This window comes from Lycium barbarum, chromosome 4 (assembly GCF_019175385.1).
Source record: "Lycium barbarum isolate Lr01 chromosome 4, ASM1917538v2, whole genome shotgun sequence".
In the NCBI taxonomy this organism is placed as follows: domain Eukaryota; kingdom Viridiplantae; phylum Streptophyta; class Magnoliopsida; order Solanales; family Solanaceae; genus Lycium; species Lycium barbarum.
The window spans coordinates 35923316-36067494 of NC_083340.1; the positions used below are offsets into that span (position 1 = coordinate 35923316).

General features: G+C 37.4%; 2 long non-coding RNA genes and 1 pseudogene across 4 annotated transcripts; 2 read left to right on the forward strand and 1 right to left on the reverse strand.

Annotated features, from left to right (window-relative positions):
- Positions 1 to 10405: 10405 nt before the first annotated feature.
- Positions 10406 to 76797, forward strand: LOC132638376 (vacuolar-processing enzyme-like; annotated as a pseudogene).
- Positions 76798 to 78353: 1556 nt separating this feature from the next.
- LOC132635872 (uncharacterized) lies at positions 78354 to 86726 on the reverse strand. 3 transcript variants are annotated; one of them, XR_009580790.1, is made up of 4 exons: positions 81074 to 86726; positions 80792 to 80872; positions 80416 to 80551; positions 78354 to 79127 (listed from the first exon to the last, which is right to left on the reverse strand). It is a non-coding gene; the product is annotated as an uncharacterized LOC132635872 (long non-coding RNA). The 3 variants fall into 3 exon arrangements; XR_009580789.1 differs by having other exon boundaries at positions 80792 to 86726; XR_009580791.1 differs by having other exon boundaries at positions 80416 to 80555; positions 80792 to 86726.
- Positions 86727 to 86991: 265 nt separating this feature from the next.
- On the forward strand, positions 86992 to 96592 carry LOC132635873 (uncharacterized). Its single transcript, XR_009580792.1, has 2 exons — positions 86992 to 87175; positions 96009 to 96592. It is a non-coding gene; the product is annotated as an uncharacterized LOC132635873 (long non-coding RNA).
- Positions 96593 to 144179: the final 47587 nt, after the last annotated feature.

Below are 144179 nucleotides of genomic sequence, written 5' to 3' on the forward strand. Positions count from 1 at the left end.
GACTAGAAAAACCTATTTCAATATGGATTTGATAAATAAATACTAACTACATGAATTAAATAAACTAAATCCTAAACAACTTATGTTTCCTACTCTTGATTTATTTCCTACAAGGATTAATAATTAGAGTACGGTCATCAATTTGCGCATTTAAATGGTTTGAAAGTTTTCTAAAAGAATAGGAGACAAAATATCAATTGATAATATAGCAAGAACGATGGCTTTTCTTATTCTTATTTGGAGTACCATTTTTATGAGTACACAATTGCATAATCTCACATGATAATGTCGTTTGTTCAATAAGTAGGCAGCTTATCTGAAAAAAGAGTGAATGGTTCCAAACGAGTCTTTATTCTAACAATTCTCTTTGCTATATTTGATGAATGGTTAATTATTAAACTAATTATCCCAGAGGGTAGTACTACTCATTTATCAAGGAAAAACAAATATAGAAAAAATTAACAACTCGTTATAATTTCATGAGGTTTATGCATGTCCACTCGTAGAATGGGACAATTAGTATGTCATTAAAAAGCTCAATAAATTTGTCACACCCAATGGATCAACTCACTAATTGATAAGATTCTACCTATGAAACTTTAAAAACTTAAAGAACTAGAAAATGGAAAATAGGAATGAGGAAGATTAAGAATGGAAGAAAGATAGATGGATAAATACTAGACCCAATTGATAAGAAATTTATAGGCAAATTTAGGTATGTGAAACCTAAACCCTCCTAATGGAATTTCAATCAATGAACCTTAGCAATTTGGAAATTCAAAAATTACCCAATTTGGAAGACCACAAATGAGCAACTCAATATGATTCCAATGGAAATAAACAATTCACTTTGCAACTAAGAATCACACTCAGAATTATGCAACCAAATAAACCATATTATGATTAATAACCTAATAAACTATTACTCTTCAGTTCTTCAAAATTCAAGCTAAGGATGAAAATAAGACAAGTCTTCTATTATAATCTAGGGCTTTACACCAAAGGCCCAAAAGTGGCATTTTGCAAAATTAACCCCAAACATGGGCCTTCATTCATCCAATGGTCATAACTTGCAAACGTGGCCTCAAATTTGAACCCTTGGCCTAGAATTGCATCCTTGGCCAAGATTGCACCCAACGCCCACAATTTGCAAAAATGTCCCTCTTTAACATGTAGCCACTTTGAGAGGAGGTCATCTCTTGGTCTTCTAGGCCTTCCTAAGCTATTTCCCAAACATTGTAAGCTTTGGCCATCTTCTCTCCAAGCTCTTCCAAGGCTCCTTTCTTCATGAACATGGCTTGCATCTATTGAAGCTCCCTTGCTTGACTCCTAATGAATGGCCTAAAGCTAAATTGGGTCATATCATCCTCCCTTTCATGGAGAATGATATGGATTCCACCTAGTTCTAATGGATTCCACCTTTTCTTCATCAACCTCAACACCATGGACACTCACCACAAAACCCAAGAACATCACTTTGTCAACCCCAAAGGCACACTTCTTCATGTTAGCAAACAACTTCTCATGCAATAAGACATCAAACACTAGCCTTAAATGGATCACATGTTCTTCCACAGATTTTGCTATACACGAGAATATCATCAAAGTAGACAACCACAAAGTTATTGATAACGGGTTTCAACACATGGTTCATTAGGCACATGAAAGTGCTAGGTGCATTGGTTAGGACAAATGGCAAAACAAGCCATTCATAGAGACCAAACTTGGTCTTGAAGGCCGTTTTCCATTCATCACCCGGATTCATACGAATTGGTGATAGCTGCTCTTAAGATTAATCTTGGAAAACACACTTGAGCCACAAAGCTCATCCAACATGTCATCAAGTCTAGGGATAGGAAGTCGATACTTTACCGTGATTTTGTTGACGGCTCTACAATCAATGTACATCCTCTAAGTGCCATCTTTTTTTAGGACAAGAATTACCGGTATGGCACAAGGACTAAGACTCTCCTTGACTGGACCTTTCTTGAGTAGCTCCTCAACTTGCCTTTGCAATTCCTTTGTTTCCTACGGATTGCTCCTATATGCCGGCTTGTTCGGGATTTGAGAACCCGATACAAAATCAATTTGGTTCTCAATACCTCTCAAGGGAGGTAATCCATTGGGCATTTCTTCCGGGAAAAATGCTTCATATTCCTGCAAAAAAGAAGATATACTACTAGGCAAAGTGCTAGTAGCTTGGTTAGAATTTAAGAGAAGGTCCTTGTTGACAAGACACACCATGAAGTGTCTCTCATCAACCACCTTTAAGAAATTACTTGGTTTGGCCAACAAACATTTCTTGGAACCATCTTGAGATGTTCCCTCTCCACTTATGACCAACAAAGTCTGCCTCTCACTCTTCTCCTTCTTTTCCTTTTGATACTTCTCTTGAAGCTCCCTCATCACTCTATAATCCTCACTCACTTGGTAAGGGGTTAGTGGGTTAAGAATGTACTTCTTTCCCTTGACCACAAATGAGTACTTGTTAGTTCTCCCACTATGTTGGGCATCAACATCAAATTGCCAAGGTCTTCCAAGCAATAGGTGGCAAGCTTGAATTGGCACCACATCACACAAAATCTCATCTTGGTACTTGCTAATGCTAAATTTTATGACAGCTTGCTTGTTGACCCTCATTTCTCCACATTCATTAAACCATTGGAGTTTATAGGGACTAGTGTGCTTGCGGATGGGGAATTTCATACTTTCAACCAAAAATTGGCTAACGGTGTTCGTACAACTAACACCATCGATAATCAAGGAACACACCTTGATCACAATTTCGCACCTTTCATGGAACAAATTCTCCATTTTGTCACTCTCTTCCCTAGCTAAAGCCCCCATGGATCTTCTAGCCATAATAGCATGATTCAAGGCTTCTTCATACCTTATCTCAACCTCTTCATCGTAATCACCCTCACGCTCACTTCTTTCTCCCTCGTCATTATTACCATTCCTGCTCTTATCTTCATCATCAGTCCAGTGCCCATCTCTCACAATGGTTATAGTTCTCTGATTGGGACACTCACTTGCATAGTGCCCTCTTCCTTAGCACTTAAAGCATTGGATGGTAGAAGGACGAATATAGTTGGGTTTAGAGTTGTTACCTCCTGTAGCCTTATCATCATCCTTGGCTTTATAGTAGAACTTGGCTTGAGGTGTTGGTCTTGGGCTTTTCCCAAGTGGAAGTTTTCCGCTTTTCTTTGCCTTTGCTCTAAGTTGAAGATGACTTGCCCTTGTCTTTATAAGATTTCTCCTCCTTTAGATCCGCTTCAACCTTGGATGCATCATGGAATGCTTCTTCTAGGCTATTATATGTCTTAAGCCTCATTGGTTTAGCAATGTCATGGTTCAAGTAGGCTACGAACATTATAATAGTGCAATCCTTTTGTTCTTCTAGCTTGGATTTCATCCATGTCACGACCCAACCCCGTGATCCGTGACTGGTGCCCGAGCTGGACACCCTTACACACCTACTTACCTAACCGACATATCTATAACTTGTTCATATCTCACAAATATTTATTGTCACAGATATTAAGGCTGTCATATACTAGCAGTCATGCATATATATATCTGTATATACCAGCCGTTAAGGCTGTCATGGCAAATAGTACCGCTTAGGCGCAAATCACAGACATAACCGGACAATGACGACCCATGACCCACATATATATCTACAGGCCTCTAACAAACATAACAGAATTATATGGCGGGACAGGGCCCCGCCGTACCCCTGAATAGTCATATACACATAAATATATACAATGGAAAGATCTATACCAAAAGTGTGGGCTCCGGATCAAGGAGCACTCCAAAGTAGCAGAAAGGGCACCCTAGACTGGCGGATCACCACAATAAGCGTCTGTACCTGCGGGCATGAAACGCAGCCCCCGAAGAAAAGGGGTCAGTACGGAAAATGTACCGAGTATGTAAGGCATGAAATACAGAACGGGGAAATCATAGCCAAAAATGGAAACTCTACAGAACTAGTAAACCTGTGAAAAATTATCAATACGTTTTCTTTATGTAACAAAGTAGTATATCTCAAATCATGCATCATATACATATACATACATATATACACAACGTGTTCCGGCCCTTTAGTGAGGGACTCGGTGAATAAGGTCAGGCATATCAACATCACATACCATATGTACATATAACGTGTCCCGACCCTTTTATGAGGGACTCGGTGGATGGAATCATGTATGTTAGCATCATGTATAGAATATGCATATAACGTGTCCCGGGCCTTTACTAAGGGACTCGGTGAATAGAATCATGCATGGCAGAATCATATACCATATATACATAACGTGTCCCGGCCCTCTATTACGGGTCTCGGTGGATAAGTCATCACATGCCATCCTGGCCGCCATCCTCGTATCATCATATCATCACGTACATATACATATAACGTGTCCCGGCCCGCAAGTGAGAGGGACTCGGTGAATAATGCAGAGAAGTGCGCACGATAACATGTCCTGGCCCGGGCTCAGTGAAATCCAAACTGAGGCTTGCACGAACAGAATAATACGAAACCATATGCACATAAATCAAGACCCGATGGATACATACACTTACTGACATCAGAAGGCTCAGAAACAAGTTTCGGGTCGATCCGACTTTGTCTGAAAAAGTTACGAACGTTTGAAGTACAAAACGTTCTATAAGCGTTTTAGAAGCTATTTTTGGATAATCGAAGTAATAATCATATCAGGTATCTTTCGGATGTCGTATAGATCAAAGCAAATATAACTTTTGGAATCATAGGTACATATCATAGTATATCAAGACTCGATAGAATAGTCGGGCATGCTATCATTTGAAAATCAAGACATTAATTACATCACTTATCTTTTAATACCAATTAAGGAACATATCAAATAGGTCTTTGAACATCATGCCGACATCATATATCATATATATATATATACACATACATATAACAGATTCATGCACGCATACTCGTAGAACGTTATACATTATATTGCTGCGGAACGTGCAGCCCGATCCATGAACATATTATATTATTGCCGAGGAACGTTCGGCCCGATCCAAGATTGTATGCAAAAGTTAGAAATATTAATACGTACAAAATCATTTTAAGGACATGAATTCTTATACTTGGCTATTTATCCAATTATGCAATAATCCCAACCATACTACGTATAATCGTATCAAAAGGCCAATAGAAATCGTAGATGAACTTGGAAACTTATTAATAGAGCTTCGGAATCATAAGTACGTATCGAAACCATATGAAACGACTTATGGAAGTCAAAGATATTAGCCACCCTAATGGCTCTAAGAACAAGAATTTCTTTGAAATCATGCATATACGTCATTTGTTCAATTTATAGAGATCATGCCTTAAGAAGGAAAAGTGAGCCTTACATACCTTGCCCGCTTTCTACGCAAATCCGAATTTAAGTATTTGGCTCCACAAGATCTACAACAACATTAATGCGCATCAACATTAGGTATAAACACTTAGAAATTCAATTCCAATCAACACCTTTTTCTACAAAAATTTCGGCAGCATTTTCCCTGTAAATGCTACCATCCCCGAGATTCCAACTCGGCTATAACATCAACAACAAATCCGAGAATTTAACTCAGCCAAAATATTAACAACAATACCCACGATTATTCCAATAATACCAAAAATCAATTTAAGACATATTCTAACATTAGTAACCTTCTTCTCTACATAATTCATCAACACTCAATTCAACTACATACATTTTCAAGTCAATTCCAACGCTCACATATTCATTGCTAATCCAAGATCAACCAAATACAATTCAAAAACATTTCATACAATTCTACCAAATATTCTACAATCCCACTATCGCCATATTCCACTTGAAATCTCCACAAATGCGACAAGGTCACAACATCACGTTTTCTTCTTCCAATTTCATCAACAACAACAATTCATATTTTAGCAATTCCATTTCCATAATTACATAAAACTATAATAAAATCACATAATTTCCTACAACGACTTAACAACCAATTTTCATGCCAACTTGAATTGTTATTCTTCTATTTACATGACAAGGCCACAACAACACAATTAACATAATAAATAAAATCAACTCATCTCCCCCTTCACCATAAGGCACCTCACGGCCACAACACACACACACACACACACAAATTTCATACTTTTCACTCATTTCCACATACTACAACATATATATATATATATATATATATCTTCCATAACCTAAAGAGGACAGAATTTGACCTCTTCTTAAATTTTCCACTTGCCACAAAAGTAGTTTTCTCGCCTAAAAAATTATACCACGTTGAAGAGGGTCTTGAGCTTAGTAGGAATTCAAAAAGAGATGAATTTTTGGACCAAGGATTTAGGCTCAAGATTTTTTTTCCTTGGGGCCGAACCCCCTCCTTTTCTTGCTCTTAATCTCTCTCTTTTTGTTTTTCTTGAAACTTCTTGAACCATAATGAAGATAAGCCCTATTTTATAATCATTTATCACATGGATATAATTTTCATGGGCTTGGCCCATTTTTTTGCCTCTATGGCCGGCCACCCACTTAATTTGGGCCTCCTTTTCTATTTTTTTTTAGCCCAATTATTTGTGGCTAATTTTTGTAATCCCCGAAGCTAATTTCCAAAATTTCCAATTTTTCCCTTGGCCTTCCTCCATATTTCCGCATCAACATTTTTTTTTCATGAACAACATATATATTAAATAAAATCAAAATATGGCCTTATCTCTTACAAGTCACAATTATTTCAAATTTTCCGAATGTACAAAAATACGGGATATAACAATCCACAAGTCCTCAAACTCATTAAAGTACTCTTCCACGCTTTTCAACCCTTGTTTCAACAAATACACCCTTTTGATTGCATCTTGACGATATGTGGGTGGAAGCCTCCTTGTTTCCATGAGCTCAATCAAGTTATTCCAAGTTGGAAGATCATAGATGTGTTGTTGAGCCCTTTGTAGCTTCTTAGATTCCCACCATGTGGAAGCGTATCCCTCAAATTGAGTGAGGGCATACTTTGTCTTTAAGGCCTCAGACACATTGTTAGTGAGGAAGATGCGTTCGCTTTGTAGCTTCCACTCAAGGAACTCTTCCGTGTTGCTATCTCCTTGGAAAGTAGGGAGATTGACCTTAATTGTGTTCAAAGTCCGGTCATTGTCTTGCCATCTCGGTTTTCATACGCTTGAGCCCTTCCTTGGTCGACATGACTTGGAATCTAGGTTTATGGCCCGAAAATCTCTCAAAGCCTCATCTTCCTCCCTTTCCTCGGTTATTCATCTCTCCACGCCTTCCTCCTTGCCGGTTATCATCCCACCACCTATCTTGTGGATAATCATCATGCTCATCTTCATTTATGGGGTATTGGTATGGGCGTTGGTATTGGTTTTGGTTAAGAAAAGGGATCTTGTATTTGGGCTTGGGGTGGAGCTTTGGGTGATTGTTGTAAGATCACTTGAGGGATTGCCTCATTCGGGTTTTTTTTGGTAAACTTGGGGATAGGTTTGTTGATTGGTGTTTTGGAATGTGGAGTTTTGGCGTGGAAAGTTGATTGTTTGGGGTGGTGGAACTCTTTGGGCGATAGTGGTTGTGGGGTTGGGATTGCACAAAGTATGTGCTAGTCCCGGGGTAATGGTTGATATCGCATCTTGTATTCTATCCCCATTACCTTCATTACGAAAACGTGGAGTGCCCATTCTACTCGAACCATCCGCTCGAGTCTTCTCAATTCGCACTATCCACGCATCTATACCACTCAACGTCCCCTCCACACCGTCCAACCTCGATGTCATGCCCGATAGTTAATTCATGATCATAGCCAACGAACTTGCTATGGATGACATATCTCTTACCTCTTGCATTTCATTTCCTTAGTTAGACATGAAGACCTGCAAAACTAGCAAACAATATTAGTAATAAAAGCCTCATTTCACTCGTATTCAACTCTCAAACCTTACCACACTCCCGTGCGCCTTCGAAGTTGCTGATGAATCGCTTAACCAATCGAATTCACACGGTTGCTTGTACTTTGTGGTAGAATGGATTCTTGTTAAGATGAAGGAAGGACGACTCAAAAGCAAACAGACAAGAGCCAATAAAACTTCAACGAAATAAAACGAAGAAAAGCTTGAAAGAAATTAACACGAAAGAAATGCGGACACAAGAACTAGTAAACACAAGTAGGAACAACTACCAAATAGTTACTAGTTGAGAGACACAAGAAAATGAAAATGGAATGCTAAAACGAAAAATAAATAAAATTTCGGGCCCGGTAGGTGATAAATTGAAGACGCAGCCATGAAGCCCCAATTGATCTAAGGTATCAATTTGAAACAACTAATTTTTTTAAATTTCTATACTCTTTGTGTGTTTTTTTTTTGTTTTTTGCTCCCTACCAAAGGATTAGGGATACAATCAAACAAGCACTCCTAAGAAAATTTTGTAATTGAAATGAATTAGAAGTGAAAGAAATCAAAGTTGAATCAAGAAACGATCACCTTAGAATTGTTGTGGAAGATAGTGTTATACGACCACTTTCACGGCTAATATCACCTTTCATGACCAACTTTCAGGGGTCGTATAATATTATACGGTCCGTATAAAATGTCCGCATCAAAAGATCAAATTGAACAGAAACTCTCTAAAATAGCTCCTATTTCACGACCAAGTTTCACCGGCCGTATAAATTTATACGGTCCGTATAATACGTCCATATTCGAAGGACCAAATTGTAACAGCAACTCTCCAAATCTGCTCCTATTTTACGACCAAGTTTCACTGGCCGTATAAAATTATACGGTTCGTATAATACAGTCATATTTGAAGGACCAAATTGTAACATAAACTCTCCAAATCGGCTCCCTATTTCACGACCAAGTTTCACGGGCCGTATAAAATTATATGGTCCATACAACTTGATGACAGCAGCTTCAGTGAAATTCGACTGTACCTCATTTGGCTCAGGAATTGTGCTAGATTTTCTGAATTTGCTGACTTCTTGGGACCCACTGAACCTTGTATTTACCTTTTTTGTCTAGAAAAACAGCTTTTCAACTTTTGACTTGGATTCCTTGGATCTAACTTTCCTTCTTATCTTCTTCTTCACCGAGAACAAGGATGAACAATGAAGAACACCCAAAAATCCAGTGTGGTCCAAATCAACTCGTTTTTGTCCCAATTTTCAGATCTAAGCCCCTTTCCGCCTAGTTAACAAAGCCCAATATCAACCGAAGCTCAATTTTGCCAAAATCAACTAAACGCACTTTTGATTTTTCAAAGCTTCAAAGCTCAACAATGGTGATTCACTCCAAACCTAAACAAATGAACTCAAATCTTGGGTTTAGGGGTTTTGGATATCAACAAACTCAAATATAACTTCAAATTCGAGAAACAAGAACAAATTTTTTGGGGTTTTTAGAATGTGGATTTTTTTGGGATTTTATATATATATATATTTGAATTTTCTTTGAACCAAGGATTGAAGAATGTAAGAACACTCTTCTAAACTAGCTCTTGATACCAAATGATAAGATTCTACCTATGAAACTCTAAAAACTTAAAGAACAAGAAAATGGAAAATAGGAACGAGGAAGATTAGGAATGGAAGAAAGATAGATGGATAAATACTAGACCCAATTGATAAGAAATTTATAGGCAAATTTAGGTATGTGAAACCTAAACCCTCCTAATGGGATTTCAATCAATGAACCTTAGTAATTTGGAAATTCAAGAATTACCCAATTTGGAAGACCACAAATGAGCAACTCAATATGATTCCAATGGAAATAAACAATTCACTTTGCAACTAAGAATCACATTTAGAATTATGCAACCAAACAAACTATATTATGATTAATAACCTAACAAACTATTACTCTCAAGTTCTTCAAAATTCAAGCTAAGGATGAAAATAAGACAAGTCTTCTATTTACAGTCTAGGGCTTTACACCAAAGGCCCAAAAGTGACAATTTGCAAAATTAACCCCAAACATGGGTCTTCATTCATTCAATGGTCATAACTTGCAAATGTGGCCTCCAATTTAAACCCTTGGCCTAGAATTGCATCCTTGGCCAAGATTTGCCCACAGTTTGCAAAAATGTCTCTCTTTAACATCTAGCCACTTTGAGAGGAGGTCATCTCTTGGTCTTCTAGGCCTTCCCAAGCTATTTCCCAAACATTGTAAGCTTTGGCCATCTTCTCTCCAAGCTCTTCCAAAGCCCCTTTCTTCATGAACATGACTTGCATCTCTTGGAGCTCCCTTGCTTGACTCCTAGTAAATGACATTGAGCTAGGTGGGGGTCATATCACTAATTCAAAGCAGTAAACTAGCTCCAGCTACTAACTTTTCTAAAGTTCAAATCATTTTTAGTGTGTGAAAATGGTTCGAAAAATTGGCGGTGCATCATTCCTAGGTGTACTTTTTGTCCTACTATCTTGTACTGCCGATGGTCGTAACATGCTAGAGATTATTATTGAAGATGACAATTCAATTGGAACTAAATGGGCTGTGTTGGTAGCTGGATCAAATGAGTGGTATAATTAGAGACACCAGGTGATATTTGCAATTCTTCCTTACAATTTTAATATTTTACTACTCCTTTAATCTCAATGCGGCACTATACAAACATATTTGAGGTTGAATAAGTTGATCTCTTTTTTTATTTCTCGGTTTAAACAACAATTATCTTTGAAAATGGTTCCGCGAATGGAGGATAAAGGGAGAAAATTTGGATGCGTAGGATCGAAATTGCAATTAATAGACTGCAACTTCAACTCTCAAACAGTTAACTAAAATATACATAGTGCAATTGGATTGCATTTGAAGACCGTATGGTCAAACGTTCGCAGTAAGACCTTCAAACTTAACTATTACACATAAATTGGAAGGGCCAAAGAATTAATGTTCAAACTACTTATTTCCCTTAGTAAACCGCTAACTCATATATGATCTAGTTTCATCCTCAATAACAATTCTTTCATCTCAGGGCTTTTACCTTTTTTCATCATGTGGGAGTTAAAATTAATTTATGTTTAACTATTTCTAGCCACGTGGGAAGGAAAGAAACTACAAAATTTGTCTTGTACATGGCGGAGGATTCTGTTCTTCTCTTAATGGGAGTTTTGGGTGTCATAGATAGGAGTAGAATACAAGCAGCTAATTAACAAATAACTTCTAATTCCTTTCTAATTATTTTCTTCCTTTGGCCTTATTTCAGGCTGATGTATGCCATGCTTATCAAGTACTGAAGAAAGGAGGTCTAAAAGTTGCAAACATCATCGTATTCATGTACGATGACATTGCTTACAATCCTAGAAACCCTAGACCTGGAGTCATCATCAATAACCCCCATGGCCATGATGTGTATAAAGGAGTACCCATGGTACATACTCTTACTCTCTCTCTCTAATATTTGTCAAGATATCATTACTTAATTCTTTCTTTTTTTTTCCATATTTTATTTGTGTTTATGAGATAGGATTACACGGGAAAACATTGTAATGCTGAAAACTTTTATGCTGTTATCCTGGGAATCAAGAGCGCTCTAACTGGGGGCTGTGGAAAAGTTGTGAACAGTGGTCCAAATGATTATATATTTATCTACTATAGTGATCATGGACTCATGGTAGTCCTGGTGAAATTGGTTAGTACTCGAGATCATTTAATTTCTGAAATAGAACATAGTGTAATTCTTCTGTTTATTAGCCAACTCCCATATTAGACTTGTTATAGACAGTCACCTTTATTGTTGATCAAATTAATAATGTTAAAAATATACACTGCCCGTACACAAAGTTATTAATCTTTTGTCATTTTTAGAAATGCCTGTAGGTCCACCTATCTATGCCATTGACCTGAATGATGTATTGAAGAAAAAACATGCTTCCGGGACGTATCAGAAAATGGTAACAATTGCTATTTCTGCTAGTTTGAACCAATTATATTAATGTATGGTCTAACTTGGTGTTATTTTTTTGTTTGGACGATAATATTTACATTCAATGTTGTTAACTAGGTATTTTACTTGGAAGCTTGCGATTCTGGAAGTATGTTTGAATATATAAGTAACAACAGCATCAAAGACTGATGAGGACAGTTTTGCTACCTACTGTTCTTTAGGTGGTGAGTGTCCTCCGAAAGATTACAAGAATATCTGCTTGGGTGACTTGTACAGTGTTTCTTGGTTGGAAGATAGATATATTTGCTTCATTTTTTGACTTAATTATTTCAGTATGGTTCTACCACGTTTGCTAAAATTGGAAACACATAGGAGTATCATTTTCATTTATTCTTGAAAGTAAAAGAAATAAGCAAGGTGCTATCGTTGACATTTTTTTGGCTGAAGGATGAGAACTAATTATCTAGACTTCTGATTATCCGGACACACCCACTTCTTGAAATCTTTATAAGAATTAATAGACCGTATTAGAATATGAAATGTATAATTCTCATCATGGATTCAAATAGAAAGCCCAAAAACTCGAATAATCGACTCCTAGTTTTGAAATTCTTCAATCCTAATAAAGAGATATTACGAGATAGTTTTGAAATTCTTCAATCCTAATAAAGAGATATTACGAGGTTTATTATTGGGACCAAAGTCATAAATTTCGAATAAATCCTAAGATATATGCGTGTGAAATAGAAATGATGGCTTTTCAACCATTTGACGTTTTAATTATATGTCAAATTAACTGCACTTATTCTACTAATGGCCAGCGATTTGCACGATCGGCGAGTTGAAACTTTGAAGAAGCAGTATCGACGAGTAAGAGCAAAATGATTAAATTTTACTAAGTACATTATTGTAATGCTGTTCAAAAAAAAAAAAAAGATTCTCTCTCATCAGACCCTCTCTCTCATCATAACGGCTATAAACCCAATTTGAGCGGTTGCTGACCACGCTCCACTTCATGGGGCAGCCCTCCGGCGTCCCTCCGGCGCGTGTGGATGCCCAAAATGAAACCCTTCTCGGCACGAACAGAACCCCTCAAGAAATTTTAAGGAAACAAGTCTCCTATGCACAATCTATGACAGAATCGCCTTGTTCCTCTGTGAATCTTATTCACCAAGAACAACCGACCAAGGCAAGGAGAACCACTCACAATGGAATGCATGCTGTGATTTTTAAAACCAGAGATTATTATGGGATCTTGGCTAGTCAATGCAAGAGAACTTTAGTGGGTCGATTCATCAAAAGTCGACCTCAGATAGATGCTATTCGCTCCCGATTCTCAGAGAAATTCTCGTTGAAAGGATCTGTCAGAATAGGAGTTTATGACAATTTCAATGTGTTCTTGAACTTTACCAATGATGACGACCTCAATGTTATCCTATATAAGAGAATGATTGAACTTGAAGGTATTTCAAACCTGATGAGGATCTGCCTATTGTGCCAGTATGGGCACTTCTATCAGGTTTGCCATTTCATATGCATAACTGGAACTGTATTGAACAAATTGTTAGAGATGCTGGCATACCGCTAGAACTTGATATTGCTACTAGAAATCTGAACCGACCTAGTATGGCGAAAGTTAGAATTGAAATAGATTTGTCGAAACCGCTAATTCATAATGTATGGGTTGGTGATGAAGATGAAGATTCCCCTCTTAAAGGATTTGTCCAGAAGATTGAATATGAGAATATCCCGAAATTTTGTAAACACTGCAGGAGGCTAGGTCATAACTTAGCTAATTGCAGAGTGATAGAAAAAAAGAGGCAAGATGAAAAGAAGGAGGGGGATCAAAGAAATGAATCTGGGAGGAATAGTATGGTGACAGTTGACACAAAGGAGAATGCTAAGTGTTGACACCCAATTTTGTCCCACCTTTCCTCCGAAATACCTATTTTTCGCTTCTAATATTTTGGCAACTTTAAAAAATAATTATTTGCATTTTTTACTATAATTATTAGCTTTTATTAATACCGGCATTTCATTATCCTGTCATTATCTTTTACTACCGTCACTACTACCATTATTATTATTACTATTATTATTATTATTATTATTATTATTTGTTATTATTATTATTATTACCAGTATTATCATAATTTGCGTTTCAGCATTTTTACTACCTTATGCATACGCATCGCATTTATTTCGCACAATTAAATGATAGCGTTTATTTATTTTCAAAATATTATTGCACGGCTATTACAACGTCATTTTATTTTCATCTAAATACAAATAAATACACACTTTATATTAGGGGATATTTTAGCACACTCAGTATATGATTAATTTAAAATGGGTTTCTTATCTAAATTTAGAAGCCAAATAAATTTCTTCCATCCAACCCAATATTTTAAAACAACCAACCCAAATCAGTTAACCCATTATTTTCATCCGCCCAGCCCACATTTTCAGCCAATTCAGCCCAAAAGAAAATTGACCCAGTCCATTAACCCACGACCCGGCCCAATTCTCATTTTAACAAAATGAAACCCCTAAGGGTTTCATCTCTTGCTCCTCGGCCGCACTCACCCTCCCCCTTTTGCTCTCTCTCCCGCTCCTCCTTCGTCTCTTTCTCTCTCTCTCGCTCCTCTTTCCCCCCACTTCCCGCTGTCCCCCACGCCTGTCTCTCCCACTTCCCTCTGTCCCCCCGCTCCTTTCCTCTTCCCGCTCCTCTCTCTTTTCTTAAAAAAAAAACGAAAACCCTAGCTCAAACCAAAAGGAATCCTATAAATAATCGTTGCTGGGTTCGTCGAAGAACAAGTTTTCCAGTGGCAAAAATCCCCTAAGCAATATTAGTACATCAGCTCTATTTCTGCATATCGAGTCAAAAAATACTAAGACAATTTCCCTGCTTTTCGTTTGCTCTGTTGTTGCCGTGAACCCGTGCCTCGCAAGCTCTGATTTGGCAGTCTTTCGAGGTAGATCGGAGACTCAAAGCCTCATTTCGCTGCACCTGAAACAGGTAATTCTCCATTCCCTTTATTTATTTGTTTTTAATTCTTTGGTTGCCCTGTGGTATTTTTGGTTTACTATTCCGTGATTCGAGTATGTTAGTTTAGTTAAGTTATTTTAGTTCGATAGACGGGTCTGTTTCTGTGATAGTCTGTTTGGGTGTTTTAAGCATGTTTAAGTAGAATGATTTGGTTTGGTCTATTTAAGTATGTGAGCAACTCTTCTTTATTTAGCTGATTTCAGTTTTAGCAGTTAAGATGTGTTCTCATGTTTATATGCTAAGTTCGATTCATGTTTAGTTAGATACGTTTCAGTGTTAGCCTGTTTATGTGTTTAAGCATGTTTAGGTATGATAGTTTAGTTTAGTTTTAGTAAACACCTTCTTCCCCTTATCTGTCTAGTTCTATTTAATCTCTGCTTGTTTGCTTTGGATGCTATTTGCTTCATTTGTATCTAGTTAGTATATGGTCATTGTTAGTAGTTGGTCTGAATATGGTTAGTATGCTTCAGGCCTTTACTGTGGTTATTTCTTTGATGGAATTTAGTGTGATTTAATGGTCTGATGTGTAATTTCTCTTTTAGTTCTGTGCGTGCCAAGTATGTATTTCAGCATTCCTTTTCCCATGTTGACCCCTTTTATTCACTCGTTTCCTTTCCGTTTTAACGAAAATAATGTCTCTCATGTTTTTAGCTTCTTTTTGTTGTTTTCTATACTTGGGTTAAAGTAAAGAAGGAACTAATTAATCTGTTACGTTTTCTTAGAACAATAATAGCTTTTGTCACAGTTGGATGCTAATCTTTATCTCTTTTCCCCTTTCTTTTACATGTACACATAGGAGCAAACAGAGTCTTAATTCGGGACTTTATCAAAACAAAGTCTCAAGATGAGACTCGGCACACCCATCCATAGAGTCATCTCTTTCCGCAATTCTTAGATCACATCGGGCAGGCGAAATTCGTTAGAGGCCGCCTGTAACATTTTATTTTTTTTTTTTCCTTATCATTCATTTTCTTTCATTCATTTTTATGATTGCTAATTTGTCTGCGTTTTGGATTGTGCGTGGCTTAAAATTAGGTGGAGAACTTATGATTCATGTAGGATTAGAAAGGGGTAGATTCTATCATTTAGGATTACCGCTCTGAACATTAAGTACTTATTTTCACCATATAGAGTTTATCATTCATATAATAATATTTTAAACTTTGTTAGCTATAAGTTATCTTTTTTTTTTTTTCAAAAGCTATTTTCTTAAATTTTAAACCTCAATTAATTAACCTAAGATTGGCCGGATAACCGTAGTTAACGGATTCTAAAGGATGCCTAACCCCCTCCCTTTAGGATAATATAGAACCCTTACCTAGAATTACACTGATTAAGCAGACTATTAACAGAGGTTTAGTTAGCTTTACCTTAGTTAATAATTAGGTGCCCTAATTCACCTTAAAATCAATTAGGTGGCGACTCCTTAAAATAAAACAAATAGGAATCACCAATATGTTGTACTCCGCTTCAACCCGGTTAAAATGAGGTATAACAGCTTGGCGACTCCGCTGGGGAACTTTAGGTTCTTAACCATAACGACTTAGGTTAATAATTATTTAATTGGATGTTTTGGGTGTTTTGCCTTTATTTTTGCTTCATTGTTTTCTTATGTGCTTTTAAATGGTTGTTTTATTCTGACAAATTTTCTATGTTACTGCTTTCCTTAAATTGGCATTCCGTTCATATTTCCTCCATTTCTGGAAACTTCACACTATCACACGTACATGCGAGGTGTGTTTTGCGCACCCGCAAATTTCTTCATAGAATCCAAATTTTAGGAGAGTTGGCGTATGCGCGGGGTGCCCGAATAACGGGGACCGCGTAGCCTTCTCATTCGAGTAGTCCGCTCGGGAACCTTGTGTCTAGTAAGCCAAATCTTAGAAAACTTAAGATAGAGCTTTGCTACCAATTTTATTAAGTCATGCATGCATAAACCTTAGGTGGGTCGATCCTAGGTATCGGTTCCACAATTAGGAAACCTACCAAATTGTCGACGGGTTTGCATAACCCAACGACCGACAAGCATATTATGTGTAACGCGATAGTGATAGAAGGATCCAAGCCTAATCATGACACTTCGAGTTTGGGAAATTCATTTTTTTTTAGGATGAATTTCGTCCCGCAGATTCCCAAAATTAAGATGGTCAGTGGCGTCCCGAGCAAGTTGAGGGTATGGTGGGAAGATTTAGAGTTGGGTAGTAGACTGGCGGTCACAAGGATGTTGAAGTTCCTCCCTTCGTTGTTTCAGATCACTCCGGACAAGCATATAGTTAGAGCTTTACTCCAATTTTGGGACCCTGACTGAGTGGTTTTCAAATTTAAAGACTTTGAGCTAACACGCACGTTGAAAGAGATAAGCTACTTCACGAACTTAAAATACCAAGGGAAGGGTCAGATTATCCCGCACAATCAATCGGGAAAGAAATTTCTCCGCTATTTGGGGTTGAAAAACACAAAGGAACTTCAATGCTTCGAAGATAATTGGGTATCGTTGGACTATTTATATGAGAGGTATGGGCGTCAAGACGGGTACAAATTGTTCAAAAAGGAATTTTCGTGCACTCCCGCTCATTGGCAAGCTAGACGACCCATCGTATTCGTTGTAGCCTTACTTGGGATTTTGGTATTCCCACGTGAATACGACAAGATCAGCACCTACATTTGTTCTGTGGCTCGAGCACTCTTTGAAGGGGTTGGTGGTGCGCAACTCACTTTGGTTCCAATGATTTTGGCGGAAATACTCCGGGCTTTAGGAAAGTGTAAACGGGGAAAAGCAAGCTTTTTTGAGGGTTGCAATCTTCTCCTCCAGATGTGGGCAATGGAGCATTTCTATCAACGCCCGAATATGGCAGATATATGCTTTAGTGAGTCAAACAAAATTGGTAGTTTTTATAAAAGGACGAAACCGTTCGTATCTCCGGTTGGCACTCACGATTGGTATAGGTTCATGGCTTCCCGAACGGGCGATCAAATCCAATGAAAGTATCCTTTGTTACCCTGTACCACTGCCTACATAAGAGGAAGGAAACTTTATTACATTGAGCTTATTGGGCTGAAAGGCCTCCTGCCATACGCCCCGATACGCGTGCTTCGGCAGTTTGGTATAGATCAAGTAATCCCTCTCCAAGTTGACATGAGCGGTTCTGAAATACTTTTTGGGCCGGACTTCAGAATTCCTAGAGCTGGCCTAATTTTCGATGAATGGGTTAACATTGATCCAATAAGCATTGGGGTTGGACCGGCGGGAGGTATTCCAGAATATCACGCATGACTGCACGAAGATTATGGTAACATAGAGCCTAGCCCAGCAGGCGAATCAAGTTTCGAAGACAAAGTAAATACAATTTGGATAAAACATGCTCGCTTAGGGGCCAGGGTTGTCACTCCCGAGATGTGGGATCAAATGACGAACATAATGCAATATTTTGGAAGTATGGGAGCGGGGCCTAGCAATGATGGAGCATCATCTTCAGCTCAGCCGCCAGCATGATCAAATGCAAATTTAGGCCAAGTTTAGTATTGCCTCTGTATTATGCTATCTTTGATGTCTTCTGGTTTATTTGATGTACTCGCTTTATTTTATTCAATAGAATTTGGCCTCTTTTATTTCCAAACTCAAATGTTACAATTAAACGGCTTGGATCACTCTATCATAATTCCGAATATTTGGCATTAGGCTTACCTCTGGCACAATAGAGGTCCCTTGCATAATAGGTTGCGCTCTGTTTGCTATATCTCCTTTTTTACTATGTGATTGGTTTGCTGTGCAATATGTGTTTTGTTTGCTATCCAATATGTGTTTCTTTCAATATTATTTGCTCAATGTTCGCATTATTTTATTTAAATCAGCAGTCATTCGCACTATACTAACACAGTTTTCTTCATTTTTAAAGGTTTTATCTTATTTTAATTATTCCCCCCAAAGGTTGATTCGTGTTGACTGCGAGCTGGCAGACCACCCGTACTTCACAAGACCAAAGGCACACGCGTCCAATGATATGAATGATTCAGGGGCATCCGAACAGACTGGCTTGGGACTCGTCACCGTTCCAAAAGACAAACCCGAGGCTTCCAGAGGAGAGAATGACGAACTCATTGCCCAACTGATGCAGCAAATAGCCAATATGCAAAGTGAGATTGAGCGACTGCGAAATCTCACCAACCTATCCCTTACCCTCAACACTCCTCCGCACGAACAAAGAACGAGCGCAACAATCCCACTGTCTCTTTCGCCGGTTGATCCGCTCGCCCCCAGCCTTTTCCCTCAAACCCTCTGCTTTGCATTACCAATTCACCACCGATCCGCTCACAACAAACCATCCCGTAACAAACCACCCCGCAACAAACCAACATACAATAGACCATCCCGCAATAAAATGACCCTCAATCAAACAACCCCTAACAAGTTAACTTCCAACAAGCCAATCCGCTACCTTTCACCACGCCCTATATTCCTCAACCTCCGGTTAGCCAAACTACCCCACTTACCCAAAACCTAAACATTTTCCTACAGCCGCCACCCTCAGTATTTTTGCCGTCTCTTCATCTCAACTTAGTCGCCTCCTTTGCTATGATTTAGCCATTAAACCCGGCGTATCTCTCCTTGGTTCGTCCCTTGTTACTTCGTATATCCTGTATTATCGTACAACCTCGCAAACATTCTATATCATCAGAAATGTTGCAAATGACATGGACTGTGCACCGCCCCTTTGGAATTTCTGCAAAAGGCTGAGCACCGCCCTCTTGATTTTTTTGCATGAGGCTGAGCACTGCCTTCTATATGTTGCATGGGCTGAGCACCGCCCTCTCAAAGTTTCTGCATAAGGCTGAGCACCGCCTTCTATATGTTGCATGGGCTGAGCACCGCCCCTCTCGAAATTTCTGCATAAGGCTGAGCACCGCCTTCTATATGTTGCATGGGCTGAGCACCGCCTTCTAGCTGTTGCATGGGCTGAGCACCGCCTTCTAGCTGTTGCATGGGCTGAGCACCGCCCTCTTGATGTTTCTGCATAAGGCTGAGCACCGCCTTCTATCTATTGCATAAGGCTGAGCACTGCCTTCTATCTGTTGCATGGACTGAGCACCGCCCTCTTGATGTTCTGCATGGGCTGAGCACCGCCCTCTTGATGTTTCTGCATAAGGCTGAGCACCGCCTTCTATCTGTTGCATAAGGCTGAGCACTGCCTTCTATCTGTTGCATGGGCTGAGCACCGCCCTCTTGATATTTATGCGTAAGGCTGACCACCGCCTTTATATGTTGCATGGGCTGAGCACCGCCCTCTTGATGTTCTGCATAAGGCTGAGCACCGCCTTCTATCTGTTGCATGGGTTGAGCACCGCCCTCTTGACGTTTCTGCAAAGGATGAGCACCGCCTTCTATCTGTTGCATGGGCTGAGCACCGCCCTCTTGATGTTTCTGCATAAGGCTGAGCACCGCCTTATACTATATTTAGCACGGATTGAGCACCGTCCTCTCGATGTTTCTACATTAGGGCTGAGCACTGCCTTCTCAAAACAGATACACTCTCTTTACTCATAATTATCATTTTAACTATCCAAGGGCATCATAGTCTAAAGGCATCATTTTCATAGCCTAAAGGCAACATTTCATGGCCTAAAGAATTTACTTTGTGTATCATCATCCAAAGGCGTCATTGTCTAAGGGCATCATTTTCATGGCCTAAAGACACCATTTCATGGCCTAAGGATCTTATTTCTTGTATCATGACCCTAAGACATCATAGCCAAAGACACCATCTTCATTGTCTGAAGGCATCTTCTTATTGTCTAAAGAGAGTTTGCATTATGTTTAACAATTCATCGTACTTTATAGTTGAGCACTAACCATTTTATCCAGCCATAAACAGGAGTCACCTCTCATCAAACGTTTCTACCCGTACCTCACACCTGAACTCAATATCGTCAAACCCTTTCAGAGACTTCTTTTCATCTCTAAATATGAACTACGCCTGACCTGATTCCCATGGTGGGATACGTAAGTGGCCCACATAGGCCTCGGTCACATTATTAGAAAATCTCAATTTTATTTCTGCTTGTAATATGAACTATGCCTGACCTGATTCCCTTAGTGGGATACGTAGGCAGCCTATATAAGGCTCGGTCTCATTATTAGAAGACTTCAATTTTATTTTGCTTGTAACATGAACTACGCCTGACCTGATTCCCATGGTGGGATACGTAGGCGGCCCACATAGGCCTCGGTCACATTATTAGAAAATCTCAATTTTATTTCTGCTTGTAATTTGAACTACGCTTGACCTGATTCCCTTAGTGGGATACGTAGGCAGCCTATGTCAGGCTCGGTCTCGTCATTTTTAAAGTCCCACATCGTCCTATGCCAGAAACTGGGACAAATTTTTAAGGGCATCATCACAAGCGACATCGAGAGATGTGAAGAGTTTTGGTCAGCAGACAGAGGAAAACTTCGGAGAAAAGGCATTCGCTTTGTTTCACAATGTGTCACAGTTCCAAGTTCAGCAGAAATTATTTATCACTATACACATATTTTACTATGCATATTTTATTTTGAAATAATATGATTTTCAATCAGATCGTTTTATTAGTTGGTCAAGACTTAAGAATGAGCGGAGGTTACAAGTCCAGACAAAGTTGGAGGCATGAAGCGCCAAGAGCCAGATCTTCAAAGTCAACACGAATCAACCCCCTCCCAAAACTTACAAATTTTCTTTGGATGCAGATTTCCAAGTTGCGGAAGCTAAAATATGTACAGCCTTGCAAGGATGGCACGTTGAACGGTTTGAGCTTTCTTATAACAATTATGCTTCTCGAGTATCAACAATTTTCAAGATTTGCAATGAATTAATGCTTTAGTCTTGCGAAAATTCTTTCAAACGTATCGATGCACAAATTTTTCCTATTGCTTTGAAATACCCCGCACTGCACATGTATTACTACTTTCAAATGCACCACATATATATTGCTTTATTATTTTCAAATGCCTTGTGAATGCTCGCAAGTACACCGCACATGCATTGCTTTATTATTTTCAAATGCTCTGCGTATGCTCGCAGACGCATTGCACCGCACCTGCATTGCTTTATTATTTTCAAATGCTCTGCGTATGCTCGCAGATGCATTGCACCGCACCTGCATTGCTTTATTATTTTCAAATGCTCTGCATATGCTCGCAGATGCATTGTACCGCACCCGCATTGTTTTATTATTTTCAAATGCCCTGCGTATGCTCGCAGACGCATTGCACCGCACCTGCATTGCTTTATTATTTTCAAATGCACTACGTATGCTCGCAGACGCATTGCACCGCACCCGCCGTGCTTTATTATTTTCAAATGCCCTGCGTATGCTCGCAGACGCATTGCACCGCACCTGCATTGCTTTATTATTTTCAAATGCCCTGCGTATGCTCGCAGACGCATTTCACCGCACCCGCATTGCTTTATTATTTTCAAATGCCCTGCGTATGCTCGAAGACGCATTGCACCGCACCCGTATTGCTTTATTATTTTCAAATGCTCTGCGTATGCTCGCAGACGCATTGCACCGCACCTGCATTGCTTTGTTATTTTCAAATGCCCTGCGTATGCTCGCAGACGCATTGCACCGCACCTGCATTGCTTTATTATTTTCAAATGCCCTGCGTATGCTCGCAGACGCATTGCACCACACCCGTATTGCTTTATTATTTTCAAATGCCCTGCGTATGCTCGCAGACGCATTGCACCGCACCCGCATTGCTTTATTATTTTCAAATGCCCTGGGTATGCTCGCAGACGCATTGCACCGCACCCACATTGCTTTATTATTTTCAAATGCCCTGCGTATGCTCGCAGACGCATTGCTTTATTATTTTCAAATGCCCTGTGTATGCTCGTAGACGCATTGCACCGCACCCGCATCGCTTTATTATTTTCAAATGCCCTGCGTATGCTCGCAGACGCATTGCACCGCACATGTATCGCTTTATTATGTTCAAATGCCCTGCGCATGCTCGCAGATGCATTGCACCGCACCTGCATCGCTCTATTATTTTCAAATGCCCTGCGTATGCTCGCAGACACATTGCACCGTACCTGCATTGCTTTATTGTTTTCAAATGCCCTGCGTATGATCGCAGAAGCATTGGCACCGCACCTGCAGTGCTTTATTATTTTCAAATGCTCTGCGTATGCTCGCAGACGCATTGCACCGCACACATGCATTGCTTTATTAATGCTCTGCGTACGCTCGCAGATGCATTGCACCGCACCTGCATTGCTTTATTGTTTTCAAATGCCCTGCGTATGCTCGCAGACGCATTGCACCGCACCCGCATTGCTTTATTATTTTCAAGTGCTCTGCGTATGGTCGCAGACGCATCGCACCGCACCTGCACTATTTTCAAATGCTCTGCGTATGCTCGCAGACGCACCTGCATTGCTTTATTATTTTCAAATGCTCTGCGTATGCTCGCAGACGCATTGCACCGCACACATGCATTGCTTTATTATTTTTTCAAATACCCTGCGTATGCTCGTAGACGCACCTCACCGCACCTTCATTGCTTTATTACCTTCAAGTGCCTTGCGAATGCTCGCAAATGCACCGCACCTGCATTGCTTTATTATTTTTCAAATGTCCTGCGTATGCTCACAGACGCACCGCACATGCATTACATTATTATTTTCGAATGCCCTGCAAACGCACCGCATTATGCCGGCTTAGAAAGCCTCATTTTTCATAAATCTGTCGAGTTTAAATAGCCCCTCCGGTTTAAGGCTTCATTAATCATCGCCAAATAGGCATCATTCTCATGAATCATCGGCCTAGAACCTCATTTGCATTAACCTCAGCAAAGGCTATCATTTATTTAAACCATTGCAGCTTTTTATTGGATTATTTGCATCGCTTTACTTTCAATATTTATTTTTACTGACAATTTTATGTAGCTTAAGTTTCGTAGGAGCTTTAGCGCAACGTGGAACTATTCCTTCGGCAGCGAACTGGGGCAATGCGTTGGGAAGGGTAAGCAGACTTCCCGACAAGGGTCAAAGATCTACCTCGAACACTCGCCTCCAACTCCAAATATCCCGCTCACATTCCAGCAGAATTTTCGAGTTCTACCATAATACCCAGTGCCATCATAATTCGACACTGGGACAATATTTTGCAAAGATTCGCACCAATCGGGATTTGTTATTCATAGGGGTCGTAGTCATCCCAGAACTACACACGGCCTGATTCTCATGCAGCCCGAGATATGTAGGCAACTCGGAGACCGGAGTTCGGCCGTAATCCTCTCAAATTTTTCTTTACCGTTAGTCCTCCAAAATCCTTTAGCCGGGACAAAATAGGCTACTAAGTCAACGTCTTTGCCCGAAAATTCTTTCATCATTACCGGGCAAAGAGGGACAAGTTGTTGACACCCAATTTTGTCCCACCTTTCCTCCGAAATACCTATTTTTTGCTTCTAATATTTTGGCAACTTTAAAAAATAATTATTTGCATTTTTTACTATAATTATTAGCTTTTATTAATACCGGCATTTCATTATCCTGTCATTATCTTTTACTACCGTCACTACTACCATTATTATTATTATTATTATTATTATTATTATTATTACTATTATTATTATTATTCTTATTATTATTTGTTATTATTATTATTACCAGTATTATCATAATTTGCGTTTCAGCATTTTTACTACCTTATGCATACGCATCGCATTTATTTCGCACAATTAAATGATAGCGTTTATTTATCTTCAAAATATTATATCACGACTATTACAACGTCATTTTATTTTCATCTAAATACTAATAAATACACACTTTATATTAGGGGATATTTTAGCACACTCAGTATATGATTAATTTAAAATGGGTTTCTTATCTAAATTTAGAAGCCAAATAAATTTCTTCCATCCAGCCCAATATTTTAAAACAACCAACCCAAATCAGTTAACCCATTATTTTCATCCGCCCAACCCACATTTTCAGCCAATTCATCCCAAAAGAAAATTGACCCAGTCCATTAACCCACGACCCAACCCAATTCTCATTTTAACAAAATGAAACCCCTAAGGGTTTCATCTCTTGCTCCTCGGCCGCACTCACCCTCCCCCTTTTGCTCTCTCTCCCGCTCCTCCTTCATCTCTCTCTCTCTCTCGCTCCTCTTTCCCCCCACTTCCCGCTGTCCCCCACGCCTGTCTCTCCCACTTCCCTCTGTCCCCCCGCTCCTTTCCTCTTCCCGCTCCTCTTTCTCTTCTTAAAAAAAAAAACGAAAACCCTAGCTCAAACCAAAAGGAATCCTATAAATAATTGTTGCTGGGTTCATTGAAGAACAAGTTTTCCAGTGGCAAAAATCCCCTAAGCAATATTAGTACATCAGCTCTATTTCTGCATATCGAGTCAAAAAATACTAAGACAATTTCCCTGCTTTTCGTTTGCTCTGTTGTTGCTGTGAACCCGTGCCTCGCAAGCTCTGATTTGGCAGTCTTTCGAGGTAGATCGGAGACTCAAAGCCTCACTTCGCTGCACCCGAAGCAGGTAATTCTCCATTCCCTTTATTTATTTGTTTTTCATTCTTTGGTTGCCCTGTGGTATTTTTGGTTTACTATTCCGTGATTCGAGTATGTTAGTTTAGTTAAGTTATTTTAATTCGATAGACGGGTCTGTTTCTGTGATAGTCTATTTGGGTGTTTTAAGCATGTTTAAGTAGAATGATTTGGTTTGGTCTATTTAAGTATGTGAGCAACTCTTCTTTATTTATCTGATTTCAGTTTTAGCAGTTAAGATGTGTTCTCATGTTTATATGCTAAGTTCGATTCATGTTTAGTTAGATATGTTTCAGTGTTAGCCTGTTTATGTGTTTAAGCATGTTTAGGTATGATAGTTTAGTTTAGTTTTAGTAAACACCTTCTTCCCCTTTTCTGTCTAGTTCTATTTAATCTCTGCTTGTTTGCTTTGGATGCTATTTGCTTCATTTGTATCTAGTTAGTATATGGTCATTGTTAGTAGTTGGTCTGAATATGGTTAGTATGCTTCAGGCCTTTACTGTGGTTATTTCTTTGATGGAATTTAGTGTGATTTAATGGTCTGATGTGTAATTTCTCTTTTAGTTTTGTGCGTGCCAAGTATGTATTTTCAGCATTCCTTTTCCCATGTTGACCCCTTTTATTCACTCGTTTCCTTTCCGTTTTAACGAAAATAATGTCGCTCATGTTTTTAGCTTCTTTTTGTTGTTTTCTATACTTGGGTTAAAGTAAAGAAGGAACTAATTAATCTGTTACTTTTTCTTAGAACAATAATAGATTTTGTCACAGTTGGATCCTAATCTTTGTCTCTTTTCCCCTTTCTTTTACATGTACACATCGGAGCAAACGGAGTCTTAATTCGGGACTTTATCAAAACAAAGTCTCAAGATGAGACTCGGCACACCCATCCATAGAGTCATCTCGTTCCGCAATTCTTAGATCACATCGGGCAGGCGAAATTCGTTAGAGGCCGCCTGTAACATTTTATTCTTTTTTTTTCCTTATCATTCATTTTCTTTCATTCATTTTTATGATTGCTAATTTGTCTGCGTTTTGGATTGTGCGTGGCTTAAAATTAGGTGGAGAACCTATGATTCATGTAGGATTAGAAAGGGGTAGATTCTATCATTTAGAATTACCGCTCTGAACATTAAGTACTTATTTTCACCATATAGAGTTCATCATTCATATAATAATATTTTAAACTTTGTTAGCTATAAGTTATTATTATTTTTTTCAAAAGCTATTTTCTTAAATTTTAAACCTCAATTAATTAACCTAAGATTGGCCGGATAACCGTAGTTAACGGATTCTAAAGGATGCCTAACCCCTTTAGGATAATATAGAACCCTTACCTAGAATCACACTGATTAAGCAGACTATTAACGGAGGTTTAGTTAGCTTTACCTTAGTTAATAATTAGGTGCCCTAATTCACCTTAAAATCAATTAGGTGGCGACTCCTTAAAATAAAACAAATAGGAATCACCAATATGTTGTACTACGCTTCAACCCGGTTAAAATGGGGTATAACACTAAGTTTCCTACTAACAGTGAAAAACAAAAGGAGAGAGGCAGAGATCAGCAGAAAAATCGACATGCCAATAACCCCAAAAGAAGGGGCCAGAGTGAACCTCCAAAGGAGTACAAACCTACAGGAGCTGTGTTTGGAATTGATAAACCTCATCCTACAAATGAGACTGTGAACAACAAGAAAAGAAGATCTCCGAGGATAATATAGAAAAGGAAAATATGAGCACTGATGATGGACAGGAACAAATCAATGAGAATAGAAAGGAACAAAGTGTTCAAATTATCAAAGCCAGCAGTGAAAATCAGGAAACTAATGACACTGGTGAGGAACAAAATGGCCAAAATGTCAAAACCAATACCATGGATGATAGAAACGTGAATGACAGTCAGGATATCAATAATTCTAAGACTAATGGAAACAAGGAGGATCAAAATAAGAATCCTAAGCCTACAGAACAATTGGATGATATAACAGTGGCAAATGATATTGATAAGAATAGGGAGGATCAGGTTTTTATCATTAAGGACCACAATGAGCTACATGTGGATTTATATGTAGATGAATGGCAAGAGATAAGAGGAAAAAACGTTGTTAGAAGAACCAAAAATACTACTAACAAAGCTCAGAATGTCAACCAGGAAAGCAATCAACAACAATTACTCCAGGAACAAAGTACTCCCAAGACGCTAAACAGTTTTGATATTCTAAGGGATAAGCAGGAAGAAAAGACACAGGATAGAGGAAAGTAGAGTGGTACAAACGACGAAATGCAAAAGAAATTAGAACAAGAGCAGGAAAATGAAGCAACAGATGAATGGGCAGATGCAAGTTCATCTGAGGATAATACATCTGAAGAATCCTCAGATGAGCAGGTTGAAGTGCTCATACAAGCTGTGGTGGGTTCTAGTTCTAAGAAAAACAATAATCAAGAGGGGCAGAAGAAAGTACAACCAAAAAGTTTATCACCAAAGAAGAATTACAGAAACAAGACTGGACAACTGGTTAGAGAAGCCCCTAACACAAAGGGACAAAAGTTGAGCTTACAAAAACCTTCCAGTAATTTTTTTAATGATTAATGTTCTTAATTGGAATATTAGGGGCGTGAAGTCTCAAGCTTCCACTGAAAGGCTCAAATACATGATTCAACAACATAGAATTTCTCTTATGGCTATTCAAGAACCATTCATCAAGGATATTAATATAGAGAAATACAAAAAGATTCTCGGAATGCAGGGCTGTCATGTTAACAGTAGTAACAAAATATGGGTATTCTGGAATCAAGATATGAACTGCTCCATTCACGCTTCTGAAGATCAAATGGTTACTTGCAAATTCAAGATCAATGATACTGAATGCTTTATTTCAGTTGTTTATGCTAAGTCTAAATCTTCGGGCAGGGAACATCTATAGGGATATATGTGGAGATTTTAACAGCATTCTATCTATAGAAGAAAAGGTTGGAGGTAGACCCCATAGGCTGAACAAAAGTATTCCTTTTATGGAGTGTTTGCAAGATTGTGGGTTGATAGATATTGGTTTCTCTGGACATAGATTCACTTGGTGTAATGAAAGGAAAGAAGAAAATATAATATGGAAGAGGTTAGATAGAATGGTGGTCAATGACAGCTGGAATGATGTGTTTGCCAACTCTAATGTGACTCATTTACCTAGAGTTAGTTCAGATCATTGTCCATTATTAATCAAATTTGGTGAGGCAGATACTGATAATGTGAAATATTTTAGATTCCTTAACTTGTGGGCTGATCATGATGGCTTCATGGAGGTGGTTAACAACAACTGGTACTCTCAGACTGAAGGCAACATTTTCTGGGAAATTCAACAAAAAATGAAGAACACAAGTAGAGCTCTTAGTAATTGGTCTAGAAATACTATCGGGGACATATTTGTTTAAGTTAAACAATTGGAAGAGAGGATCATTCAGGAAGAAGAAAACTATATGAATTCTTCATCTCAGATTGACAGGATGCAATTGCATAAATCAAAAGCCGAGCTTATCATTTGTCACAAACAAGTTGATTCTTTTTAGAGATAGAAAGCCAACCTTAAATGGCAAGTTGAAGGGGATGAAAACACAAAAAAATTTCACTCTGTTGTGAGAGGTAGGAGAAGTATTCTTCACATTCATAGAATTCTGCAGGATGGTAACTGGATACAGGGTGATCAGGACATTGGTATTGCTGCTAACTTTTACCAAAATTTATTCTCTCAAGGGAATCCAAATATTGATAGAAGAATTTTTGATGATATTCCTGGTCTTGTTACTGAGGAAGATAATGTTGATTTGAACTTTGAGCCTACTATTCAAGAAGTTAAAAATGCAGTATTTGAGATCAGCCCCAATAGTTCCCCAGGTCCTGATGGTTTTAGTGGACTTTTCTTCCAAAAAGCCTGAGCTATTATTGGACAAGATCTTCTTACCATGGTTAAGGCTGTCATCTCTGGGAAGCCAATGCCAAAATTCTTTGCTAGCACCTGTTTAATTTTGCTTCCTAAAGTGGAATCACCTCAGGAATTTTCTGAGTTCATGCCTATTAGCCTGAGTAATGTCACTCAAAAGATTGTCTCTAAGGTATTAAATAACAGACTTTCTAAGCTTATTCCTAAACTTATCTCTGATAACCAGAGTGGATTCGTTAAGGGAAGAGCTATAGGGGAGAATGTATTACTTGCCCAAGAGATTATTCATGACATGAAGAAAAATAACAAGGGAGGCAATGTGGTATTCAAGATTGATATGAACAAGGCTTATGATCGAATGTCATGGAACTTTATTTGTTCTGTGATGAGGAAGATGGGTTTCAATGAAGCTTGGATTCACAACATATGGAATTTGTTATCCAATATGTGGTACACCGTGGTGATCAATGGGAAGAGACATGGGTTTTTCCACTCACAAAGAGGAGTGAAGCAAGGAGACCCAATATCCCCTTCTTTATTTATTATAGCTGCTGAAACTTTATCTAGAATGTTAAATAATTTGTATAACAAACCCAAATTCAGTGGCTTTTATATGCAACCTAATGGACCTAAAATAAATCATCTTGCATATGCTGATGATCTTATAATTTTTTGTGCAGGAAAATCTCAAACATTGCAACTAATTATGGAGTGTTTGAAGAAATATGAGGAAAACTCGGGACAACTGATAAGCAGGGAGAAGAGTTGTTTCATCATGAATGATAATATCTCTAATAATAGAATTAACATTGTTTCTAGTATCCTGCAGGTACAAAAGAAGGAGTTTCCAATCAAATACTTAGGTTGCCCCTTATTTCAAGGAAGGAAAAAGACTGAACGCTTTACTGATTCAGCTACAAAAATCCTTAAAAAATTAGGAACTTGGCATTGTCAAATGCTATCTCCGGGAGGGAAAATGATTCTTATCAAGCATGTGTTAGCAGCAATGCCAGTACATCTACTATCAATATGTCAGCCTCCTAAGGGTATTTTGAAACTAATGGAGAGAATGTTTGCAAATTTCTTCTGGGGAAGTAATGAAGGTAAGGCTAAACACCATTGGGTAGCTTGGCACAAATTGTGTAGAACTACTGCAGAAGGGGGTATTGGAATCAGGAGTCTTCAAGAAATTACTGATAACTTCAGTGCCAAATTATGGTGGCAGTTCAGGACTAAGGAGTCTCTTTGGGCTGAGTTTTTAAAAGCTAAATATTCTAGAAGAATTCATCCTTGTGCTAGAAGGTGGAGCTATACTCAGTCTCATTGCTGGAGGAGAATGATGAAGATTAGAGACAAAATTGATCATCTTATCCTCTGGAAAGTCAACATGGGTAATGCTAGCTTTTGGTGGGATGATTGGACTGACAAAGGGAGATTAGCTCATTTTGGGAATGCCTCAACTTCTGTTAGATGTCAAGTATTAGATTATATGACTACTAATGGATGGAACACTACCAAGCTAAGGAAGATTTTGCCTATGGACATTATTAATCATATACAAGGCATTAAAATGAAATCATTTACTATGAAGGATCAACCTATATGGACTGTTATACCCCATTTTAACCGGGTTATGGCGGAGTACAACATATTGGTGATTCCTATTTATTGCTTTGTTTTAAGGAGTCGCCACCTAATTAGTTTAATGGTGAATTAGGACACCTGATTATTAACTAAGGTAAAACTAACTAAACCTTCGTTAATAGTCTGCTTAACCAATATGATTCTAGGTAAGGGTTCCATATTATCCTAAAGGGAAGGGGTTAGGCATCCTTTAGAATCCGTTAACTTACGGTTATCCGGCCAAACTTAGATTAATTAATTAAAGCTAAAGAGGCAAATGTAGGGTTTAAATTTTAAGAAAAAACGGCTAAGAGATATGGTTGAAATTTCTAAAGGAAAATGTAATAATATTGTTTGGAAATAAGATTTACAGAAAATAATGACTTGCGCAAACAATATGATTTTTAATGCTAAAAATGATGCTTATAAATGTCATTAGGATCTAACCATTTCTATATGATAATGCTATATATAAAATAGGGCTTGTGATTACTTGTATATAAAAAGAGGAAGCTTTAAAATGTTATTAAAATAAAGCTTATGTGTTACTATGGCTTTAAATGAGAGTGTAATAACCTTATTCAAAAAAATAAGATTTATGAGATGATAATGTGCATAGAAGCAAAAGAAAAAATGCGAATTTATATCGTATTTTGATAAGTATTTAAAATGACTAAATGAGGAGGTGCTAATTGACTTTGTATTTTTAGAATAAACAAAATTATGTTTTATTAACTACATTCGACTAAAAAGTATGCATAATTGATTCAACCCCGAAGAGTTATTTATAAAAAAGTGTACTTGGATTTAGATTTGTATATTAGTGAAATCCTAAAATTTCTAAAAAAAAGTGGTAAGACACAAAGATGATTTTTAAACCCAAAATATATAGGTATGTTATTTTGCAAATCGATTATTCCAATAACATGAACATTATGTATGTTTATAAATAGCTCAAACGTGGAAAGAAGCCTACGGGACTAACGACGAGTTTCTTTTTACATTCTACCCATCGTATTAAGGCTAACTCACTAAATTTTACTAGAATTTATCTAAGTTAGGAAAATAAAAACAAAGTAAAGGTTAGTCGAATAATACAAATTAAATGCATAAATAAAAATAAAGGCTGAAGTAAAATAAAATGGGTTCAGCCCATTTTAAGGCCTGCTACTGCTGCTGTTCTGTTTTGCTATATAGGCTTTGACCCGGAATTTCATTTTTGACGCGGATATGGGCTGGCGGGGAATGACTCGAGATGATCACGTTGGGCTTTTGGCCCAACACCGAATGCGGAACAAGATGAGTCCCTCGGACTCATATTCGATGGTCATGCATAAAATAGAAGGAAAGAAAGATCAGTGTCTACTTAATGAATGATGTTAGACACAAAAATACATAAATTCAAAACAAACCAACAGATCATATATATATACTATGCATATCCAAATATATTTCATATATATATATATATGTATACAGTTTAGGGGGCAAAGGACAGGCTAGATCAAAACAAATCCTATAAATTCAGATATATGACCCTTCACGTTTAAACAGAGAACCAAAAGGTCAACCAAGGAGAAACAGTGACATAAACAATGTTCTTATTCTTTTACCAGATCATGCACACTTAATGATGAATGATACACCAAATGCATATTCGATATGTAAGCCTATGATATATCAGAATATATGAGGGCAGTATACTTGGTATATGCTTATATGCTTAGCATCTCTACCAAATAGAAAAGCTCCCCCATGATTTTCAGATTTTTATTAGCCCTATCTGGACTCACTTTTATCTCTACTTTATTCAAACTGGGAACTAGCTGAAATAGGCAGGTTCATGCTAATACCAAAAGGGATTTTGGGAATAGTGTGTACATTAGCAGGGGTACTACATCACCACATTAGGCCAGTTTGGGGCACCTTTCATCATTTGAAGTTATTAATCACCTAAAGCATGCTAAATACAAGTTCATATTTTGGATGGGATGAACTGAGATTAAACTAACAGTAGACCTCATGCAACAGACAGACATCTAAAAAAGGGGGGGGGGGGGGGGGGCACCTTAACAATAAATCAAATTGTAAGCCAAGGGACTGAACAAATCCCCATGGAATGCAGAACCCAAACAGGATCATTTAAGATGTTATCAGCAACACGATTTGATCAGTAAGAGAGACATCAATCCCATTTGTTTAAAACAAGTTTCAATAATAAGTGAAGGGTATTAAACTACTATTAAACAACTACTGAACAGAGACATGCCAACATGTTGAAGCTATCAATGAACAATCAACTTATATGGGACTAACAAATGCTGAATTACCTTAAAACATATCCACTATTCAATTAGAAACAGCCATAATACCTCGATCTCTTTTAGCAAAAAGGAAAAAACTATGAAATCTCTGGTAGGATTCAAAAACTGACTGTATAAATAAGCTTTATCCTTTGTCGACTTAGATATGATAGGCTACGATCTGGAAAAACTAATCTTGTTATACCTATTGTTTTGATAGTCAAGTTGAAAATTTCACATGAATCCAAGCGATATACGAAAAGAACAATTCATTCTAATCAGGCCTTGAGAGTTGAACACATTACTAATATGAAGCACATTTTCAGGGTTAATTTGGACAACAATTCGTTTAGAGACTGAATAAAGAAGAGACAGCTAGTGTATGCAAACCACCATACTAACATGTACTAGATTGATCGACAAATACCAATCTAAGGGGGTACATTGAACTGCTGCTACTGATAACAAAACAGGATAATGACACAAACTTAAAACTAAGTCCGAACAGAGACCATAAGCGATGAAATAAATGACACGAAAACAACTTAAAGGAAGAAGGATTACCTTCTGCGGGTGCAGCGAAACGGGTGCGAAGCCTTCGATACACACTCGAACACTTCAAAACTCAATTCACAGACATAAGAGAGATTGATAAAATTGAAATTTTGCTTGGGGGATTTTAGCGACAAAACGAAGGCCTTTGTTTCTATGGAATTTTTTAGGCTAAAAGACTCCAATTTTCAAGGGGGTTTATGCGGCTGAGGCCTTGGTTTCTTTGGGGGGTTTCCCAATCCAAAAAAATCTCCCCTTTTGAATCCACAGAATGATCCTTTTATAGAGATTCGTTAGGGTTTTCATTTTTGCTAGCAGAGAGGGATGAGCGTGGGGGGACAAAACGAGGTGGGGGTGACAGTGGCGCGTGGGGAGCAGGAGAAGGTGGGGTGTCAGAGGAGGCAGGGTATGGCGGAGACGAAGAGGGGAATGGGGTGTAGTGGGGTATCAGAAGGGTACATGGGTGTGACGAAGGTAGTGGAGGTGTCAGAGATGAAGTGGAAGTCACGTGGGGGTATAGGTGCGGTGGAGATGGTGGCGACAGGATGGGGGTGTGACAGAGGTGCCGGGTGGGTGGAGAAGTGGAAGGTGGATAGAGTTAGGGCGATGGCGACAGAGGTGGGTGATGACTGAGGTGCGTGGGGAGCAGGAGAAATGGATGGAGAGGGGTGGCGATGGGGGAGCAGTGAGAAAGAGGGAGAGAGAGGGCGCGGCGGAGGGAGTGAAGACGAGAAGATGAAGGGGAAACCCTAAAATAGGGTTTCCTTATTTGGCTGAAAAAATGAATTGGACCCGGTCCATTTGTGGACCGAGTCAAATTTTAGACTGGGTATTAAAAGAATGGACTAGTAAATTAAACATGGACTGATCTAGAAAATTGAGATGAAAAAATATGGTCTAGTCCAAAAAATATTAGGAATTAATCGGACTTTGATTTGGGGTCCGGTAAGTCAAAATACGGACTAAGTGCAAGAAATAGTTTGGCTTCTAAATTTGAATAATAGACACATTTTGATTAACGATGTACTAAGGGTGCCAGAATATCACCTAATACGGAAATATGTAATTATAAAAAGACCCGAGTAAAAATTATGATGTCGTAAATGACCGTGCAATAATATTTAATAACAAACGTTATCAATTAGATGTGCGAAATAAATGCGATGTGTGTGCGGAAGTTGGTAGAAACGTCGAGAAATGCAAGTTTCAATAATGCTAAATAATAGCGGCAAATAAATAGCGGTAGTAACACTGCTAATAATGATAATGGTAATAATGATAATGTTGATGATAATGGTGATAAAAATTAATAATAGATATAATAATAACAGTAAATAAAAAATATCGATAATTAAAAATGATAATAATTAATAATAATAATAATAAAGATGATAGTAATTAATAATAATAAAAAATAATAACAATAAATAACAATTATTGATAATAACAAAATGATAATAAATTAATAATAATAACAATAATAGGGGTAATAATAAAATAATAATGATAATAATAATAAGAAATAATAATGATGATAATAATAATAATAAATAACAATGATTGATAAAATAATGATAATAAATAACGCTGATAATAACGATTAGTGATTAATAATAATAATGATAATGATTATAATGGAAATAACAAGAAATAATAATTAATGACAATTAGTAATAAAATGATAATTTAAGAATAATAATAAAGATGATAATAATAATAATAATAATAATAATAATAATAACTGCAGCGGAATAATAAAACGTGGGTGTTAATAAAAGACTAATAATTATAGTAAAATTTAAATGCATATTTTCAATTTCTCAAAATACCAGAAGTATTAATAGGTATTTCGGGGGAGAGGCGGGACAAAATTGGGTGTCAACAACTTGTCCCTCTTTGCCTGACAATGATGAAAGAATTTTCGGGCAAAGACGTTGACTTAGTAGCCTATTTTGTCCCGGCTAAAGGATTGTGGAGGACTAAAGGTAAAGAAAATTACGGCCGAACTCTGGTCTCTGAATCGCCTACATATCTCGGGTTGCACGACAATCAGGCCGTGTGTAGTTCTAGGAAGACTACGACACCTATGACCGGCAACTCACGATTTGATGTGAATCTTCGCAAAAAATATTGTCCCAGTGTCGAATTATGATGACACTGGATATTGTACTAGAACCCTGAAAATTGATTGTGCTCGAATGTGAACGAGAAATTTGAATTTGGAGCCAAGTGTTCGAGGTAGATCTTTGACCCTTGTCGAGAAGTCTGCTTGTCCTTCCCGACGTATTGCCCCAGTTCGCTGCCGAAGAAATAGTTCCACGTTGCGCTAAAGCTCCTGCGAAACTAAAAACTAGATGAAAATAGTCAGTAAGAACAAATATCGAAATACAGCGACGCAAGTGCGGTGCAATGCGGTTGCGAGCATGTGCAGGGTACTAATAATAACAAAACAAGGCAGGTGCGGTGCAATGTCCTTATGCGGAAATTTAAAAGGGCGGTGCATGGCCCATGTGATATATGAAAGGCGGTGCTCAGCCTTATGCAGAAATTTAGAAAGGGCGGTGCATGGCCCATGTGAAAGCGATGCAAAGGGCGGTGCGCAGCCCATGCCGAATTTTAAAAGGGCGGTGCATAGCCCCGGCAATATATGAAAGCGATGCGAAGGGCGGTGCGCAGCCCATGCATCATATGAAAGGCGGTGCATGGCCTTATGCAGAAATTTAAAAGGGCGGTGCATGGCCCAGGCAATATATGAAAGCGATGCGAAGGGCGGTGCGCAGCCCATGCATCATATGAAAGGCGGTGCATGGCCTTATGCAGAAATTTAAAAGGGCGGTGCATGGCCCAGGCAATATGAAAGCGATGCAAAGGGCGGTGCGCAGCCCATGCATCATATGAAAGGCGGTGCATAGCCTTATGCGGAAATTTAAAAGGGCGGTGCATGGCCCAGGCAATATGAAAGCGATGCGAAGGGCGGTGCGCAGCCAATGCATCATATGAAAGGCGGTGCATGGCCTTATGCAGAAATGTAAAAGGGCGGTGCATGGTCCAGGCAATATGAAAGCGATGCGAAGGGCGGTGCGTAGCCCATGCATCATATGAAAGGCGGTGCACAACCTTATGTGGAAATTTAAAAGGGCGGTGCATGGCCCAGTAAATGTATGAAAACGATGCGAAGAGCGGTGCGCAGCTCCTGCATCATATGAAAGGCGGTGCATGGCCTTATGCAGAAATTTTAAAAATGGCGGTGCATGGCCCAGTAAATGTATGACAACGATGCGAAGAGCGGTGCGCAGCTCCTGCATCATCTGAAAGGCGGTGCATGGCCTTATGCAGAAATTTTAAAAAGGGCGGTGCATGGCCCAGTAAATGTATGAAAACGATGCGAAGAGCGGTGCGCAGCTCCTGCATCATATGAAAGGCGGTGCATGACCTTATGCAAAATTTTAAAAAGGGCGGTGCATGGCCCAGTAAATGTATGAAAACGATGCGAAGAGCGGTGCGCAGCTCCTGCATCATATGAAAGGCGGTGCATGGCCTTATGCAGAAATTTTAAAAAGGGCGGTGCATGGCCCAGTAAATGTATGAAAACGATGCAAAGAGCGGTGCGCAGCTCCTGCATCATATGAAAGGCGGTGCATGGCCTTATGCAAAATTTTGAAAAGGGCGGTGCATGGCCCAGTAAATGTATGAAAACGATGCGAAGAGCGGTGCGCAGCTCCTGCATCATATGAAAGGCGGTGCATGGCCTTATGCAGAAATTTTAAAAAGGGCGGTGCATGGCCCAGTAAATGTATGAAAACGATGCGAAGAGCGGTGCGCAGCTCCTGCATCATATGAAAGGCGGTGCATGGCCTTATGCAGAAATTTTAAAAAGGGCGGTGCATGGCCCAGTAAATGTATGAAAACGATGAGCGATGCAGGTGCAGTGTAATGCGGGACATTTGAGAGTAAGTGAGGCAATGTATTCAATAGCCATAGAAAATATTCGTGCATTGATATATATTTGAACAAAATGGTTGGCAAGATTGGCTTATTGTGATTGTCGAAAGTTATTGATATTTGAAGGTATAATTGATAGAAGAAACGCTCAAACTGTTTGACGCGCCATCTTGACAAGGTTGTACATGTCTTTGTTTCTGCAACTTGAAAACCTGCATCCACAGAAAATTTCGTAAGTTTGGGGAGGGGATTGATTCGTGTTGACTTGGAAGACCCGGTTCTTGGCGTTTCATTCCTCCAACTCCGTTTGAACTTGTAACTTCCGCTCATTTTAAGTCTTGGCCGACTAGCGAACAGTATGATTATATATTATTTGAACGTAAAAGTAGACGAAGTAAAAATATGTGTATAGTGATAAATGATTGTTGCCGAACTTGAAGCTGTGACACATTATGAAACAAAGCGAACACCCCTTTTCTGAAGTTTCTTCTGCCCGATGACTCTATCGAGACAACAGTTTTCCAAGTTCTCGATGTTACGTCGCGGTGATGCCCCCTTTTCCGAAGTTTCTTTCTGCCCGACGCCTCTATTGAGACAATATTTCCCGAGTCTCTCGATATTATTTTGCGGCGATGCTCCTTAGAAAATTTGTCCCAGTTTCTGGTGCGAGGGATGTTGAGTTTTAAAGGTGGCGAGACCGAGCCTATATAGGCTGCCTATGTATCCCCCATGGGAATCAGGTCAAGCGTAGTTCATAAATTACAAGCAAAAATAAAATTGAGAGAATTTTGAAATGATGTGACCGAGGCCTATGCGGGCCGCCTACGTATCCCCATGGGAATCAGGTCAAGCGTAGTTCATAAATTACAAGTAAATATGAAATTTAGGTAAAATGGTGACCGAGGCCTATGCTGGCCGCCTACGTATCCCCCGTGGGAATCAGGTCAAGCGTAGTTCATAAATTACAAGCAAAAAGATGGAAATCTTATCTTAAAAATCCAACCCGACATAGGTTTGCTACGCATCCCGCCACGGGAGAGTAGTTCCATTACATGGAATGTATTGCGGACTATTACAAACAAATAACAGAAAGCTCCTAAACATAATATCTCTTGACGGCATCTGTGTTGGTAGCTTTCGGCCATATTTCACCATCTATTTCTGCTAAGACTAACACTCCTCCAGTCAATACTCGATGAACCATATAAGGTCCTTGCCAGTTAGGCGCAAATCTTCCTTTAGCTTCATCTTGACATGGGAATATGCGTTTCAGTACCAATTGCCCCGTTTTGAATTGCCTCGGTCGTACTTTCTTGTTGAAAGCTTTGGCCATTCTGTTCTGATAAAGCTGACCATGACAAACTGCATTCAATCTCTTTTCGTCAATGAGCATCAATTGTTCGTATCGGTTCTGTACCCACTTAGCGTCACTTAACTCAGCTTCTTGGATGATCCTTAGAGATGGTATTTCTACCTCAGCAGGTAACACCGCCTCTGTCCCATAGACCAAAAGATAAGGTGTTGCCCCCGTTGAAGTCCTCACGGTAGTACGATACCCAAGAAGAGCCAACGGCAGTTTCTCGTGCCAATGCCTGTAATTATCGATCATCTTCCTCAGTATTCGCTTGATGTTTTTGTTGGCTGCTTCAACTGCTCCATTCATCTGAGGGCGATAAGGAGTGGAATTGCGATGGGTAATCTTAAATGTCTCGCAAATCTCCCGCATTAGATCACTGTTAAGTTTAGCTCCATTATCTGTTATGATTGATTCTGGGACTCCGAATCGGCAAATAATGCTGCTCCGAACAAAATCTGCCACCACTTTCTTTGTTACCGACTTGTGCGAAGATGCTTCCACCCATTTTGTGAAATAATCAATGGCTACCAAAATGAACCTGTGCCCATTCGACGCGGCTGTCTCGATAGGACCAATGACGTCCATACCCCAAGCTGCGAAAGGCCACGGAGAACTCGTAACATTCAATTCATTCGGCGGAACTCGAATCAAATCACCATGAATCTGACATCGGTGACATTTCTGCACAAAACGGATACAATCTGATTCCATAGTCATCCAAAAATAGCCTGCGCGAAGGATTTTCTTGGCCAGTGTAAAACCATTCATATGAGGCCCACACGTTCCACCATGCACTTCTTCAATCAAACGGGTCGCTTCTTTAGCATCAACACATCTTAATAGCCCTAAGTCCGGAGTCCTCCTATACAGGATTTCTTCATTTAGGAAGAAATGGTTTGCTAATCTCCGAAGTGTTTTCTTCTGAACACTGGTTATGCCTTCCGGATAGTCTCCTGCCTTAAGTTATTTCTTAATGTCACGGTACCAAGGTTCTCCATCAGGCTCCTCATCCACATAGAAACAATAAGCATGTTGATCGTGCACATTTACCTTGATAGGATCTATGCGATTTTTGTCCGGGTGCTGAATCATAGAAGACAAAGTTGCCAAAGCATCAGCGAACTCATTCTGTGTCCTCGAAACGTGTTTGAATTCCACCTTGATGAATCTCTTACATAGATTTTTCACGCAATGCAGGTATGGAAGTATCTTCATGTTCTTAGTGGTCCATTCGCCTCGTACTTGATGAACCAGCAAGTCTGAATCACCTATAACCAGAAGTTCCTGTATATTCATGTCGACAGCCATTCTGAGGCCAAGAATACAAGCCTCATATTCCGCCATATTGTTGGTGCACAGAAACTTGAGCTTTGCTGAAATGGGGTAATGCTGGCGTGACTCTGAAATCAAAACTGCTCCAATGCCGACTCCTTTAGAGTTTGCCGCCCCGTCGAAGAACAGCCTCCAACCTGGGTACTCTTCTGCGAGGTCTTCCCCGATAAACAACACTTCTTCATCCGGGAAATAGGTTTTAAGGGGTATGTATTCTTCGCCCACAGGATTTTCTGCAAGATGATCAGCTATCGCTTGCCCTTTGACATCCTTTTGAGTAACATACACAATGTCAAACTCGCTTAGCAACATCTGCCACTTGGCTAGCTTCCCAGTAGGCATAGGCTTCTGAAAAATATACTTGAGGGGGTCCATCCTTGAGATGAGGTAAGTAGTATATGCAGACAAATAATGTCTCAATTTCTGCGCAACCCAAGTCAACGCGCAACATGTGCGTTCCAATAACGTATACCGTGCCTCGTAAGGTGTGAACTTTTTGCTCAAGTAGTATATTGCTCGCTCTTTCCTTCCTGTTTCGTCATGTTGTCCTAATACACATCCAAACGCATTCTCCGATACGGACAAATATAGCAGCAAAGGTCTTCCAACTTCCGGAGGTACCAAAACGGGCGGGCTAGACAAATATTCTTTGATTTTGTCAAAGGCTCTTTGGCAATCTTCAGTCCATTTTGTAGGAGCATCCTTCCTCAATAACTTGATTATTGGTTCGCATATCACCGTTGATTGTGCTATAAATCGACTGATGTAGTTGAGACGCCCGAGGAAACTCATCACATCCTTCCGACTCTTTGGGGCAGGTAATTCCTGAATGGCCTTTATCTTCGAGGGGTCCAACTCTATGCCTCTTCTGCTCACAATAAAACCCAACAGTTTCCCTGCAGGAACACCGAATGCACATTTTGCGGGGTTCAACTTCAGATTGTATCGCCTTAACTTGTCGAAGAATTTCCTCAAATCTGCCAGATGGTCTGAGCTTTTCCGTGACTTGATGATGATATCATCCACATAGACTTCAATCTCTTTATGGATCATATCATGGAAAATGGTAGTCATGGCTCTCATGTAGGTGGCACCCGCGTTCTTGAGCCCAAAAGGCATTACCCGATAGTAGTACACCCCCCAAGGTGTGATGAAGGCTGTTTTCTCTGCGTCTTCCTCGTCCATTAGAATCTGGTGATATCCCGCATAGCAATCTACGAAAGACTGCATCTCATGCTTCGCACAATTATCAATGGGCATGTGTATATTCGGGAGAGGAAAATCATCTTTTGGACTAGCCTTGTTGAGATCCCGATAATCCACGCATACCCTAACTTTGCCATCCTTCTTTGGCACGGGAACAATATTAGCTAGCCAAGTGGGGTACATCGTAGTTCGAATGACCTTCGCATCAAACTGTTTGGAGATCTCCTCCTTGATTTTTAAGCTCAAATCCGATTTAATGTTTCTCTTCTTTTGCTTTATCGGAGGGCAGGATGGATCAAGAGACAACTTATGCGAAACAATGCCAGTGCTTAATCCGGGCATATCATCGTAAGACCATGCGAACACATCTATATATTCTTTCAGGAGTTTGATCAATTCTTCTCTCTGCGACGGGGTCAAATGGACACTGATTCTCACTTCCATCATGATTTTTGAATTACTCAAATTTATAACTTCCGTTTCATCCAAATTTGGTTTCGGCTTATTTTCAAAATACTCAAAATCCTTAGTTAATCTTTCGGGTTGCATATCTCCTTCATATTCTTCAGAATCTTGCTCGGCATTTCCTACGGGCCCGCTTGTTTCATTATGTGTCACATTCACAGTATCGCCAAATTTATTAATTTGATTGCTGAAAAAATAAAAGAAAATTAATTAAACAAAGACGGAAAATATAAGTAAAAGCATGGCTTGAAAATTGCATTTGAACTTCAAATTTTGGAGGCAAAATAACAAAAGCATAGGCACGATTCAAGCCTCAATTTCAAATCGTGTCTGTTTCATCAAATACTGAATACAATTAGTCTACCAAGACTCCCGGAGAAACGGGGGCGGGTTACAAGTCCAATTGTTCAAACGACATCTTGGCTCTACATCCCGGATAGTCAGATCCTCAGAATACCCATTCGAAACCATGCTGCATTCAGTTTCTTCTTCGGTGACGAATAAGTTTTTAAAACTTTCCAGGAGGCTATCTTCAGATATTCCCTCTGATGCTTGGGCAGCGGAAGCCTTGAGAAATGACTGATTCAGGCAAGGAACAGGCTTTGGCAAGGGAACGTCACTTCTTCTTTTGAGACTAGCCGAAGCAATCTCTTCGGGGGTGGGCTCATATCCGAGACCGAAAGTATGCTTGTGCCCGGGCAGTTGAATTGGTTCCACAATCCCATCCGAGTTCAGACCAAGGCCTTGACCGGGTTGGAAACCATTCTTTAGCATCTCCCACGCCACCATCATAAGTACCTGTGGCAATTTCATTTTTCTCGCTTGAGCAGCGCACACATTCTCCTTGATATGGAAAACAGATCCGTCTAGCCTTTCCACACTTCCAATAGGAGGGATTGAACATTCTGGGTAGAGAGAATTGTTGCCTTCTCCATGGATCACTACTTCTTGATGATTCCACACAAACTTTAGGCTCTGATGCAAAGTGGAAGGAACCGCGCCAGCCATGTGGATCCATGGTCTCCCGATCAGCAAGTTGTAACTGGTAGATATGTCCATCACTTGGAACTTCACTATGAACTCCACAGGCCCAATCTCCAGAAACAAGTCGATCTCTCCAACAACATCTCTTTGGGCTCCGTCAAAACCTTTGACACTGACTTGACTGCCGCGGAGTTTCCCGACATCGATCCCTAAGGCTCGTAGAGTGGCAACAGGGCATATATTCACAGCTGAGCCTCCGTCAATCAGTACTTTGGAGATGAACTTATCCCTGCATTTGATGGTGATGTTCAATGCTTTGTTATGCCCCAAACCTTCAGGTGGCAACTCGTCGTTATGAAAAGAGACCTGGTGGGCCTCAAGGATTTCCCCTACCATAGCTGACAATTTCTCACTGGAAATCTCGGCCGGAACATAGGCTTCGTTCAGTATTTTCACTAGAGCACTCCTATGAGCTTCAGAACTCATCAATAATGCGATTAAGGAAATCTGAGCTGGCGTTTTCTTCAATTGTTCTACAACAGAATATTCTTTCGTCGGCATTTTTCTCCAGAATTCTTCGACTTCAGCTTCTGTAACAGCCTTCTTCGGACCATTCTCCTTGCTTGGCGCCCCTCGTGCTATCTCTTCAGGGGCATAGCACCGTCCAGACCTAGTCATTCCGGTGGCAGCGGTTTCCACGACCACTCTTCCTTTCCTTTTGTCCCTTTCACCGGATTGATAGTCCCAGGGGACCGCTTTGGTGTTGCGAGAAGGTGCTGGGGCAACGAAAGTTGTGATCCTGGGCCTTAGAGTGAGCACTTCGAATGGGGCCCTCTTTTGAACCGTGATTATTGGAGCAACACAAGCCGACGATTCAACCTCCTCCCTTTCTTTAACTGGCACGATAGTCCCCTCCAGATTGCAATCTTCATCAAGGGTGATCATGTGCACATTTGCATCGCCGTGATTCGGCAGCGGATTGTTGTTTATGTTCGGGGGAGCTTCCTTAAGCTGTATGACCCCTTCCTTGATTAACGTCTCAACTCTATCCTTGAGAGCAAAGCAACTTCCGGTATCATGCCCTGCAATTCCCGAATGATATGCACAATGTTTAGTCCCGTCATACCATCCCGGGATGGGATCAGGAGTTCTTCCTTGAATCGGTTGGAGTATCCCTGCCATTTTCAGCCTCTCGTACAGTTGGGCTAAAGGTTCGGCTAATGGTGTGTAAGTTTTGGTTGGTCTTCTTTCGACATTTGGGCATGGTCTAGGGGTGTTTTGTGGGCGGTTTGGTGATTGGTACTGGGGTTGCGTTACGTAGGTTGGACGGTGTTGTGGTGGGTTTTGGTAGGAGGGGGTCCGGGGTGAGTAGTATGTTGGTTGAGTATGATAGACCGGAAGGGGGGTAGGTGGGGGTTGGTAATAAGGCTGAGGTGTTTGGGTGTACTGGATGTAGTGCGAGGGCTGGGGTGAAGAATATTGGCGGGTTGGTTTTGGGGTGGGTCTTTGATCTTGGATGGCCATGACCGGGGATACTCCGTCTCTCTTCTTCTTAGCAGGGTCCGCTTGAATGGCCTTACTTGTGGCCTGCAAGGCCGCAAGATTTGTAACTCTCCCTGTTTTTATCCCTTCTTCTATGAAGTCCCCCATCCTGATGACTTCAGCAAACTTCTGCCCAACGACACTTAACATTCTCTCATAATATGTGGGGTCCTTTAGAGATTGTACGAAAAGCATCGTCATTTCACTCTCTGCCATTGGGGGATGGACTTTTGCAGCTTCTGCTCTCCAGCGCATAGCGTATTCCCGGAAAGTTTCTGTTGATTTTCTCTCCAGCTTCATCAAATAAAACCGGTCCGGGATAGTCTCAGTGTTGAACCTGAATCTGTCCATGAATTCCTGGGCCATATCTCCCCAACTGTGCCACCTCTGCGGGTCTTGGTATGTGTACCAATCGAGTGCCTCTCCCGTTAAGCTCCTTATAAACAGTTTCATTCTGATAGCTTGATCTTTACCTACTCCGACAAGCTTATCGCAATATGATCTCAAATGAGCCCGAGGGTTTCCCTTCCCGTCGAACATGTCAAACTTCGGCACCTTATATCCAGCAGGTAACTCAATGTCCGGGTGAATGCACAGATCTTCATATTCAAGTCCTTCACATCCCCTGTTGGTTTGGATGTTCCTGACTGCTTCCCTCAGACTGCGAAGCTCTTTTGCCACATCTTCGTCCGCTCTTGCCCTAGCTTCCCTTTCCAACTCTTCATAGGGGGCAACTTCTGGATGTTGCAAGGCCTGTATCTGGGTAGTGAAAGGATGAGCTTCTGCTGCATACTGTGTGTTATGGCTGGCAATATGCGCCAAGGGTGTATGGTGAACTGCTTGGTAGTTTTGGGTATGTGGGTTAATTTGGGTAACTGCAGGTTGAGGAATGTAAGGAGTAGCGAAAGGTTGTGAATTGGTTTGTTGGAAGTTAATTTGCTGGAGGTTGGCTTGTTGCTGGTCATTTGGTTGTGAAGTAGTTTGTTGTATGTTGGTGTGCTGCGGGATGGTTTGCTGTTGGACAGTTGGTTGCGGGATGGTGGGTTGCGAGTGGATCTGGGGTGGAATGGCTTGTTGTGGATTCGATTGTTGTGAGATGGATTGTTGTTGGTTAGTTTGTTGGGGGTTGGTAGTATTTGGATGGATTGTGTAAAGCGGAGGGTTTGAGGGAGAGGGCTGTGGAGCGGGCGAATCGACAGGCGAAAAGGATGGTGGAATTGTTGTGTTTGTTCCTTGTTCAGGGTGAGGAGCGTTCAAGGTGATGGACAGGTTGGTGAGATTTCGCAGTCGCACAATTTCGGTTTGCATATTAGCCATTTGCTGCAGTAATTGGTTAATGAGTTCATCATTTCCCCCTCCTGAGGCCTTAGGTTCGTCTCTTGGAAGGGTGACGAGTCCCAAGCCAGTCTGTTCGGATGCCCCTGAATCATTCATATTGCCGGATATTCGTACTTTCGATCTCGTGAAGTATGGATGGTCTGCCAGTTCGCAGTCAACACGAATCAACCTCTGGGGGATAAACAAAAGAAAATAAACCTTCAAAAATGAAGAAAACTGCGTTAGTATAGGGCAAATGCTTGCTGTGAAATTAATGTGAAAATTTAGCAAACAATGTTGAAAGAAGCACATATTGCGTAGCACATATTACGTAACATGAAATAGCAAACAAAACATATTGCGAACAAAATGTATCGGGAGGAAATCAATGCGTCCTATTATGCAAGGGACCTTTTTGTGCCAAAGGTGGGCCTAGCGCGGGTTTCGGGATTATGATAGAGTGATCCAAGCCATTTGATTATAACCATGCGAGTTTGGAGATAAAAGGTCGAATGCGATTAGACAAAATAAAAGCGAGTACACCCAAAATAAACAAGGATACATCAAAAGACAACAAAATACAACGACAAATCATAAATTAGGCCTAAATTGATCATGCTGGCGGCTGAGCTGAAGATGATGCTCCACCAACGTTAGACCGTGCTCCCGTATTTCCGAAATATTGCATGATGTTCGTCATTTGATCCCACATCTCAGGAGTGATGACCAGGGTACCCAAGCGAGCATGTTTTATCCAGATCGTTTTTAGTCTATCTTCAAAACCCGATTCGCCTGCTGGGCTAGGCTCTATGCTACCTTAATCTTCTTGCAGCCATGCGCGATATTCCGGACTACTTTCTGCCGGTCCAGCCCCAATGTCTGTGGGATTAATGTTAACCCATTCATCGAGGATTAAGCCAGCTTTAGGGACTCTAAAATCCTGCCCAAAAGATATTTCAGAGCCGCTCATGTCAGCTTGGAGAGGGATTACTTGATCTATACCAAACTGTCGAAGTACGCGCACCGGGGCGTATGGCTGGAGGCCCTTCAGTCCAATAAGCTTAATGTAATAATTTTTCTTTCCTCTTACGTAAGCCGTGGTACGGGATAACAAGGGATACTTCCATTGAATTTGATTGCACATGCGGGAAGCTAAGAACCCATACCAATCGCGAGTGCCAACTGGAGATACGAACGCTTTCCTCCTTTCATAAAAACTAGTAATCATGTTTGACTCACCTAAGCATATATCTGCCATATTCGGACGCTGATAAAAGTGTTCCATTGCCCACATCTGAAGGAGAATATTGCAACCCTCAAAGAAACTCGATTTCCCTCGTCTACATTTTGCTAAAGCTCGAAATATTTCTGCCAAAATCATTGGAACTAAAGCGAGTTGCGCACCATCAACCCCTTCAAAAAGTGCTCGAGCTACAGAGCAAATGCAGGTGCTGATCTGGCCGTATTCACGTGGGAATACCAAAATCCCAAGTAAGGCTACAATGAACACGACGGGTCGTCTAACTTGCCAATGAGCAGGAGTACAGGAAAATTATTTTTTGAACAATTTATACCCATCTTGGCGCCCATACCTCTCATACAAATAATCCAAAGATACCCAATTACTTTCGAAACACCGAAGTTCCTTTGTGTGGTTCAAACCCAGATAGCGGAGAAATTTCTTTCCCGATTGACTGTGCGGGATAATCTGACCCCTCCCTTGGTATTTTAAGTTTGTAAAGTAGCTTATCTCTTCTAGTGTGGGCGTTAGCTCGAAGTCTTTAAATCTGAACACCACTCGGTCAGGATCCCAAAATTGGAGTAAGGCCCTAATTATATGCTTGTCTGGAGTGATCTGAAACAACAAAGGGAGGAACTTTATCATCCTTGTGACTGCCAGCCTACTGCCCAAATCTAAATCTTCCCACCATACTTTCAACTTGTTTGGGACGCCACTAACCATCTTGATTTTAGGGATCTGCGGGGTGACATCCATCCTACAAAAAGAAGAAAAGGTAAAGACTTTCTCCAAACTCGAAAAGTCATGTTTAGGCTTGGACCGTTCTATCATTATCACGTTACACATAATATGCTGATGGTTGTTGGGTTATGAAAACCCGTCAACACTTTGGTAGGTTTCCTAACTGTGGAGTCGATACCAAGGACCGACCCACCAAAGGCTTATGCATGCATGACTTAAGCACATTGGTGGCAAAGCTCTATCTTAAGGTTTTCTGAGATTTGGCTTACTATGACACAAGGTTCCCGAGCGGACTACTCGAGTGAGAAGGCTACGCGGTCCCCGTTACTCGGGCACCCTGCGCATACGCCAACTCTCCTAAAATTTGGATTCTACGAAGAAAATTTGCGGGTGCGCAAAACACACCTCGCGTGTACGTGTGATAGTGTGAGTTTTCCAAAAGTGGAGGAAATATGAACGGAATGCCAATCTAAGGAAAGCAGTAACACATTATTACATAGAAAATTTCACATAGTAAAACAAAATACTTGAAAGAACATAAAATAAGCAAACAAGGCAAAAGCAAGCACAAAGAAAACAACAAAATATCCAACAATTTAAATATTAACCTAAGTTTATTATGGTTAGAACCTAGAATAATCCCCAGAGGAGTCGCCAAGCTGTTATACCCCATTTTAACCGGGTTATGGCGGAGTACAACATATTGGTGATTCCTATTTATTGCTTTGTTTTAAGGAGTCGCCACCTAATTAGTTTAATGGTGAATTAGGACACCTGATTATTAACTAAGGTAAAACTAACTAAACCTTCGTTAATAGTCTGCTTAACCAATATGATTCTAGGTAAGGGTTCCATATTATCCTAAAGGGAAGGGGTTAGGCATCCTTTAGAATCCGTTAACTTACGGTTATCCGGCCAAACTTAGATTAATTAATTAAAGCTAAAGAGGCAAATGTAGGGTTTAAATTTTAAGAAAAAACGGCTAAGAGATATGGTTGAAATTTCTGAAGGAAAATGTAATAATATTGTTTGGAAATAAGATTTACAGAAAATAATGACTTGCGCAAAAAATATGATTTTTAATGCTAAAAATGATGCTTATAAATGTCATTAGGATCTAACCATTTCTATATGATAATGCTATATATAAAATAGGGCTTGTGATTACTTGTATATAAAAAGAGGAAGCTTTAAAATGTTATTAAAATAAAGCTTATGTGTTACTATGGCTTTAAATGAGAGTGTAATAACCTTATTCAAAAAAATAAGATTTATGAGATGATAATGTGCATAGAAGCAAAAGAAAAAATGCGAATTTATATCGTATTTTGATAAGTATTTAAAATGACTAAATGAGGAGGTGCTAATTGACTTTGTATTTTTAGAATAAACAAAATTATGTTTTATTAACTACATTCGACTAAAAAGTATGCATAATTGATTCAACCCCGAAGAGTTATTTATAAAAAAGTGTACTTGGATTTAGATTTGTATATTAGTGAAATCCTAAAATTTCTAAAAAAAAGTGGTAAGACACAAAGATGATTTTTAAACCCAAAATATATAGGTATGTTATTTTGCAAATCGATTATTCCAATAACATGAACATTATGTATGTTTATAAATAGCTCAAACGTGGAAAGAAGCCTACGGGACTAACGGCGAGTTTCTTTTTACATTCTACCCATCGTATTAAGGCTAACTCACTAAATTTTACTAGAATTTATCTAAGTTAGGAAAATAAAAACAAAGTAAAGGTTAGTCGAATAATACAAATTAAATGCATAAATAAAAATAAAGGCTGAAGTAAAATAAAATGGGTTCAGCCCATTTTAAGGCCTGCTACTGCTGCTGTTCTGTTTTGCTATATGGGCTTTGACCCGGAATTTCATTTTTGACGCGGATATGGGCTGGCGGGGAATGACTCGAGATGATCACGTTGGGCTTTTGGCCCAACACCGAATGCGGAACAAGATGAGTCCCTCGGACTCATATTCGATGGTCATGCATAAAATAGAAGGAAAGAAAGATCAGTGTCTACTTAATGAATGATGTTAGACACAAAAATACATAAATTCAAAACAAACCAACAGATCATATATATATATATACTATGCATATCCAAATATATTTCATATATATATATGTATACAGTTTAGGGGGCAAAGGACAGGCTAGATCAAAACAAATCCTATAAATTCAGATATATGACCCTTCACGTTTAAACAGAGAACCAAAAGGTCAACCAAGGAGAAACAGTGACATAAACAATGTTCTTATTCTTTTACCAGATCATGCACACTTAATGATGAATGATACACCAAATGCATATTCGATATGTAAGCCTATGATATATCAGAATATATGAGGGCAGTATACTTGGTATATCCTTATATGCTTAGCATCTCTACCAAATAGAAAAGCTCCCCCATGATTTTCAGATTTTTATTAGCCCTATCTGGACTCACTTTTATCTCTACTTTATTCAAACTGGGAACTAGCTGAAATAGGCAGGTTCATGCTAATACCAAAAGGGATTTTAGGAATAGTGTGTACATTAGCAGGGGTACTACATCACCACATTAGGCCAGTTTGGGGCACCTTTCATCATTTGAAGTTATTAATCACCTAAAGCATGCGAAATACAAGTTCATATTTTGGATGGGATGAACTGAGATTAAACTAACAGTAGACCTCATGCAACAGACAGACATCTAAAAAAAGGGGGGGGGGGGGGGGCACCTTAACAATAAATCAAATTGTAAGCCAAGGGACTGAACAAATCCCCATGGAATGCAGAACCCAAACAGGATCATTTAAGATGTTATCAGCAACACGATTTGATCAGTAAGAGAGACATCAATCCCATTTGTTTAAAACAAGTTTCAATAATAAGTGAAGGGTATTAAACTACTATTAAACAACTACTGAACAGAGACATGCCAACATGTTGAAGCTATCAACGAACAATCAACTTACATGGGACTAACAAATGCTGAATTACCTTAAAACATATCCACTATTCAATTAGAAACAGCCATAATACCTCGATCTCTTTTAGCAAAAAGGAAAAAACTATGAAATCTCTGGTAGGATTCAAAAACTGACTGTATAAATAAGCTTTATCCTTTGTCGACTTAGATATGATAGGCTACGATCTGGAAAAACTAATCTTGTTATACCTATTGTTTTGATAGTCAAGTTGAAAATTTCACATGAATCCAAGCGATATACGAAAAGAACAATTCATTCTAATCAGGCCTTGAGAGTTGAACACATTACTAATATGAAGCACATTTTCAGGGTTAATTTGGACAACAATTCGTTTAGAGACTGAATAAAGAAGAGACAGCTAGTGTATGCAAACCACCATACTAACATGTACTAGATTGATCGACAAATACCAATCTAAGGGGGTACATTGAACTGCTGCTACTGATAACAAAACAGGATAATGACACAAACTTAAAACTAAGTCCGAACAGAGACCATAAGCGATGAAATAAATGACACGAAAACAACTTAAAGGAAGAAGGATTACCTTTTGCGGGTGCAGCGAAACGGGTGCGAAGCCTTCGATACACACTCGAACACTTCAAAACTCAATTCACAGACATAAGAGAGATTGATAAAATTGAAATTTTGCTTGGGGGATTTTAGCGACAAAACGAAGGCCTTTGTTTCTATGGAATTTTTTAGGCTAAAAGACTCCAATTTTCAAGGGGGTTTATGCGGCTGAGGCCTTGGTTTCTTTGGGGGGTTTCCCAATCCAAAAAAATCTCCCCTTTAGAATCCACAGAATGATCCTTTTATAGAGATTCGTTAGGGTTTTCATTTTTGCTAGCAGAGAGGGATGAGCGTGGGGGGACAAAACGAGGTGGGGGTGACAGTGGCGCGTGGGGAGCAGGAGAAGGTGGGGTGTCAGAGGAGGCAGGGTATGGCGGAGACGAAGAGGGGAATGGGGTGTAGTGGGGTGTCAGAAGGGTACATGGGTGTGACGAAGGTAGTGGAGGTGTCAGAGATGAAGTGGAAGTCACGTGGGGGTATAGGTGCGGTGGAGATGGTGGCGACAGGATGGGGGTGTGACAGAGGTGCTGGGTGGGTGGAGAAGTGGAAGGTGGATGGAGTTAGGGCGATGGCGACAGAGGTGGGTGATGACTGAGGTGCGTGGGGAGCAGGAGAAATGGATGGAGAGGGGTGGCGATGGGGGAGCAGTGAGAAAGAGGGAGAGAGAGGGCGCGGCGGAGGGAGTGAAGACGAGAAGATGAAGGGGAAACCCTAAAATAGGGTTTCCTTATTTGGCTGAAAAAATGAATTGGACCCGGTCCATTTGTGGACCGAGTCAAATTTTAGACTGGGTATTAAAAGAATGGACTAGTAAATTAAACATGGACTGATCTAGAAAATTGAGATGAAAAAATATGGTCTAGTCCAAAAAATATTAGGAATTAATCGGACTTTGATTTGGGGTCCGGTAAGTCAAAATACGGACTAAGTGCAAGAAATAGTTTGGCTTCTAAATTTGAATAATAGACACATTTTGATTAACGATGTACTAAGGGTGCCAGAATATCACCTAATACGGAAATATGTAATTATAAAAAGACCCGAGTAAAAATTATGATGTCGTAAATGACCGTGCAATAATATTTAATAACAAACGTATCAATTAGATGTGCGAAATAAATGCGATGTGTGTGCGGAAGTTGGTAGAAACGTCGAGAAATGCAAGTTTCAATAATGCTAAATAATAGCGGCAAATAAATAGCGGTAGTAACACTGCTAATAATGATAATGGTAATAATGATAATGTTGATGATAATGGTGATAAAAATTAATAATAGATATAATAATAACAGTAAATAAAAAATATCGATAATTAAAAATGATAATAATTAATAATAATAATAAAGATGATAGTAATTAATAATAATAAAAAATAATAACAATAAATAACAATTATTGATAATAACAAAATGATAATAAATTAATAATAATAACAATAATAGGGGTAATAATAAAATAATAATGATAATAATAATAAGAAATAATAATGATGATAATAATAATAATAATAAATAACAATGATTGATAAAATAATGATAATAACGATTAGTGATTAATAATAATAATGATAATGATTATAATGGAAATAACAAGAAATAATAATTAATGACAATTAGTAATAAAATGATAATTTAAGAATAATAATAAAGATGATAATAATAATAATAATAATAATAATAATAATAATAATAATAATAATAATAATAATAACTGCAGCGGAATAATAAAACGTGGGTGTTAATAAAAGACTAATAATTATAGTAAAATTTAAATGCATATTTTCAATTTCTCAAAATACCAGAAGTATTAATAGGTATTTCGGGGGAGAGGCGGGACAAAATTGGGTGTCAACATGGACTCCAAGTACTGATGGAAAATTCTCTTGCAAATCAGTGTGGAACATTATCAGGGAACATAACACTTCATCCCCTTTCAACAAGATTATATGGCATAAGAATGTTCCTTTTAAAGTGTCATTCTTCTTATGGAGACTGTTAAAAAATAGGATTGCAGTGGATATGAATATGACCAAGTTTGATGTTCATCTTCCATCTATATGCTCATGTTGTTCTATACACCAACAAGAGGATGCAGAACATTTGTTTATGAAGCGCATGTTCAGTCAACAGGTATGGCTATTTTTTAATCAATTATTTGGCATAACCTTTGGCAATGCAGGTCTGAGGCATCATATCTTCAAATGATGGATAAATAAAGGAGCTAATCCTCTTACAGGGATGGTAACACAAGTGCTACCAGGAATTATTGTGTGGCAAATATGGAAATCCAGATGCAGTAGCAGATTTAATAACATTAAGATGCAGCAAGCCAGTATAATTTATCAAATCCAACAACAGCTCATTCTGATAATCCACAAAAAATTTCCAATCATCTCTCCTTTTATGAACTGGAACTTATTTTTGATATCTCTGGAGTATGCTAGAAAAGATGTGAGAGTGGTAACTGTGAAATGGAAACCACCGAAGGCTGGTTATGTGAAGATCAACTCTGATGGGTGTTCAAAGGGAAATACAGGATGCGGTGGTGGAGGAGGAATAATCAGAAATGAACATGGCCAGCTGATCAATGCCTATGCAGAACCATTTGGGAGTATGACTAATAATATGGCTGAGGCTATAGCATTGAGGACAGGAATAGAATGGTGTATCAACTTAGGGCTCTCGAAGATAGAGATTGAATGTGATTCTAAGCTTCTTACTGACTGGATCCTTAAGCATAGTGATCCTCCATGGAGTTTAAGTGATATTATTATGGAGCTACAGAACAAAATTGAAAATTTTAACAACTGGAGCATTGAACACTGTTATAGAGAAGGCAATAAAGATGTCGATATCCTAGCCAACTATGGACTGAAGTGTACTGCTCTTGTCAACATGAACTCATTTCAGTCACTTCCCAAGGAGGCTAAGGGAGAAATTCATATGGATAGACTTCAACTACCTTCATTTAGAAGGACAATTCAGAAGAACTCCTTTGTTTTGCACCAGAATATGTTTAGATTTTATAATTTTGATGTCCCTTGAAGGTATCCATGAACTGGAATAGGAGAGGAGGCAGATCCCCTCCTGTGATACCTTCCTTCTTTTGTGAGCTAAGATGAAATCCTACTCTTTGTATAGAATGAAGCCTGTTCCATTCTGAGTAGGTGCAGGGAGATAGCACTCCACTGTTATGTATATTCTTCTATATATATTTATATATATAAAACGCTTCCACTCTATATATAGAGATGGAGGAAATTGATAAAAAAAAAAAAAGCAAAATGATTAATTAAACAATTTAGTTAGTAATAATATAAGAAAAGGTTTTCACCAAAAATATTACCAAAATCAAGTAGTACATCATTCAAAAATATAATATTTGTCACAATTTCATTGTATAGTTTCAAATGTCATATAGGAGTAGTTGTTTGTTCTTCTAAATTGCTTCCTAACCTCGTTGGATGTTTTTTCTATTCTCAGATTGATAAAAGAGTCCTAAATAACGGTACAGAAGGCTCACATATATGCAATATCGTAATTTACATATACATAAGGATGCTCTTTCCAAATACATGGGTTCTAATTCCCGAAAACATAGTTCTACCAACAACGACGAGTCATGGATACCCTTGAGGCGTGTTAACCAGCGCGATGCACAAATGTTGTATCTCACATCCAAGGTAAGTTTACAAAAGTTTAACTTTTATACAGGCAAAATAAAACTTATTTAACTATGGGTAACTGAAAAAAATGACATGTTACCTGACTTCTTTGTACTTTCTTCAATAATATTCACAGTTCGAGGCTGCTCCTGAAGGATCTACTGAAAAAATAGAAGCTTATAGGAAACTAAATGAAGAACTATCACAGAGACAACATGTAGACAAGAGTATGAGGCATATTGAAGAAATTCTGTTGGGTGTTGAGAATGGTCCAGAGGTGCTGAAGACTGTTCGACCTGCTGGACAACCCCTTGTTGATGACTCGGTCTGCCTTAAATCCTTTGTAAGCACTAAAAAACTTTAACCAGTTTTAAGTTTTATGATAACTTAGTTGAGAGTATTTGGCTTTGCAGCCACTCCCTGAGAGTATTTGGCTTTGAAGCCACTCCCTTAGTTTAATTTGCCTCCGAGGTCACTTTATAATTTTAAAAACTTTGAAGTTTACAACTTATACACTTTTCCCCTTTCACTTATTATTAAAATATACAACAGCCCCTTCTCTCTCCTCACTTCTTCCCAACTCCCGCACTAAAAAAATTGAAGTGTCCATGGGAATTCTCCCTCTCCCCCAATCTTGGTAACATTCCTTCCGTCCATTCAAGGTATTTTCTTTAATTTAGCAACTCCTCCAGAGCATTTAGAGCTCCATTTTGCCATGAAAGTTGTTATTCTCGATAGAACCCTAGTGTTCATGAAGTTGAGTGTTTTTTTTCTTCAAAATTTTGGAAGTTTCGCATGTTTTTTGCTAGAAATACGTGTTATTTCTACTGATTTTGCTTGTTTCGATCTTTGTTTTTCTATTTTGCAAAAATATCATGGTCTATTAATATACTTTTGGTCGATTATTCTTGTTTTCTTGTCGGGGCTGATCAACGTCACTGTATTGTTTGTATAGAGATTATAAAAAATGGCTAGATGTAGAGGAAGAGGAGGGCACATAATTCAAACCCGTTCTAAGGCCACATCTGATGATAAAAAAAGAAAAGGTAGAGAAGTTAGTCGAGAAGGTAAAGAAAAACTGTACAACCTAAAAATGAAGTGTACTCAGAGAAGAATAATGATGAGTATAATGTCGAGGAAGGTGAAAAAGATGATCCCCATGTTTCTGAGGGGTTTGGTGGTGATGAAAATGTTGATCCCTTGTCCTTGCCATATTGTGCAAAGACAATTAACGTCGACAAGTATGGTCTGATCAATTAGCTGGATGATTACGAATCGTTTCCAGCAAAGATTTAGGTTAGGAGTAGGCTCACATTGCTTGATGATTTTAAAAAATCCTAAAAGATCATATATTTAGGAAAATGTTTAGGCATTCCTGTTTTGGTCACTTTAGAAAAATATCAAAACACTTCAATAGATTCAATGGAATGTTGGTGCACTATATGGTTCTTCGTCATGTGGTTGAGAAGAAGAAGCATGAGATGTGGTTCTTGGTGAATGACAAGCCTGTGTGTTTTGGCTTGAATGAGTTTGATTTAATTACTGGCCTAAACTGTGGATCATATCCTAGCCGAAATAGAGAGGAAAGGGTACTTAAGAAAGGGGCAGCATTCTGCGCAAAGGTTTGTCGCAATAAAAAGATTTTTGCAGAAAAGCTATTGGCAGTGGTAAAAGGGCCTAGGCTGACCAAAGAGGAAAAGCTGAAATGTTGACTTGTGTGGTTTGTGCACACAATATTACTTTCCAAAGATGTGTCAAAGGGTGTGGATCATGACCTGATAACAATGGCAAACGATTTGGAGTTCTTCAAGAGCTATCCTTGGGGAAAGGAATCATTTGAACTAACTCTGGACTACTTGAAGAACAAGATAGACACTCCCAAGCACCATAAGTGCACACGGAGAAAAGAGTTGCATCATATGCTCTCTATAGCTTCCCCTGGGCATTCATGGTAAATATTATAAACCACTGGTGCAGTGGAGTATGAACTGTGTCTTGTTTATTTTTCACTCAACTTTTATTTCTGTGATTACAGGTCTGGGCATATGAAGTTTTTCCTGCACTTAGAAGGAATACTGGGAAATCAGAGGAGGTTCCTTTCCCTATTCCTAGGATTCTTAGGTGGCACACCAAAAAAATAGAGCGATTTGCTGAAGGAGATCCATTTATGAATAGAGCTGGATTTGCTGAGGTATAAATTTGGAGTCTATTATTATTTTTTTTGCAAAAACGTAAGCTTAATGTTAATGTTTTGTTTATTTGTAGATGGTGCACCCTTACCTCATCCCTACAGTGTGTGAGTTGGAGCAGGACTACATGAAAAATCTGGTGCCATATGCTCATGATACTAATGATCCAATCATTGATGAGTTGAAGCGTGAACTTGAAGGCGTGACTGATTTGATTACACCAAAACATTCCTCGAAGGCTTCTAGTAGGCCGTGGAAAGATTCCATGGAGTATTTTGATGAGGACTATACCCAAGAGGCTGAGGATACTCTTTCGGAAGATCTTCGTGTTAATTCAGCCGTAAAAGATAATGTTGGTATTGGGACATCTATGGGTCGTTCTGCCCCTAGTGGGGGCCTATCAATGCAGGTGGAGTATGAGCAATTGAAGCAGCGTATGGAGAAGTTTGAGGAGTCTTTGAAGGTTCTTCTCACTTATGTTGAGGGGGAAAGAATTAGAAAGAGGGAGAAGGCGAAGAAGAAGAAGAGGAGAAGAAGAAGAAGAAGAAGAAGAAGAAGAAGAAGAAGAAGAAGAAGAAGAAGAAGAAGAAGAAGGAGACTCTTCCTGAAACTGCTGATGAGGTTGATGTTGATCAGCAAGAAGCTCAAGATGTCCATGTGCCAATTGCTCAATATGTCCATGTGCCAACTGCTCAAGATCTCTCTGTGCCAACTGCTCAAGATTTCCCTGCTGTTGTGTCTGCTGTTGAAGTTGAGAAGGAAAAAGAAGTCCCTGCTGCCGAAGTTGAGAAGGAAAAAGAAGTCCATGCTGCTGAAGTTGAGAAGGAAAAAGAAATCTCTGTTCCTGAAGCTGAGAATGAAAAAGAAGTTGTTGTTGCTGAAACTGAGAATGAAAAAGAAGTCCCTAGTGTGACGAGTGAAGCTGATGTTGATTTTGACGCTGAAAAAGCTGTGTCGACTTTTGTCGAGGAAATTAATGGCTCCATGAAGGAGTAATTTGATATTTGGGTTGTAACAAACAATTAATTTGTGTGTGGAGAATGATAACAAACAATTTTATTGCTTACTTTTAGCTTTTTTAAGTTTTAACAAACAATTTATGACAACTGTATTGTTGCCTTGTGAATTTGGACGGGCAAATTTTTGTAAATAGTAATTTATGACAAGGTTGGAGCTTTGCAACATTTGTATCTAACTGTGTTGTTGCTTTGTAGATTTGAATGTGTTTTTGTTTATTATAGACTTGAGTTAATATTCTTGAAAAAGGGCGCCCTCCTAATCTCATTTTGATAGGGGTTTGGGATGTAGATGGGACATTTATCTGGTTCGTAGAACTTCTGACGAAAGAGGTATAGCGCCAATGCGCTAAGGCTGTCCTCGGTTCCTGAAAAAGACACCGATCAGACACGAAAGTTACACTGGAGTTCAGGCTTTTTTTGTGTTGGAGTGAAAGCCACTACTCCTTTGAGTAGTAATAGGTAGGGATGACAGGATTTGAACCTATGACATTTTGTACCCAAAACAAACGCGCCCAAGGGATCGTCAAGATAATCCCAGTGTAAGGGCTTCCGCTTCCAGGACAAATTCGCCTGTTCGTGCCTCATAATAACCACTAGCAGGTGGATACATCATTACCCTGATGATATAACAAAATAAAAGCTTCCCCTATCTCGCATGATAAAGCAAAGAGAGAGGAAAGATAAAGAATAGAAAAAAGATCTTAGTTGAGGTTCCCCTTCTCCGGCAGCAAGTTCAATGGTTTCTAAGCTGGACGATTGGTATTCTCTGGATGGACGGTAAATCCAGGTATGCTGCTGGTGTTGACACTCAATTTTGTCCCTCCTTTATTCCAATTTATTTCCTTGGGCTTCTAAATTTATTAACTAGCTAAATACTTTGTTTTCACTACTATTTTTTATTTTCTACTATTAATATCGTTACTTTCATTTTTCACTATTCTACTATCAACATTCCTAGTATAACTTTATCACAAATTTTAAATGATTCGTCATCGTTTCATTTTAGGATTTGTACTCGTTAAATTAATTTTACTTTATTAAATCCTTTACTTTCTACATACTAATTACTATTTGTCTTCACATAATATATATTGTACTAGTTATTAAATTAAAAGCCCAAGAATAATTAAAATGAAGGAGGAATGACCAATATCTCATCCAATTAATGGCCCAAACGGAATAGCCCACGTCCCTTAAATAACTCACCTAACCAGCCCATATTTTTTTCAACTCAACCGGTTCACCCGTCCAGCCCACCAGTCGACCAGCCCAACACCTTACCCGACCCGACCAGCCCAACCTCCACATCCTCATTAGCTAAACAAAGAAAACCTAATCCCTTTCTCGTCGCAGCGCCGTTCTCTCTCTTTCCCTTTCCCTCCACCTCTCTCCTCTCCCATTTAGAGTCAACCTCAGTTGCCCTTTCACCCTCACAGATTTTGCCACCCCCATTTTCGGATTAAAGCAGCCACGCCTATCCTCTTTCCTCTTCCAAACAAGAAACCAATTTTGTTTTCAACCATGGCAGATTTTGCCTTGTATTTTATACACGATCTGGTCACACACAAATGGCCAAAACAACTTTCGAAATCTCTGAAAAGAAGATTAACTTTAAAGATTTGATTCGGATTTCAAACGGATCACTAGAAATCCCGCCCAAAATGAGTGAAACCCTAGTTTTTCGTCTACTATAAAATAGCCTTAAGTCCATAGCCGAAAGGAAAAAAAAACACTGATTGGGGGGATGATTGGTGATACGGAGTATTTTATGTCACAGAGTCTTTAGTTTATTTTTAATCGGGTCTTGAACTTTTTTTTTTAATCAGAAAAACACTTTTTGTTGAAACATGAGATTGGTGTTGAAAAGTTAAGGTTTCTGATTCGACTAACTTTCGTCGTTGTTCGGTAAAAGAATTTTAACTACGACAGATCCACTTCAATTTTTGACTCGAGTTTCGAATCTGTCAATACGAGAGTAGATTCGAGACCTCCGCATCCCTGTTCGCTGCACTCGGACAAGGTAATTCTTCGTCCGTAATGGTTTCAGTAGTCATTTAAGTGTTTTGTACTGTTTATGTAAACGTTCGTTCTCACATTTATGTTCCGCAGTCCTTTAGTTCTTGTTTATTGAGTGTGCTAGCTGTGTTTGTGATTCATGTTTAGTTTACTGTTGAAATTTAGCTCATTCATTATAGTTTCTATTTCAGATTAATGTTTAATTAGGTATCTATTCAGTCACTAATATGAGTGTGGTCTGGTTATAACTCCATTACTGCTTAGTTATGTGGTTTGTAAAATAATCAGGCTCATGAGTCTATTTACGACGTAGTCTTGGTCTAATATTATTTAGCGACACATATGATTGGGTCTGATTCGGGTCTGTTTTCATGTATTCATTTGTCTTGAAGTATGATTCATATTGCATATGTTGAACCATAGATAACTTGTCCGGGCACCTATTAACTTCACTATAAGATTGCCCTGCTGAATCTTAACTGTCCAAACCTTACGCTATATGGGTAAATGTATGTATTTTGGGGAATCAGGAGGCTTGCTAAGTTTTGTTTCTGAGTTGAATCTCAACCAGCATGTTTAAGTTGTGTCTGATTAGTGGGGTTAATTGACATACATAATTCGTATAACTCAAGTGTTTGCTCGAACCTCAGCAGGGCTAATTTCAACTGTAAACAAGCAATCTTTGTATGGGGAGATTTTCTATAGCTCATAACTTAAGCTTAACTTAGAAATGAGGCTGTTTGCAATATCAGTGTGTAGAAAAATAATAGCAGCCTTCCAATTTTTTCCCTTTTATTTATCTTTCTTGCTTCAGTCTTTGCTTGATTCTGTGATTATATGTTGATTTTGAATAGATTAGTTCAGAATATATAGTTTAACATGATTAATGGCTGTCCAAATTCCTTTCTTTTCGCAAATCATAAACCTGCCTGCATACTTCGTTTACAGGGGTTTACAGTGGTCTATTTTTAGTTTTGTTGTGTTTATTTAACTAAGGTCGTATGCTAGATATATCTAGACCTGTTTGGTATGTTGCCCTCTCTATCCTAAACGGTTTGGGACATTGTCTCTCTTCCATGCACATGTCATTATTGTACTTTGGGAATTTGACTTAGTGAAATATGGGGTCAGTTGCCGTTTGGCAGAAGCAAACGTCATTGTACAATTTTATCTGAAAGTCGTATGATCTAGTGTTATAGTAATTTTAAATGCAAACTCACGTATAAACGTATTAGCACCAACTGAAAGTTTCAAATTCACCTCTTAATTTAGAATTCTTTTTAGTCAAAATGTGGTAAGAAGATTACACCTAATTCTCCGCCTATGTCTAACACTACTATCATGCGATTTTTAGCTTTATTTTTTTCATTTCCATGCTTGTTGGTGATTTGTTTCCTTTACTAATCCCTTCATTTTCTTCCTTCTTTGTTGCATGAACTCTGGAGCCTAAGAGTCTCATTTTGAGACTCGACTACACCATCATTGAACGATGCCTACACATTCTGGTTCAGCCTTTTATATCGCCCGTACAACAATCATTGAGGACAAAGTCTTTTTCGGGGTCTGAACATGGATCCGAATTGTTTTTTCCACGCTATTGTGCATTGTTGTCTACTTGCTGTGTGACTAACCCTTATTCCATATTTGGTGTAATTGACTATTAAGAACTAAGCTACTATATAGTACCGTTGAGTTGCACTTAAGGTTCGTCGTAGTTAATAATGGATTACGTAGGTTTTGCATGAAATACGACATTTAGAATGTAGAGAAAATTGAACAGGTAATTGGTTATTTTCATTCACCTTTAGGTTGGTGTTGGGTTAAATATTTTCACTGAAAGGATTTAGATTGCAAACCAGCCCTCATTTTTTACAAGCAAATATAGTCTTCCTTTGAATACAAATTGATTTTCAAATTAATTAGACGTTGCATTAATTAATGGAAAAAAGGCTTTTGTGGTTATAGGATCGTTTCAGTTTCTGTGCGTCTGGCCAATACACACTTTCATAAAAAATGTTTTTCCAAGTATTGATTGAAAACATAATTTGAATTATCAGCTTTTTTGTACATAATTTTTTACAACTTACACTTAGCTTTAGTTAATTAACCTAAGTCCGTTCGGTTAACCATTATTAATGGAATTTAAAGGATGCCTAATACCTTCCCTTTAAATTAGTTGAACCCGTACCTAGAGTCATTTGGTTTCGTAGACCTTAAAACGGAGTAAACTTTAAAAATGACTATAATAAACTTTAGGTGTCCTAATTCACCATAATAATTAGGTGGCGACTCCTTCACTTTAATTAACCCTGGAATTATCGAGATGTTGTAAACTATTTTGACTTCGATTAAAATAGGGTATAACAGCTGGTCCTTAGAAGGACCGTTTTTTTTCTCTCTCCACCCGGACCAACCCACCAACTCGGCTTCTTAGATTTAAGGTGATTTTTGTATCTACCCCAACGATACTATTGTTACGTACCATTATGGAAGAAGATCCGGGCAAGATATGTACCTCTTTAGGAATGAAAAAAAACCGATCTACTTTCATTTGGTATTTTCGCCTAAATTCCTTGACTCCTCGATACTCAATCAAATCCTCTTTTTTGATGATTGAATGCTATTTTATTTTGGTTAACCCTAAAACTGGGATAGATCCATGAGAAATCTCATTAGATTTTATTAGATATGGTATAGATCAAAATGGGACACCAGAAGAATTGACTGCTGAGCCGTATGAGGTATTCCTCCCTTTCCAAAAGCTATCAATTTATTATAGGAACTTCCAATTATGTCAGGAAAGGATTTTATATATAATAGAAGGGATTCTGTATATTTATCCAATTCATCCCATTCTTCTTTTCTTTATATATAGTAATAGTACAAGTACACTATTTCAGTAAACTTCGCTTCATTTAGTTCAGTTTTATGATTATCGACTATGAGTTAATGACTATTATTATAGACTATGAATAAGATTTATACGCAAACTCATATAAATAAAATTTGCTTCATATTCTTAATAATTCTTCATATATACGCCCAAAACGAAAGACCCAATCCTACTACAGAACCATTACACATTTCCAACTAGAAAACATAGCTAATGAACCATACAACAATTGATCCCTCTATTCTTCAACCACCATCAACTTCTGTTTTAGTTCATCCCTCTCTATTCCGGTGTCTCTCAGCTGAACTATCAAGTGATCCCTCTGTGCTTCATATTTGTTGAGCCTTTGCTGCATTTCAAACTTGGGTATTCTTCTGGATTGTGCTGTGCTAGATCCTTCTGGGCTCTTTTGAGATTTCTTTGCTACTGTATCGGGATGGGGTTCAATAAATCTGAAATAGTCGCAGCCACCATCTTCCTAAACAAAACACCAATCAATTATAGGCTTTTATAGTGAAACCACATTAAAAAAAAATATCTTAGGAACTAGAAACTCACAGTTCCAACTGCACAATTAAAGAATCTGCGACCTGGATTCTTTGGGGTGCGTGATGTCCTCAAGACAGCGTCGTCACTGTAGAAACATTTGTCGGGATCATTTGGTTGAGATGTTTCGGATAGCTAAGACATTTTGTGATTTTGATGAATGAATTTGATGAAGAGAAGAGACAATGGAGAAGTTTTGGCATTTTGGGTCTGTTTTATACATGGATGAACCTAAATGTTACCGTTGTAAGTTTAAAATTCTAATTTTATCACCATTGTAAAAAAATCTGTCAGTCAAAATAATGCTAAGTCCAAATATCCACAAGCTTTGGTCTATTATAGACCTAGTCGGTAAATTAATCACCAAACAAAGACCTGATCTATAAAGTAATTCTATAGTTGGTTTATACTCTACTGGTAGTGATATATAACTAGGACTACTATTTGCCTAAAAAGGCTATAATTAAATAACATAAAATAAATAAAAATACTTGATTCTATTTAAACAATATAGTAACACTTTAATACATCATATGAGAGTCTCCATCCATTATACACATGATCCAAAGAGCTTTAAAACAAGTAATGGTCCTTAATCATCAAATATATATGGCTAAAAAGGCTATAATTAAATAATATAAAATAAATAAAAAGACTTGATGCTATTTAAACAATATAGTAACACTTTAATACATCATATGAGAGTCTCCATCCATTATACACATGATCCAAAGAGCTTTAGAAGAAGTAATGGTCCTTAATCATCAAATATTTGGCTAAAAAGGCTACAATTAAATAACATAAAATAAATAAAAAGACTTGATGCTATTTAAACAATATATTAACACTTTAATACATCATATGAGAGTCCCCATCCATTATATACATGATCCAAAGAGCTTTAAAACAAGTAATGGTCCATAATCATCACATATTTGCCTAAAAAGGCTATAACTAAATAGCATAAAATAAATAAAAAAATTTGATGCTACTTAAACAATATAGTAAAACTTTGTTACATCATATGAGATTTTCCATCCATTATACAGATGATCCAAAGAGCTTTAGAACAAGTAATGGTCCTTAATCATCAAATATTTGCCTAAAAAAGCTATAATTAAATTAAATAAAATAAATAAAAAGACTTGATGCTATTTAAACAATATAGTAACACTTTAATACATCATATGCGAGTCTCTCATACATTATACACATGATACAGAGAGCTTTTAGAATAACTAATGGTAATCATAACACTACTATCCAATAAGTCTGACAATAAGCTAATGTTCTCAAAGCACAACCTTGTTCCAAGAACAACCATTAGTTGTTCTAAAAGCACTTTGGAACATCTGTATAATGTATGGGGACTCTCATATGATGTATTAAAATATTATTATATTGTTTAAATACCATCAAGTCTTTTTATTTATTTTATTTAATTTAATTTAGCCTTTTTAGGCAAATATTTAACGATTAAGGGCCATTACTTGTTCTAAACCTCTTTGGATCATGTGAATAATGGATGGAAACTCTCATATGATGTAATAAAGTGTTAATATAATGTTTAAATAGCTTCAAGTCTTTTTATTTATTTTATGTTATTTAACTATAGCCTTTTTAGGCAAATAGTGGTCCCGGTTTATATATCACTAGCAGTAGAGTATAGACCAACCATGGAATCTATAATATACTATACCCTTTGGCTATTGTAAACAGCTGGTCTATGATAGACCTATCCACGGTCCCTTAGATTTTCAAAGTTTGGGTTTTTTTTCAATTTGGGGTTTGACATTATTTATTTTTTAATTATTTTTATGATCATTACACTTGTGTCCATTCACCAGGCTTCTCATTCCAAAAACATCTCGTTTATTTATGTGGTCTATAATCGATCATCAACATCAAGGTCTATAATAGACCATAGCTTGTGTTTATTATAGATATGGTATTTGTTTGGTTATTAATCGACTCAACAAACAACATTAAATCAACAGAAAGCAGAAAATATCAAAAGAACACAAAAATCATAACAAACACTATTTTCATTAATAATGGATAGATTTTTACAAAAAAAAATAGCACCCCCAAACATCACCCAACAAAAGCTTTCAGCAATGAAGGTCCAAAAACTTCCATCTACCACTTTCATCACTGAAAGCTTATACAAAAATAAACTGAAAAACTACTAATATAGGGGGATGGTTTGGGGGGGGGGGGGGTGACCAGAGCATCGGGGTCAACACCCTCGAGCTCAAGAAGCACATGCAGCATGCGTGTGATTCTGCCAATGGCAGTTTCCAACTGCTCATGATCCTTGTCGAGGCCCTAAAGAGCCTGTGAAAATCGTTCCTGAGGAGTAGCACCTCAGGATGTGGTGCTTGAAACTAAGGTTAATGGTTTGCTGCTCCATTTCTTATGCTTCTCGACATTGTTGATAAGAAAATATACAATTTTTAGGAGTGTTTTTTATGAGAGAGATGAGATGGACTTTTCAAATTGGCTCAAGCGATTTATAGACTCATTGCCTCGGTTTAGTGAACCGTCGGCTAATGGATGAGCAACGCGTGTCAATACACATGGAGGTGTCGTTTAAATATGGGTTTGATTAGACATAACCACAGGCTTTTTGAATTTTTATTCATGATGTTTCGCGGTTCTGCAGTCGCTAGGCTTTTAAGGCGATTATAGATCATAGACATGGTCTATTGTAGACTAGATACTAAGTTTATTATATACTATACCTAGCAGATATATAGAACACATTCGTGGTTTATTATATACCATTATACAGTTGATTAATATTGAACTGCCATTCAATTCTCTGAAATATTTATTTGAAGAACCAAAAACCGCAAAGTACAAGAAAAATACAATGAAATACATTGAAAAATACATCAAATGTGTTGCTCTCTATTTCAGCACGTTGTTCTCTTGTGGCCGCTTCCCTTGCAAAGTGAGCACTTGTTTCTCCTCCCTTTTGCACTTCCTCTGGGCTTAAAATATTCCGCGATGCCAGGGATACACTTTATTCTCTTCCGTCCAAGTTTGGGCTCATACGAAATGTTACACCTCGGAAAATTTTCCGTTCATGCACAGTGAATAGACTGACGAAGGGCACGACGTATGCGATGTTTTGATAAGTAAGAAATAACATTTGATGATTCTAAGTGAGATTTCAAATACATTCGAAGTAAGAGAAGAAAGTTTTCCAAGAGGAGGCAAGACATACGAGATGTATCGGAAAGGATTTACGAGTAACGAGTTAATGATGATTTAGTGATGCTTTAGAGAAGAGTTATAACGACCCTTTGATTGGTATTGAGGTGTTCAACAAGTGTCAAGAAGGTTCTATAAGGATTGGAGATCAAACGAGTCAACAAGAACGACTTTCGAAAAACTGTGGATTGTACGGTCCACTATACGGACCGTACAAAAGATACGGGCCGTAAGTATGGTCGTATAACCTGTCCAGAGAAAATCCTCCGCTGGAACCATTATACGGTCACACATATGGACCGTATAAATTGTACAGACCGTATGTGTGTCCGTATAATTGTGTCGGGACAGATTTTGTGTATTTAATAAGGGACCAAGTTCATTTCATTTCATTTTCCCTTTCACACCCCTTCTCTCTAGAACTTTCTAGAACACTTCTCCCACAAAAATTCAAGAGATATTAGTGATCAAATTCATCAAACCAAGGAAATCAAGTGTAAGAAACTCATTGGAGTTCATCCAAGGCAAGAAACCCCATTGGATTGAAGCTAGGGTTTTTCTTCAAGTGAAAGATTATCATCCAAAACTTGCTTCTACACTATCTAAGGTAAGATTTATGGTATTGAAAAGTTTTGAAACACTTGGATTGTAGAAGAATATGGAAAATGGGTCATGAATGTGGGAATAGTGTCACTTTTGAGAAATAGCTTGAATTGAGTCATGATTCTTGATGTGTTGTGATATGGTTACGTTATAAATGATATTAAGGATATGGGATAAACATTATATATGAGAAAACGTACTAGTATACTATGACCATGATTATGGATGAATTGAAGAGGAATTGTGAAATGAGGGTAATGTAGATGAATGACGATTGTTAGTTATCATATTGTGAACGTTATTATAAATGTTTGGGAGTTGATATACAATATGGGGAAGGTTGTATAAACAAAGGAAATGCTGCCCAATTTTCTCTAGCTCTAGTAAGCACGTTCATATAATCGATTAGCTAATGTGAATGTGAATTCTCTTGAAGGTAGAAACGTGAGCATTGAAGGAGAACAATCAAGCGATGGAAATTGTTAAACGAAAGAGGTATGTAAGGCTAGTCCTTTCTTTCTAAGGCATGATTCTCATGACATGCTATTTCCTATCTCTTCATGACTTTCCTACATCCAAAAACTATGAGTCAATCTTGATAAATAGCTTCATACGAGATAAAGAAAAGAGATACGTTACGAGCACGATAATACCGATAATGAATCTAAGTCTAGAAGTCCTAAAGCTCATGAATGACATTCCTACGAAGATGATGATTCTTATATGATTCCTATGATATTATTTCCCCTACTTCTCCATGACTTTCTTATATTCCGGGAACTATGAGTCAACATTGATAAAGATCTTCTTATGAGATAAAGATGAGGAATATGTCATGAATGCGATAATAATGATGATAAGTTTAAGCCTGGAGATTCTAAAGCAAGGAATATGTCTATGAAGTTAATGATCCTATTTACGATCCCTTGATATTGTTCATGGTGTACACTCACCTTAAAATGTTAGTTCCTTCAAGGTGAGATATGATGAATATGGTCGCTTCATAATGTAATCGGGGGTTTTCGACCTTATGTCACCCCGATATTGTTATAAATTTTCTATAAGCTCTAATGCGTGTCCTTGACCAATGTCCCGAAAAATTACGAGTCTATGTTCATAGAGGATTTCTTATGAGATAGAGGTAAGAGATATGTCATAGATGCGAGGATGGTAATGATGAGCCTAAGTCTAGATATTATAAAGTCTATCATACGATATTTATACGAAGTTCACGCTACAAATATGATATGATTTTCATAGATTGTCTTTAAATTCAAATGTATGCCTTATGGAAAGTTATGATAAGCTTATGAGATGTATGTGATGGCAATGATGATGATGAGATATACCGAGCCTTGTTATGGCCGGGTACGGGAGACATGTATGTGATATTGTCGAGCCACTACGTGGCCGAATACCGATATTGTCAAGCCACTACGTGGCCGAATACAGATATTGTCGAGCCACTACGTGGCTAAATACAGATAATGTTTAATGTGTATGAGCAAACACGATGCTATGATGATATATAGGATACGATGATGTATGTGTTATGATAATATATGATATAGGCATGAAAGGCATCCACCCTTAAAAGTTACGCAGGTTATATCTACATCTTATGTCTTATGACTTCTCTATTATGTTCATTTCATTCACGCCTTACATACTCAGTACAATATTCGTACTGACGTCCGTTTTCTTTGGACGCTGTGCTCAAGCCCACAGGTAGACAGGGAGGTGATCCAGACTCGTAGGAGCTATTAGCTGACTTGAGAGCACTCCATTGTTCCGGAGGTACCATTGATTTATTCTGTTGTGTATATACATGTATTTTGGGCACGACGGGGTCCTGTCCCATCCATATGTCTAGTACTCTAGTAGATGCTTGTAGATACGTATGTGTGGGTAGTATGGTCTCACGATTTCCCACGTGTATATATGTATTATTTTGATAGCCGAAGGGCTTATGTATATAAAGGTAATTATGTTTCAAATGAAAATGGTTTTTCCTATGATTGAGTATTATGTTAATGAATGTACGCTTAATGAGCATGATATGTAATAGAATGAGTGGTGCTCGGTGGTTAGCCCCGGGTACCCGGCATGGCCCCTAGCCGGGTCATGACAAAGAAGTAGAGAAATGTACATCTATGGTTACTCCTCGGGCACAACCCATTCAAACTCTGGAGGGACTACATTGATAATTTCAGCAAATGCAAGAATTTAAGATTGAACTTTATACATCAGTGAAGAATACTTGTAGATGCTTGAACCATATCCATTTCCATACTTCAATCTCAAGGCTTCCATGGCGTGAGCACACGGTAATTTCACCAAGTCATACTCTCGACAAGAACATGTTTTGTTTAGTAGATTGACTTTGACAGTTCTGCCACTTTCGATTACAGTGAAATCTTCGGCATCCCCATTTATTTTAGTTACAAACAAGGAATCGCCCTCAGTCATCTTTTCCCTTAATGTTATTTCAGCCGAAGGCACAAATATATTATTTGAATCGTTGATATCTGCACCCTTCTGCCTGAATATTTCAGCAAACCTCCTAGAAATGAAAGTGACTATGGCAGTCAGGGGGTACTCTCTTTCATCCCTCAACATTGAGTTAAGCGACTCGACAATGTTTGTGGTGAGAACATCATACCTGTTGGCTGGAAAATGTGCCCTACTACACTTTTCAAATTCAATCTCAAACTCAAGGCATTGAGCTGTTTCAGGGCTTTTATCCCTGAATTCCTGAAAATGTTCATTGAACTCCTCGTAACCATATGCCTTTGCTGCATTAAAGTATGCATGAAGAGAATCTCCACATTGGAAATTCTTTCGGAGGTTTTCAGAAAGATGCTTCATGCAAATTCCATGATGAGCATGCTAATAGGTCCTGAAAATACCGTTGGCTATGCTCTTATGTCTATCAGAAATGATGCACAAGTCTGGTTCATCAGCGATTATAAACTTGACCTGTCGGAAGAAGTAGGTCTAAGAATCATCACACTTCTTGTCCACAATGCAAAATGCAATCGGATAAACATGGCTCTCAGTATCCCGTGTGACGGCAGACAACAAGACACCCTCGTACTTACCGTATAAATGTATGCCATCCTTTCTCATGTGGGTATATCCTCGAATGCAAGTTGCGCAAAATGCGAAGTAATATAAAAACCTGTTGTTATTCTCAGGCCTGATGCAAATTCTAGAACCTGGATTTAGACTCTCAACCATGTAAGAATAAGCTGGTAAGCAACCATACCCGTGCGTGTCCCCCTAACCCAGTTCTTAGCAATTATACCAGCTTTCTAACACTTCTAGTAGCTCGGTTTACAATGAAACTTCCTGAAAACCGTCCTCTGGATTTCCTCTGTCGATGGACCTTTGTTTTCAATATAGTCATTCATCAAGACTGATGAAATGACATGTGACGACGCATGCTTATGAAGGCTCGTAACATGTTTAACACCACAAGTGTGCTCCCCAACGTACTTGTAAATGCGAACCCTATGCGAGCTCTCGTACTTACTACACCGCAACATCCAGCCACAATTAGGAGATGTGCATTCCACCATATAGTATTTGATATTACTCCTAATCGGTACAAAACCGAACGGCCTCTTTATTGCGGCTTTCTTCAATAAATTTTTTAAATGTTCCTTGCTATCGAATGTTTGCCTAATGTAAAAATTAGTTCCATCATTGAAGACATTGGTTGGTTTGTGATCCACTAAGCTGCCCATCACACTCTTTGACATCAATACCATGATTTTTCATAGCCATTGAATGATCACCTATGCTCTCATTTTGAATTGAATTTGCATCGACTGGCTGCTGTGGGGGTGGGGGTGGTGCTGCTGATGTTGACATTGTTTGAGACCTCTCAACAATATTTATTCTCAAAACAGGACTACAACTATCAGCAGCAAGATCAAGCATATACAATACCACATGCCTATCATTCGTTATGAAAGAAGGGCGAGCTTTTCCCCTAGCGGGCAGAGCATTAATTATATAAATAATGCGTAAGTCGTTGGGCTCACAATCTAACTCCTCGCTTTCCTTTACGATCTCAACCAAATCATTATATGTACCATTGCGATGCACGGCGATCGGCACTGTCACTTTGCTCACAGAATTCCAATTCCAACATTTTTTAGGGTCTCCGCCCATTCATCCATGTAATCACCACCTACTATAACATATTCTCCAATCAATGCCATACTAAAGATATAAGAGACTATTGCTATGGTCTATAATTGGTCGATGACTAGACTTACAATAGTACCAGATTCAGAAGAAAAAAAAAACAGCAGGGATGTAACTCTTTTAATGGAGAATTGGCTTCACAAGAGGATTTAGAACTCAAAACGAACTCCACTACCAGTAGACGCGGACAAAATTTGCACCTGATAATTGAGCTTTGACAACAATGGTGAAAATCATTCGAGCTTTTTGTCAATGATTTCTAAGAGATTTAAATTATGACTGAAGTAGGAAAGTAATCCGTCGTTTGGGACTGATTTTCAGATGAAAAAAAAAATTCTGCCGGAAATGGGATCGGAAAAGTGCAGAAATGGGGAGCTTCGAGCTTGGGGGGAGGAACAAAAAAAAAATCGGTTGCTGTTGACACCTAATTTTGGCTCGACGTGCTTAAAATTAACGTTTTGGGGGGGGGGGGGGGGGGGGGGCTGACAATTTATTGATGATTATCTTTATTTTAGGAATTTTATCAATTTATTGTCATTTTCCAAGAATCATTATTTTGCACATGTACAGCGTAATACTACCATTTTTGTACAATTAATAATTGTTTCTTAATTTTATAGCAGTGCATTTTTGTATCTTATACATTGATATTTAAATTTTATACTTACATTATTATTTACAGATGTATTAGTTAACTACATTTTAGAACAGTCCGTCAGTGTAGAGAAAACGGAGCAATTAATTTTTAAACGCAGAGCAAAAATTCGATCAAGTCAAGGTCTCGTCACCTTTTAAAAAGTTGACATTTGAGGTGATGGGTTGGGTTCTTGATGCATTAGTTAATATATTTTTACACATTAATTAAAAGAGATAAGGGGACAAGGGGGTATGGCTCTATATTTTTTGGATAATAAAATGGATCATTTTATGTTATAAAAGAAAGGGAGGGGTTTAATTTTATTCATCATCTTTTATCTTCATTTTTACACGCACACGCACACGCTACTACACAACACACATTTAATTTTCAGATTGGCTTCTCTCTCTCTTCAAAAAAAAAAAAAAAAGCCCTTCATCTTCCCTCTTCCTCCTCTTTCCAGCCGCCATATCGCCACCACACCACCGCCCTTTATCTCCCTCACCACACCCCCTCCATCCAGCCCAACCACACCACGACGCCAGCCCTCTACTCCCTCAACTCTCTTCTCCAAAAACAGCCGCCCTTACCCCCCTTCCACCATCTTCTCCGGTGACGAGCTCGCCGGAGCTCTAAGACCAACACCACCAGCCCTTTGCTCCCTCCGTTCTCACCGCCAAAGCCTCCACTACGACACAACCTTCTGCCCTCATTTTTTTTTTTTGCCTTCTTCACTGCTCCGGCGAGGAGCTTCAAGCTCCGGTGAACCGGAGCAGCTGCGAACCAACACCGTCGCGACCCCTCTCCCTTAATTCCGACGTACCATTGCAACAACAAAAGAAAAAAAAATACAGATCTGGTCGTTCCTTTTGTTTTCCAATGATACTCATATATTGGGTCGTTGCTCCGGTGTCTAAAATGACATTGAAGCAAGAGTCATTGGTCACCCCTCATTTCTTTTTGCACTTATGTACATATGTGTGTTTGTTGTTGCTGTTTTCACCCGAGAAGCTTGATTTTCGGGTGCACTTGTTCACTATTTTATCACCATTGTTAGGCGTTTCAGCTGGTCTTTTGCATTCTCCAGCAAACACCCTCGCTATTGCTCCAAATCGGGATTGTGTTGACTGTTTTGTTTTACTTTTTGTTATGTTAATTAATGATTTTGGGATATTCCGCTGATTCTTGCTTTCCAGTAGAGTTGGTACTGTGTTGTTACTGTTTGGGCTGACGTTACACTATTTTGCTATTTCCGACAAGCATATATGTTGCTTTTCCAGCGTTCCTTTGGATTTGGTTTACTATTTTATTACTTTATTTTAGCTACTACTGTTGGTGATCTTGTGCTGCTTTGGTGTTGTTGTATGTCGGCATTTTGATTGTGCTATTTTGTTTTTTTAGGTGACACGCTGCTGTCTTGCTACTGTTATTATATTTTTGGACTGTTTTAATATCTCTTTTACTAAATATAAAGTGTTGGTTTTGTGCCTACTCACTGTTATCACGCTGCTCAAGACTGTTATTGACATTGTCACACTTTTTACCGCTTTTACTAAATTGATTTGGGCGAATACTAAACCCAAGTGGCTGATGAAGAAATTTTCGTCGATTTCCAAGGCCTCCCATGTACAAAAGACGGGTTTTTTTAATTTAAGTTTATTCATTATTTTTTTATTCATCCGATAGTTATTTATTCTCTTACTAATATTTTTACTAAGTGTTTATACAGGTACCCGGAGATACATCCCGAAGACGACACTCGGAAGGAACCCAAAGACTTCATCGAATCACTGTTTGTATTTACTTTCCGTATTTTTTTTTATAACTATACAAAACATAAACTCATAGTATAGTGGAAACTTTATTTTTTGGAATGACGGGTTGATATATTTATTTACTTGTCGCCTTGTTTGTTAAACTTAAAATTGTCATTCGCTTTAGGCAAGACTTAGGCCGTCAATACTTTCATAATTGTATTAAATTGACTTGGTATAAATACTTTGTTAAATAAATTCACACTTTTGACGTTTAGGCAAAAATACTAGTCCATCCTTTATTTTATATTCTTTATACACTCTTAATACAACTTACATTTTATATTGTTTCGTGTACAGTAATACATATTTTAATTAAGTTAAATCCACATTTTGACGCTAGGCAAATATAAAGTCGTCCGTTTACAAATCTTTTATTCTTTAGAGGTATTACACATTTTCACTCATTTTTTATCCACAATTTCTTATATTTAATTTTTACCAATACTTTTTACAATTATTTTGTTCCTTATTCTTTTGATAAGATATTCATTAAACAAACACTCTTTTTAACTAAACGGTAGAAACAAGTCAAATAAACTTCACTTTTTTGAATAATTTCGTTATATAAAATCTTTACACCAATGAATATTCGTAAATTATTTTTACATTCTTTATGCACTAATATACCTAGTTATACAATTCTTTATACATTTTAGGTTTGACGAACACTCTTTTACACTTGAAATATGTTCTTTATATGTTTAATATGCATACATTCTTTTAATATACATAGACGCACATTACATAGATGCACATTCTTTATATCCTTGATATATTTATTTTTTACATAGTCTTACATTATTTTTTATATTCTTAATATAGTTACACATTCTTTACACTAACATATATATACACTCTTTGTACTAACAGATATACTTTTATACTTACGAGGTACATTCTCTTATACTCTTTTATAGATATTCTTTTTTTTACTATACATTCTTTATGAATACTTGATATAAATACATTTTTATACACTGTATATACTTAGTATATTATCACCTACTGTAGCTTTTCATGAAGTCATAACATTTTGAAAACAGGTAATAATGATGATAAACAGATAGATAATCCTCCTCTAGTGTTCAGTTAAACTAAGTCTAAGGACTGTCTTCGGGCAGGCTCTGAGGGATGCTTAGTACCTTCCCCTCGGGGTAAATAAAACCCTTATCTAGAATCTTATAGGTTTCGCGAACTAAAAATGGAGTAGACACACAGATACATATAGGTTTCCTACTTTTCCTTAAAAATTAGGTGGCGACTCTAATCCTTTTTAAACCAGTCAGAATAGCCGGGAAGTTGCAAACTATCTTGGACCCGTTCAAAATAGGGCGTAACAGTTGCTCAATTGGGGTAATTAAATTTTGGTGGTTGGGGGCTGTTTTGTATTTTTTAAAACTTTGGGTCAAGGGTTGACAACTTGAGAGATTTCATTTGATGATGTCATAAATCAGGGGTGGACCCACACATGGCCTTCCGAGTGCTCGAGCACCCATTAACCCCGAGATAAATTATATATACATGTATAGAAATGGATGGAAAATGGTATATATTAAAGCAATAGCACCCAGAGAACAAAAAGCTTAGTGGGTGCTTTGGTAGAGAAGCAGACTTGAGGATTGCGTCACTATTTTCTTTGGGAAGTTCGTGGGTTCGAATCTCTATGTCACTATTTTCTTCCCTTTTTTGCCCAATATAGTCTTCTCTGTTCTTCCTTTTTTTACTTTCTTTGTTTACTTTTATGTTTAGTTTTTAATTCCCTTTTACATTTATGTAATTTCCCTATGACACGGAAAAAGAGAAAAATCATTGTGCAATCATTTTTTTTTCTTGAGAAAAGTTGGCAATTTGGGCAAGAAATCCTTCTAGCTAATCATTTTTTTCAAAAAAGTGAAAAGTCTTTTTTTTTTCTTTCTGTAATGGTAATATTTAGCGTAACTTTTTAAATTATTACGGTTAAATAGTTATGCACTTATACTATGTGATTTGCATTAACTTTATATTAAAAGAAGTGAGCACCCACGTGCCGAAAATCCTGAATCCGCCACTGTCATAAATAGTGGTCTTTTAGCTAATTCTTTGAGACTTATGGCCTTTTACCTAAATAAGTGTTGAGAGTGGCCTTTTAGCAAACTCCCCCAACTTAGTTCTCGTGTGGTCTCTTTTTTTTCCTTATGAGTTTAACGACTATACGCTAACGGTATAAAAATAAAAATTGGTGTAACAGGTGAAGACATTTGAGTCACATTGTGGATCGTTAAGTAGCTACGGCAGGAAACACATTCGTGGATTTGCTAACATGTGCAATGCTGGAATTCAAAAGGACCAAATGGCTGTAGCAGCTAAACAAGCATGTTCTCCTTAATTAGGGAATTAATTAATGTTATGATGACTAATATTGCTGCTTCTTTATTAATAGAACGTGTTGTGGGTGAAAATATTTAGCATCTACGTACTGAAGCAATATATAAAATAACTAGTCTTCTATATATGTTTCCCTGTTGTGGAGGAATACTAATTCGTTATACCAAAGATTAATGGAAGACTTGGTGTTCCATCTCTATCAAGAATAATTCATGGTTTACTTAATTTGATGACTATTTTGTAGCTTCAATTAGGTCACTCATCTTAAAAAAATTGTAGCTCAATTATGACATGCTTCATCCATAGGCAGTAATTATATACCCACAAATGTTTTTCTAATAGACTAGTTTTAGCGTACGTGCGTTGCACATGTGTATCGCGTATATATTTATAAGAAGGAAAAAATGCTGAAATAGGGCAAAGACTTTGCAAAAAGTCGAAGTTGTGAAGCTGGAAGTTGTAGACTTCAAAAATTATGCGACTTGGCTTTTGGTTACTTTAACGCGAATCAGTTGTTTAATCAACTCAAATATAACCTCTGTTGGAAACCCAAATCCTATTATATTTGAAAGTAAAATATTCTAACAGAGTCGTCCTATACCTACAACACATTCAAAGTATTAAATGTGATCAACAACCAAATGTAGCATATATTAAAATAACTCAATTTAGTATTCAAGAACATAAAATTTACCATAATTCTATTTTTGAGTATCCCGAATTGAAAGGTTTGTGGAGACCTATCAAAACGAAACATATGAGATAATTTGAAAAGACCGACAAATATTGTAACAATTAATATAATTTGAAAACTTCATAAGATGTGGTGCATAACATACAATTCACCGATGAAGGCAAAGTAGACACTACTAGAAGTATAAGTATTATTGTATTAAAGAGACCTTAAGAATGTAAAACATGAATAATAAAAAGAAATTAGATGATTGTTGCACCCAAACGCACACACAAGTATACGTGATCGTACAAAAAATATAGGATTTTAAAGTCCAGATATCATACCCACAGGGACTTATGATTAAATATTTACTAAATTAAACTAATGTTAATTATATAAACAAGAATTAAATCCAAACATACAATTATTAGCTAACTAAAAATAAAATAAAACAAATAATGAACCTCAACTAAGAAAGAGCAGGTTTTTATCGGAGAAGAGATAGATCTAGGGGCTATGACCACTAACAATGCAGTTGAGTCTTCAAATCGTTCTACCTATGGGTTACTAGTTGACGGGTTAATTATAACTTTATGAGTATCTTCCGAGTTGCTCACAAGCCTGTAGATGCTAATATAACGTCAATATTCCTATGGTTGCCCGAAGTAACAAGAACGCATTTACTTCTCCGTATTCAACTAAGCAAGGCTAAAGGGTATATTCTTATCCTGATTAGTGAAACGATATATCGAACAAGCTCTATTTATTCTTATTACGTATGCAAATTCCCTATCCCTAGTTTAATTCACACGCCACAGATAGTGTCTAACTATTTCGTCAAATAATCAAATAATATAGATCAAGAATAAATAAATAACTCAAAGATGAAAAATCAATAGATAGAAACGATAATCAAACCACAACTTTCATGTTTGTATCAAAACCCTAGAACTATAATGTCTAGCTCAACATAGACATGGACGAAAAACAACAAATCATCCGAATAAAAACGTAAAAACTAGTACTACAGAGAAAAGAAGGTAAAACCCTGTAATACTGCGTCCACAGCGACTCCAAGCTCTCTCTAAGTTCAAAGTTATTAACTAAGGGTTTCAAGTTATCCAAAGTTATGTAAAAACCATGTAAAATATATTTATAGGGTATCAAAAGGCCCGGTCTTTTAAAAACCAAATTCAAATAGGACCAGGAAAAGTGCGCCGCAGGCAGGAAAAGTTTCAAAGGCGTGTTTTCCTTGCGATCTCACCGCATCGCCAACTGTCCAGGTATATTTCCAATCCCCTTTGCAGTTAAACTTCAATTGCATTACTCCCTCCTTTGCCACATACACAAGCGTTAATTGTCACAAAATCATGCAATCTTTCCCCTTATTTAAATTCCCATATGTTAGCATACTTCAATAGTTCAATTGTTCCTTTTTTGCACTTCTGCCACGTAGACAACTCGTAGTGCACTTCTTTAAGCTGCTTGCTTCAATTCAAATCAATTTGCACTTGTTACCTTTAAAATATTTTCTTCATCCAACCATTAGATCATGAGTATTAATCATTAGTTCATCACGCCTCTATTCCTTCTCGCAACTTCACGTGTTTCCTTTGATTTGCTCCAAATTTCTTCATCTTCACACCATTTTATTCCTTCATTGTAGAAATATAATATTAAGCACAATTCAATATAATTAATACTCAAAAGGCAATTAAAAGTACTAAAATGTGAGACAATAATGGCTAAATATATGCATTTTTAGGCCGAACATCAATGACCGTACTTTGATTCATGAGACTTAAGATAACAAACCTCTGGATGAGCTCAAGAGGAAAATATCATTTATGTGAAGCCTGCTATCAACCTTGAACCAAATAACAACCTTTCACTGAAATATATAGCTTCGTTCACCATCGACCATCAACCATGAGCTCATATTGAGTCCTTTTTAATGAGTCCATCAATAGAGCCGACATCCTTAAAGATTGAAATAATGTATGATAGTTTTTTATTTAAGGTTTAAACTTTTGAAAAGTTTTGAAAAGAAGTTACCCGTCTAGTTAATAATTGGAGAATCGTTCAATTACGTAAATTAGAACAATAGGGATAACATGAGTCGTAGTGGAAGTAAAATTAAGTTGCAACTTAAATACTTCTATTATTATAAGTTGGACTCCAAAATCGTACATATTGAGTAGTCCTAAATATCGGAGTATTATATAAGGAAAAGTAACATGGAAATAATTTATGAATATGCTACATAATTTTAAAAAGTAAATTCTTTTATAAGGTAAATCTTATTTGATTTTAAGTCCTAAATATTATTAGTTTCTACATAGTTTAAATAAGGAAAGATTGAATAATCAAAACTTTAGTTGATTTCAAATTCACAAATAGTAGGAAAATAATTAAATTGCGATCTTAACCAATATGAAAACTATTTTTACATGGTAAAAAAGGCAAATGACATTTTGCTGAGGTGCTTCGTGTTTTTGGTTTTTTTACCCTTCGTAATTGCAATTTATATTAGATAAAATAGTAATTTAATTATTTTTCTAATATTTAGGAATTTGAAATCAAAATCCTTAATTAAACTATATAGAAACTAACAATATTTAGGAATTTAGAATACACGCCTTGCATGTGTAGCCTAGCAATTATTGCAAAATTTATATTTAAAAGTAATGATTTTTAATATATGAATAACTTAAAAATATTTAATTAACTTATAAATAAAATTTAAAGCTTACAAAAGTGCAGATTTTAGACGCAACAAAGATTCCTAGATGATATGACAGTCATGCTAGCAACGTCTTACCTTACAAATTACAACTTATTTACAAATTACAACTTATTTCTAATAAATGATAAGAAACTTGAAACCTTACCAAAAAAGAGTATTGAGACAGACAAAGGTAGTGAGGAAAATTTGTAGCTTACTAAGTTTTAGATTGCACTTCTTGAACATGCTAATGTAAGATGAACTTGAGCGAGCTACTGCAAAATTTGCTCCTGTTAAAAGTTAAAGCAGTATGATTTCACATTGATCCACCTCCATGTCTGTTGAAGCTTTTATCTACCTTAAAAAAAGACAAAGGATTAGAGAATTCTTGAATTGCATATACTAGGTTGATGTCTTCATGTTGCGGGAAGGTTCCTTATATAGGTTCAGAAGTGGTGCAGAAGACGTAAAGAAAATCCAAGAAGATGAATAATTGTAGTTGAAAAAAGGATTCCTATATGATATATATGTTGCATGTACAACTAATAATAGAACTTACAAAGATGTGTATATGTAATCTATACTTCGACATACCTCTGATACAAGAGTCACACGATGGACTTACTGATTCATCGTCATCTACTCATCCTTAACCTCCAAAAATTCCTCCTAGCTCTAATTACAATAGATTGACAAAATATATGGTTATATCGGTCGCGACAATAGAACAAATATAAGCACCAAAATTTTGTCAGGATAACCAAATAACATCTACTACAGTTTCGGAGAAACTTACAATATATAAAACAAAAGTTAAAACAAAAATTTCTCAATTCAATAGGAACATAGTAAAATTAAACATGATACTGAACTTACAATTTTTAAAGCTAAACCAAAACTTTGAAATTCTACCAATTCGGCAGTAACCATGAGCTCCTGGGTTTTAATTTCTGTTCAATTATCTTCACGTTTTCCTTTACTTGCTTGCGATTGATTTTGCAGCTGGGTTAAAAAAAAATTAAGAGCATTGATTTCTTGATGTGGAAGACTTTCTATTATCGGGAATTTATTTTTTCCCGATGAATTTCATCAAATACTGAGTAGGAATTGGAGACCAGCTTGACTTGCATGAAAAGCAATTAATTTTGTTGTATGTATAAAACTTAAACCTATTAATGAATATAAGGAAAATTAATGAATAGGAGGAAAAAATAAAAGGTTATTAAATTAAAGGTACAACCTACGTGCAATTAGGACTCCCACTTACTTTAAATAAGGAAAAAATGGTATCCAATAAAACACTAATACCTAGAGGCATGTAATTGCCGTCAAAAAGAGTTTGCACATTGTATTAGGACATATATGATATAATTAAATAGTAATTTAAAAAAAAATAGTAAATGACTAATTTGTCTATTGGGAGACTTTTAATGAAGGGTAAAAAGTTTCGTCAACATTTCTAAGGCCCTTCGTACTTTTAATATATGTAGATTTTGTTTATAGGGAAATTCATAGGAAACTAAGTTACTAAATTGATAACGAATAATCGGGGTGAAAACTGGATTCAAAAGGTGGCAGTACTTTAACTTATTAATTGGTCAGTTTGGGCCTAAATTTTACCTATTTCGACCCTGATCATTCGCACGATTACCCTTCAAAGGCACTGGTCTTTAATTTTTGTCCCTCAAACTAGTGGTCTTTAATTTTTGGCCTTCGCCTAATACCATAAGGTTTGGGGTTCGAACTCCGGCTCAATTAAAAAAAAATGCAAGGCAGAGTTTTCTAAACCTCTGTCTTGCGAAATTCCATTTTGTTTTTTGACTGAGCTGGGGTTTGAACCCAGAACCTTGGGGTAATAGACGAAGGTAAAACATTATAGACCACCAATTTGAGGGCCAAAAATTAATTACCAGTGCTTTTGAAGGACAATCCTCACAAAAAAAAAATGTTTGGACCCCTTACATCTTTTATGGGCCTAAATATGACGACCCGAGATTTAATGACCCGTCCCAAACCCGTGCCTTTTTTAAAAAAATAAATAAATGGAACATCAACTCAACTTGTCATTCTTAGACCTTAATTATTATTTTTAAATTCTTAATGGCTATCAATAATGTTCTGGAAGGAAAAGTACGTAAAATTTTGTAAAATATATCGAGCATACCACTTTAGATAATACACGCTGGATATACAGATTTACGAGGCTATAAATTGGCTAGAATATTTAATATTATGTTTAGTAAATCACTTCAATATAAGCATCATCTTTCTGGTGGATACATATATATATTAGTTCTTTAATTGTAGTTGATGTAATCCTTTTAAGTGAATGCATTTAGATTGATGCTAATGTATGTAATAAGATTGACACAAATACTCAATAAACACTATAACTAATCAATAGAAGAAAGTAGTGGCAAGGAGAAGGAGTAAGCACAACTATTTGAAGAAAGTGTTAGAACAAGGATACTATTATCTTCCAATTGCTCGAATTGAAATAACATTAAATTGTTAGAATACATATAATAATAATATTAAGACCCAAAATAGAACTTGCTTGGCTTCGAGGTACGTCAAGACATTTTTTGAAGATAGTTGGAGTCTCTCCCACGAGCAAACGAAAGAATAAGTAGGCATTTGGACATGCAATTTCATCTCATGAGATGAAATCCCAAATCATCCAAAAAGACATGATTTGGGATTTGAAATCATGATTTCAAAAAATATAAATGTAAAATTTGACTCATACGTTTATATTTTGTAAAAAAAGACTCATAAGTTGGTAGATATATTTATCAATTATGTTTACCAACCATTTGTATTAAATATTAGTCTGCAAGTTGATAAAATATATTTATCAATCATGTTTACCATGTGGGGGGATTATATTAAAGAGTAATTACATTACTATTCATGTTAAATTTTCCTTTTTATTGAACTAAAATTTGATCAATTGATGTTGTATTTTTTAGAAAGGCCTTCTAGTAGCTATTAATTTTATTATGAACTATGATTTACTCATTTGGTAAGATTGTATAAGAATTGGAAAATTTTTTATGGTTTTCACAACTTGTGGGGGTTTTATGTTTATAAAAAAAAAAAAAAAAAAAAAAAAAAAAAACTACAACTTAAGATATCCAAATTGCATGTCCAAACATGATTTCATCTCACGATTTCATCTCATGAGATGAAATCATGTTCAAACGGCTCCTAAACGACAACTCTATCTTCGGGATTCAACTAAGCCACACAACAAATAGCATTCAAGAACGTTTCTCTTCTATTCTTGAATCTGTGATTTCACCTTATGATCAACGTCTCTCAAATTCAAGGGAAAGTGTTTTTGGATTGCTTTTATTTCCAAAGAAAATAAGCACTATTTATAGGCTAACTAATTCTTTGAAAATAAGTTCTTTCATCAAAAGAAGACAATGAATACATTCATGAATTCTTGAAATCAAGATGTACTTGTCCAAAAAAACTAAAACGTATTAACTTAATGAAGATGAAACTTATGAATTCATCAAATTCATTTCATATTCATTTACATTAAGAAATAAATACTTTTATCAAATACGTTATAAAATTTATTGAAACCCTTGTTTCAAGAAATTTTTGAAAATTTATGAGACATTAATCTAGTAACATGCATCAATAATGGTGTCTTTTGGACTTGAATCATTAGCTAGTGAAGACTTTCTAAATCATTGCTACGTAGTGAATGAATCTTGAACTAAGAAGTTCATTGAATGAAGTAGAAAATTTTTCACGCACATTACTATGTTCTGGTGAAAATCAATATTCTTGGACACCTTATAGCCATGTGTCCTGAATCCTTTTATGTAAGTGCTTTAAGATTTTCCTGCTAAAATCGTATTGAAGCGGCCTCCACTTCGCACTTAGCGCGGTGAATTCATCAAGAGTAACTTTGCATACTCCGACCAAATAGTCAATGAATTCATTAAGAGAATTTAATCTCATCCTCCTTTACAGCAAAGTGTCTGTAAATCTATCAAGAGCGTTCCTACATACTCCAACCGAAACTAGTTTATAGACTTATTAAGAGAATATAATCCCATCCTCCTCTTTAGTAGGAATATCAGTAATTCTATCAAGAGTGTTCTTACTAACTCCAACTGAGATCGGTCTTATAGATTTATTAAGAGAAAAGAATCTCAACCTATGCACATCTACTCAGTCTTTTAGGATTTGGGAATTTCATTGATGTGCTCCACTATTGTAACTTTACTTATTTTTCCCTTTGAACCTAAGATTGCATTAGTAGGTAGGGCTCCCATAAAGTACAATTAATTTTCAACAGGCTTTATTCCCATTCCTTTATAGATTTTCAGCACCAATTATTTGTCTAAATTTTAGACGAAAAATCTGCTAAATTGAACCAGGACTTGAGATATTAAAGGGAAGCTATACCATCCTCTAATAATTTTCTCATGTGATTGTGTGTGAGATGAACTCGTCTCGACCTGCTGTTGTAACAATCCCTTGAAGACTAAAATATAGCAGTTTTATCATCACAATAGATAGTCATAAAAGATGGCACCGACTTACTCCATATCGGAATACTTACCATAATACTTCTAATCCAGATAATCTCCTCTCAAGTAGAAGGTATAACTATAAATTTGTATTCCATCAACTAGTCGTAATCAATACTGGAATAGTTCAACGTATCCACCAAAGATTTTTTTTTCTTTTTCTTTTAGGGGCTGACATAGTAAAATTTATGTCGTTAAACTCAACAAAATTATATTGGAAAATCCAGTATACTATTGGCTTTTGAAATATAGTCAAATACCTCATACTTTCAATATTCCAAGAGCTTTCTCATCGTCTGGAACTCAAAAATCATATTGTTGCTGAGTATAATGCACCAAATTCATGAAAAGCCTTCAACTTATAATGGAATCAATATTATTTCCTCTTGATCTCAAAATAATATTCTGACTTTCAAGTATTGATAATCTTTACAAATAATATAAGGGAAATTTCAGTAATGTACAATTTAGCACACAAAATTACATTTGGATAGCCATATTTTTAAATTACAAACCTATGATCCAACAAATTATGGCCGCAGCTTGTATATACAGCATTATACAACAATGTACAACTTTATACACCTATTGAAGGCAATGTATAAACCTTGTACAAAAATGTATAATAACGTATAAGAGGTGTTTATACACACTTCTACAGTGTTATGCAGTGTTATACAGTGTTTATACAGTGTTTATATAGTGTTAAAAGTGTAACATAGTGTATGTGTTTTATACACACTTTACCCTTAAAAAAACACCAACATTAGAAAGAGATTTGGAAGGAAAAAATTAGCATCTTGGAGTTTGATATGGGGGGGAAGGGGGGGGGGGGTGGCTATCTCGGGTAATAGCTTTTTTTTTTTAAAATGGGATGAAGACTTAAAAATGTAAGGAAAAACAAATATGGCCATTTCGGGTAAATACTTTACCCAAAATGCCATAGAGTGTTATTTTCCCAATAATATATTCATATCACTATACCAACTCGAAAGTATATTTTTCTTACACAACATATATGTACACCAATTTTCATGTATAAATATGATGATTTTAAATAACACATATCATGTCTACTGACAATCTTGAAAACTTATCTTGAATAATCACCGATGAAAGTGATAAATATCTCTTTCGGTTATATGACAAATAATCCTTCTCATAAATGTTTGTGTAAATTAATCTCAAAAGTATGAATTTTCTTTCTGCTGTTTTGAAAGGTTTCTGAATTATCTTGCACTCATTACAAGTAAGATACCAACAAGTTTTTTTTTTCACAAATAATAATTCGTCAATTATTTACCAAGAGTCAAATGGATCTAAAATTTACATGATTCAGACATTCATGCTCTATATCAAGAAACTCCATAATATAAGGAGAAATATTTTCATTTTGTCACAATCTCAAAATAATATTTAAGCTTTCAGGCATATATATTATCTTTTCAAATAATATGCTTCATATTCTTTCAAGAACTTGAAATTCACATTTTGCAATTTTATGTATGCAACATATATGTATATGCAAATCAATTTGCACATTTTTTCTTCGTCAAAGAAATCATATGTTATCTCTAATCATGTGCATCATTGAAGATTATCACAATAAGGATCATCTACCAAGCATAGATTTCACAAAGAATCACAATAGGCTGAGAATAAATAGAGATTAGATTTTAGAAGATAGAAACCCGGATTTCATTGACAGCTTTCCTTTTGATTATGACTTTGATGTTGTCTAATTGATCATCTCCATAGTCAACGTCAGCAAAATAATCTGAAATTTTGAGATTGCGTTCTGCAACACTTGATCCCAAGTATTTGGCTTCTATCCAATGCCAATTTTTATGCTACGTTTGGTGATTCACCATCAGCACAACAACCAGACCTTAAAGAATCTCAAGATTCTTCTATGAAAAAATAAAAGATTTTGATGGACCTCACATCTTCAAGAGAAAGTTAAAAGCCATAGTATAGTCTTAATATTTATTTTTCAATTTTTTAAAAAATAAACTGACCTCATGGGGTCGGTAATATTGTATCAAAATTTCAAAAAATAATGTACCGACCTCACTAGGTCGGAAATTTATTTGATGCTAAATATTATAATTTTATTTTTAATTTAAAAATTATTTTTTAATAAACTGACCTCGTGAGGTCGGTAGTCTTTTAAATTAAAAATAAAATAATTAAATATACCGACCTCACGAGGTCGGTATAATTAGGCAAATAAAATTAAAACCGAGCCAATTAAACCCTTCTCTTTCCCATTTCTCTCTCTTTTCCTCTCACGTTTTCTCTCCCCCTCTCTCTCTAACCCTAACAACGCCGTCGATGTCACCATCATTCCTGCCAGTCACCGTCGCCGCCGTTCCTACCCAGTACCGTCGTTTCCGTCGCCGTCCACAGCCAACCATTTGAGGTATGCTTTCTTTCTTTTCTTGGCTAAGAAATTTGCTAGGAGGACCAGCTGAAAAAACCTTGTTTCAGATATGACATTGAAAAAAGAGTTTGCCTAATATTGTTTCTGATTTACAAAGTGAATTCCTGTACTTAGAATTAGAGTTCTAAGGAGTTCCTCAGTATTACTAGTTGTGGAATTGACAATATTACTTTTTCTTTTTTGCCTAGTATTAATTTGAGTAAATTTTCAAACTTGATCAAACAGAGGTCTAATTATTAATCTACATCAAACCGAGACGCAATATCGTTTCATTTCACAAGAATAATGAGTAGAAAAGTAATAATCTAATTTAGAACTATATATAACTGAAAATTATAAACACGAGGAACAAAGTTAGAATTTCTCCTATCCTTTTTAACTATTGTTGTGAGAGTGATGTTAATTAAAAGAAAACGAGTCTAATGATAGCTAGATCATACTTACTTTTTAAGATCGAAGTTTGATCATTTTTTATTAAGGTCGGTTTGCCCTTTACTTTAGTGTTCTTTAACTTTCAGTCGTTTCTAGCTACATGTTTTCTTATGTTTTGATTACGATATTTGGGTAAGAGATCAAGCAAATGGTTTGGCATGTTTCCTTGAAGTTGTCCTGTTTTTTGTGTGTGTATGGTATCCCATTTTTGTGGTCCTTGAAAACCAGTAAAACATATAGCACACATATCTCAAATCCCTTCCTAGAATAGGATCAATGAGACTGTAGCATTCAAGTTCATATATATCAAAAATAGTTAGCCTTGTAGAAATGAAACCAGTTTGTAACACCTCATTTCCAAGATTAGGGTCAGTGATACAAGCATCTTTCCAGTTTTCATCCCATTATGTTTATGTGTTTCCTTGCATAGCAAAGACCTGCATTTTTTTTTTGGGAGGGGGGGGGGGGGGGGGGAGGGGAGGTGAGATGAGAATGATATGAATATCAGAATCTAAAAGAGGATCACAGACCAAATTCTTTCGCATTCTCTATCTCCATATTGTGGGAGGTCATTAATACTTTTACCTCCTTATCGGAGGATTTTCTGTACTCTTTAGGAATTATATGTATCATGGAGCTGCTCTAGAATAAGCTCACTGGATAAAAACTAAAAATGGTCTGTGCTATACTTTGTTTAGACATAAGTTTCATTGTAACGTTCCATTTTGTTGAAGAATTAAAAAGGGATTGCAGAGCTAAAACTCATTCTTTTTCTTCCTCATCTCTTGCGTACTTCAGATTCCCCACTTCTCACGCTTATTTTAAGCTTATTAAAGGTTTGAAAACTTTCAAAGTGGTCCAAGACATCACTTGAGCTATTGTTTAAGGCACATTTTGCTGTATAAGATTTGGTAAAGTGAGATTGATCAGATTGGCCTCTGTTTTGCATGCCCTTTTGTGGAACAAATTTCTACATGGTTCCTAGTTATTTAGTGCAACATTTATCTCATTTCTTTTTTGATAAGGAAACTCTAATAAAGAAATACTTCTTTGAAGCTACTGGATTCATCAGCAGTTCAGCACTGACTCTAGAGTTAAACTTAATGCTCGGACTCATTCTGGCAAGGAGATGAATTATAGCTGAAGAATCATTATTTCATTACCTATAAAATTTTATTAGCCATTGTAAAAAACTTATATAGACATTGCAAAAGAATGTCAGTGTTACATTCTATAGTTGTTTACCAATGGTTATGTTAGCTTCATATTGGTACTGAAGATGTGTGTTAGCTTTGGAGATTTTTGATACCAAAAGTATATATGGAACTAAGATTCAGATTCCATCTCACCATAATCCTAAGTGTTAGGATTTAAATCCCAAATCCGACCTTTGTAAGCAGGTTCCCAGGAAAGATTGGAGGGTCACAGCTGGACCACTTAAATACCAACCTCCTTAGACAGAACCTACTTACGCCGTGATGTAAGCGAAGAATAAATAGCACACACAGATTTATAGTGGTTCACCCTCAATGTGAGAGCTACGTCCACGTTGCTGCTGCAGATCTTATTAAAGAAGAAATATTACAAGTGTTTACAACACTCAACCTCACAACCCCAATCCCAATTACACTCAAGAATTTTACCACAGAAAATTCTCTCAAAGACCTTCTCTTACTTAGGCCTTTCACTAAGAGTATTTCTCTTAGATTTTTTCTCTCTTGGGATGTGTATAGCAAATGATCTTAATGATATCTTACAAATGAACCATAAGCTACCTATTTATAGGAATGAATTTCCTATGATGAGGTAAGCGCTTACATCACGACTATTATGAGGTAAGCGCTTACATCACGACTATGTGAACAAAAGAATTGACTTGTTTGGCCAATTCCACACCTAACAAATCTCCCACTTGAAGACTAATTTTAATTTGTCTTCACACTTTGATCGATGCAGCAGCTCTTTCCTACTTTCATACTTCGTGCAGGCCAACTGAAGTTGAGCATAGCTTCAGTTTGTCTATTGTCACTGCCTTTGTCAGCATGTCTGCTGGATTCTGACTCCCTGCGATCTTCTCAAGCACCAGCGCTCCATCTTCCAAAGCTGATCTAATGAAATGGTACCGGAGTTGTATGTGCTTCGTTCGAGCATGGTAAACCGGGTTCTTTGCCAAATGAATGGCGCTTTGGCTATCACAATATAGCACACTTCCCTCGTGGTCCTGATCCAATTCCCGCAGAAAAAATTGTAGCCACATCATTTCCTTTGTGGCCTCCGTCATAGCAACGTACTCAGCCTCACAACTAGAGAGAGCTACTATCTTTTGCAACTTGGAAACCCAAGAGATTGCAGTACCTCCGAAGGTGTAAACATACCCGGATGTGCTCTTTCTGCTATCAATATCACCACCGTTGTCAGCATCAACATACCCTTGCAATCTTGTTTTTGATTTTCGGAAATACAGAGCTGAACTCGAGCTGCCTTTCAGATATCTGAATATCCACTTCACAGCCTCCCAGTGTTGCTTTCCCGGATTGCTCATAAATCGGCTGACAACTCCCACTGCATGTGCAATGTCTGGCCTTGTACATATCATTGCATACATAAGACTACCGATTGCAGATGCATAAGGTATCTTGTCCATTTGCTTCTTCTCATCCTCGGTAGTCGGCGACTGATCCTTTGACAACCGAAAGTGTCCAGCCAAGGGAGTGCTGACTGGCTTCGCATCATGCATGTTAAACCTTTTGATAACTTTCCTCACATATTCTTCTTGTGAGAGTTTGATGCCCTCCTTTCTTCGGTCGATTCTCATCCCAAGGATTTGCTTTGCAGCTCCCAAATCCTTCATTGCAAACTCTTCCGATAACCCTTTTTTCAACCGATCAATCTCCTGTAGGTTTGCTCCTACGATTAGCATGTCGTCGACATAGAGTAGCAGTATCATGTACGAGTCTTCAAAATTTTTGAAGTAACAGCAGTGATCTGCCTCGCACCTTGAAAAATCAGCTTTCTTCATAAAGCTGTCAAACTTTAAATACCACTGTCTTGGAGCCTGTTTTAGTCCGTACAGACTCTTTTGAAGTTTGCACACCAGATTCTCCTTTCCTTTGATTTTGAATCCCTCCGGCTGTTGCATGTAGATTTCCTCGTCTAGATCACCGTGAAGAAATGCAGTTTTCACGTCCATCTGTTGCAGATGTAGATTTTCCTTTGCTACCAGCCCAAGAACAGTTCTGATAGTCACCATCTTGACTACGGGAGAGAAGATCTCCGTATAGTCAATGCCTTCTTTCTGTTGAAATCCCTTTGCAACCAGCCTTGCTTTATAACGCTTGCTTCCATTGGGTTCTTCCTTTATCCGATAAACCCATTTGTTTTGCAATGCCTTTTTATCCTTTGGCAACTCGGATAATTCCCATGTATGATTTGCCGATAGTGAATCCATTTCATCCTTCATTGCCAGCTCCCACTTAGTCGATTCATCGACTTGCATTGCTTCTTCATAACATTCCGGCTCCCCTCTATCAGTGAGTAGAATGTAGTTGAGGGATGGAGAGTACCTGTGAAGCGGCTTCCTGATCTTGGATGATCTACGCAGCTCTGTGATTGGCGTCTGTTCATTTGTTTCAGAATCAACACTTTCATCAGCACCTTCTCGGATTGTTTGTTCCTCTGGCTCGGTTGTACCTGGCTGCGGCTCAGGTGCCGGAAAGTCCCTCAAATCGACTATTTCCGATTCCTTGTCCTGACATTCTGAATTCTTTTGCAGCTTGTCTTTGTACAGTACCTCTTCGTTAAAGACAACATTCCTGCTTCGGATGATCTTCCGATTTTGTTCATCCCAAAATCGGTACCCAAGCTCGGTGTCACCATAGCCAATAAAGTAACACTTCTTTGATTTTGGATCAAGCTTGCTTCTAGCCGTATCATCATTATGAACATATGATAAGCAACCGAACACTTTCAGAAATGAAAGATTTACCTTCTTGCCACTCCAGACTTCTTCTGGAATTCTGAAATCCAAGGGAACTGACGGTCCTCGGTTAATTAAGAAGGCCGCGGTATTGACTGCATCTGCCCAGAATGTCTTGGGCAGTCCAGAGTGTATTCTCATACTCCGAGCACGCTCGTTCAACGTTCGGTTCATTCTTTCGGCTACTCCATTCTGTTGCGGCGTTCCAGGAATAGTCTTCATCATCTTGATCCCATTATCGGCACAGTACCGTTTGAAATCACCATCAGTGTATTCTCCGCCATTGTCGGACCTCAAACACTTCAACTTGAGGTTTGTTTCATTCTCGACCATGGCTTTCCATCTTTTGAATACACTAAACACATCGGATTTATTTTTCATAAAATAAACCCATACCTTCCTGGTTGAATCATCAATGAAGGTCACGTAGTAGTGTGATCCTCCAAGGGAGGGTACAGTGGTAGGTCCCCACACGTCTGTGTGCACCAATTCCAGCTTTTCGACCTTCAACTCTCTGCCTGCACTTGAGAAGCTTACTCGCTTTTGTTTTCCGAGAATGCAGCTCTCACACGTATGAAGGTCCACCGTCTTCAGCTCCGGAATTAAGCCATTTGTCACCAACAGCTTCATCCCCTTCTGGCTGATATGCCCAAGCCGACAATGCCACAAATCTGTCTTCTTTGTGTTGTCAATCACAGCAACAGTATCACGACAGCTAGTCGTCATGTAGAGAGTGCCAATCTTCTTTCCTCGGCCAACTACCATAGCACCTTTCGCCACCTTCCAAGACCCATTACCAAAGTTGAGATCATATCCCTCATCATCAAGCTGACCTACTGAGATCAGGTTTCGCATCAGCTTTGGAACATGTCTAACTTTTGTAATCTTCCACGAGGATCCATTTGACATCTTCAAATTAATGTCTCCCGTGCCAACAACATCTAGCGGCTCTCCATCGGCTAAATAAACTTTGCCGAGATTCCCAGCCACGTAGTTTGTCATTATATCATGATGTGGGGTGGTATGAAAGGACGCTCCTGAGTCAAGCACCCAAGAGTCTATCGGGCTGTCAACCGATAGCAACAACGCATCGCCAATGTCTTCCGTAGCAGCGTTGATTCCAGCCCCCTTGTTGTCCTCCTTCTTTGGCCCCCTGCAGTTCTTCTTGAAGTGACCTGGTTTTCCACAGTTCCAACACTCAAATGTTCGTCCTGGTCTGGATTGACCCCTGCCATTCCTTGACTTCGATCTGCCCCTATTTCGGTTGTAGTTTCTGTCATAATTTCTGCTTCTGTTTTCAACATTAAAAGCAGTACTCGTCGATGCCTCTCCAGAATCTGTCCTGCGCACTTCCTCAGCAAGGATACGATCCCTAACATCGTTGAACTTTAGTTTGTCACTACCGACAGAATTACTAACCGCTGCTCTCATTGGCTCCCAGCTATTTGGTAGGGATGCCAACAAAATTAGAGCTTGCACTTCATCATCGAAGTCAATTTTTACCGATGACAATTGATTTACAATGGTATTGAATTCATTTACGTGTGCAGCAACATGAGCATTTTCCATCATCGTTAGATGAAATAGTTTCTTCATGAGAAATACCTTATTATTTGCCGAAGGTTTCTCATACATGTCAGACAATACCTTCATCATATCTGCGGTGGTCTTCTCCTTTGCCACGTTGTGAGCAACGTTCTTCGACAGCGTCAGCCGAATGACTCCCAGAACTTGTCTGTCGAGGAGATTCCAATCTGCTTGCTTCATCTCCTCTGGTTTCGGACTCAGAGGTTCATGAAGCTTTCTGCCATATAAATAATCTTCAATTTGCATTCTCCAGAACGCAAAATCTGTACCATCGAATTTACCGATGCCGTGCGTCGTACCATCTTCGCCTCCCATCGTTTCTAAATCACAACACAACCTGTTGCTCTGATACCAGTTGTTAGGATTTGAATCCCAAATCCGACCTTTGTAAGCAGGTTCCCAGGAAAGATTGGAGGGTCACAGCTGGACCACTTAAATACCAACCTCCTTAGACAGAACCTACTTACGCCGTGATGTAAGCGAAGAATAAATAGCACACACAGATTTATAGTGGTTCACCCTCAATGTGAGAGCTACGTCCACGTTGCTGCTGCAGATCTTATTAAAGAAGAAATATTACAAGTGTTTACAACACTCAACCTCACAACCCCAATCCCAATTACACTCAAGAATTTTACCACAGAAAATTCTCTCAAAGACCTTCTCTTACTTAGGCCTTTCACTAAGATTATTTCTCTTAGATTTTTTCTCTCTTGGGATGTGTATAGCAAATGATCTTAATGATATCTTACAAATGAACCATAAGCTACCTATTTATAGGAATGAATTTCCTATGATGAGGTAAGCGCTTACATCACGACTATTATGAGGTAAGCGCTTACATCACGACTATGTGAACAAAAGAATTGACTTGTTTGGCCAATTCCACACCTAACACTAAGTTACTCGGACTCTCCTAAAAATTTCGTCGGGTGCATGTCCGTTCCTTCAAAAGTAGTGTATTTTTGGAGGATCCGACACGGGTGTGACAACACTTTTGAAGAGTCCAAGTAACTTAGCCATAATCAACAAGTAAAATCATAGCAAGCTCATTAGTATGATTGTCTTAGTTGTAACTGTTTTGAGATGATGGGATGAAGGAACAGTAGTGCGTTTGATGGGGAAGAGATAACACATTGATGTTATTGGTTAGGGTTTCGCTTTTGGTTTTGGGATAGAATCACATGGTCTGCATGTATTGAACCAATTTCCATCCTTTTATCGGGCCTTTATGCTTCTTTAACTTTTAGTTCTAAGTCGACTTTGTTAATTACTCTTTTCCTACTAGGCTTGTAGTTGTATACTTCTATGTAGCATGCTTATACACATTACGGTGAATTATTGACTTTTACATAACCTGTACTCACATAATCTTATACAACAGGCTATTTAAGTTGGAGTGGGAAATCTGAAATGATAGGGATAATTCTTACAGACATAATCATTATTCGAGTATTTTTTTGATCAAGAAGTCTAAAAAGCAAGCATTCAGAAACAATTCGAGTATTGTTTATATACAACCTATCGCGTATGCTTCGCAGTGATGCTGTGGGTTGTCATCGATATTACATTTATAAGTAGTTCTTCTAGCTAATGCTGGGTATAAGATTTTTGTTTCCTCTTTCTTGAGAACGTTGGATAGTGGAGAGTGCTTATACGTAGGTCAAGCTAAATTTAACTGCAGTCACAGTTTTTGCGGTTTAGTCTTGTTTACTGCAAGTGCAATGTTAGTTCTTGACTTCTTGTCTTTAGAGAAAGATTTGTTTTCGATTATTTTGTCCCATGGGGCCAATCTTCTCTGAATTTCATTTATGAGGGTTCATTTTGGTTGAATTATAACTAATGGTAGTGATCAGTTTTTGATCATGAAATAACCAACAAGTTGGTTTAGTGAAATGATGAGATGTTCCATGATGAAACCAGCAAGTATTTCCATCAAACAAGCAATACACATTCTCGTCCCATTATTGCTTTCCTCTGTAGAATCCAACTGCTGCACCTGGTACAGTCATATTTCAACTTTCCTGATTTCCCGAAGAGTTTGAGATGCCATGTAGAACTTAAACCTGCAAAAAAGAAGCTACTGTTAGTGTAAAAATTTATCACCATTTTCTTTAACTGTTGGCACAGCCAATTGCTTTTGTTTGTTTCCATTATCATTCACCTGTTTCTTTCCCTTATTATATTTGCCATTTGTATAAATCCTTCACATTGCCAACCACTTTCCCACTATCTAACACCTTAATGACATGATTTCTATTTCTATAATTTGCTTGCTTAAGTTTTGATTGCCTTGCATTGTTTCTGCCTTTACCTTGCTCCTGCACATTATTTGTAACTGCAGGCTGCTTTCCTTTATCCTCTGCAATAGGAACTTGAGGTTCCTCCTTTTTTTCTCTTATACCCTTGAGTTTTATTTTTTATTCTTTGAGCATGGTAATACTTGTTGATGGTGCAAATTTCTTGGAAATTGTTCTCGGTTTAGTGAAGGATTAGAAAGAGTGAAACGTCTGGATGAGACACTTAGACATGCAAGGCCATTGATTTAACCGTAATGGGTATACTGTATCGTAGAGCTTATATCTTGCAATCCTAACAAGTCAAATGTATGTTGCATTTGATTTGAAGGAAAGAAAAAAATGTTAGTAGTATTGATTTGTTTTCCTTTTAGTAGTATTAATTTCAACCCTGTTAGTTGAATTGTTAGTAGTATTGATTTCAACCATGTTCTATTTCGATTGTTTACTAAATGTTTGATAGTTTTTTCTGTTGAATTCGATATTTAAGTTGGTTGCTAATTTTACCTTCTAATTTCAGAATCAATATCAACATTCAAAGGCGAAGTTTCTTCGTACTCAGCCACCCAACACACAGCTGACAGAAGAACAAATGGAGGAAAGGTGGCTTGGTTTGGCACAGCTTACGGAATGCTACAGCTATCTAGCTAGCTATAGGCCTCGGAGGAAAGGGAGAGGCGGAGAGACGTGCAGTTTGACAGTATGAGCGCCCAATTAGATGCATTACTTGCTTCGAGGGGGATTCCCTCGTGTCCTGATGATGCTCGTAACCCCCATACTCAATCTAGTGGTGCGGATGATGATGAGACTCACGTGTCAAACACACAAAGACATGTTTGAATGTTAATGTTGTGGTGGATTTGTGGATTGTGTAAGTGTTTTGTGGATGTTTGCGAGGGGTGAAGTAGTCTAATGTTGTAGACTAACTTAGTGTAGACTAGTTTAATGTTTTGTGGATGAAAACGCAAAGGTTGAAGTAGTTTAATGTTGTGTTGATGTTTGCGAAGGTTGAAGTAACTTAATGTCTCTTGTGAATGTTTGAATGACGTTTTGATTCAACTTTGAAGTAAATTCGAATTGAATTTGATGTATTGGTGGTTGTAATATATGTGTTTGTTGAAATAGCTTAACGTTTTATGTATTTGTAGTAGTTTGGTGAATTGTTGGCAGCTTTTTGAGCTGATTTTAGTTGAATATAAAATTGTTTTCATCTTGACAAGGGGCAGCTGGAATAACAGCTAGATCCTACCAATTTTTTTGCAGAATACCGACCTCATGAGGTCGATTTTCTACAAAATTTTCCAAGAAATTGCAAATTACCGACCTCATGAGGTCGATTTTACGCAAAATTTTCCTAGAAACTGCAAATTACCGACCTCATGAGGTCGGTTTTCTGCAAAATTTTCCCAAAAATTACAAATTACCGACCTCATGAGGTCGGGTCTCTACAAATATTTAGCAGAAATTATGAAATACCGATCTCTCGACGACGGAAATCTAAAACAATATATTATATATTCATATAAATTACCGACCTCAGGAGGACGGTAAACTCATATCATTATATTATTAATATAATTTACCGACCTAATGAGGTCGGTACTTTATCTAATTGATACCCGGTTTAAAAAAATTTACCGACCTCATGAGGTCGGTAATATTTCCGACCCACTATTTTCCGACCTAATTTTGAGGTCGGTTTTTGGCCAAAACTGACCTCATGAGGTCGGAAATAGCCTTTTTTTAAGTCAGAAAATCCTGTTTTTTTAGTAGTGTATCTTCCAACTGCTTGAACTGAAATAACATTAAATTGTTAGAATACATATAATAATATTAAGACCCAAACTAGGACTTGCTTGGCTTCGAGGCATGTCAAGACGTTTTTTGAAGATAGTTGGAGTCTCTCCCACGAGCAAAGGAAGAATAAATGACAACTCTATCTTCGAGATTCAACTAAGCCACATAACAAGTAGCATTCAAGAACATTGCTCTTCTATTCTTGATATGTGATTTCACCTTATGATCAACGTCTCTCAAATATTTTCAAGGGAAAGTGTTTTTGGATTGCTTTTATTTCCAAAGAAAATAAGCATTATTTATAGGCTAAATAATTCTTTGAAAATAAGTTCTTTCATCAAAAGAAGACAATGAATACAATCATGCATTCTTGAAATCAAGATGTACTTGTCCAAAAAAACTAAAATGTATTAACTTAATGAAGATGAAACTTATGAATTCATCAAATTCATTTCATATTCATTTACTTTAAGAAATAAATACTTTTATCAAATACGTTATTTAAAATTTATTGAAATACGTGTTTCAACAAAAAGGTTCTTCTGTTACGTACGTATCATCTTCTTACTTCTAAGTCATATATCATTGATGTTGAAATATGAATATCTAGAAAGTTTATTAACTTTCTAAGTACACCTTAATATTACTTTAAATTCGATAATTCTGTAACAACCCTCTCCATTATTTGGTAAAATTATGAATTATCCATATCTATGTTAATACTATTTGTCAGTACGTTTGTCATAATTCACATGAAAATTAAATTACACTATTTTAAAATTTGTTAATAAATAGAAAAAGTATATGTCAAAAATTTATCGGACGGGGGAGTAATAAACAACTTAAAAGACAAATATTGGTACAAGGGGAATTGTCGCCAAGATTTTGCTTCTAATTAAGGAACCCTTGATTTTCCATTAACTCATCTCCCAAAATCATTCACAGTCTCTTAAATTGAATATATCCAATATTTCCCGTTATGTTTCTGAATTCTGATCTAGCCAGTTAAATACTTCTAGGTGGTGGTTAAAAATGGAATACATCCACTATTTCCATGTGATTCTGAATATCTATTCTAGTCAATTCAAATAGTTGTAATGGTGGTTGCTTGCATGGATGGGAGAAAGGGACTGGTTTCTTTTAATTGTAATTATTGGAGGGTGAAGGGTTGTCAAAATCCAATGAAACCAAGTTGGCAAATTGCAAGAAGAAATAAGACGACAAGTTTCTGTGTCTCAGACGTTGAAATATGAACTTTCCCATATTGTGAGTGTCACTCCAATTAATGGTGAACAAGAAGTTTTAATTCGGCTTATTCGTAATTGGCTTTTTTTAATCATTCGAAGTCGGTATCCATTAATCCGAGTAATTCCAATTAATCCTATTATATATGATCCACTCAAAAGGAAAATAAATCCTATCAAGATTTAAGAGTTTGAACCCGAGATATTAATTAAGGAAAATAGTCCCTACCAAATCCTTATTATATACTACTACGTACTAGGTAGAGTCCTAGAAATTTGTCTAACCTATGCCCTTTTAGGAAATTCATCGAAAGGGAGGAGTTTGTCAGCCTTTAATGGTATTTTGTCGTAATCTTTTACCAAGAATCGAAAAAATTTCTTGAAATTGTTTTTGGAAACAAGCGCCAAGTGGTTGCTTGACTACATAAGCAAAGCAACATAAATTAAATCAAACAAAGAGAGATTTTCGTCCTATCCAAATCGAAGGAATCAGAGGGCCATATCAATGGACAAGTTGCTAGAAAGAGAAGGAGGCACTGTCACTTTATGTGTCTACCTCAATTACTCCTGTATATATTTTGGAATTGTTCTATTTTGGTTTTTAGAAGATAGATACTACTATATTAGATTCCTTTCAATTAGTCCACCTCTCTCGATAATAATGGTTTCGACACACGGAAAGTTCTTCAAAGATTTTGAGTCTTTTGAATGACAGAAAAAACGTTTTCTTCAATCAAAATAGAGAAAATAACTTTCACAAGTTATGAAGATAAGCTGTTTTTCTTTACAGATATTTAAATCTTATTCCATATCAATTGTTTTAATTAATAGGATTACGCTAGAAGTTTTTTTTTTTTTTTTTTCACACGGAACTGAGAAATAGCTTGATTTTATCTCCAAATGTTCAAAATGTGATCAGACAGTTAACGTGGAGAAGCAAACGGCCCATTTGCCGATTGCAACAGTGATCAAAGAGTAGTCAAAGTCCATTGCGATTCTGCTTAATTAAATTGATTTAGTAGCCGCTGTTTTCTTTGCAGATCTACCTTCCCCGTGCTAGTCGAAGCATCATAAGCACCATCAATATTAAGCCTGAAAAATTACTTAGAAGGTGGAATATCCCATTTAACGAGAATAGTATTGGCTATGAACCAACCATAGTAACGAACGACGTTACCTTTCTATGCTCTACCAGTTTCATGCTTAGCCAAATTGTTACTGGATACTTCCTAACTTGTCTTTTAGTTGTATTCAACTTGTCTTTTACGTGGGCCTATATGTACTTCGAGGCTTATTAGATTACTCTCCTAAACTTGTTTTTAGCCCGAGTTAATTATGAAAATTGCACCACACATCAGAAATAAATAAAAGTATTAGAAATTGAACCTAAAAAAATTGTATCGGACTCTAAAAATAGACCAAAAATAGCAGAATCTGCAAAAATTATACCTCCAAATGAAAGTTCATGTTAAACTTTTTTGTTTCACAGTTCCCGCCTATCAGAGTTTAATAAATTTTTTACTGAGCCCAAGTGTGCTCGATTTTGGCAAACTTAAAGACCAAAACTGCCCACTTTCAACATACCCCAGACATTTTTATCATTTTTGCTAATTCTTAATCCAAGAGCAAATAATAGGAGAATATTTATATCCCATTTCATTCTTAAAATTCTACAGTAATGATTAACAAGTGTTCTCCTTTTAGTACAAAGGATGGATACACGCTTTGTTAAAGTTATTTTGATGTATCCAAGATATCGTAGTAATCATCAAGAGATGTGATGGGGTGGATGAAATTTTCTTCATCTTCAATAAAAAAAAATTGCAAATTCAAGCCTTGTGAATGGCTTAAAGAAAAATAAAATAAGCATCATGTTGCTTTTTGTATGTAAAATCAATTAATCCTCCTCCCTTTTTTTAGGTTGATCCACTTTGATGGTCCTCCAGCTGGTTGCTTGTATTATATTTTAGAAAAGGACTGGTCTTGTAACTATACTTACAAAGTCAATAATAATTCATGGTGTCAAAACCAGGTTGAATCAAGCGGCAGATTCCTACAAGAAATTGGAGATAAGCCGAAACATTGTTATCCTTCTCAATTCTCATATACTTGAAGATCGTTAACGGTTTACAAAGTTGATATCCATTTGTAGGATAATGACAGAAAACTACCCGGAAGATACTAAATTAAAGAATCTAAGGATATTATCGTAATTCTGATTGCTAGGATTGTTTGTGGTTACGTGTCGGAATCAACTTGTGATTACATCTGCACCATTATATTGATTGGAATCTTGAAGTGATAAGTCATTAGGCATTAATTATAGTTCCCTCTATTTAATTTATGTGAAAGAACTATTGCTTAGCTGACCTGCAGAGTCCATTAGGATTAACCGAAAAAAAGCGACTTTTAATTATAAGTGCTTAAAGTATTTTTAATTACTGAAAATTATTTTATAAATAAGCAGTTACGTGTTTGGATAAAAATATTTAAAAGATTTCTAGAAGTAAAGGTAGTATTAAATTAACAGAAAATATGAGGGATAAAAAAGTAAAGTTGTTGGTCAAACCAAAATAAGCCAAAAAAAAAGTAAGGGTTGAGCAACTTCTTGGTTTTGGCTTATTTTAAACACTTTTAACTTAATTTAAGTTATTTTTTTATTTTTGTCAAACACTCAAATAAGTTAAAAAATAGCTTATAAGCTGGTTTGACCAACTTATAAGTCAATCCAAACGGGCTCTCAGTTTTGTTACTAAAAAACACATATATAACCTGAGAGGTAAAGCTACGCACAGAGAGATTGTGTGTATATACAACAACAACAATAGCATACCCAGTGAAATCCCACAATGTGGAGTCTGGAGAGGGTAAAGTATACGCAGACCTTACCTCTATTTAGGAAGATAGGGAGGCTGTTTCGAAAGACCCTCGGCTCAAGAGAAAACATAACGAGAAGGTTAGATAAACACAAGCAGTTCAAAGCAAAATGCAAATGAAACTAAAGAAAACGAATTAGTCAAAATAGAACCGTCTGAAAAAAGGAAGCAGTAGCTACCACAGATAGATAAGATAATCGAAGCACAAGAAACAACATATAGTATCAAGAATCAAAGGACAATAGATTATCGATCGAAACAACGACTACCTACTAGCCTTCTATCCTAATTTGAGTCCTCCATAACCTCGTATCTAAGGTCATGTCCTCGGTAAGCTAAAACTGCACCACGTCCTGTCTCAGCACCTCTCCCCAATACTTTTTCGGCCTACCCCTACCTCTTCTGAAACCAATAGCTAACCTCTCACACCTCCGCACTGGGGCATCTGTGCCTCTCCTCCTCACATGCCCAAACTATCTCAGTCTCGCTTCCCTCATCTTGTCCTCCACTGATGCTACTCCAAACTTATCCCAGATATCTTCATTCCTAATCCTATCTCGCCTGGTGTGCCTACACATCCATCACAACATTCTCATTTCCGCAACTTTCATCTTTTGGACGTGAGAGCTTTTGACTACCCAACACTCTGCCTCGTACAACAAAGTCGATCTCACAACCACTTTGTAGAACCTGCCTTTAAGTTTTGGTGCCACCTTCTTATCACACAGCACTCCTGAAGCAAGCCTCCATTTCATCCACCTTGCACCAATACGATGTGAGACATCATCGTCAATAACCCCATTTTCTTGTATGATAGACCCAAGATATTTGAAACTTCCTTTCTTTGGGATGGCCTGGGTACTAAGCCTCACTTCCACGCCAGGCTCATGTGTCACGTCACTGAACTTACACTCCATGTACTCTGTCTTGGTCCTACTCAACTTGAACCCTTTAGACTCCAGAGTTTGTCTCCAAACCTCCAGCTTAGCGTTCACTCCACTACGAGTCTCGTAAATCAAGACTATATCATCCGCAAATAACATACACCATGGCACCTCACCTTGAATTTGCCGCGTCAAACAATCCATCACTAAGGCAAATAAAAATGGGCTAAGATTTGATCCCTGATGCAACCCCATCTCCACTGGGAATTGTTCCGAGTCTCCTCCCACTGTCCTTGCCCTGGTCTTGGCTCCATCATACATGTCCTTGATCGCCCTAATGTACGCTACAGGTACACCTCTGGCCACCAAGCATCTCCATAAAACCTCTCTTGGCATTTTGTCGTAAGCCTTTTCTAGGTCGATGAAAATCATGTGCAAGTACTTCTTCCTCTCCCTATACTACTCCACCAGTCTCCTCACAAGATGGATGGCTTCTGTAGTCGAGCGCCCCGACATGAATCCGAATTGGTTCTCTGAAATGGACACGCCTCTTCTCACCCTCATCTCCATCACCTTTTTCCACACTTTCATAGTGTAGCTTAGCAGCTTGATCCCTTTATAGTTGTTGCAACTTTGAATATCACCCTTGTTCTTATACAAAGGAACCATCATACTCCACCTCCACCTACAGAGATTGTGTGTATATATTCATCAAAAATGTGTACGGTGAAAAGAGTTGATTTTTGCAAGAGCTTGTTTCAATTTCTGCAAATTAAAACTTGTTTTTCTGCAATTTTGTAGAGAAAACAGAGACATAAAAGGGGTTATGTCATAAGGTGCACAAATGTGATTACAGAAAATAAAACCTCATACGTTTTGTCAAATATTCCAAGCTATCCTTATCAGAAGGTAATAGACGCAAAATTCAGCTCAAACGCAAGCAACCTGGTGTGGTTACTAAAAGAGTCACTCCCTCTGTTTTAATTCAAATAACAGAGTTTAACTGAACACAATATTTAAGGAAAAGAAAGTTGTAAAATTTGTGTGTTTTAGATGTATCATAATACTTTTATATTATAAAAATTTGTCATTTAAGGTTAAAATGATAAATTTAAATTAAATTGTATAAATTTATAAAGTTATCATTCTTTTTACAACAAAAAAGGTGATGTCATCACATAAATTGAAATGAATTAACAATATGACATTAGTGAGAGGAAATAGAAGGTGTTTAGGTAAATTTATAAGCTGGTCAAACTAATTTATAATTATTTTCCACTTATTTATGCTCTTGGTAAATAACCAAAGTGTTTATAATCCATTATTAACAAAAGCCATAAATTAATCACCTCCAACTTAATTTTCAAGTTATAAGATACTAAGAACTTTTAATTTGATCAAGTATGTTACTATTTGTTATCCTTAATAACTTTTGAAGTTCTCAAAATATATTCTCCGAAATAAAAGTCTTAACTCCTTTATTCCATTGTCGTCTGTCATTTTTCTCCTTGGACAAATACTTATTTATTTATTTATTTTTTAGCCCAAGATACTTGGATTAGATTCCTTCCTAGGCCGCCTTTCTTGATATTGATGGATTCAAACACTGAAAGAAACTTTTGAAAATTCCATGTTACTTCACGGATATTTCTTTTATTTTTCATTTATCATTCTTTATTATTTTCCTTACTTTATGTTGCTACTGATTGAACATCCAAGTGGACTTTGATTCGTTCCAACTGTCAAATGGGCGGGTTGAGCTTAATTAATAAATGAGCAGATTGAGTTGAAACGAGCTAAAACCTGATCATAACTCAACCCGTCCTATTCTTACTAAGTTTCTATTTCTTTATTTGTTCTTTTATAATCATTAAGTACCTAATAAAACTATTTTTTTTCTTTATTATGACTATGTATAACATATCAACTTAAGATATTATCTTTCTTAAAAATATTTTGACAAGATTTCTTGTTATTTAATATGGGCTGAAATGCACTAAACTAATAATTGAGCGGGTTAGTAATCAGCCCAAACTTGAGCCGGTCATATTTACATAGGTTGATTTTGCCACTCCTAGTTCCAACGATTACAAAAAATATGTTAAAACTTTTTTACAAAAAATTATGTAATTCGCCATTCTTTTCGAAAAAAAGATATGGTGGATTGGTAGTGAGATTATAGAAGCTTAACTTAGAGCTTTTACAATTTTAATAAATCTAATTTTTGAAGAATATTGTTTAGAGGTAGCAGAAAAATTTATCCGCCTAAAGCTGAAAGCAAACTCAAGTACCAGCATCAAACTTTAGAAGCTTATCCTTCTGAGTTTTAATGATCACCTATTTGTAGTTTGACCCTATTCTCTTCAAGGGAAGTTAATTTTAGTTGACAATGGACAAATCTAAGAGGAAATGGAAAAAAACAGTATTTAATTTGATCATATAATGACCTTTTTTTCTTATCTTAAATTTAATTAATATATAAAACGACCCTCAAACTTGGCCTCAGCTGTCAAGTATGCCCTTCAACTTTGGGTGTGCACAAATAGACACCTGAACTTATATAAACTTGAACACAAATGCTGACGTGGTACATAAATTTTGGAGGTGTTTAGATGATCATTTTGTAAGTTAGAGTGTTCAATTGACAAAGCGGAGACAAGTTGAGGTCTCTAACTGTGCACATCCAAAGTTGAAAGACATACTTGTCAGCTAAAATCAAATTTGAGGGCCTGTTTATTTATTATGCCTAGAATAATCCATTGGAATGAAAGCTGATAAAACTATCAGGGATGTATACACTGATGACAATATCATGGTGGGGTTGAGCTATGGTTGCTTGTCCAAAAAGACCACATTTGTCATCAATTTTCTCTTCCACCCATTTCTCCTTTTTAGCTATACTGTTCGAAATTTGGATTTGGGCCACCCATATGGGTCAACCCGAGCAAGTAAATATATATAATATATTGTAAATATATTCCTAAATAAAAATGGAAAGAGGGAAAAGACATAACTTTTAGGAAAAGTCCCCAAAGTTGTATCCCTTCAGCCAAATAAATCGACTTCTGCAGAAGAAATCAAATAACTTTTTTCCTCTACTTCTTTCTCCAATATACAAGTGAAAAAAACGCTCTTCTTCTTTGTGGCGAAGAACTTCTGTGGAAGATTCCTTCTTTATTAATGGAGCAATCTTCTTCTCTATGATTCAGGTACGACTTGTTGAAAATATTAGCAATATTAATTAGTAAAACGAACAAAAGGATAGAATCAACTTATCGGATCACCTCTATGTCGTGGCAAGCTACTACCTTGAAAGTGATGCCCGACTCTTTTGCAAATTGTTAAGGCTGGTTACTCCCAAAGGTTCCACAACATTTCTAAACACTTGCACTAGTGGCTGGAAGTTTGGAGTTTGCATAAACACATTTGCCCAGAAATTCACAAAGAAATTAAACAATAGATGGAGAAACTATTCATTTTCTATGTTATCTATCTCACAAAGAAGACATATGAATATATAGGAGGTGTAGGAATGGGGAGTTACAATGGGTTGAATAATGACCATAATGATTCAGCAGTTACAAAAATGGATTAATGACCCATTATGTGAAATAAATCATACTTAATCTCAAGGATTAATCTAGACTTTTTGTACATAAAACATGAATCTAGACGCTTTCTTCTTTAACTTTGCATTACCCATAAGGAATTACTATAAATGGAATAAATAATTTCAAAAATCCCCCACTAATGCATAGGTAAAAACTAAGAATTATTTCTGGGCAATAGGAAGGAATATGTACTTAAGTATCAATAGCTTTCGATTTGAATTAACATGTAGTGAAATCAGGCAACAACTAATATCCACGAAGTGAAGTACTCTTGAACTGAATGGACATAAGTTGAGACCCCCACAACACATACTATATCCTTAAATTTATGCAAACTCCGCGATACTAATAAATTGCTTTTATGGCCATGCACCAAACCTTGATCTCATGAGTACTATAGAAAAACTGCCTAAGTTTCTCATAAAAGGCAGCCAAATCTTTACACTCACGTAGGCGATTCCATCAAGTCTATCTCAAATAGACCACCTTAAGGCTATGGTATCATTAAGAGCAATATAAGCTCAACCTTTCTCATATCAAGCGGTGAATCCATTCAGTGCTTCTCAATAGCACCACCACAACGGGTTATGGAAATATTAAGAGTAAAACTCAAGTAAATCCATCAAGTGCGTCTCAAACACACCCCCACAACGGGCTATGGATTAAGAGTAAAACTCAACCTCACAAAACACTACCACACGTCATAGGGATAGGATATGTAGTGCATATTGATTGCGTATATGGCTTCTGATAGTTCCAAGTGTATTCGTGTTTTGATGATTGTCAAACTGTTTCAGAACCAGATAGAGACTTGGCCTGTAATCTGCTCTCTTGGTACCTTGCACTATTGGCAGAGACAGTTGTAAAGCCGAACCACTTGCTGCATACAAATACAGCTGTGAGTTGGCCCATGCTTCAGGTTAAATTTGACGAGTGGTCTCTTTTCACCCCTCATGCTCCCACTATATATACAACATAATGGAAACATATTTGGTAGGCTTAAAAAATCTAATCTAAATTATGTAGAATCTGCCACATGTTTCTCAAGTGCTCTTAAGAGCAAAGTCATCGACAAGCCAAAGAACATGATCCAAACACAAGATATTATCTATTTTCTTTAGGTTGTTGTGAGTCTTTGTTTACTTGTGCTTAAACTGTAAACCTACTCTTCCCAAAAGGAAACTGTGTGTAGGTATCTTAAAGTCTCAAGTTGCTTCCACGAGCTCCTGAGTGGTATATTAGGCTCGAGGTAGCTTAGTTGTATTAGTTGAATTCTCAAAGGTTGCTTAGAAGAGTGTCTTCACAAGAACTTTGAGTGGTACACTAGGCTAGAGTTAGTCTAGGTGTATTAGTTTCTTTGACTAAAGTTAGTCAAGTGGAGGTGTTTGCAATCGGTGTGTTGCAAAAGTGAAGGGACTATGAAAGTTAGTTCCTAGGTTGCAATTATTGTAAGGGTGAGGGATTATTGGAGTTAATTTTTAGTTTGCAATATGTTGTAATCGGAAGTTGCTCGTGTAGTGGAGTTGAAATTCTACTGGGGTAGGTCGTGGTTTTTAATCCCTTGAAATCCTACTGGGGTAGGTTGTGGTTTTTAATCCCTTAAGCAAGAAGTTTTCTACGGTAAAATCGTGTCTTCTTTACTTACTGCACTGCACAAGGGAACTGGTACACAACCAGGTCCCTTATATACTGTTTGGTGGACGCACAACCTGTAATAATTGGTATCAGAGCAGATGCTTTCTAAAAGGTTAACACCTAGAAAGAATGTGTAAAATGACAATGCCACCAAATATGGAAGAATGATAGTCTTTCACAAGGCCACTTAGATTGAATGGACAATACTATGGGTGGTGGAAGACTAGGATGTACGATCTCATCATGGCTGAAGACTCGGAGTTATGGGACATCATTTGTGATGGCCCTCATATTCCCATGAATCGAGATAAAGATGGTGTAAAAACCACCAAAAAATGGGAAAAGAATACTCCGAGGCAGACAGGAAAGCTGCCAGAGAAGACTCAAGTGATGATGAATCTGAGTTGGCATATCTCACACTAATTTATTAAACTGATCTGAAGAAGTGGTGGAATCCCAAAAGTAGGAAGCTCTAGAGAAAATGACTATCTTTGCCATAGGTGTGGTACACTTGATCAGTTCGCTAAAAGGTGTTCTCTGAATAAACATGATAGTTATGATAGAGCTGGAAGGAGAAACCATCTCCTTGACAAAAGGCTTAAAAGAAAAAAAGTTGTTGATAAAATAGTGAAGTAGCACTTGTTGCATTAAGGGACTTCTCCAGTGAGTCAGAAGATGAGGACAACAGTGGGTCTCATTTCAAAGTTAGATTCAGACGATAGTGGCAAGAGTGATGAAATGGAAGAGGTACATTTCTTGGAGGCAAAGAAAAACCTAAAAACCTACTCTCTAAATAAACTCATGTCACTGTCAGGTTTGTTAATTGATGTCTATCATGCCCTTATTGTTGAACAGGATGCACTAACTCTTGAAATCAGTAATTCCAAACTTGAAAGAGACAATTTGTTGGTGTCAATTGGAGAGATGACAGAGCAAGTTGATGAGATCAATCATCTGAATATTATCCTAGAAAGTCAAATAAAAGTAGATACAAGAGCTTCTCTTAAAGGGAAGGGTGAAGCTGGTAAAATTTACTTTGAGCTTGAAGATGAGATCAAAAAGGCAAAACTAAGTCTCACCACTGAAGTCGAGAAGAGCAAGCAATTGAAGGGAGACTTGAACAGAATTAAGCTTGATCTTGATAAAACTCTTAAGTGGACCTGGTCCTCTGACGTAATTATCTCCATGTACAAGAGTAAAAGAAGCGGTAGGGAAGGGGTTGGTTACAATAAAACACCTTAAAATCCCCACAGCAAGTATGTCTTTACCACTGAGAATTCACTTTGCACTTATTACGGGCAAGCAGGTCACTACAAGGAGTCTTACAAAGCAAGAATTGAATCTTTTCAAAGGAACAAAGACTTCATCAAAAGGAAAGCAAGTTTGGGCATAAAAGGAACTGGTACTAAAAAAAAGGACCTTAGAAGAAGAAAGGGAATGTGCTGCCTATTTGGGCGAAGAGGAACTTGATCCATCCCTTTTATAACTATAAGGGACTCAAGCTGGTTTGGTTCCCAAAACCAAACACTGACATCATAGGTAGGTTGAGCAGAGAGAAGAGGAAGGTGGATATGACAGAAGAAGGGGTATGCACACATGGGAGGTGCAGGATAGCTTATGAACAAAGTACAGAACTGCTGCTCAACACAGTCAAAACTATCCAGAGACCTGGTCTCTCTGTGACTCAGGTTAGTAGTTCTTTCAGTACCTCGGTATGTTCTTAACTATTTAATTGCCAAGTCGATCAAGCATCTTGTAATTCAAATTTCAAACCTTAAGTTTTCCAATCGACGCTTCACTTCTGACCCAACTATCTCGTCCCTCACACCTGTCCTAAAATGTCATCGCGGACACCTTAAATGCATCTCTCTTGTCCTTTTATGTCTTCACTTACCAAAATCATCATACTATCGAACTTCTCATTCTCTCTTCTATCCTATACAAGGCCGCCTGAACAACTCCTATCTCATCACTCTTACCGAGTACAAATATCTCAAAACCCTTCTTCAAGCCAAATCAATATGAAATCCTAATCGTCATCCTCAGAGCACTCAATCTCCTCTAACCAAAGTATATCTACATTTCTAATTGGTGTCTTCGAACTAGGAGGGCCCTTGAATCTTGAGGAAAGATCGTCATAATCCACTTCAAAAGAATAGGACAAAACAAGTGGAGAGGTTGAAAAGGGAAGAGGTAACATCGACAACTCTGAAGGACAACATGTCGGAACTTTTAACAGGAAAGAAATAGCTGCAGATGTCGTACCCATCTCTCACCCTGAGAGGAAAACTTGGTGTCCCATCTGTGCTAAACCACCTGGTGCCTCAAAAGAAAGCTCAGGAGAAAATATTGACTCTGATAGTGATATCATACTTCGCTTAGTGTGCAATCAGATCTCTGGGGTTATGAAGGAAGACAAGAAAAGGAAATCAAAGGGAGTGACAGGAGGAGAGGAGGAGATAGGAAGAGAAGAAAGTGATACGTAATCTGTCTCACAAAAGAAACGGAGGCAAAGTGCCGTTGAGAGACATAAAATTGAACTGAGAAAGGAACATCTCCAAAGGTAGAAGATGCTCTTTGGGATGATGATTGATGTAAACCTTGTAACACCTCGTACCTTTAACGTAAGCTTTAACCATGATCCTAGACTTGAAAAATCAGATAAAGAATGTGGGAATTGGAATTTTCCTGTTCAGTTGTGAGATAGTGGTTTACGCCCATGAACAGTGGACGTATTTCAGTTTACGGGCCGTAAATCAAGTCGTAAACTGATACCAAGGATTTCTGAGCATTCTGGAATTTGGCAGTTGAATGTCATATGGTTAAATACGGACCGTATTTCACTATACGGCCCGTATTTAAAATCGTAAACTGAAACCAAGAATTTCTGAACATTCTGAAATTTGGCATTTTGATGTCACATGGTTAAATACGGACCGCATTTCAGTTTATGGCCCGTATTTCAAAACGTATTTGGAATTTGGGAACACTTCCTTGATGAAAGTTGTATAGCTTTGAAATACCTTTCCAACGGTATATTATGGGCGTCAAAAGAACATCTGTGCAAAGAGTTATGGCCATTTTACTGAAGAGACGCAGTGCAGTCCATATTGCAAAATACGACCCGTATTGCAGTTTACGACCCGTAAACTGAAAATACGGCCAGCACAGTGCTGGACGTAAACTGCATTTTCCCAGGATAGTATATATTCGTCCATACCAGTTCAAATCATTATTTTTCATTCCTTCAAGCCTAAGAACGACTTCCTATCTTCTCCCATCATCAAGAACACCAAGGTAAACCTACTCTAATTATTCCAACTCAATTCTAACACCTATCCTTGTAATCTAAACAAGAAATTATCATTCTAAAACTAGGGTTTTCAAGAAAACCCATCTCAAGGTTCAAGAATTCAAGATTTTGGAAATCTTCTTCAAAGCTCAAGTCTTTAATTCAAATTTTGGAGCAATTAAGGTATGTAGAACTTCTATCCACATGTGGGAATCTCTACGTTCTTCCCCATGCTCCGTTTCTTGATATCCATGAAGTTTAAACCCTAGGGCATTAAACCCAACATATTGGTAGCCCGTATTTATGTATTTATGTACATATATCTATATTCTTTATTGTATTCCTAATTTTCCATTACGATTATTAGGAACCCTAGCTTAATCCATGAATCATGAATTCTTCCTCATGTGTTCTCATTATGTTTATATGAAACTTTATGATTTTATGTAGCAAGTTACAAGCATGTTTTCAAGTCAATTATATATATATATATATATATATATATAATTATGAACTATTGTTATTACTCATGAATCAAGAACATGTTTGCAAGACTATGACAAGTTATCTCATGAAACCATATTACAAGATATTTCATGAAACCATGTTTACAAGTTATTTCGTGAAATCATGATTACAAGTTATTTACAAGTTATTTCACGAAGATCATGGGCTTCTTAGCCAACTATATTATGTTCATGTTTTTGAGAATTGCTTAGTTAACCGAGAAGGCTCAGATAACCTGAAACTACGTTGCCACCATAGGATAAGGGTTGTCAGCAAGGAGGCAACACCTTCATTATGCAGTTTGGATCCTTACATGCTTATTATTACTTAAATCTCATATCTCTGGCAAGGTTGTGAGTGTTCTGCTGGTAGGACGCAAGTACCAGACCATGTTGTCAGTTATACTATTGCATTCCCCACGTTACAAGTAGTTTTACATACAAGTATTTCTATTGATTACTGTTTTAAGACTTCACTCATGTTTCATGTTCATGTTCAAGTTACATTCAGTTTCAGTTCATATCATATATCTATGTTGTGCCATGTTCTTCATTTCAGCAGGTTTTACATACTAGTACTATTCACCATGTACTAACGTCCCTTTTGCCCGGGGCCTGCACTTCACGGTGCAGATACCGGTTTTCAGGAGCATACATCTGCGCAGTAGGATCACTTCAGATATCAGCTTATTGGTGAGCCCCACTTCTCTTGGGGTTCAACATGGAGTCTGCATTAGTATTCAGTTTATGGTAGTCCAGGGCCATGTCCTGGTAGTTAGTATTCAGACATGTTTTAGAGGTTTCATAGACATATGTTAGTTGTCACACCCCATTTTAACCGGAGTTAAATTAGAAGTATGACGTATTGGAGATTCCAATTTATTGTTTATTTATTTTAAGGAGTCGCCACCTAATTATTTATGGTGAATTAGGACACCTAAAGTTAAAGTTATGTTTAAAGTTAGCTCTGTTTAAGGTCTGCGAAACTTAAGATTCTAGGTAAGGGTTCAATTAGTCTAAAGGTAGGTATTAGGCATCCTTTAAGACCCATTAACGATGGTTAACCGACCGAACTTATGTTATATAATTAAGGCTAAAATGTGGATGTAAATATTTAAGAAAAAGGAAAATAGTTTTGTAAATATTGCTAAAGTTATAAATAGATATGTAAGGATGCTATTTAAAATAGGACTTGTACGAATATGAGTGGTGATGTATAAAATAATTGATTAGTTGTAGATGAGGAGAGGGGATTAGTATTTAAAAGTGGAAAAGCAATGATTAACTCTACGTATAAATCCAATTGGCGTTGTGAAATGTGGTGCTGTACTAGCCTTTTAAAATATATGTAATACAGTAGTATGAAAATTAACGCGTATAGTTATGGAAGATTAATATTATATTGATAACTAGGGAAAAGAATTCATCACTATTAGAAATGGTAGTTTATGGCATTTAAATAGAATTACCATAAAACTTAAAAAGTTTTATAAAATGTTAAGTTATAGTTTAAAGTAGGGGGATAGTTTTTTAATAGGACACTTATGTTAGACTACGACCGGGCCAGTACGAATTTGGGAAGGCCAATTTTAAAATCAGTACAATGTGGTAAACTAATCACTTATCCAATTTCATATGTCTAAATGTCGTATTCTATGAAAGAGGAAATCCTCTATTAATATCTAAAGTGAAACCTTAAATGAAACTTAGCTTTAAATTATAGTAACTTAAGTCTTAGCAATTAGTCATACAAATACAAATAAAGGTTAGTCACGCCAAACATATAAACAAGTATCATCAACAAATACATTAGCCAAAATAAACTCCCGATAGAAAAGATTGGATTATTTCGTAATTTCTTTGAGCGATGTAAACTGGAAATGATCGAGGATGCAGGGACTCCGTGCGGTAGCGGCGTCGTTGAGTCTCAAAGTGAGACTCTCGGCTCCGGTGTTCATGCAAACAAAGAAAGTGATGAAGATTAGAATAGTGGTATGATTCTTTGCATATATATAAAACGAGTCAAACAAAGTGAGCAATGTTATCGTTCAATTCCCAGCAACATATAAATCAGGGAAGACAATGCAAATGTATACATAACCAAGTACATAAGGCGAGAACAATCAGTTCAGTTTCTTATCAGACACGACAAGCGAGCGAACAAAGAAAGTTTCTGTGGATAAGCTTGATTTTTTAAATTTTCACGAATGGTATTGTCAAATATCCCTAGGCAGTTTGTCCCTTAAAGAGCATAGGTTGTTTTATCCTTTATTAGGTGTAGCTTATGTTAACTCTATTATGTGGCATCAAAATGTAATGGAAACTCAACCCAACAAATAGTATTACCTCTCAGAGGACACAACAGCAGTTCATGGTCCAAAATAAAACAACAAGATCTCAAAAATGCAGGTAGCAAAGGTCTAAGAGATGGCCAAAGTGTAGTAACTGTTTGCAACAAACATAGTAACAAAATAGCAGCTCAAGAGTGTAGCACCAGAATCTCAGTAAAATTGCATTTTTTTTTCTTAAGTATTGTCCACACCCCAAACTTCAGTTAAAACAAGAACATTTGTCCCAGAAAAGTCAATAGAAAATGACCAAAACAGGCTTAACAGTCATTGCCTCAGTTTGCAACTACACAGCCAAAACCAGTAACTGGCTGCCCCAAACTAAAAAATAACAAAAGCCAAGTTAAGAATGCAGGTTGACTGGAATATTGTACATTCCAACAATGAGTATAAGCACAAGCAGATCCGAAATCAAACTAACACATTCGTACTCGAGTTTCTGATGTTTTCAAAGTGTACCATCGTTTACCAGATATTTAAAATGGGATAGCCATTCGTCAACATGATTTGTATCCTTTAAGTCTACTCAATTGCTATAGCCTCAAACTTGTGTTCTTTGCTAATTTCAACAACATGCTCTTCGTACATTACTTAATGGCACAAGACAGATTAGAGATATTCAAACAAACAGCACGACCATGTCGTCGAGTATTTCAGTTAACTCGAAATCTCAGTTACAATAACTCTCCTGAATTCCTTTGATCAAGATAGACCTAACACATGCATATTCTTATCTTTGGATCCAAATGGTATATTTAGACGGACTCGAGTAACAAATCATTCATATCTAAACAGATTCACATAAATCTAGCTTGTCTAGTATTCTTAGATTTCTTCAGACACTGAAATCAGTCTTCAAACATATTCAGCAGATTTAAGCAATATCCAAGGGCCATTTCAGTCTGTAGCATTTAGTTAACAGATTATACTACCTAGATTGGGCTTAAGTAACCATGTATCATTGTATTTTCTCTAAACCGCTAAGACAAGAGCTGAAACTTAACTAATTATTCGTAACATATTCCTTTGATCCCAATTGCTTAGAATATGCACTAGAACAATAATTTATGCTTAAAACTCATGTCTATGCTGCTATTATTAAACAAAACAAAAGGGGACCAGATTATCCACGAAAACAGCATCTGCATACTAAACTTAAACCAAACATGAACTAAACCAATAACCAACACCAGTTCACACAAAACAGCCGCATTCAACAAGGATATTCATGTTTGTAAATGGACATATTTAACAATATAGAGATGAAAACAGAACAGGGCAACAAAAATTCATACTTCGCATATATGTTGCAAGCTGAAACGACATTAAAATATCTAAATTCGTAAAACTCAGCCCTGCTTGATTAATTCTAGATTCCTAGTAAACCAGACAAAACTCGAATGATACCCACGATATTCAGAATCTAGAAACTAATAATGAGCAGTCCCATTAAGCAAACAATTAAAGTTCAGATCCAACTTAATACCATTATGACGCACAGGCTAATAATTCAGAGTCCATAAAACTGATATACTTGATATATATTCTAATGTACAGATTCTTATAGCTCAAATGTATACAGGAACTATATACATCTAGTATATTTTAGGTATATCTCCCATACTCTCAAATAGAAAATCAACACTTACATAAACAAGACATGTTTGAACATTACTATTACCAGCAAACGTCTTTGTTTATACTAACATACCCGAGTGCCGCAATCAGGAGAATACGTCGAGTTACAAAAAAAACTTGTTAAACCCACCAATCAACATGCTCTAATACCAACTAACACATAATTACTCAAACAAGATAAAAATAAATCAGAGGAGAACAGAAATGAAAGGAAAATTACACACCTTTTTCAGGTGCAATGAACGGGGCGTCGAGGTCTTGAATCTATGCTCGAACTCGAAACGAACCGAAACCCGATTAAAGTAACTAGAGTTTTAAACAGAAAAGGAAAGGAAAATATAGTAATTGTTGGTTGTTTTTGTTGATTAAAATTGATGTTTTGTAGGGGATTTTTTGGGTTCCATAATCTTCCTCTTTGTTTTCCGATTGTCGGCATTTTTTTTTTGCTAAATCCCGTGCCCCTTTGTTCTAAACAAATGTCCAGTCCCCCCTTTTTTCTGAGAAAAATCCCCTTTTATTTTTCGATCTGTTTTCTTGTTGATTCGTTTCACTTCCTTCTTTCTCAGTTCATTTCTTTTCTTTTCTCTCCCTTAACAATCAACTCACCATCCCTTTTTATAAGGTTTGGGTTTGAGAAGAGAGAGATGGAGGAGCGTAAGGAAGCGGAAGAAAAGGATGAGTGGAGAGGAGCGTGGTGTGGGGTAAGGAGGAGAGGGAATGAGGGAAAAGGGGAGAGGAGCGGCGGTAGTGGGATGAAGAAGAGAAAGAGAGAGAGCTGAAGAGGGTGGGGGTGTCGGCTGAAAGGAAAAAAAATGGGAAAGAGAAAGGGATTAGGGTAGAAGGGAATAAAGGGGTGGGCTGGACCGGGTCGGGTAATGGGCTGGTCCGTTTGTTGATCCGAAAATGTGGCCCTTTCTTCCTTCAATTAATTTATTTGGACTTTTAACTTAATAACCAGTATAAAATATATTATGTGAAGACAAATAATAATTAATATGTAGAAAATAAGGATTTAACAAAATGTTGTCTTGTAATTAATTTTAACGAGTCCACCCGAAAATGAAACGATGACGAATCATTAAAAATTTGTGATAAATTAATGCTCATAATGTTGAAAAATAAAAGCAGTGCAAATAATAGTAGTGAAAATAAAATATTTAGCTTGTCAGTAAATTTAGACGCCCGAGTGAATAAAATTAAATAAAGGAGGGACAAAATTGGGTGTCAACATTAGTTCACAGAGTCAGTTATGCTTTTATGTTTGCAAACTATTATGTTTCCATGATATTTCATGCTATGAGATAAATTTCAAGACTTTATTCCGCAAATTACATTTTCATGATTTATTTAAATTGCATCATATAGATTATATTGTTTTGATGCCTATGTTGACAAGCAATCCATGAGGTTCGCTCGGACACATGCAAGAAAGGCCCGAGTGCCGTGTTACGCCCAGACCATGGTTCGGGGCGTGACAAAGCTTGGTATCAGAGCCTAGGTTCAAGAGTCTTTAGGGAGTCTATGAAACCGTGTCCAGTGGGGTCACTTTTATATGTGTGAGGGCCCCATACATATAAACAGTTGACCACCAAGACATTCAGGATTATCTCATTTCTTTCTACTCTAGATCGTGCCATGAAGCTTAGAGCAATAAGTAACTTCTCTTCCTCTCGAATTATGTACGTTTCGAATGCGCAGGCGACGAATAGATAATTCAACGTCTAAGTAAGGATGTTTACCCATAGGGGTTACAATTGTGCAGTACTTACTGGTAACGAATGAGACTTCAAGTGCTATTGAAAGTGGAATACAATGTAAGTTGCCCGAGAAGGGGTGTAGTGGAATGAATGGTATGTTGAATGATAATGATGTTCTTGCGAAAGGAGAATGGAATACAACAGGGAGAGGATACCAGAGAAATTAGAAAAAGGAGCTAAGTCAACAGGAAAAAGGTAAATCATGGAGGATCTCAAGGAAGTGGTGGTAGACAGTTTTCTACCGGAGGTCATCAGGACTCACTCCATCTGCAGTTAAAGATTGAAAGGGGAAAATAAACAAGAAAGTGTAACAGGTACAGTTTGATTTGGACATATGAGGTAAGTTCATCATTTTTATACTGTTGTTGAAATTGGGAGCCCTGTGTGGCTATGATATGATATGATATATATGTATATATGTTGGCCTTGTGAGGCATTGTTGGTATTTCCTGCATGCAGGTTTTGGGATAGTAAGAAATACAGAGGAAACTCTGCCAAAATTTTCCTAGAAATAGAAGGAGAATGAGATATAAGCTCGTAATATGTCTGGAAAATCCATATCAACAGTAATGATAAGATTTGACTAAGTTACAAGTACGACTGACTTTGAGAAATATGATTTGATTTCCTATTCAGATGAACACCTCAAGTGGGTGACAGTTCGGATACATCCGAGTGTGTGTTAGAAACCAAGGGCTTAAGTTAAGTTCAGAGTAGAGTGATTAGTGGAAGAAGAAATCAGCTAAGCCGTAAGAGAGCAAACTACAGAAGAATAGCCTTTAAGAGTTGTCAAAAGGGGTTGACCTAAGATTTACAATGTGAGCAGAGTAAAGTCATTAAGATGTGGTATGCTAGTTATGAATACAGTAGCAACCGTTCATGTAAGTAAATTTAGTTTTTCCCCATGAGAAATTGCTCAGATGGGAGTCGAAAGATTCATCAATGTTGTAGAGTACAAAGGAATTACAGAAGATAAGGAATATTAATTGGATCCCATCAAAAGAGAAGAATTTGTAAGTATAAGATGTTAGCCTTGGTATAAGGGAGAGATGCATAAATCTTCAGTAAGTCCAGTGAGATAATTGAAGACCGAAGGGTTAGTATGAGATATGAAGAACCTCAGTTCAGTTAGGTTGGCATAATGAGATAGTCTCCATAAGGGAATATGCCTCATCTTAGAGAAAACCAGAAGTGAGTAGAATGATCGTCGAACGGATCGTGTCAAGTTCAATTACTATCGATTAGGCGATCACAGAAAAGCTATAAGATCATGCCCAGTTATGTGTCAAAAGGGTAGTGCCATTGCATCTAATCTTTAAGGTGCTAGTCATAGACTTAGCGCACAACAGTACTATGAGTATTTTAGGAAGTATCTAAAATCAAGTATGGGAAGTATGGCTCATGATTTAGACAGACAAGAGAAATATGGTGAAAGAAGTTCACCGCTTATCCAAGCTAGGAATTCGACTTTCAAGCTTCGAAGTGGGTAGAGTTGTCGCCCAGAATGTGGCTTATTCCTCCTTAGTCATAGAAGTTAGAGAGAAGCAGTTTGGTGATTCCTACTTGCTGCAGATGAAAGAAGGGATTCACGAACAGAAATCCTTAGCTTTTGAACAAGGGGGAGATAATGGTACCTTGAGATACCGAGGCAGATTATGCGTTCCAGATGTAGATGGACTCAAAGAGCTAATTATGTTAGAAGCTCACAATTCTAGGTCTACCTCGTTCAGCTAGGAGGCATGATTTAATTTGGGTGATTGTGGACAGACTTACGAAGTCAGCGCACTTCTTGCCAGTTAAGACCACAGATTGAACAGAAGATTATGCCAAGTCATGCGTTAATGAAATTGCCGGATTGTATGGGACCCTAGTGTCCATTATTTCAGATTTTGGTGCTCAGTTCACAGCGAACTTCTGAAAATCCTTTCAGAAAGGATTGGGTATAGAGGTGAACCTTAGCACAGCTTTTCATCCTCAGACAAATGGTCAGACAGATACGTTATTCAGATCTCATGTTATAATATTCATGTTAGTTCAATACTCAGATATCAGTCCAGTACTCACGTATTCATGCCAGTTCAGTATTCAGCTAATCTAGTATTCAGTTAGCTTAGTATTCAGTTAATCCAGTATTCAGTCAGCCCAGTCTTCAGTCAGTACAATAGACATTCAGTTTAGTAATCTTGTATTCATTCAGTTCAGTAACCATGTGTCCTTGATTTCAATGGTAATTGGGATGACCACCTGTCTCTTATTGAGTTTACTTACCAAAAAAAAAAAAAAGGATTACCATGCTAGTATTGGTATGGCACTGTTTGAAACCCTTTTTGAGTGAAGGCGTAGATTACCAATTGGTTGGTTCGAAGTTGGTGAAGCAGAGTTGTTAGGACCAGATTTGGTTTATCAGGATATGGAGAAAGTCAAGTTAATATAGGAGCGTTTGAAAACGGCTCAGAATCACTAGAAGTCTTATACAGATATGAGGCGAAGGGACTTAGAATTTTCAGTTGATGATTGGGTGTTCCTTAAAGTCTCACCTATGAAAGGTGTCATGAGATTTGGTAAGAAAGGGAAGCTAAGTCCCAGATATATTGGACCTTACAGAATTCTACTAAAGGTTGGTCTAGTAGCTTATGAACTTGAGTTGCCACAAGATTTGGCTGCTGTACACCCAGTGTTTCATGTATCCATGTTGAGGAAGTGTGTAGGAGACCCATCGTTGGTTATTCCTGCTAATACTATAACAGTTAAGGATGGCCTCACCTATGAGGAGATCCCCGTAGCCATTCTTGACCGTCAAGTTCGCAAGTTGAGAACTAAGGAAGTAGCCTCAGTGAAAGTCCTGTGGAGGAGTCGGAAAGTTGAGGAAGCTACATGGGAAGCCGAGGAGGGTATGAAATCCATGTATCCGCACTTGTTTTAGCCCGCAGAAGAGATTTATGATGAAACACTAAGATTTTGAGGCATGTAAGCTTTCTTTTCATGCTTTTGGTCGTGTGTGGCCAATTTATAGTGATATTGTGATGTAGCCCTGTGAGGCAATGATATTATGGGCTGTTGTGACAGGTTGGTAGTGTCATATTACAGGGAAAACTCTGGCGAAAGTTTTGTAGAATCCCGAATGTTTAACATTCGAGGACGAATGGTCCAAAAGGGGGGAAAATGTTACACCTTGGAAATTTCCCCGTTAGCGTACCGCGAATAGACCCACGAAGGGTATGACGTATACGACATATTGACGAGTAAGAAGTAATATTTAATGATTCTAAATGAGATTTCAAAGACATTTGAGGTACGAGACGAAAGTTGTTAAGGAAAGCAAGGTATATGTTGTGTGTCGGGCAAGAATTACGAGTATCGAATTAATGATGGCTTAATGACATTTTGGAGAAGAGTTATAATGTCCCTTATGTATTCATGCCTCACGTTTCACGTTCAAGTTCATGTATTCGCTATTCATGTCGCATGTTTAGGCACTGACGTTTTCATGAAACTATGTCATGTCAGTTTCCATGCCCCATGTCATGTTATGTCTCATGTTTCACGCTCATGTCATGTATCCAGCGCTCATGTTTCATGTCTCATGCTTCAGTATCCATGTTTCCATGTAATCACACATTCAGTTCTCATGATCCATGATCATGCTCCCACGTAACCATGTCAAGCTCTTATGTCTTATGTCATCTTTCATTCATGTTCATGTATTCAAGCCATGTCCAGCCATATTCTTAACCATGACCCATCATTCGAGGACGAATGATCCTAAGGGGGAGATATTGTAACACCTCGTACCTTTAACATAAGCTTTAACCATGATCCTAGACTTGAAAAATCAGATAAAGAATGTGGGAATTGGAATTTTCCTGTTCAGTTGTGAGATAGTGGTTTACGCCCATGAACAGTGGACGTATTTCAGTTTACGGGCCGTAAACCAAGTCGTAAACTGGTACCAAGGATTTCTGAGCATTCTGGAATTTGGCAGTTGAATGTCATATGGTTAAATACGGACCGTATTTCACTATACGGCCCGTATTTAAAATCGTAAACTGAAACCAAGAATTTCTGAACATTCTGGAATTTGACATTTTGATATCACATGGTTAAATACGGACCGTATTTCAGTTAACAGCCCGTATTTCCGAACGTATTTGGAATTTGGAAAAGCTTCCTTGATAAAAGTTGTAGAGCTTTGAAATACCTTTCCAACGGTATATTATGGGCGTCAAACGGACATCTGTGCAAAGAGTTATGGCCATTTTACTGAAGAGACGCAGTGCAGTCCATATTGCAAAATACGACCCGTATTGCAGTTTACGACCCGTAAACTGAAAATACGGCCAGCACAGTGCTGGACGTAAACTGTATTTTCCCAGGATAGTATATATTCATCCATACCAGTTCAAATCATTATATTTCATTCCTTCAAGCCCAAGAACGACTTCCTACCCTCTCCCATCATCAAGAACACCAAGGTAAACCTACTCTAATTATTCCAACTCAATTCTAACACCTATCCTTGTAATCTAAACAAGAAATTATCATTCTAAAACTAGGGTTTTCATGAAAACCCATCTCAAGGTTCAAGAATTCAAGATTTTGGAAATCTTCTTCAAAGCTCAAGTCTTTAATTCAAATTTTGGAGCAATTAAGGTATGTAGAACTTCCATCCACATGTGGGAATCTCTACGTTCTTCCCCATGCTCCGTTTCTTGATATCCATGAAGTTCAAACTCTAGGGCATTAAACCCAACATATTGGTAGCCCGTATTTATGTATTTATGTACATATATCTATATTCTTTATTGTATTCCTAATTTTCCATTATGATTATTAGGAACCCTAGCTTAATCCATGAATCATGAATTCTTCCTCATGTGTTCTCATTATGTTTATATGAAACTTTATGATTTTATGTAGCAAGTTACAAGCATATTTTCAAGTCAATTATATATATATATATATATATATATAATTATGAACTATTGTTATTACTCATGAATCAAGAACATGTTTGCAAGACTATGACAAGTTATCTCATGAAACCATATTACAAGATATTTCATGAAACCATGTTTACAAGTTATTTCGTGAAATCATGATTACAAGTTATTTACAAGTTATTTCACGAAGATCATGGGCTTCTTAGCCAACTATATTATGTTCATGTTTTTGAGAATTGCTTAGTTAACCGAGAAGGCTCAGATAGCCTGAAACTATGTTGCCACCGTAGGATAAGGGTTGTCAGCAAGGAGGCAACACCTTCATTATGCAGTTTGGATCCTTACATGCTTATTATTACTTAAATCTCATATCTCTGGCAAGGTTGTGAGTGTTCTGCTGGTAGGACGCAAGTACCAGACCATGTTGTCATTTATACTATAGTATTCCCCACGTTACAAGTAGTTTTACATACAAGTATTTCTATTGATTACTGTTTTAAGACTTCACTCATGTTTCATGTTCATGTTCAAGTCACATTCAGTTTCAGTTCATATCCTATATCTATGTTGTGCCATGTTCTTCATTTTAGCAGGTTTTACATACTAGTACTATTCACCATGTACTAACGTCCCTTTTGCCCGGGGCTTGCACTTCACGGTGCAGATACCGGTTTTCAGGAGCATACATCTGTGCAGTAGGATCACTTCAGATATCAGCTTATTGGTGAGCCCCACTTCTCTCGGGGTTCAACATGGAGTCTGCATTAGTATTCAGTTTATGGTAGTCCAGAGCCATGTCCTGGTAGTTAGTATTCAGACATGTTTTAGAGGTTTCATAGACATATGTTAGTTCACAGAGTCAGTTATGCTTTTATGTTTGCAAACTATTGTGTTTCCATGATATTTCATGCTATGAGATAAATTTCAAGACTTTATTCCGCAAATTACATTTTTATGATTTATTTAAATTGCATCATATAGATTATATTGTTTTGATGCCCATGTTGACAAGCAAGCCATGAGGTTCGCTCGGACACATGCAAGCAAGGTCCGAGTGCCGTGTTACGCCCAGGCCATGGTTCGGGGCGTCACAAACCTGGAAGAGGAGACTGGGATGAAAGAACTGTAGGAGATGCTGGAATTTCAAAAGTGGACTCATCTTCTGACTCCACCGGCTCCCTGGGTGTATGAAGCTAAAGTAATGGACTGTATACAAATCAACTTCATCTTAATGACAGTGCTCTAGCCCTAACAGTGAATATGATAGACTTTGTGCTGACTGAAGCAGTTCTAGCCGAAATTTTAGGAGTACCAACCGAAGGGCTGAGGGATGTAACTAGAAGGGCTTCCACCTCCTTCAAAAATATGATTGTTAATGAAGGTAGGTCAGTCTGTCAGGAAAGCTCCTTAAATAGGATCTCGAGTCTACTTCTCAATTGATTTTCGAGTTTGTGGACTAGGTGCTCATACCAAGAAGTGGAAGGGATGGCAGTGTCACTTCAGAACATATGGTACTCATGGAAGCTTTTTCAACTCTTGAATCGATCAATCTACCAGCAATCATGATCAATCACATGATCAATGCAGTGAGCACTAGGAAAAATGATCCTGGTTTTCCTTATGGCTTTTTCCTAACAAAGGTCCTTGGGCATTTTAATGTGAGGACTGGCACAACCACCTTGGCAATAGAAGAGAATGTGATCTCCATGGCTACTCTGGAAGATTGTGAGTGTGTGCCTAAAGGAGCAGGCTCCACCATATATGTTCTCACCAAAGCCTTGAAGGCAGCACATGCCGAACTTAAGTAGATCAAGGTGAGAATGCTCTTCTAAGGGATTAGTTGAAGATCAAAGTGGAAGATCTCAGGAACCAGATGCTCCAAGATCAGGGCGCTTATATTGAGAAAATTGACAATTTTCTTCAAGCCTTGGATCACCCCCAGTAATCAGCTCCTAGCATTTTCTTTCAGTCTCTGCTCCCTTCCTATGTCCTGCCTTGGCTGATGTCTTAACCCCCATGTTCTCTACCTTTCCTATCTGACTGGCACATTAGTAGTGTACTTTGACATATGCTTGTACTATTTGAACTACTTCCTATTCTTGGGCTTTTATTTTTTATGCACTATTTCTTGCTTGCTCATGTTGATTCTTCTTGAATATACTCTACTTGTACCTCTTGCTGGCTGTACTATGGTTGCATTTCTGATGATTCCAGAAGGGGAAAGAATGAATATTTGTGCATATGAGTGAAAGTGTGGTGATGGGATCACTGTGTTGTGAGAAAGAGTATAGTGGATATGCTGGAAGAAATGCTACTAAACTAAGGGGGAAGATATGTTGTAGAAAGCTGGTATTATGTTGCTAACATGTTACAGGTGCCTTGACAATGATGGTTAGCTTCGCAAGGGAACAAGTGGGAAGTTGTTTCTTAGGGAGAACATAGTCTATGAGTTTGTCATCATTAAAAAGGGGGAAATTGATAATTTCAAGTGCATTCGTGTTTTGATGATTGTTAAACTGTTTCAGAATTAGATGGAGACCTGGTCTGTAATCTGCTCTCTGTGCACCTTGTATTGTCAGTAAGACAGCTGTAAAGTCGAGCCACTTGTTGCACACAAGTACAGTTGTGAGTTGGCCCATGCTTTAGGTCAAAATTGAAGAGTGCTCTTTTTTCACCCCTCATGCTCCCACTATATATACAACGTGATGGAAACATATTTGGTAGACTTGAAAAAACTAATCTAAATCGTGCCAAATCTGCTGACACATATTTCTCAAGTACTCTTAAGAACAAAGTCATCGACAAGCCGAAGAAACTGATCCACACATAAGATATTATCTATGTTCTTTAGGTTGTTGTGAGTCTTTGTTTACTTGTGCTTAAAGAGTAAACCTACTCTTCTAAAAAAAGAAGTTGTGTGTAGGTGTCTTAAAGTCTTAAGTTTGCTTCCACAAGCTCTTGAGTGGTACACTAAGCTAGAGTTAGCTTAGTTGTATTAGTTGAATTCTCAAAGGTTGCTTGTTGGAAGAGTGTCTTTATAAGAACTTTGAGTGGTACACTAGGCTAGAGTTAGTCTAGGTGTATTAGTTTCCTTGGCTAGAGTTAGCCAAGTGGAGGTGTTTGCAATCGGTGTGTTGAGTGTATTAATTTCCTTGGCTAGAGTTAGTCAAATAGAGGTGTTTGCAATCGGTGTGTTGCAAAGGTGGAGGGAATATGAGAGTCAGTTCGTAGGTTGCAACTATTGTATGGGTGAGGGATTATGGGGGTTAATTCCTAGTTTGCAATTGGTTGTAATCGAAAGTTGCTCGTGTAGTGGAGTTGAAATCCTACTGGGGTAGGTCGTGATTTTTAATCCCTTGAGCATGGGGTTTTTCACAGTAAAATCGTGCCTTCTTTACTTACTACACTACATATTAGGGAACTGGTACACAACTAGGTCTCTCATATACTGTTTGGTGGACGCACAACCTGCAACAGCTTCGTTTGACCACAAACGGGTATCCACCATATTACCTCAATCCATGGACTTTAGCCCTATCCTCCTCGACGTTTCAAGGATTACCCTCCTTGCTATATCCTTGGTTAAAAGATCCACTAAATTTCTCTCGGACCTTACAAATTTCAAGGAAATTACACCACATTTCAAACAACAGTTTGACAACACCATGTCTCATGCGAATGTGTCTCTTTTTTTCCATTGTACACACTACTCTTAGCAATGCCATTTTCTACTAGTGACAGTCTTAAAATGGTTTTTGCTATGTTTTGCTTCTACACAAATAGGACACTTAGAAAACTCATCAACATTCATCGCATGAATTAAACTCATATTTCTAAGTCTTTTAATAGAAGCAATATTAACATAACCTAGCATACCATATCACAAATCAATAGAGTTACTTGCATTTGGATTCTAGAGAAATTCACATTTTCACTTGTCAAACAATTTCTCAAAAGAGACATCAAAATTATCATAAAAGTTCACCAACCTTTAGATTATATTTAAATGTAAACATATTTATTCACATGACGAAAAGCGTGTATACCAACTTTAAAGTATAGATATGATCCTTCCAATTTAAATATTTTATATCATTCTATAACTTGAGATTAAACTCCACATGATCTTTTATGCGACATATTCACGTTAAAGTATGATGAGATTAAAATCACCATAAGCATATCTAATAAAGTCAGACCTCTCTATAACGACACCCGCATATAATAACACCTCTCTATAACAATCAAGTTTTTTTGGAACCTATTTTTTATGTTATTTTTACTTCTCTATAACAGCATTTCACCTATAACAACAATAGCCAACTTTATAATAGTACGCTCTTTGTAAAATTACCCCCCATATAACAGTTATCTTTTTTTTTTTTTTGTAATATAATAATTAATTATAATTATCTTTATAAAAACAGAATATCTATGATTACCAATAATAAGTGTATAGATCAAATATTTGATCATTTAATACACTATTTATGACAAAAATATCATATGAATATATATATATATATTCATCATTAAACGATTTTCCTTCTTTGTAGAAAGTGTGATTAAGCTTAGAATTTAACAATTAAAAATGAAAATTAGATTTTATGCATCTTTTTTGCCTATAACAGCGAAGTGTTATTTAAATGTCAATGCTGTTATAGGTAGGGCTGGGCATAAATACCGAAAACCGAAAAACCGGACCGAACCGAACTAGTTTGATTCGGTGTTTGGTGTTCACCTTCAAAAAACCGAAACCGAAATAGCCGAACCAAACTTTGATGAAACCGAACCGAAGAACCGAAATTTATACATTACCCAAAAAAATTAAAATAGTCCAGACTCATTAAGTTTAAGCCCAAAAAAACCCAATTGTAATAAGCTCTCTTTTGCTTTTATATTCCTAATTTTCCACTTCAGTTGAGAAAATCAAATATCCTTAACAAAGAAAGGTGACTAGGATGTGTCTTTAGGATTAATGTATGTCATTTATGTGTTTTCTTAATTATTCTTACTGTATGTACATAACACCTAGTAATCCTATATTATGGTTATGATTTTCTGTTCTTGTGTATCCTGTTTGTTTGATTTTGATTTTAATTTGTTAGTTTTATGTTTTGTTGCTTTTGAGAATATGAATTAGTGTAAATGGAATCGCTTCTAATATCATATCAAAAAACCGAATTGGAAAAACCGAAACCGAACCGAACCAAACTTTAAAAAACCGAAACCGAAAAAACCGAACCGAACTAGTTTGGTTCGGTGTTCGGTGTCCACCTTCAAAAAACCGAAACCGAAATAGCCAAACCGAATTTTGTTAAAACCGCACCGAAGAACCGAACGCCCACCCCTAGTTATAGGTGTATAACAGTCATTCTCTATAACAACTGAAAATTTTCGGACCTAATGATGTTGTTATAAAGAGGTTTGACTGTATATGTCATTTCAAGATCATCACACAATGAATCATCTACCATAACACTTAAATCACTAGTATTTCACAAAAATACAAGGTAGATCATAGTAGAACCTCATTTTCGTCACTTGCTTCTCTTGATTCACAACTTCGGCTTTGACGAATCTGAACTTCCTATCACTCATTCGCTCTTTGGTTAATTTCCATAAATGTGAAGTACGCCCAATTGAAAAACTTCAATAACGCTCCTTTCAAGAACAAAAACCATTAATAGCCACAATACTTCTTTACTATAAAGCACATTACAATAAAGGGGCTTTGTTCAATCTCGACTACCAATTCTTATATACTGGTATTCACTTTTGCATCCTAGTTAATCTCCATAACAAGGAACATTTTTTTTCCTTAACCAACAAGAAACATTCTCAAGTCTAACAAGAATATATGTGTGCAATTATTCAGAGCGAATTTTTTTTCTTTCAAAAGACATAAGGTAAGCCGTCAATATTCCACATCTCCATTAATAGAACAAATAATCAGGAGAATAGTCCAAAATGTGCTTAAAGTACTTAACCCAAAGCACAATCTCTTTTCTCGGCAAAGTTGATGCATATGCCCTTAAAGTGCTAATTATTCTGCGATATTATCAACAAATTAATATCATTCTATAAAATTTCTACCGTTCCACAAATTTTTTTATTCGAAAATTATTTCGACACAAGATAAATAGGAATCGACCACACAAAGTTTATTTGTAAAGTACTATCATTATGTTGGTGGGCATAACAATCTAACACAAGATTCACTCACTCATTGAAAATAATAATAATCTAAACACATGCTACTTCTAAATTAAAAATGTATGATTATTTTGAAATGATTCCATCACTAAAATATCTTTACCGTATCACTTACAAAAAATCAAATTATAAATCTGAGTAAGTAAAAATATAACGTACTCTAATTGTCATCAACCCATTCAATCTTCCCAAACGATGGCGTGACAAAGTAAACCTTTGCTTACGTTACTTCCTTGTGAACTCTCCGAAATTGTTGTCAAGTGCACTCGACTCATGATCCAATTACAGTTTTTCTTTTCCAAAGAAAATAGTGATTAATATTGTATAAAATAAGTCGTTTTCAAATTGTTAGAAATATTAGTAATATTAATAAGTAAAGCAAACAAAAGGATAGAATCAACTTATCGAATCACCGCTACGTCGTGGCAAGCCACTGTCTTGAAAGCGATTTCGGCCCGACTCCGGTGCAAATCGTGACTACTGTACTTCTATATAATTCTTAAGTATGTAACTATAAAGTTTAAATTGTTGTCTGAATTTAGATAAAAGATTACATCATAAGTCACTATACAAGAATTAAGAACATAAATAGCACAACTTTTCATATTCTACAAAAAGAACACTAATTATTACATTTATAACATTTGAAAATAAATATGTGACGAATGGGAATGTCCCCTAAATTAGGGAGTGATATCTTGTTTTCTTTATTTTCATTTATCCATCATTTAATAGATAAACCATCATTTATTTCTCTGATTTAAGGATAAATATCTACCAACTTATCTATCTTCTTCAACCAATTCCATCTCCTATTACTCATCCCTCTATTCTTTCATTTTATTTATAAAAAACACATCCGAAAGAAAATTATTATATGAGGTATTACTGCATACAATATTATTTAGTTCACATACAAAATTATACGAGGTATATAAAATTAATTATACAAGGTATAATAAAATTATTGAATATTATTATGTGTATAATAATTTTATTATACAACCCATTTCCTACTCCGTTGAATCAGAGCTACTATTTATACGAAAATAATTATACAAGGTATGATATAATTATACAAGGTATATAAAATTATTATACAGGGTATAATAAAATTATACAAATATTATTCTGTGTATAATAATTTTATTATACTACCCATTTCCTACCGTGTTGAATCAGAGCTACTATTTACTCCTCCATGGGTAAACAATGAAACCAGACTAGAATAGGAAGGAAGTGGAAAGAAAATTATTGTACTTATGTTCCACATCTCATTTTTCATTATGTTGAATCAAAACTGGGATTTTATACATGTATGATTAATCAAATAAGGCCAGAATAAGGAGAAAGTAGAAAATTAAAAGAAGAACGTTAATTAGTATAGGAGTAGTTAATCGTAAAGAAGCAGTTATAAGATATCTACTATGAACGAAAAATGGGGAGATATGGTGTGGGTTTATTATTAAGAAAAAATCACGTATGGATGATTTTCTTATAAATAGGAATTTTCTTTTACTATGGAATTTCTTAATTTGCCATGGAATGTTAATTGAATTTACCTGCTAAGGGTATGTAAATATTATTGTATTATTGTCTAGTTTTTTCCTCTAAAAGAATCTTATAGCATTTTCTCTGAAAATTAAACGCATTAATTGTTTTACACGAACCCATTTTTTGGGAAGGGGATCGATAAACAATATTGAAAGACCTCAAGGTAGGGCCTAGTTATATTTGATGAAGGGGCTAAATAAATCATTTTTATTGGAAAATTATTTGTGACAAAATACAAACAATTTTTATTTTTTATAATATATGAATTATTGAATTCCTTTAGATTGATCTTAGGTATGATATTCTTATAATTTTTGAATTTCTTTACTCAATTAATCCCATACTCATATCTTAGGTATGATATTTTTACACTCCTTTAAATCTCTCTACTCAAATCTTTTGCTCCGCCCAAGTGACACCATCAATACAACCCAAGTAATATGGATATTTGTTGGGATATTGTTTACCCTAAAAAGTTACAGCTGAATTTGTTAGTAGTTGAAAGGATACGTGAATTGATTTGTTATCAATAGAAATAAATAGTAAATAACAAGTAATGAAATCAAGTAATTATAGAATAAAAATGTAATAAAATTAGTCTGGGTTGAATGAACTCGGAGGAATCTCTCAATGAGGACAACTTCAGATAGACACTTGGACCGTGAATAACACTTTGGAACCGATACAAGTAGATTAAAATAATATAATTTACTTCTGTGCATAAATATGAATTGTTCAACTGGAATTGGATGTCTTATTACAATGAGTTTGAGTTCCTTTTATTGGGGGTAATCATCAGCAACAAGCTATAAATTGTCTCTCATAATGAACAATAATAACCAAAGACGAATCCAGGATTTTAAGAGGATGGGTTCACCATTGCTGCTAATTTTTTTATTTTTATTTTTGTAAAAGACGCAAAGTGCATTTAATTGGGTTTATAATCTCAGGACCTTAAGGGATTAAACCCAACACTTAACCAGTGCCCCACTCAATCTTGTTTGACCATGTATTCCTTCAGTTAAAATTAGATATATTTTAAGAATTATATACATAATAGACCGAGTTTAGTCGAGCGACCATGTGTTCACGTGACCCATTTTTCCTACCTAAATTCGTCTCTGATAATAAACAATAAATGCTAATCAATAGCTGAGACATAACGTTTGGCTACATCTACATTATAGGACCGGCTATGAAACGCCTGATACTCATAAATGATCCGTGGCAATTGCTCCATAACCTTTGCTCCAAGTTCGCATGAAATTATTATCTTCGAGTTCTATCATGAAACATGTCATCGTTCGCTCTCATCTGCCACGTATCTACTCCACCATATTCCACGTGTAATGTAATATTTTCACTGTATAAGGAAACCACAAATTAAGCAGTGACTGCAAGCTGCAATTACACATTTAGTACTACACTAGTCAATAAAAAATTTTGATTTCAAATAGTGATGAAGTCAAAAATATCGCTAAAAACTTAATATACATGTATTAGAATAATAAATATAATGTCCAGTCAAACATCTCTATAGCAGCATCGTTGGGTTTGAAATTTTTTAATTGTTATAGAAAATGGTTGTTATACACCTACAACAGCATTGGTAATTAAATAATATTTCGCTGTTATAGGCAAAAAAGATGCATAAAATCTAATTTTCATTATATATATATATAATTTTTTTTTGTTGTAATAGTGTATTAAATGATCAAATGTTTTGTCAAAATCTCTACACTTATTATTGGTAATCATAGATATTCTTTTATTTTTAAAGATGGTTAATTATTATATTACCAAAAAAAGAAGATAGTTGTTATATGGGGGGTAATTTTACAAAGGGCTTACTATTATAAAGTTGGAAGTTGTTGTTATAAGTGAAATGTTGTTATAGAGAAGTAAAATATAACATAAAAATTTGGTTTGAAAAAAGTTGGCTATTATAGAGAGGTGTTGTTATATGCGGGTACCATTATAGAGAGGTTTGACTGTATATACGTATATTATTTACTAATGTTTAAAGGAATTCTACAGAGTGGTGGTTGAACCAACATTATTGTATGTGGCAGAATGCTGGCCAGCTAAGAATGCCCACGTTCACGAGATAAAGGTAGCGGAGATAAGGATGCTCAGATAGATGTGTGGCATACTTGGAGAGATATGAGTAGGAATGAAATTATACATGACAAGATGGGAGTGACATCAATGGTAGACAAGATGAGTGAAGTGACACTGAGGTGGTTTGGGCTTGTGAAGAGGAGATTCGAGGATACGCCAGTAAGGAGGTGTGAGAGGTTTGTTGTGGCAGAGTTAGGAGAGATAGAGGTAGTGTTATACCCCATTTTAACCGGGTTAATTTAGAGTATAACATATTGGTGATTCCTATTTCTGCTTGTTTTAAAGAGTCGCCACCTAATTGATTTTAAGGTGAATTAGGGCACCTAATTAATAACTAAGGTAGAACTAACTAAACCTCCGTTAATAGTCTGCTTAATCAGTGTGATTCTAGGTAAAGGTTCTATATTATCCTAAAGGGAAGGGGTTAGGCATCCTCTACGATCCGTTAACTACGGTTGTCCGGCCAAACTTAGGTTAATTAATTGAGGTTCAAAATTTAAGAAAATAGCTTTTGAGAAAAAAAATAACTTATAACTAACAAAGCTTAAAATATTATTATATGAATGATGCACTCCATATGGTGAAAATAAGTACTTGATGTTCAGAGCGGTAATCCTAAATGATAGAATCTATCCTTTTCTAATCCTACATGAATCATAGGTTCTCCACCTAATTTAAACCACGCACAATCCAGAACGCAGACAAATTAGCAATCATAAAAAATGGATGAAAGAAAATGAATGATAAGAAAGGAAAAAAAGAAACAAATGTTACAGGCGGCCTCTAACGAGTTTCGCCTGCCCGATGTGATCTAAGAATTGCGGCGCGAGATAACTCTATGGATGGGTGTGCTGAGTCTCCTCTTGAGACTTTGTTTTGATAAAGTCCCGAATTAAGACTCCATTTGCTCCGATGTGTACATGTAAAAGAAAGGGGAAAAGAGATAAAGATTAGCACCCAACCGTGACAAAATCTATTATTGTTCTGAGAAAAGGTAACAAATTAATTAGTTGCTTCTTCACTTTAACCCAAGTATAGAAAAACAACAAAAGAAGCTAAAAAAATGAGCGACATTATTTTAAAAGAAAACCACATAGAAGAACAGTAAGCAAGAGCTAACTAATACCAGCAACTAAGAAACATCCGTGATAAGAAACTATCTATAACATGAACGCAAATAAACAGAAACGAGAATTTCAAAGCAAACCACATAGAAGAACAGGATTGTAAAATGAAAGGAAGAAGGAAAATCACTTAAACAGATTCTGAAAGAAAAGGGGAAACTCATTAATTGGAAACACCACAGTGAGGGAAAGCTAAGGCGGAACCAAACTTGAAATTAACAAAATATTCATAACTAATGGCTCTGTTCCGTTGGCAAACAGCTAACATTTTAGTTACGTTTAGCATGGTACGACTATTCTTGGATCATGAACAAAATCAGCTCAATGTTTAATCAAAATCTGGAGCCAGAAAGGTAACGTATTGGTTATGCTTAGTTCTATCTCCGTTAAAGATAACAAGTTGCTGAGTTTTAACTAATTGCTCCTAACATTGACCTTCACCATATACTAAGGGAGAAAAACGCAAAGAGAAACATAGTAAAAACTTCATATTTTCATACAGTAGCAAGGAAAACTATTTTTTTTAGCTAGATAAAACAAACTTAAGCTAATCTTATACGAAACAGACACATAGAGTTAAAAGTAGAAGAATTCTAAAATAAAGAAGGAAATTACTGAAACTGCTAATCTAATCTACTTCTAATAAAAGCTAATAAATCAACTAATCTCTAAACTAATATAAAATTATAATCGGCAGAATCAAAATAGAAATGCTAAGATAATGAGAGAATTACCTTCTTCGGGTGCAGCGAAGTGAGGTGCGGGGTCTCCGATTCAACCTCGAACATTATCAAAGCCGAGCTTGCGATGCTCGGATTCAAAGCAATACCAAAGGACAAAAGAGGAACGAAAGATGATCTGGTCTAGTTCTTGGGGCATTTCATGACTCCAAAAAAGGACCTCGTTTCAGAACTTAATTTCAGGGGGGGGGGGGGGGGGGGGGGGGATTTTGCGATTCAAGCTCTGATTTTTTAGGGGGGTTTCTGCGATCTGAAGATTTGTTCTTTGGGAATTTTTTGTGATTAAAAAAAAACCCTGGTTCAGATTAGGAAACCCATATTTATAAGAGTTAACTAGGGTTTTGCTTGCGAAGAAAAGAGATGAGCGTGGACAAAGGGAAATGGAGGCGACAGAGGCGTGGGGGACAGGGAATGGGGGTGGCAGTGAGCGTGGGGAACAGGAGAAGGTGGAAGTGGCAGAGGCAACGTGGGGGGAGATGAGGTGCGGGAGAGAGAGAGAGACGAAGGAGGAGAGAGGAAGGGAGAAAAGGGGAGGTGGTGTGCGGCTGGTCAAGGAAAAGATGAAGGAAACCCTAAAAGGGTTTCCTTTGTTAAATTAAAACGGGTCGGGTCGGGTAGGTTAGTGGGTATGGACCGGGTATAGTTTAAATAATGGACTGGGCGGATGAAAATGGGTGTGGGCTGAGTTGAATTGTTTTGGGCTGATCCGAAAATATTTGTGGTGAATTGGGCTACTATATCTTAAATAAAGACCTATTTAAATAATTCGATACTAAAGTGTGTTAAAATATTACTTAATATAAAATATGCAATTATTAGTGCTCGGACAATAAAATTATATGCCGTTGTAAATAGTCGTGCAATAAGATTTTGAAAATCAAACAATAAATGAATGCTATTATTAAATTACCCGAAGATAAATGCGATGTGTGTGCATAATCTAGTAAAAATGCTCAAATGATAAAAAATGCGAATAATAATAATAATAATAATAATAATAATAATAATAATAATAATAATAATAATAATAATAATAGTGGTAGTAGTGACGACAATAAAAGATAATGACAGGATAATGAAATGCCGGTATTAATAAAAGCTAATTATAGTAAAAAAAAAAAAAAAAAAAAAAAAATTAAAGTTGCCAAAATATTAGAAGCGAAAAATAGGTATTTCGGAGGAAAGATGGGACAAAATTAGGTGTCAACAACTTGTCCCTCTTTGCCCGGTAATGATGAAAGAATTTTTGGGCAAAGACGTTGACTTAGTAGCCTATTTTGTCCCGGCTAAAGGATTTTGGAGGACTAAGGGTAAAGAAAATTACGGCCGAACTCCGGTCTCCGAGTCGCCTACATATCTCGGGCTGCACGAGAATCAGGCCGTGTGTAGTTCTGGGATGACTACGACCCCTATGAATAACAGACCCCGATTGGTGCGAATCTTTGCAAAATATTGTCCCAGTGTCGAATGATGATGACACTGGGTATTATGATAGAACTCTGAAAATTGAGTGTGCTGGAATGCGAGCGGGATATTTGGAATTGGAGCCGAGTGTTCGAGGTAGATCTTTGACCCTTGTCGGGAAGTCTGCTTTCCTTCCCTACGCATTGCCCCAGTTTGCTGCCGAAGAAATAGTTCCACGTTACGCTAAAGCTCCTGCGAACCTTTAAACTAGATAAAAATAGTCAGTAAAGATAAATATTGAAATAAAGCGATGCAAGTGCGGTGCAATGCGGGTGCGAGCATACGCAGGGGCATTTGAAAAACAATAAAGCAATGTGGGTGCGGTGCAATGCGTCTGCGACCATACGCAGAGCATCTGAAAATAATAAAGCAATGCAGGTGCGGTGCAATGCATCTGCGAGCATACGCAGAGCATTTGGAAATAATAAAGCAAAGCAGGTGCGGTGCGATGCGGCTGCGAGCATACGCAGGGCATTTGAAAATAATAAAGCAATGCGGGTGCGGTGCAATGCGGATGCGAGCATACACAGAGCATTTGAAAAAATAATAAAGCAATGCGGGTGCGATGCAATGCATCTGCGAGCATACGCAGAGCATCTGAAAATAATAAAGCCATGCAGGTGCGGTGCAATGCGGCTGCGAGCATACGCAGGGGCATTTGAAAAAATAATAAAGCAATGCAGGTGCGGTGCAATGCATCTGTGAGCATACGCAGAGCATTTGGAAATAATAAAGCAAAGCAGGTGCGGTGCGATGCGGCTGCGAGCATACGCAGGGCATTTGAAAATAATAAAGCAATGCGGGTGCGGTGCAATGCGGCTGCGAGCATACGCAGGGGCATTTGAAAAATAATAAAGCAATGCGGGTGCGGTGCAATGCATCTGCGAGCATACGCAGAGCATCTGAAAATAATAAAGCAATGCAGGTGCGGTGCAATGCATCTGCGAGCATACGCAGGGCATTTGGAAATAATAAAACAAAGCAGGTGCGGTGCGATGCGGCTGCGAGCATACGCAGGGCATTTGAAAATAATAAAGCAATGCATGTGCGGTGCAATGCATCTGTGAGCATACACAGAGCATTTGAAAATAATAAAGGTGCGGGTGCGGTGCAATGCATCTGCGAGCATACGCAGAGCATTTGAAAATAATGAAACAATGCGGGTGCGGTGCAATGCATCTGCAAGCATACGCAGAGCATTTGAAAATAATAAAGCAATGCAGGTGCAGTGCGATGCCTTATGCAGAAATCTTCAAAGGGGCGATGCTGAACCTTATGCAAAATTTCAACGGGGCGGTGCACAGCCCATGCAATATATGAAAGGCGGTGCTCGGCCTTATGCAGAAATTTCAAAAGGGCGGTGCACAGCCCGTGCAACATATGAAAGGCGGTGCTCAGCCTTATGCAGAAAAGGGCGATGCACAGCCCATGCAATATATGAAAGGCGGTGCTCAACCTTATGCAGAAAATTCAAAGGGCGATGCGCAGCCCATGCAAACATGAAAGGCGGTGCTCAGCCTTTTGCAGAAAATTCAAAAGGCGGTGCGCAGCCCATGTAAACATGAAAGGCGGTGCTCAGCCTTATGTAGAAAATTCAAAGGGCGGTGCACAGCCCATGCGACATATGAAAGGCAGTGCTCAGCCTTATGCAGAAATTTTAAAAGGGCAGTGCGCAGCCCATGCAACGTATGAAAGGAGGTGCTCAGCCTTATGCAGAAAATTCAAAGGGCGGTGCACAGCCCATGCGACATATGAAAGGCGGTGCTCAGCCTTATGCAGAAATTTTAAAAGGGCAGTGCGCAGCCCATGCAACATATGAAAGGCGGTGCTCAGCCTTATGCAGAAATTTTAAAAAGGCGGTGCACAGCCCATGCAATATATGAAAGGCGGTGCTCAGCCTTATGTAGAAATTTTAAAAGGGCGGTGCGCAGCCCATGCAAACATATGAAAGGCGGTGGTCAGCCTTATGCAGAAAAGGGTGATGCACAGCCCATGCAATATATGAAAGGCGGTGCTCAACCTTATGCAGAAAATTCAAAGGGCGGTGCGCAGTCCATGCAAACATGAAAGGCGGTGCTCAGCCTTATGTAGAAAATTCAAAGGGCGGTGCGCAGCCCATGCAAACATGAAAGGCGGTGCTCAGCCTTATGCAGAAAATTCAAAGGGCGGTGTACAGCCCATGCGACATATGAAAGGCGGTGCTCAGCCTTATGCAGAAATTTTAAAAGGGCAGTGCGCAACCCATGCAACGTATGAAAGGCGATGCTCAGCCTTATGCAGAAAATTCAAAGGGCGGCGCACAGCCTATGCAACATATGAAAGGCGGTGCTCAGGCTTATGCAGAAATTTTAAAAGGGCAGTGCGCAGCCCATGCAACATATGAAAGGCGGTGCTCAGCCTTATGCAGAAATTTTAAAAGGGCGGTGCACAACCCATGCAATATATGAAAGGCGGTGCTCAGCCTTATGCAGAAATTTTAAAAGGGCGGTGCGCAGCCCATGCAAACATATGAAAGGCGGTGCTCGATGCAGGTGCAGTGCAATGCGGCCGCGAGCATACACAGGGGCATTGTGAAAATATATAAAGCAATGCATTCGAAAGCAATAGAAAATATTTGTGCGTTGATATATTTGAAAAAAAAATCATTTGCAGGATTAGCTTATTGTGATTGTCGAAAGTTATTGATACTTGAAGGCATAATTGATAGAAGGACGCTCAGACCGTTCGACGCGCCATCCTTACAAGGCTGTACATGTTTTAGCTTCCGCAACTTGGAAATCTGCATCCAAAGAAAATTTTGTGAGTTTTGGGAGGGGGTTGATTCGCGTTGACTTTAAGGATCTGGCTGCTGGCGCTTCATGTCTCCAACTTCGTCTGAACTTGTAACCTCCGCTCATTTTAAGTCTTAGCCAACTAGTAAACAGTCTGATTACAGTCACATTTTTTCCAAAATAAAAATAGACATAGTAAAATATGTGTATAGTGATAAATGATTTCTGCTGAACTTGGAACTGTGACACATTGTGAAACAAAGCGAATGCCCCTTTTCCGAAGTTTTCCTTTGCCGGATGAATCTGTTGGAACAATATTCTTCCTAGTCTCTCGATGTCGTCTGGCGGCGATGCCTTTAAAAATTTGTCCCAGTTTCTAGCACAGGGGATGTTGAGCTTTTAAAATGGCAAGACCGAGCCTATATAGGCTGCCTACGTATCCCCCATGGGAATCAGGTCAGGCGTAGTTCAAAATACAAGGCAGAATAAAATTGAGATAGAAGACGGTGCTCGGTCTCATGCAAAAGCATCAAGAGGGTGGTGCTCAGCCCGTGCAACAGATAGAAGGCGATGCTCAGCCTTATGCAGAAACGTCAAGAGGGCGGTGCTCAGCCCATGCAACATATAGAAGGCGATGCTCAGCCTTATGCAGAACATCAAGAAGGCGGTGCTCAGCCCATGCAACATATAAAGGCGGTGCTCAGCCTTATGCAGAAATTTTAAAAGGGCAGTGCACAGCCCATGCAACATATAAAAGGCGGTCAAGCCCAAAATGTCCTATTAAAGGCGGACTAGCCTAAAATGTTCAATTAAAGGCGAACGAGCCTAAAATGTCCAATTAAAGGCGGACGATCCTATAATGTCCTATTAAAGGCGGACGAGCCTATAATGTCCTATTAAAGGCGGACGATCCTATAATGTCCTATTAAAGGCGGACGAGCCTAAAGTGTCCTATTAAAAGCGGACGAGCCTAAAGTGTCCTATTAAAGGCGGACGAGCCTAAAGTGTCCTATTAAAGGCGGACGAGCCTAATATGTCCTATTAAAGGCGGACTAGCCTAAATGCAGTGCTTGATTTATGATTACTAAAATTAGTGCGGAGCGAAGATCTTTTGTGGTGCTTGATTCATATGCGGTGAGACGAGTTTGATACAATGTGTAATTTGCAGCAGCGAATATTCATAATGCAGTGCCGGAGATTTGGGGACCTTCTACCCTGCCAAATTTTGTATCTAAAAAGTTCCTGCACTCAAAGAAATTTGTAAGTTTCAAATTTAATCAGTATTAAGTTGACTTTGCCCCTTGCTTTATCTGAATCTTGCAATTGCCGACTTGATACTGTGTGATATCCTTCAAGAATAGCTAAAATATGCCCCTGCGTTACTCAAAGAAAACTTGTTAGTGTAAAATAAAATGGTTGCCTTGCATTGAACACTGAAGCTTTGGCATTGAATCTGCATTTCTCGTGGTGATGGCATTGCGACAAATCTGGCGACGCTAATATATTGCTCGGGATTTCGATTCATGCTTTGTCGAATAATGATAGGCCATTTGCAAAGCTGCCCCAATGTTGCTTTATGGGGAAAATGAATGTTTTTCACTATATTAACACTGTGTCCAAGAATGGACTGCCTACTTATCCCGAAGGAATCAGGTCAAAAGTAGTTCATACAAAGCTTAGCAAAATTACGAGAAAGAAAGCTGATCATAGGGTGAGTGGGTGGATAATGCTAGTGACGGTAGATCCTTTCAATCATCTTACTTAGTTCCACGCTTCCTTTTCAAATGTCTCGGTGCCAATTTTGATGGATCCCCAGTAACAATAATTGCATTTGCAACTGGAGGGCCCTCATTGTCGCACAATTCATTTTGTTTCACGCTTATCTTATCCTTTTCGATCATGTTCTGGATCTTATGCTTAAGCGCTGGGCAATTTTCTGTGTCATGACCTGGAACATTAGAGTGGTAAGCACAACTCTTGGACCAATCAAAATCTGGCGGTAGGCTTTTAGGGATCCATCCTTTCTTTGGCTTCAGGAGTCCCTTGACTTTCATTCTCTCAAATATGCTGGTTAATGACTCTTCAAAAGGAGTAAAAGTGCGGAATTTTACGTGCTCTGACTGTCGTAAGCTAGACTGTGCTTGATCGGGTTGATATTGGAAGCCTCGTTGGTGAAGAGATATATGATCACGCGAAACTTGATAGTTCTGTCGTGATTGTGGCTGATATGTAGACCTGGTAGCTGAGTCGGTTTCTCTCTTTTTGCCTTGCAAGTTGTTGAATGTCTCAGCTTGAAAGGTTGCTTGTACTGATGAAGTGTCAACAATTCTTCCTGCTCGAACGCCCGCTTCTACTTGCTTTCCAACTTGAATTAGATCAGAAAAATCACGAAACCGCGCACTTAACAACTTTTCATAATATATGCCCTTTTGCGTTTGGATGAAAGTTGAAATCAACTCATTCTCGGGCAATGGAGGGCGTATTTTTGAAGCTTCCAATCTCCATCGGATGACATATTCCTGAAAAGACTCATGTGGCATTATTTCTATCTCACGCATATCATAAAGATTTGGGCTAACTCCGATGTTAAACTTGAATTGTTCTACAAAGTCGCGGGCCATGTCGTCCCATGTGTACCATTTGCGAAAGTCTTGTTCTGTATACCAATCTAATGCTAACCCTGATAGACTCTGAATGAACAATTTCATTCGTATGGATTCATCTTGTCCAGCTCCCATTAATCTGCTACAATAGTCCTTCAAGTGCGTAACAGGATTTCCTCTGCCATTGAAGGTGTTGAATTTTGGCACTTTGAATCCTGGAGGCAACTCAACATTTGGAAGCATGCACAAACTTTCATATCTTAAACATTGGACATTTCTTGTCCGCATCTCTTCTTCGACAATTTTCCTTAAATTGTGAAGCTCTCTATCCGAGTCATCCCAATTGATTGCATTCGTTTCATTTCTCAATCTCTTGTATGGGCATACCGCTAGCTGATTTTGCTGGTTTTCTGTGAAGGGTGCTGCAAGTGCAGGCTTTTGGACATTAGGCATCAACGTGACTTGCAAAGCTTCGGGTTTAATAGAGTATCTTAGTGGTATATATGTAGGAGCTGGGTGAGGAGAAATAGTGACGGAAATGTTTTGGGTTGAGCTGGAAGCTGAACTTGTGTTAGGAAGAAGGCTGAAGGTATTTCCCAAATTGACCAACACGCTTCTTTGTACCACATTCTTCTCGCTTTCCTCATTTTGCGCTTGCACCAATCCCACACCGATGTTAAATGATTCAAATCTTTTTACCATTGTATCTTTTCCTTAACGCAGATTCGCAGCCAACCCAATGTTCAATGCTAGGCAACCTCTAAAGAATTTAAAACTAAACAAGTAGAAAATAAATTCAAATAATTCTCTTAGCATCAAGTAATCGCAAATAAATTCAAGAGCGAGCATATTACAAATAAATTCCAGTAAATCACTTAGCAAGTAAGCAAGCAAATGACTTACAAAGTTTATAACACAAACATTAATAACACGTCCTAATATGCAGGACCTCTTTATGCCAGAGGTAGGCCTAACGCCAAATATTCGAGATTATGATAGAGTGATCCAAGCTATTTAATTGAGACGCTTGAGTTTGGAAATAAAAGGTCATGTTACATCGAAATAACAAAAGCGAGTATATTGATGAGATAATAAACCAAAATACATAAAAGGTGACATTGAGTTAAAATTCAGTTTCCCTCTACTCATACCAACTTCAGAATAAATGTAGCCCATTGGAAACAGAGGGAAATACTATCAGTAAAAGGTGAAGACTCAAACAACAAAGTATGTGAGCTAATTTGTTATAACATGATATAGAGAACGATTTCATTTCTATTTAAAAAAAAAACGAAAGAAACACAACAAAAAGGACGAAATGGGATCAACTCCAACCCCTTCTCTATTTTGTGAGTTGAGATGAACTCAACCCTGCAAAATTGATGCATTTTCTCGGATTCAAATTTCTCTAGATAGTCTCGTGCCCTTTTGTGTTGATAATTTAGTTTAAAGGTACTTCCCGCATTGATTTGAAAAGGTTTGTATTGGTTGATTGTATGTCACTTTTATGGCCTCTTACCGTTTCTGATTCTTGAATTTATATCTGACAAGAGACTCGGGAATATGAAATAGCTGAAATGCCTAATATATTCAGTGTTCTGGTTATTTTTTCCAGACACATTAGTTGCAATCATAGGTAGCCTCACTTTTATTATATTACTGCTAAAAAAAATGGCACCAGTAAAATGATCAAGTTTAAATGACGATACCAAATTCTGTGCAGCCAAAGGGAACAAGGAGATGTTTCAAGCAAAATTAAGGAACATTGTTCAAGAATTTCGTCCTGTTAGATATTGCTAAATCAAACTCCAAGCTAAGGATTAAGTTAAACAACTAACAACACCAACATCAGCTTGCACAATGCAGTAGTACAGGTCTACAAACGTAATGGCAAAATCGGTTCGGGTCTAATGTCCTTCGTTTGGCTTTGTATCAGCAGCAAGATAGCAACAACAAACTGGCCCTAGAAGTGATCCAAAATGTAGCAGCAAACATGTGGTATCAAGTGAACACTTCAAAGCCACATTGATCAAGCAGCTTCACAAATGCAAAAGCCAAAGTAAAGCTGCACCAATTATAGCATTTGCCTGCCTTAATGCCGCAAGTGTAGCAACAACTATTGACTCAGAAATTAAGTGCATCATCTGTGCAAAATGTAGTAGTTAATACCAAAAATATAGCGGGAAACTGTCTTTCTAGAGTTGACAGAAACAACAGCAACCAGTAGCAACAATAGACAACAAATGTGGTACACTTGACCAGGAAACAAGAACTGCTTAGTTCAAAATGCAGTGACAAGTTGACTTAAATATGGCATCATTAAGCCTCATAATACCGCAGTTTATCCTCACCTCTACTTAAAACAGAGTAGCAGCAATTGAAGCTCACCAATTTTCTTGTTGAAACAAAACAGTCAACCCAACAGTGCAGCAACAAAATACAGGTAGTAGAACAGCTACAAATGGCAACAAACAGATAGCAATAAATAGTTCACTAGTGCAGCCAACTCATTACCTGGTAGCAGGTCAGCTGAAATGTAGCAGTAACAAGGTTGTTCATAGAAGCTATTTTTAAAACTCCATATTTGTTTCGAAAGGGTGCATATTCAAATGTAGCATTCGTGTAACATCATGTTCAGTCTTGAAACAATACTTCAGTCACAAGAACCTGGCTGCAGCTCAATCACAAGGAATGTGAGAGTCAGCTCAGGTCTAGTTCTATGTTTTTCTCAGGCCAAAACAACAATCACACCATGGTTTCAATAGTTCGTCCTCTAGCAGCCCATAATAGCATCATAGTGCAGATAAAGTGCAACTTTAGAACCAAAATCATCTCAGAGTAGCAACAATAGGGAGATCTAAGTTAAGCATATCAAGAAGCAGCACAACAACTTACCAAGAGTCAGTAACTCAAGTGTAGTGTCACCTCTTATCAAAGTAACACACCATAGCACAGAAGCAATGAGAGGACTACTTGATCATGGCAGCAAAATGAAGCAACTTTAATAAGAGACTACTTACCTCAATTCTATCCATTTACCTTACCTTTAAAATGTGGAAGCAAGCTCATCTAGGTGTGTTTTCAAATATCGCAGCAAACCAGCATCCTCAAAGAAACAACACAAGACGGCAGCTCATTGAATATTTCAGAATTTGAAAATCCCAATTCATGCAAATAAACAAGGAACGCAGGATAAGCACCCAAAGCTTCATATTTTTTATCACATAAGACAACTCAAAAGAACCCTCAGTCATAACAAGAGCTATCAGAGAAGCCAAGATATCAAAGCAAATTACTATGTAAAACAGTAAGCTTGAAAGGACAACATAGTGCATGGGCAGGTAGACTGTAGAACTGGCCATTATTAGACGCTTATCATACTATTCATCCAATGACTTGTCATTTTTCTGGCAGAATCGACATGGTATGGGTATCACACCCCTTAACATATTTAGGTGGATGGTGACACACAACAAACCAACATCAAGTTCTTCTTTTAACCAAATGCAAATTATCGACAAAGATCAAGCTCCCCTATCTCCTAGCACAATCTTGCTTTTACTGGTTCAG